The sequence below is a fragment of the Haemorhous mexicanus genome, chromosome 1, assembly GCF_027477595.1.
Source record: "Haemorhous mexicanus isolate bHaeMex1 chromosome 1, bHaeMex1.pri, whole genome shotgun sequence".
Taxonomy (NCBI): Eukaryota; Metazoa; Chordata; class Aves; order Passeriformes; family Fringillidae; genus Haemorhous; species Haemorhous mexicanus.
Genome location: NC_082341.1, coordinates 4405993 through 4544238, shown reverse-complemented (window position 1 = coordinate 4544238; position 138246 = coordinate 4405993). Strand labels below are relative to the sequence as shown.

The 138246-nt window shown below is 43.8% G+C and overlaps 1 protein-coding gene across 3 annotated transcripts; it reads right to left on the bottom strand.

Annotated features, from left to right (window-relative positions):
- Positions 1-17143: 17143 nt before the first annotated feature.
- Positions 17144-98465, bottom strand: CTDSPL (CTD small phosphatase like). Of its 3 annotated transcripts, XM_059838754.1 has the most exons (9): positions 98048-98465; positions 52730-52884; positions 45822-45854; positions 42255-42308; positions 39051-39152; positions 34112-34168; positions 25716-25808; positions 23925-24110; positions 17144-21629 (listed from the first exon to the last, which is right to left on the bottom strand). In XM_059838754.1, exons 1-9 carry the CDS (start codon positions 98121-98123, stop codon positions 21504-21506), a joined length of 882 nt encoding a protein of 293 aa, XP_059694737.1. In that variant the 5' UTR covers positions 98124-98465; the 3' UTR covers positions 17144-21503. The 3 variants fall into 3 exon arrangements, with proteins under 3 accessions (XP_059694737.1, XP_059694746.1, XP_059694756.1); XM_059838763.1 differs by lacking the exon at positions 42255-42308; XM_059838773.1 differs by lacking the exons at positions 42255-42308; positions 45822-45854.
- Positions 98466-138246: the final 39781 nt, after the last annotated feature.

Here is a 138246-nt window from a genome sequence, read left to right as displayed (position 1 = left end):
AGGGAGCACAGGATACACACAGAGGTTTTCCAGCCAGAACCACTGGCAGGAACTGGGTTATAAAGGCAAAACCAAACCCAGATTGTGGTGGTGTTTGTGGGTCCCCAGGATGAGGGAAGAGATGAGAATCTTGACTCCATGTTTCAGAAGGCTGATTCATTATTTTATAATATATATTATATTAAAGGAAAATGATATACTAACACTATACTAAAAGAGTAGAAGAAAGGATTTTATCAGAAGGCTGGCAAGGAATAGAAAGGAGTGATAATAAAATCTTGTGACTGACCAGAGAGTCTGAGACAGCTGGACTGGGATTGGCCAATAATTAAAAACAACTACGTGAGATTAATTAAAGATGCACCTGTGGCATTCTACAGCAGCAGATAATTATTTACATTTCGTTTCTGAGCCTCTCAGCTTCTTAGGAGAAAAAATCTTAGCAAAGGATTTTTTAGAAAATATGTCTGTGACACCCAGATTTCCCAAACACGAGCCTGGCAACTTGGTAAGGGTACCCAACCTCCTCCTGATCATCCTCTCACTGCCCTGTCCCTCAGCCACAGAATCATTGAGGGTGGAAAAGACCTCTCAGATCATTGAGTCCAGCACTGCCAGGTCCTTCACTAAACCCTGTCCCCAAGTGCCACATTGTCCCAGGGCCTCTCACTGCTCAGAGTGACCCCAAGAAATGTTAGAGAGTCTCTGTTCCCAGCCTGGAGGTCAAAGAAGGAGTCAGAGCTCTTCAGTTCTTGTCTCAAGGTTGTTTATTGCTCCTTATCTATAAAATATTTTCTCCTGTCCAGCTGAGGTCCCTTCAGCAGGACAGACAGAGGCACTCTGCCTGCCCCAGGGTGGTGTTATGTCTTTATACTAAAAACTACATGTGCACTATTTACAATTACTTCCCAATATCTATCACCTATGTTAGCTTCTACTCTAAACCAACCCAAATGTACCACCATCACAGCAGAAGGTGGAGGCCAAGAAGAAGAAGGAGAGAGGCAGAACACACCCAGATTCCTCCATCTTGCCCCCTGAATCCTCCATTCTAGAAACCCCAAAAATCTATTTTTCACCCCATGATAAATTCACTGTCATTCTACTTAAACTGTTGTAACTTGCAGATCTTTATCTAAGGTTGGTAACTTGCTCCATGGGTCATAATCAAAACCACATTTTGAGCTCTGTGCCAGGGTCTCTGAGTCCCCTGGCAGGGGTCTTGGCTGCTCAGGACAGCCAGAGGGATGTCCTGGGTCCTGACACCACCTCCAGGTGGTTTTGAACGTTTGCAGGGATGGTGACTGCACCACTTCCCTGGACAGCCTGTGCCAATGCCTGACCTCCCTTTCAGCCCTAGAGGGGATCAGATGTTTCCCTTAGAGCAACGTGCACACCTTGAAGAGGGAGACACTGGGAGAGGAAGGAAAAAAAAGCAGAGAGGATCAGTGAAAACCAACACCCCTGCAAAGAGAATAGTCTTGCAAACAGCTGTATGGATGGTTTAGGAGTTTCACAAAACTTCAGGGGCTCTCTCACAGCCCTAATGAAAACCTTATGAAACCCAGCAAATTCCAGCACACTTTGGTCAGGGTCATCCAGCAGAGCCTCTGCCATTTCCAGAGTCAGCTGGATCCAGCAGAAAGGAGACATTTCACAGGCAGGGGAGGCTCGGCCCCAGCGCTGGTTAATGGGTGTGTGAGCCTGGCAAAGGTCATCCCATGGCATCCTGTGGAGGAGGAAATCACTTGTGCTGTGGCAGGGACAACCCTTGAGGTCCAGGTTCCTTGGAACTGTCCTTTCATGGGAATCACACCACAAGCAAGCAAGGTGAGGGATTAATACCTTGTTCTAACCTGGGAGCTGAGGCAAACAGAGGGTATTTATGCCCTTTGGACAGGATTACCTGGGATGTCCCTGCAGGAACCAGAAAGCTGGCTCAGTTTCCCCACAGCCCATCCTTCAGGAGAGGTAGCCTGGGTTTCTCCCCTGCAGAGTACAAGGCTGCTCCTTTAGCACTCAGTAATCCAAGTGGGTTTTAAGCCCAATGGTTTTACTGTGGGGCAGGATCACTGGATGCTGAGGTAGCTGTGGAACATGTTGGCTTTACTGGTGAAGGCAGCTGGAGCTCTCACCCTCACTGTTTCCTTTTTTCCTTATTTCCTTTTTCCTCAGGCAGACCAGAAGTTTTCACAACTCTGGAAAACCTGGTTGCTCCTGTTGGTGGCCATACCCAAGTGCCCACAACATAACCCCACCCTCCCTTGCAAACTTAATTTTTAACCTGTCTCATTTCAGTGGCCAGGCTGCACGTGTGGGTACAGAAAGTCAAAGAGTGCTTGGGTATGGGATGGGGGTGAAATCCTGAACACCTGCCTTTGCCAGGGCCCCCCATCCTCTCCCAGGAAATTGTGAGGAGCACAGCAGCTGCCTGTCTGGTGTGCATAGGGGATGTCCTTTTCCTGTGTCAGGTGGGAATTGTGCCCTGAGAGATAATCTGGATTTTTCTTAGGGACTTTTGGGTTTGTTCCCAAAACAGAGCAGGGATTTCTGCAGGACAGGTAGCCTGGCAGCTGAGTTGAGTTCATCACTGCTCTTGCTCACATCTGCTAACAGAGCTCATCTCTGAGGAGGTGCAGGAGTGTGAGGACAAGCCCTGCAAGCTCCTGGAACCTGCAGGCAGAGCCGAGGTTGTGCCTGCCTGGCCAGGGCTGGGGCTGCCCGGGTGGAGCCATTGTCTGCAGGAATGCAGCCCTGCCTGTGCCAACCAGGAAGGAGAAACAAAAATCCACCACCCACCCCTAAAGGCTGGGAAACTGCCACCCTCCTGTCACCCCTCCCTGCTTTGTGCAGTCCCCAGGCTGCAGTCACTGTGCCTGATGTCCTTCCTTGGCCCAGTGCCCCTGTGTCAGGTGTTGGTCACATCAGGCTGCAGGGAGGAGCTCTGCCACCCCTGCTGCCTGCACCAGAGGGGATGAGCCCCACCACAGCCTGCTCCAGCTGCTGGATGAACAGCAGGCACCCCACCAGGTGCTGTGCACACCTCCCCGTGCACTTCTGCACACCATCTCCACCTCCTTCTTGTAGATCAGCTCAAGGATCACAGACTGGGTGGGCTGGGACCACAGAACTTCTCAAAAATGGAAGATAGGACAGTTAAGGCTGGAAATGACTTCCAAGGTCATTGAGTCCAACCAGCACTGCCACGTTTGCCACAAACCATACCCCCAAGATAAAGTGCAAGTCTGATTTTATTATTACAGCTTTTCAATGAGTGAAGAATTCAAGCAGCCATTCTTTGGGCAACGTCACAGTCTGTAGACTTCAGCTGCCTTGTCAGAAATGATCTCCACAGAGTCCAAGCCAGAGCTGAACCCCCAGATCCTGTGTCCCCTGTCCCCTCTGGGCCACACCTCCTGCTGTGCTGCACGTGGAGATAAAAGGCCAGCCACACTCTTGGGTGCCAGCAAGGATTGGTGTCCCCCAGCCACACTCTTGGGTGCCAGCAAGGATTGTTGTCCCCCCCCACAATCCTGGGTGCCAGCGAAGATTGGTGTCCCTCACTACACTCTTGGGTGCCAGCAAGGATTGGTGTCCCCCAGCCACACTCTTGGGTGCCAGTAAGGATTGGTGTCCCCCACCACAGCCCTGGGTGCCAGCAAGGATTGGTGTCCCCCAGCCACAGCCCTGGGTGCCAGCAAGGATTGGTGTCCCCCACCACACTCTTGGGTGCCAGCAAGGATTGGTGTCCCCCAGCCACAGCCCTGGGTGCCAGTAAGGATTGGTGTCCCCCAGCCACAGTCCTGGGTGCCAGTAAGGATTGATGTCCCCCACCACAGCCTTGGGTGCCAGCAAAGATTGGTGTCCCCCACCACACTCTTGGGTGCCAGCAAGGATTGGTGTCCCCCAGCCACAGCCCTGGGTGCCAGCAAGGATTGGTGTCCCCCAACACACTCTTGGGTGCCAGCAAGGATTGGTGTCCCCCACCACAGCCCTGGGTGCCAGCAAGGATTGGTGTCCCCCACCACACTCTTGGGTGCCAGCAAGGATTGGTGTCCCCCAGCCACCCCCAGTGCATGACAGGCTGGTGAGGAGCAGGCTGCTGCCCTAAACCCTCTAATTTTCATTGCCACAGGGCTGATAGACCCAGTGCTTCCCAGGAGCCTTTTGGGGTTATTCCATGAGAATAACTGGAATATTCCCACAAGCAGCTCAGAGCTGAGCTGAGCCCAGAGCCTTTTCCCAGGAAGTTCTGGTTACTGTGTTTGAACAGCAAACAAGAAGCTCACGTTACTTCCCTGTGGGACAGGACTCCTCCTAACACAAGTGAGAGGTTGTTCTTGGGGCATCCCTGTGCCACACCCCAGCAGGAGCTGGCTGGATTCTTGTGTCTCCTTCTGACTTTTCCAGGCTCTTCTGAACAGCAGCACTCACTCAAGGAGCTCATCCTGCAAAGGGCAGGGTTATCTCAGCTATTTTTGGTGAGGGGAAAGCATGAGAATTGCAGAACTTGCCTCTCCTTACACCCAGGGCTTGGCTGATTTGGATTAACACATTACCCAGTGGAGCAGAGGGGCACCAGCACACAGCCCAACATGCCAGGCAATCTCCCTGCTCACCAAAACCACCTGGGACAGGCAGTGATGGCACCTGTGACATCCCCACACACCTGGTGGCATCAGTGTGCTCTGGCACCTGGGCCCTCCCATGTGTCTGCTCGGGTTCTGCCTGCCCTGCACACAGAGGCATCACTCCCTTTGCAAACAGGGAGGGGGAGGAGGAGGAGGAGGAGGAGGAGGAGGGTGGCACCAAGGCTCAGCAGCCAGGGGAGGAGGGAAGGGCAGGGCACTCACACCTGAGCACAGTCCTGGCCCTTGAGGCAGATCTGCACCCACTCTTGGGTTTGGGAGGTTTTCTCTCCTCAGCAAGGATCTGGATGAGGCTGAGGATCAGAATGAGAGTGGGACTCGAGTCCTCCTTGCTCAAAGATTTCCTGGGCAGGACTTCTCCAGACCACATTCCTTCTGCACAGAAACCCAGCTCCAGAAGAGGATTTTGGGAGAGGCCCCAGAGCTGCCTCCAGGGCTGCATTCCTGTGCTGGTGGATGAATCATTTTCCAGTCCCACAAGGAAGGAGCCCAGCTCTGGTGTACTGAGGGCCAGGAAGCAGTGAGGGAGGGGACTGGAACAGGCTGGACTGGTTTGCAAGCTTCAGGCAGCTGAGTGAGGGCAAGGAGAGCAGGGAGCCCTGAGTGTGTGTGCACATCTCTGCAGTCCTGGCAGCTGCAGCCTCTGCTCCCTCCCAGGAACTGCAGGGAACAAAGGGATTGGGGAACAGAGGGATTGGGGAGCTGCAGGGACACAGGGATTGGGGAACAAAGAGATTGGGGAACAAAGGGATTAGGGAGAACAGGGATTGGGGAAATCAGGGGACACAGGGATTGGGGAACTGCAGGGACCCAGGGATTGGGGAACAGAGGGACTGGGGAACTGCAGGGACACAGGGATTGGGGAGATGCAGGAGACACAGGGATTGGTGAACTGCAGGGAACAAAGAGATTGGGGAACTGCAGGGACACAGGGATTGGGGAACAGAGGGATTGGGGAACTGCAGGGACACAGGAATTGGGGAGCTGCAGGGACACAGGGATTGGGGAACAAAGAGATTGGGGAACAAAGGGATTAGGGAGCACAGGGATTGGGGAAATCAGGGGACACAGGGATAGGGGTATTGCAGGAGACACAGGGATTGGGGAACTGCAGGGACCCAGGGATTGGAGAGATGCAGGAGACACAGGGATTGGGGAACTGCAGGGCCAAGGGATTGTGGAGCTGCAGGAGACACAGGGATTGGGGAACTCTGGGCACACATGGATTGGGGAACTGCAGGGACCCAGGGATTGCTGCTCAGATAACCTGCCCGAGGAGAAAAGGACCTGATGTTTCTGAAGGACCACACTTTACACACAGGAAATGTGTGGTCTGAACAGCTGAAAACCCTGAGGTTTCTCAGGAACATTTTTGCACTTTACACAGAAAATGGTGATTATTCAATAAAAGCCCACGCCCCAGCTCTCAGCCATCCCAGCCCAAATCCAAACCACTGCAAATCTCCACTGACGCAGGCTCGAAGTTATTTCCTTCCATCCCCTTTCTCCTCTCCCCAATCAGCTTTCCCAGCTGGATTCCACTTCCCAAAGTCTCCAGCCCTCCTCACTGGGCTGCTTTGCACCTCACACTCCCTGACAGCAGAGCAGCAGCAGGTAACTCCTTCCTGCCTGCTGGCAGCTCCCACAACATTTGCTTTTGAGGGTGAGTCCAGCTGCATTTGTGCCAGGAAATTCCAGCTGCAGATGTTCTTGTGGCCCCAGGGATGCAGGGGTGGCCAGAAGCCTCCCCTGCAGCACGGTGACAGGGACAGGGTGTGTGCTGCTCCACATCAGGGGTGTCCCCACGGAGACAAGGGAAATGGGAAGTGTGGAGGAATCTGAAGAGGACACACAGCTCCTGCCCAGCTGTGTTTGGAGCCTGCAGAGCTGTGTGCTGTGCCTGGGCTTGGTGTTCAGTGTCTTCACTAAAAGGAGCTCACGGGTGCTACAGGTGCACAGCTTGGTCTGGCATTCATACTGGAGAGAGGAGAAGTGAAAAGAGGTGGGGAGAGGTGGGGAAGAGGTGGAAGCAAAGAGAAAAGAAAGAAGAGAGAAGAGAGAAGAGAGAAGAGAGAAGAGAAGAGAGAAGGGAAGGGAAGGGAAGGGAAGGGAAGGGAAGGGAAGGGAAGGGAAGGGAAGGGAAGGGAAGGGAAGGGAAGGGAAGGGAAGGGAAGGGAAGGGAAGGGAAGGGAAGGGAAGGGAAGGGAAGGGAAGGGAAGGGAAGGGAAGGGAAGGGAAGGGAAGGGAAGGGAAGGGAAGGGAAGGGAAGGGAAGGGAAGGGAAGGGAAGGGAAGGGAAGGGAAGGGAAGGGAAGGGAAGGGAAGGGAAGGGAAGGGAAGGGAAGGGAAGGGGAAACCTCCCCTGGCACAACTTGGGGGCATTTCCTCTTGTCCTGTGGCTTGTTACAGGGAGAAGAGACCAGCTCCCACTTCATTACCACCTCCTTTTATCCCCCTGCTCTCTGTTCATGTATTTGATCTGCTGGGATGTGTCTCTCAAGGAGATCTCCCTGCTCCCATCTCTGATTTCAGTCACTCCCAGGGAAAGCTCTCTTCTGCTCCTCCTGGATTTTCAACTGCAGATTGTTCCTCCATGGCTTCAGAGACCCTTCCCTGCTTTGGCTGGGGGAGCATCACTCAGGTGTGGCTGCATGCACAGATGCACTGACAAAGGAAGTGATTTTGCAGGGAGTTCCCTACAATAGCAGCAGTGTCTGACACAGTGCCTTGCTTTCATCTCCCTCCTGCTCCACAGTTCAGTTCACACACAGCAGTCACCAAATCCTCACAGGAAAGGGCTCTCCCTGGGGAAACTGCTGCAAGAAATGATGCTTGGAAAGCCCCTCCAAGCCCACCCAGATTAGGTAGCTGAGCTTGAGACAGGAGGGTTTAGCTCTTTCCAGGGGGCTTTGGGCATGACTAAAGGAATTTTTCCCCCAGATTTTGTGTAAGCAGCACTTCTGGTCAGGCTGGGGGAGCTGAAGGATGAGCAAATCTGTGTTACAAACCTCTGGTGGAGACAGACATCAGCTGGAGCAGGTGACAGCAAGGTGTGTTGGTTTGGAAAGACAGGTGTCTGCTAAGGAAGGCAGGAGCCTCTCCTGAACTGGAAAATGTAAACCCCCTCCCTCCAAACTGTTGTAAATTTGAAATTAAGAGGCTCTCAGGCAAAGATATGGGAGCAGGAATAACAGTTCTTTATTAGGGAAGAAAATTTTAAAAAAATATAAAATAAACCATGCAGTCAATCAAAACAGCACTGACAGAGTCAGAACAAACCCTGACACCCTGTGGGTCAGGGTGTTGGGAGCAGTCCCATTGGGATTGTGGCTCAGCCCTCCTGCAGTGCCAGCTGTGCTTCTGCTGGAGCAGGGATCCTGCACAAGGGGGGAGTTTTCCTCTGCAGCTCCAGGGCTGCTGGAGATGGGCCTGCTCTCCCTCTGGGAATGCAGGGCAGCAGAAAGCTGCTCCTCTGGGAATGCAGTGGGCAAAGGCTGCTGGGCGGTTCCCAGGGCAGATTGGATCCAGGTAGGAATGCTTGGCTCCTCCCCTGGGCGCAGCATCTCCCCATGGGATGCTGGAATTTGATCAGCCCTGCAGGGACACTCAGTGGCCATGGACAGCAGAGATCTCCTGGAGGGAGGATGGGCTGTGGGAGAGATAAAGAAAAACTGCCCAAGGAACAGGGGATACCTGCCCCAGCTCTGACAGATGGCGATAGAACACGCATTGCCTTACAACCCAGGACACAAGGGAAACACTGACCTCACCCTGCCTGGTGGGAGGTGTCCCTGCCCATTGCAGGGCCTTGGGGCTGGGTGAGCTTTAAGGTCCCTTCCAGCCCAAACCATTCCCTGTTTCCATGAATGACTTTTTGGCCACTCCCACCCTGGGCTGACCTGAGATGAGAGAGGCTTCTCCCAGCACTGTTTTTCCCAGGGAGGTCATTCTGCTCTGCCCTGGGCACTGCTGGGGTCACACCTCGAGTGCTGTGCCCAGCTCTGGGCCCTCAGCTTGGGAAGGACCTTGGGACACTGAGCACATCCAGAGGGGACAGCGAGGCTGGAGAGGGGCTGGGAACACAAACCCTGAGAGGAGCCCCTGAGGGAGCTGGGGGTGCTCAGCCTGGAGAAAAGGAGACTCAGGGGTGCCCCCATCACTCTCACAGCTCCTGAAAGGTGCCTGTGGCCTGTGCTCAGCTGGGGCTGGGCTATGTCTCCAGCAGCACTGACACAACCAGAGCTCACAGCCTCCAGCTGCACCAAGGGAAATACAGGTTGGCTAGCAGGGAAAAGTTTTTCCCAGAAAGAGTGATAAAGTTCTGGAATGGCTGCCCAGGGAGATGGTGGAGTCCCCATCCCTGGGTGTGTTTGACAAAGCCTGGATGTGGCACTGGGTGCCAGGGTTGAGTTGAGCTGTTGGGGCTGGGTTGGACTGGATGATCTTGAAGGTCTCTTCCAACCTGGTCATTCTGGGAATTCTGTGAAGCAAGCACATGATGCTATTTTTCCCACTCCTGCATGTTTTCTAGCTCAGGTTTGATGCAGTGCTTTGAAGCTGCTGCTGGAGATCTCAGGGCAGCTCCAGTACCTGACAGCTTGTGCTTGCCATCCTCCCTCCTGCCTCAGCCTCACACAGTCATTCTCCCCTCCCACCTTGCACTCTGCAATTTTAAACAGAGCATCAGGGTAAGCTCAGAACATTTAGGAAAACAGGGCTGGGCTGTCACACAATTTACAGAGCTGGACTGGGACCATTTAGAATTCAGCCTCTCTCTCCCCTTCCTTTCCTTGAATAGTGGTTTAGGCTACCTGCAAGCTAAAATCGAATGTTCAGAGGCCACATACAGCTCACTGGTACAGCAGCAGCTTTAGTTTTCTCATCTCTGTGTTTCTTTCATTACAGCAGTGCAGCTTTTTTATAGCCTCAAGGCTGGTGGTTGATAAAGCAGTAAAGCTGTAGTTGCTGCTCTCTTAAAGAAAAAAATAAAGGAAATAAAATAATAATCACAGAATTTATATGAACTGTGAAAATTCTGTTGAAAAAATGACTTTTTTTTGCATTGTTCCAGAGCTGCCTAAGAATAGAAGAGGGGAGCAGAAAGTTTGTGGGAATCGACCACTTTGAGGTTTGTTTTAAAAAAATACTGGCATTTAAAGAGGCAGCTCAGAGCTCTTAGACCCATCTCTAATTGCTGTCATTCTCAGCAGGGCCATGGCAAGTGGGATCTCTTACACTCCCAGAATGGCTTGGGCTGGAAGAGGCATTAAAACTCATCCAGTTCCTCCTTCCACTGTCCCAGGCTGCTCCAAGCCCCATCCAGCTGGGCCTTGGCCCCTTCCAGGGATCCAGGGGCAGCCACAGCTGCTCTGGGCACCTGTGCCAGGGCCTGCCCACCCTCCCAGGGAACAATTTATTCATAATATCTAATCCAAATCTTCTCTCTTTCAGTTTAAAGCCATTTCCCCTTCTCCTCTCCCTCCATCCCTTGTCCCCAGCCCCTCTCCAGCTCTCCTGGAGTCCCTTCAGGCTCTCAAGGGGCTCTGAGCTCTCCCTGGAGCCTTCTCCTCTCCAGGTGAGGACCCCCAGCTCTCCCAGCCTGGCTCCAGCCCTTGGAACATCTCCATGGCCTCCTCTGGAGTCCCTGCAGCAGCTGCAGTTTTTTGTTGTGTTGGGAGCCCCAGAGCTGCTCCCAGCCCTGCAGGAGGGGTCTCACCAGGGCAGAGCAGAGGGGGAATCACCTCCCTCGACCTGCTGGAGCCAATTGTTGTGATGCAGCCCAGGATGTGCTCCACTTGCTGGAGGATGAGCTGCTGCTCTCTTTATTTGCCCAGGTTCTTAATGATCCAATTTCTGCTTCCCTGATAATCACACATCAGTTCTCAGGAGGTGCCTGCTCTAAAGCTCAAAATGATATCAGGGAAAAGAACCCACCATTATGACTAATTAGTGGCTCTGCTTCAGCATTTCTGGCTGTCTCCAGGATGGAGCTGATACCTATTTTGGTAGTGAGATCCCTAAAAATGGGTGACAGCATACAAACCCAGTGCCTGTGTGATCCAGCCTGTCAGCAAGCACATCAAATTCATTATTTTAAAAAACATCACAACAAAGTGTCACAGCTGACAACCTGGTTATGAAAAAGTTAAAAGAAGAACTTGATTTTTCTGTAAAGTTGAAATTTAGAAAATCTGGCTCCCTTTGCTGCCTTGTAGCTGACTCATTGCAGGCAGATAAAAAAACATTTATCCCCCAGCACCCAAAGACTTTCAGGAGAGCAAGAGTGATGTGGAATCAAATGAGATGAGGCCACAACCTTTACAGAATAGAAAAGAAAATATGTTATTTGTGGAATGTTTTTACCCCTAGGACAATGAGGTATAGATAATTTCCTTCCCTTTCATTCAAGTGAAGGTGAGAAGTGCCTGGGCCCCAACAGCATCCAAGGAACTGAAAGAATTTGAGGAGAAACTGGATCTTGGAGAGACCCAGATTTAACATCATTACCTGGGGCCTGACCTTTTCCCTGGCACACTGCAAAGGTTAAGAAATGCCTGTCAAGGAATTTTTCTCCTTTTAATTTAAATTTGCCATATTGGCTGGGTTACATTCATCAAGTCACACCCCTTCATCCTGCATCCCCTGGGGAACATGGATTTGCAGGTAATCTGATTTTTGCAGCCAAGAATGCATTTGTTTGGCTAACAGAGATGCAGGAGTTCCTTGCAGCAGCTTCCCCTCAGCTGCAGCACCCCCAGGGTCCTGTGTGGCTGGAGCTGCCTGGGATGGGCAAAGCTGTCTCCTGGGAAAGGCAGGAACTGGGCCCAGGCAGGGATCCCAGATGGGATTTAACTCTTAGGGCAGTCCTGCCCTCAGGAATTAGAGAGGCCAAAGAGGAGGGGCCATCCAAGCCAGAAGGACACAGCCAAGGTTGGGGGGCTCCTCCTCAGCTGCTGGGGCTGCAGAGCCCCCCTGCTTCACCATGGTCACCCATTGCCATTCCTGGGCACAGCCTGCCAGGAGGGGGAGGGTGATAAATGGGAGTCACAGAACAGCCCAGGCTGAAAAGGATCCTGATCATCTGGAAAGGGAAAGGGAGCCTAGGTGAGGCTTTCCATGTCCCACCTGGAAACCCTCCAGCCCTGGGGACTCCACCACATCCCTGGAGAAGTTGTTTCCATCATTCATGAAAATAATTTTCGTGTTTTTCCAGGACTGTAAAGATTTCTTGTGTCAAGGTTAAACCTTTTTCTGGGCAACTTGTAGCCATTAATTGTTGTCTTCTCCATGGCTCTGTGGGAAGAAAGGGGAGGAGAGAGCCTCCATCCTCTTTGTGGCACCTTTCAGCCCTGGGCTGCTGTGATGAGGGGTCCCCTGAGCCTTTTCATCCCCAGGCAGCAGGGACCCAACTCCTCTGGTTTTCCCTCACAGGACAGGTGCTTCCAGGTGGGAAGGAGCCTGCCAGGAGAGCAGAAAGCCAAGGAGATGTGCTGAAAGGGGTGCCTAATGGCTTGGAAAACCCACCCTTCTCCCAAAAAACCCTGAAGGCAGATGCTGCAGTCACTAACAAGGATTCCATTTCCATTCCCTGGAAAGGTCCCACCCTTTTGGGGCAGCCTGTCCCCCTGTCCCTGTGCCCCTGGCTGCCCTGTCCCCTCGCCCCCGCTCGCTGGCACGGGCAGGGAGCGGAACTGGCGCAGGGAATGTGCCTTGTCACACACCTGCCAGCTTGGCACCACTTCTGTTTCTTCCTTTTTTTCCTCCCCCTCCTGGAGAGTCAGCATTTGTCCACAGTCCTCCTCGTGAACTTCAGCCAAAGCTCAAGTTAAAATGATGTTGCTTGAAAAAAAAAAAAAAAAAAGGTGAGCAGCGAAGCTTTTGGAGGTAAAAATGGTTTAGCACACTAGGGGAGGAGTAAGGACATAATTTAGAGCTCAGCTGTTTGGGAAACAGATTTCCCTCTTTTATTTTCCTGCTCTGAGCACATATTTCTGCATTTTCATGGAAGGAAAAATAATCAGGGACTAGAGTTATCATCAGTGACTAGAATTATCATGAATAGTTATCCTGTGTTAGGTGTGGAGCCACCAGTTCCTTTGTCAAGGAAAACTCAGGAGTAACTGGGCAATGAAGAAATTGCTTGTGAAGTACCAAAAGAGATTTGTTTTACCTGAAGAAGGCGTTATCCATGGACCCGTGGAGCACAATCCTGGCAGGGCACTCAGGCATCCAAAGCTGTGGTGATGCTCCATGAGATAATAATGTCATTTAAATTTCCCCTAAGGCGCCTTTAAAGGGCAGCACTGCCCGGCTGCACCATCTCGTGGTGTGACCGAGCCCTGCACGGCCAGAGCCTTTCAAACCCTGCTTTCCTCCAAGACTTCCATCACTGACACATCAAAGCCAAACGCTGCCGCTGCCAGACCATGGCTCGGCTTGGAGCACCGCAATCCCGAGCCACAAAAGCCCTCCAGACCTTCCTCCCTCATGCTGCTCTTTGGGATGCAACAATCCAATTGTTTTCCAAGCATCATCATCCCTGAGTATTTGCCTCGTCCTTCTGGTGGTTTTTCCAAGATCTATCCAGCAGGTCAGGGCTCAGACCTGTGGGTGGTTACTCATCTGAACCTGCTCAGGGTGACCAAGATCTGGCACAGAGGATTCCAGTGAGATCAAGGTTCCAGTACTGAGAGGAAAAATCAGAAGGAAAGTTCAGAGTCACAGAGCTCCAGCCCTGTGATGCAGAGCCAAGGGCAGGACCTGTACGTGCTCAGCCTCAGCCCTACTCCCACACAGCACCTGGTCCCTCTCAGCTGTGACTCTTTTGCAACCAAAATGATTCTGTAATTCTGTCATTGAATGGGTTCTTTAGGTTCTTCTGACAAAAATCTTCCCCTCTTCTTCTAGATGCATTGGCTTGTGAAGGAAAAAGATGCACTAAAAACCCCACAGAAAAATTTTACACAGATCTCTGGTTCCCACTCTCTGAGGGTACAGCAGGTATTAACCAGGGGTCAGGTAGAGATTAGAAAGAAACCTGACAGCATTTATAAAATAATTTTCCTATTAAAACCACACATGAAAATGCCAGGCTTTCACCTTTCTGTGGGTTTGTCTTGTAGCAAATGCTTCACTTGCAACCACCTTCTTCAGCCTGATCCTTCCATGCAGACCTAACTCAAGACATGTCAGAACCCAGGACATTGCTCTGGCTGCCCTGGAGGACTCCAGACCCTGGCAGGGGGCTCAGAGACCTTGGCATGGAGTCAAAGACACCTGTGCCTGGGATTTTAGCCCATGGAAACAATTCCCAACTTTGTGTGAGGAATTACAAGCCACAAGGGTTTGAGTAGAATGATAGTGAATTTGTCACAGCGTGAAAAAGTAGAGTTTTGGGGATTTAGAATGGGGGGTTCAAGAGGCAAGATGGAGGAATCTGGGCATGTCCTGTCCTTCTTCTGCTTCTGCTTCTTGTCCCCCATCTTCTGCTGAGATGGTGACACTTCTGGATTGGTTTAGAGTAGAGACAGACTGCCTGGTATTCCAGGTATTGGAAAATGATTGTAAATAAAGTACAGGTAGTTCTTAGTATAAAAAGCCAACACCACCCCAAGGGCAGGGACTGTGCCACAACCCGACCTGCTGGACAGACCTCAGCAGGGCAGAGAAAGAATGGAATAGATAAGAGAAAATAAACAGCCTTGAAAAGCAGAGCTGAGGAATCTCCACTTCTTCTTTGGTCATGGGGCTGGGAAAAAAGGCTCTTTAATACCTGGGGAGCCATTTCAGCAACACAAAATCTGAGAGAGGCAAGTGCCAGGTGAGAAACATGTGGTGCTCACGTGGGCACCTTGACCCCATCCAGCTCCAGCAGCTCCCCCAGCTTCTCCTTTCCCTCAGGGAATGAATGTTTGCTGCAGACTGGGTGACCCAAGACCTGTGCCAGGTCAGCTGCCCAACATCAGCATCACAGCAGGCACTGTCACAGAGAAGTGACACCACAGCCTGGGAGAAAGGCAATGATCCTGATCTATTCTCAGCCCCATTTATTCCCAAAAATCCAGGACAGGCAGGTGAGGAACCAGACTGCTTCAGGGACGCTGGGAATGTCATGACACAAGGGGAGCTGCATGCAGGGAATGGAAGGGGTTTGTACAGAACCCCCACCAGCCACCAGCAGGTTTCCTCCTGCCCCCTCACCCACTCCCACAATCCAGGATCTTGCTCCTCTTCTCAGCTCCATCTTACAGGCTCCAGTGGCTTTGGAGAGCAGCCAGATGGATTTATCCAAACCTCAGCAGGTTAACCAAAAGGAACAGGAGCTGAAGCTTTCTGCCAAATCTGCTGGCAGAGGAAGAAGGCCTTGGTGCTCAGCAGTCAAGGCTTTCATCTTTACTAAAGCCCAGCAGCTCCCAAGAGTTGAGAAGAATGGAATGAGAACTTTCTGGCCTGATTCTCTGGAGTCTTTGCTTCCCCCTCCCAATGCTTTCCCCACAGAGAATGGCATGTGGACAGAGAAAAGGGGATTTCTGGGAACAGACCTAAGCTATTTGCATTATCAGACATGAAGAGAATGAAAAAAATAACACAGATAGTTTATTGTCAAACCGAATCAAAGCATGAAAAAAAAATTACAAGGTTACACTGTAAAGAAATTTGGTTTTCATCACAAAAGCTCATTAAAATCAAGGAAAACAACCCATTGTCAAGCCAGAAACTCCCCAGCAACCCCCCCCCCAGCTTCTGAGTGCAACATTTATTGCAAGGCTGGGAATTCAGAGGCGGTGACATCACATTTGCAGGGACAAAAGGATCACCCCTCATTATCTGGAGGGACAGAGGTTCTCCGAGGGGGTGACACGTGTCTGGCTGAGCAGTGACTCCTCTGTTCCCTCGGAGCAGCAGCAGCCTTGTCCTTGCTGGGGTGCAGCCCGAGGTGAGGAGGGTGATGGGTGCCAGCTGTGCTTGTGTCCAGCTTTTCCTGCCTTTTCCATCCCCACCAGGTGTGTCCATGTCATGAAATCAAAATGTGGCTGCAAAACTGAGTGATGCTGGTTTGGGGAGAGAGGTGGGAGGCACCACAGGGGGGACACAGCCACAGCCACCACCTCCCAAACTCACTGTGAGCCCCTTTTAGCCATGGCCAAAGCTCCCCTTTTGCCACTGGGGTGCACTGCAGAGGGAACCCTGCCCTGGGGATCCACACTGAGCCCTGAGTGTCCCGTGCCTCAGAAACACCCTGAACACACCCCCTCCCAGCACAGCTCCTGCCCCACAGGACTCCTGCAGCTTCCCAAGGCTGCCAAGCTGTCCAAGCCAGTGGGTTACCCACTGCTCACTGCTTCTCCAGCAGCACCAGGAGTCCAGAATGTTCCTGGGCTCCTGCCAGTGTGGCTGGGCTGGTGGGAAGTCTGGATGGCAAATGTTGCTTGCTAGGAAAACTGCTGGAGGCTGCATCCCACCTGGAGCAGCCCTATCCCATCCTGCAGGGAATTGCAGAGCAGTTGGATTTCCTTCTGAGTCAAAAGACAACAAAAAGGGGGAAAAGCCCATTGGAAAGCCTACAGGTGTACAGCCTGTTGTGTATTCAGTTGTGCAGACACTTGGTTTCTGTCAGCACAGAACAACAGGAGCTTTCTCAGCACTATAAATGAGCTGTTTTATGAATTTTGAAACACTTGTTTTACCAAGTTAAACAAAAAAAAAAAAAAAAAAAAAAAAAAAAAGAGAAAAAAAGAAAGGCATCTTTATCCTAAGTAGCAGCTAAGGAGATTGGTAAAATTAAAACCAAAACCAAAACCAAACCAAACCAAACCTAAATAATCAAAAACCTGATCAACCAGTACAAAGTAAAGGCAGGCCAGGTCATTCCAACCAATCATAGGACTAACTAAAAAATATTTTTAATTGCAACTAACGTGCTATCTTGAGCCATCTGCTAATTCCAACAGGCCTGAGGTTTTCTGCTCATAAAGCATCAATAATGTGTGCCTTTCCTAGAAAGGAAGGCTCTGCCTAAGTCTTACTGTGTCAGATAAAAAGTCCCAAAATAGATTTTTCCAACCAAATAAAGTGTTTTATTCAGATATTCATGTGGATATGGCAGTGATGTTAAGAACAGCTATTCAAGTAGCTGAAGTAAGCCCTTCAAAAGAAGTCACACAGCTTTGAGACTTGAACAAATTATTGTATGATCTCATCCAAGAGATCTAAATAGCTGGAACATCTGCAAGAGTCGCCACCAATTTATTTAGCAGAGTTCATCAGCAGTTCATCAGCTCTGTTTGCACAAGCAGGTGCCAGGGCAGCCACTGAGGAGTCCTGCACGTGACTGAGAGAGGAGAGGGGGAGGAGGGTGGGACAGGGATGGGTGATTTTACCCTGTAACATGGATGTGCATTAGCAGGAGTGAAGTCCCTGCTGAATCAGTGCCTGTTACTGAAGGAGAAGTGCAGAAATGCTTTTTCCCAGAGAAGTATTACATGCACAAGTAACTATATTGTTAAAATTTTTTATTTGTGACAGTAAAGAAACCATTCAATACCTGATTGACAACACTTCTCTCTCCTGCAAACACTCATATGGTATCTGTAGTGTTTCTCAAGTATTGCTGGATTGTTCATTGCATCAAAGTGTAAACAGCTCCATCATAAGGAAAAAAAAAAGGAAAAAAAAGAAAGAAAAAAAGAAAGATTTCCATTGCTTACTCCTCTGTTGAGGAGCTCCCAATAGATCTTTAACAAGAAATAAAGAGAGAGTCAGCTGGGATTTTACAACATCATGTGAAACAGAAAACTGACAGCTGGTTTTGCATAGTTAGCCCAGAGATTTTGAAGCAATTGCCCCACGCCAGTCTCACCTGCCCCTCCTCGCCCCACAAAGGCAAAAAACATCACAGCACCTTGGAATCAGAGGCACAAACTTGTTTTTGTTTTACAAATAGGGCTGTGCTGAACTGTGGTTTATTGGGTTAAAAACAATCTGTCCAACAGAGGGTTACGCCTTCGGAAGTCACACAGCTACAGATTCTTTTTCTTGGATTTTTTTTTTTTTTTTTAACATTGAAATTTCAAAAGCTGCAACATCAGCACACACCAGTGTCATTTAGATACTTTATTGTCCCCAACCAGTCTAATCAAAATCATGCTGTAAGAAAAGTGACTGCATACACTGACAACCAAAAACGCCTCCAGGTGTTGAGTTTCTTCCACGTGTAACTTTTGCTGTTTTAATAAAGACCAAAAGGGCGAAACAAAGAGACAAAATTATTCTTCCAAAGCTACCTAAATGAACACAGCAATATTGTACATTTGCCACCATCTCCCCATGCCCAGCCTGCCACGCCTCGTGGTGTGACCAAGGATTCTGTGCACAGCCCTAAGGTTACAAATGGCAATTTCTTTGTTAACACTTCTGTTGGGTTTCAAGGGTCTAAGGCATTCTGCCTTACAGCTTCATTTAAAAATACCCATACAGGCAAAAAACCGTTTTTTAACCCAACATAAAAAGGACAACAGAACTTCAGGCCAGGCAGCATGTCTTTAGAATGACCAACTGGGAAAAGACTTTTTAATATTTCTATAATATTCAGAACTTGAACTGAAACCCAGGGTTTAGAACAGCCCTGGTGACCTGCATGCAGTAACTGCACTTCAAAATATGCAAGAGATTTAGAAAACAAGGGTTGGTTTTTTTTTTTTTCCTATTTGATTTTTTTTTTTTTTTAAATCTTGTATTTAAAATACAATCAAATACCCGTATTGCAAATTTTACAAACATTCCACTCGTTCTCTGACTTTATGGACAGAACTCTATTGCTTTTTTTAGAATCTAGAAACTCTAAATATATAGCGTATGTATATCCACGCAAACACAACACTTGAAATTTCAAGTATGATGATAGTGTCAAAATAAACAACTGTGACAGTTGTTGGCCAAATCTCAATACCCAGGGGAGTCCAAACCTGATTGCAGAGCACTCTGAGTTTTATTCCCATACGAGTTGGGTGGGTTAAAAAAAATAGAACTGATCAGAACTTCTAGAAAATACTCTCAACACGAACAGATATCAAAGCTGTGCTACGTTTTTTTGTCTTTGTATTGTCACCAAGTGTCATTTTAATGCTGTACTAAGTTACAGCAAGTTGGGTTTTTGAAAATTTGGGGGGTTTTAAGAGCCAAAATAATACAGTACAAGTATGGTTGTACAGAACATCATCAGAACTGTTCCTCCAGAGGCTGGTGCAGAAGTTCAGTTGCCCGTTCTATGTGGATTTGAAAACAATACAAGACACTTTAATAATATAATCAACATTCATTCACAGACTTAAGGCAACTGGTTCATGAAATCGCTGCTTGCAGAGATGCAAACGGGTGACATGGTTTGTCTCACGTCCAACAGGTCACAACTGTCACACGGCCCTGTCTCGTGGGTTATTTACTCTTTGTCTGATTGTTTGGTCTAATGCTAACAAGAAAAAGTCTTTGAATTTCTTCAGCCATTCCTCTCATACCTGCACGACTAACTACAACCTGAATACTTCCCTGCAAACTGCACTGGGGCCCAGGAGCCACAGGCACAGTTGAAAATACTGCTCAGAGAACAACTTTTTTTTTGGCAGCTTACAGTTTCATTACTCTGGAATCAAATACAAAATTAAACCATCTTAAACTGAAAGTAAACGTTAATGGACTAACCAGAATCCATACGTCCTTTTTCTTGTTTAATTTTTTTTTTGTTATATTTAAAACAAACTAGGCTTTTTTTTTTTTAAAGATTTTTCATTTTTAAACTCGACACTTTGTCTTTTTGTTGTGGCACAGATTTATACAGTACTAAGGTGATGCCAGCTGGTTAAGAAACAAAAGGGTGATGCCCTAGAGACTCACGGGTGTGATGGGACTGTCTCCAGCACCCCTGGGCCCAGCCACAGCTGGAGCACAGCTGGAGCACAGCTGCCCTGCAAGGGGGGCTCAGTTTGATACTGCACCCACCACCACCCACTCACTGCCTGTGCAGACTGGCCTGCCCCTCTCAGATGGATTTGTTAAGCTGCTTCACCAATGTTTTGAGACAAGGATCACAAGCCCCAGGTCCATCACAAAGGAATTTGTTTTTTTCCCAAGTCATCGGGACTTTTAGAGGAAAAGAGAAAAGGCAAAGGGGGTCTACAATTCAGAATTTAGCACGAGGCTAATTAGAAGCACCAAATAATCCATTTAGTCTTCTCTGATGACAGCCAAACACAGCTGCACTTTTTATGTTTGCAGATTTCTGCTGTGGACAATAATTGAAAGGTGACACTGGAAAGGGGGAGGGAAAAAAAGGTGTGCCTTGTTCTTCAAAGGCACAAAATATTTAAAAATCATTCATCTGAAATACCTATGGCACTGCAGAAGATGTTAAGCAGGCTCTCAGATTCAGAGATGAGTCTAACTCAACTCCAAAGCCAGAGGACCAATTTTAGTCTAGGCTAGTAACTTCTACCCTTCCAGCAAGACTTGATACAGCTCATAATCTGCACCTTACACCTTGGGGAAAAAGAAATACAAATCAAAGGTGTGGGCAGCAAACTTCCTGCATTTTCATGTATCAAAGAAAGGAGAGGGCTTCATCTTAATTGAAAAAATTATTTTTAAAAAAAAAAACCTTTACAGGTCACCTTTAACTGGTATATCAGATACCAATGGATTAATCCATGGGGGTGGGTTATGAAGCCTGCATTTTATTTATTGCCCAAGTTTGCAGCTTACAGAAAATGTCTCATAGCACAGGCACAGTGGCAAAAACAGTATAACAGCCGATGGTCAACTCCATTTGGTGAGTATACAGTAGCAGCAATGAAAAGAAAAAAGTACTCCAAACAGCTCAATGTAGATCCAGCTTCCCCAGATGGGTTGTTTTGAGAAAAGAATCTTAAGCTAATAAATAGATCTCCTTGCTGTTCTCCCAAGACAATGGTTTTCCAAAAAAGAAGAGGCATGGCAGTTGTGCGTGAGCAGAGACAGCAGAACTTCATCTGTCTGGAATTAAAGGTGCTTTAGGTCTATCAGCCACCTCATTTCCTCAACTCCATCACTCCCTAAATACTCAAACAACTGCAGATATGTTTTAAAACTGTGCCCAAAGTCCTCATCAGGGAAACAACCGTGTTAATGACCCCAGTTCACCCCTCCCACGACCGCCTGAACCTTCTGAGCATGACAAAGTGTAACACAACTCACTGTCATCGTGGAGACAGGAACCCAGCATCTTGGTTTCAACTTTTTCCTTTGTTATATATTACAGTGCTCTATAAATTTTTTTTTTTCCTTTTTCCTTTTAAAGCATTTAGACAATACAAGACTAAAAGATGTCTGGAAATACGTCTTATACAAAAATGAATTTTTATCTTAAAATAACATTCAAAAAGGCACTTCATTCTGTAAGAAAAAATTCAGAGTCAGGTCAACTGCTCTAAGCAGGGGGGTAAAATTGTCTGCATAGTGGGAGGGGAAGAAAGGGACAGAAATTCAACTGCTGAAATACAAGCTTCTTTTTTTTGGCATGTTTTAAGAAAAGCTGATCCAGTAAAAGATGTCCATTTATGAAATTAATTAAAAGAGTCCCATTTAAAATAGCTTTTTTTTTTTTCCTTTAAAAAAGTAGTCTGAACACATGACCTTAGGAGTCAGGCTTCTGAAGGCTTAATAGCATCACTCATGATTGTCCTTCGTGTCCAATGTAACAGGAAGATCAAGAGTAGCACTTCTGACTGGGGTGACCTCCCCAAGCTTACATTTGAAAGAGCTGAAAGAGATGGAGACAGCCTCTAGCAACTGCAATCTAGGAGCAGGAGTCAGTCAGAGTTAAGGGCTACCTGTTGCAGAGTTTATGAAGCATACTGTAAACTTCTTCCTCTTTGCTTAGTCCTTCAAAGAAAGGAATAAGATCTAGCAGCTCTGTGTCTGTCATGTCATCAAACCAGGACTGCACAGGCACCTGAAACAAAGCAACCAACAAACACTGAGAGGGTTTCATGATGTAAAAGACACGTGAGTTTTGTCTGTAGGTCTTCAGTAACCATCATCACCATGCTATAATAATCATGGCAATTAGCTACTCATTAGCATGCAGGTGGAGCAGCAGGGTCAACCCCAAGCCCAACCAGGACAGCTGAGCTTCACCTGCATGTCCAGGTGACCCACATGACCCCACACTGGGTATCTCTCCTTGCTTTGCCTCCTTGGTATCCAGAACAGACTGGAAGGCAGACACAGGTTATGAAGCTGCACTGACATATTATTTACAGGCAATTTTTTTTTTCTTCCTCTAAGAATCATCAGAGTGAGTCACCAGGCACAGGGAGGCAGCAACAACCCCTTCCAGCATGGGGTTTGGAGGAAATGTTTAACTGCAAGGGCAGAACATTGTTCAGGTAAAAATGTTAAATCTAGTGAGTGGGTTCAGAGAACAACACAGATAATAACCCTTCTTAAATATGCAGGCTGGATTTGGGGAAGGTGTTCTGTGTATCTTCAGCACACTGAGGTCTTTCCAAGACTATCTTGGATCTTGTTACAAGCTCTGGTTTCTGCAGAGACTCCAGTATCAGTCAGCCAGCAGCACTTTTCTATACATGATTAAACCACTGACAAGGCCCTCAATTTCATCTCCCAAATTTCTACAGCTCATTATGTCCTTGGCACTGCTTTCTGAGATACCAAATGATGATCTTGGATCAGGTTTTTAATTTTAACCATGAAGATAAATTAGAGCTACAGGTCCTGGTTATTATAAATGGCAGCTTTAAACCATGTGTGGCACCAACCAGAAAAATATTTTCACCCCATCACTTAGGGCATCACAATATTAGGATCTGAACTTGAAAGCTGACTGCTGGAAGATAAATAGTTCATGTTACTAAAAGAAAGAAAGAAAAAAAAGCTATTCTGGAGAGGCAGGACTGTGCAAAGCAGTGTTCTTAATAAAAGATTTCCTACACTGATTTTTAACAGTTCACAAAGAAGGCAGCCTAAAAACATCAAAGCAAACAGTGCACAGTCTGGTTGTCTAAAAGTCAGCAGATCTAAGAGTTCCAGCCTCTCCCCTGGCAGCTAAAGCAGATGTGAGCAGCTGTACTTGCTGCAGCCTTGGATGGAGCACCCCAGACCTCACCATCAGAGCTCCTGGAGCCAATGCAAACACACAGTGAAAATGCACACTGCTCCTCATTGTTCTCCCCTAGAGAACTGCTGCCTGCCCTTTATCCTTATTCCTAAACCTTGATTAACTTGTTGACTAACAGTTCTAATTATGGAGCTATGACAAAAACAATTGAGAGAGGAGCATAACAACACAACAGGATCTTGTTTGGTTTTTTTTTTCTTTCCCTTACCCACAAATGCAGATCTCAGTAGCAACCAATAAATCATTAATTATCTTGCCTAATAAAATATTATTCACACAACGAAAAAAGATGGGGGTACCTAAAAAGAAGTTCAAGCATGTGGCATTCACATTCTCTGAAAAAAAATCCCTTCACCCAGGATTTTTCTCCTGGGAAGCTGAGAAGCCTCAGAGAAAAGGAAAACAATTCTGATCTCATTTGCTTCTCCTCTGTTTTGCTCCTGTGGAACGTGTTTGGAGATTGTTTACCCACAGGGGATTGTTTCATTGCATTCTGCTTGGAGTTGTTTTCACTCTTTGGCCAATCAGGGCCAAGCTGTGTCAGGGCTCTGGAAAGAGTCAGGAGTTTTCATTATTATCTTTTTAGCCTTCTGTAAGTATCCTTTCTGTATTCTTTAGTATAGTATAGTACAGTATTCTTTAATAAAATATAGTATAATAAAGTAATAAATTAGCCAGCCTTCTAATAAGATGGAGTCAGATTCATCATTCCTGCCTCTGTCAGGGGTGCCTGAAAACACAACACAAGCAAACCATTCTTTCTGCAATCACTACTCCAAAGAACAAAATCTGTGCTGCAGGGCAGCTTTGTTTCTTAGAGCTTGGTTGGTTTTTCAGGTTCCACACCACTTGGTATTTCTCAAATACCTGGACCTCAAGGCAGCAGCCCCAGCTCAGAGCACAGGAGCAGTCATGGCTGTGACACTCTGTCAAGATCACTTTGCCCATGTCCTTCACCACTTGGCAGTGATCCCCAGAACCCATTGCAGCCTAAGAAAACACAGAATCTGACACAAGCCAGTGCTCTGAAAAGTCTGTTTTCTGAATCACAAAACCTGGGCAAGGGCCAGAGAGATGAAGTTAGGCTGGAGTACTCTGAATACTTACTGCATTTTCAGGATGGAAGATGTAAGATGCAGGAGAATTATCTACTATAATAACTTTACTCAGCTCACGGCCCAGTCGACTCAGATCCTTCACATAATTGCCTCGGTGGAAAACACAGGATTCTCTAAAGAGCCTTGCCCTGAACACACCCCAGCGATCCAGTAAGTCAGCTACTGGGTCTGCATACTTAAAAATACAAGTCAGAAACATCAAGTTAGCAACATGCAGAAAAGGCTGACTCACAGAGAAGGGACACAGAATAATTTCAGATAAAATGCCCTTTTTTTTCCATTTTCTTCCCTGCTCCTTGTTAATTAACTCAATTGCCTGCAAACCTGAAGTGATTAATAAAGAGATAAAGCAAAAGTAGGACAATTATCTTTCTAGAGAAGGCTAACTTGCACTCTAAATGTTTTCTGTGATTTATTAATTAGGTTTTATTCTCAGGGCCAACTTAAGAGTTAACCTGAGAGTTTTGTAGAGGTTGATGGATCCAGAGATCTCACCTGCCATTACCATAAAACCAGCCAATGCTAACAGAAAATCAATATTTCCTCAGCTGATCTGTTTCCATGTGCCCCTGAAGATAAACTGCAGTCAACAAATCTGAGCCTGATGTGGCTCTGCCAAATGATGCCCTTGGAGCAACTGGGTCAGCAAGACTCTTAAGATTACCAAATTGCATAATTAGGCCAAAAAAGATCAGCCAAAGATGTTATTAATAAAAATACTCATGCACAATACCAGGGAAATTCACATTTTATACATAAGATGATATTTTAAGTGAGGCACAGCTTAGAATCCAACAACTTATATAAAGTGATCAAGTATCCAAATAAACTCAAACATGAATAACCACACAGTTGGAAATGGCAGTTACATCTTATTATTGCACAACAGGAGTTACCATTTTCCTCTATTTTAAACCAAGAAAAAAACCTGATGTTGAAATCAATCATCTTTTGATTATGAAATAAGGCACAGAATTTCAGTACGAAACTGGGGCAGTATTTAGGATTTTTTCAACATGACTGAACAGTATGTGGTAAAGAGAATTCAGGGAAAAAGGCTTTATAGAAGATCAGGGTCCTGTCCCCTGCCACCATCTCTACACTAGGCTGCAGCAAAAGCTTGCCATGCTAGAGCACTACTTAGAAATGACCAATATCATTTTACAAACAAGACACCACAAATACAATACACTGAAGGAAGTGAAGAATTCCAGATCACTCTACTACTGTAACATCTACCACAAAATCTACCTAGGAGCCACTACTGCTACTGCAGGACCAGAGGGCACAAAATATTTTTGGGGATGTTTCAAGCTTTGCAACAAAGGCCTCATTTTCTAACTCAGGTTGAAATTACACCTCAAGAGAGCAAGAAGCTTGGTTCCCAATTTCCAGTGAGTTTCTGAGTCACTGGTTGATGGTGTAGACAGGGTTTAATTCGGTGTTTTATTTCATGCCCAGCTTTCATGTGCTGCTTCACTGGCACTCCATTTGTTCTAATTTCTCACTATAACCATGGTAACTTGGGAGCCTTTCATATTGGCATCATGAGCAATGCATGGAGGCTACATTATGAGACAAGCCCATATGTGATGGTGTTACCATGGAAACACTTACCCACACACTAGCAGACAAAGTACACACTGTCAGACAAAGAAGCAGAAAAGAAGGGGAAAAATTAAGATAGTACCAACTGTGGAAACAATTATCCATAGAAAACCCAACCAAAAGTCCACTGAGCAGCACCATAAGGGTTAAAGAGATGAAAGGAGGAACAAACCTTGGCTAGACTGGCTGTGAAGAGTACACATTCAAAGAGCTCTCCCATCCTCTGAAGGAATTCGTCCACATGTGGTCGTTTCAATACATAAACCTGGAATGATAACAGCATTTAGGTCAGATGGTGCTCAAGGAAAGGAAAAAAAAAAACCCAAAAAACAAAACCACTCCTGCAATGCCAGCACTTGAAACAAAAGTTAACAGGGAAGCAGTTCAAATGAAATGCTGGGGAAAAAGAAAAGTATGCAAGATAAAAGTAGAGCTCCAATAATGAGAGATTGGCACACACAGGCTGCCAAGCTCCTGCTGGTTATGGAGCTGCAAACACTGAGCATCATCAGGAGGGTGCTCCTCAAAAAGTCTCATTAAAGGCAAAGGGAGACAGGAGGGCTTCTCAAGAAGTGAGGATCTGGATCTCTCCACCAAACCCTTTCTGGTGCTGGAAAGCTGAGGAGCTCCACAGAAGGAATAAATCTGATTAAACCTCACTGACAGCAGGAATTGCTCAATGGGGGCCTGTTTTTCTTCTGTGGCTGATTCTCTCATTTCTGAAATTCCAGGTGCTAAGTACCAGAGCTCACTATGGACAGTGATCAAGCCCTCCAGCTCTACAGGGGACTTTTTTCACCAAAAATCTTCACTAGCACCATGCAGAAAGCCTAAAAGTGCTGGGTTTGAAATGTGACAAACTCTACAGCATCTTCTACAGAGGACCTTGCCAAAAGATGACAAATTCCCAGGATTTCTGTCCTCTTCAGCATCCTGCCTTCAGCAGTGCTCTGCTGCCTTTTAGCACTGCCTTGGCTGCCTGCTGTCAACAACCTGATTAGCAGATTACTAAAACCTCCCTGCTTCTCCTTGCAGAGCACACAAGATGATTTTGTGCTCACAGAAGATACCAAAACAAGGAAAGTGCTGCTCAGAAAGCTTGGAAACAGTTCCCAATATACTGGGAAGCTGAAGAGGGGAGTCTGCTTGAAAAATATTTATCTGTCTTGTTTGCAGTTAGATTAAAAGTTTGAGAGAAAATATTGGCAACATTTTATCTTCTTTTGTTTGGCAAATAATCCCTAATGCTGGAAATTTCAAGTGGAGAAGTCTGGCATAGAGCTGAATTCAGGAAGAATTGCAAGACTGATGCTATTTCAGGAATTTCATTCTTTGAAATGTAAAACTAGATTAATTGTATGTATTTTACTACATTCCTATTAATAAGAGGTAAAAAAAAAAAAAATAAAATCAAGGTACTCAGAGAAGAAGCCTGAAGGAGAAAAATATGGAAACAGCAGCTTGAACTCAAGTGTAACAATTAAAGCCTTCAGCAGAAGAAGAAAAAAATAAACTGTGTAATTGAAATTGAAAACCTAAAATTGAAAGTGAAGTTCTTTTAAAAACTCATATGATGGAGCTGTACCTTAATGACTAAAGCAGAAATGTTAATTTTCCCCTTTATGCAGCATACAGATCATACCATGAAGTCTTTATCTCTTGTAAGTTATTTCTATGAGATTTATCTAAACTACTTCTGACCCCATAAACATTACATTCAAACTTTGATCCAGATAACAATTTATAACCCAGATTTTTTTTTAAACAACCACAGCAGCACCTAACACATCAAATAATGGTGACATTTTATGGATTAAAGACAGTTAACAGATGTACTTCACCACCACTCTCTTTCCAGATAATTACAGCAATGTTTCCTGTATTTCACCAGGCATAAACCAAGTAATTTCCTCTCCTGTAACAAGGCAATTAATTTTTCATTTAATTCTTTCTCCACAAAGTTGTGCTGTAGTATTTCCTCTCCAGATTCTACTTTTGAATTTATTTTTTTTAAAGACAGAAACACAGCTGCAGTCCCTCTGCTTTTGGGTATCCAGAGAGTTTCCAACTTCCCAGATGTGAGAGGAAAGACAGCAGGATCCAAGTTCATAATTAGGTTCTTGATTCTTGAGCCTTAATTTTATTCCTACACTTATTTTTGAGGGGCACCCCAGAGTCTTAACATCATCCTTGGAGAGTAAGTGCTGGAATTTAATATTAATTTCCCTTTTAAAGCCCAGTGCTTCCAGCCTCAGCAGAAGAAGTCTCCTCTTTGCTCTCCATCCCTATCTCTGCCCCTGTCAGTGAAGTATTTCCACTTGGAATGTAATTACAAACTCCCTGCCAAGGATCTGAACTTTGCTGCTTGCAACACAAGCCACCTCCTCCATCAGGAGCACTCAGTAAATCAACCCCAGAGCTGCAGCCCCAGAGCCCTGAGCTGCACTGGCCAGCCTTGGCAATAAACACTCCTCTGGCTGTTTTTAGGGTTCCTAATTCTGCCCCTAATTCAGGATGAGCTGTGAATACACTGCATTTTTAGCTGGATGGTCTCCCTTCTGCAGTTTAGGGCTCCTGATCCACCACAGAGCACTCACAGCCTCCTCTACTTGAGTTTCTCCTGCTGCTTTGCCTTAAATCTTTCCCTTCTGGGATCTGGCCAACAGATTTGCTTCTCATGTTAAATGCCTAATTAATAATAAATGTCATCTCTTAAGATGAAGTCTCACCAAATTTTCTCCTTAATTATTTCCCTCTGTACAAAGCCCTGATTCCTTCACTTTTTTTTTTTCTTTTTTTTTTTCTTTTTTGGCAGAACAACGTATCTTAATACTCTGGATAGTTAGTTATTCTCCAGAGTTGAAGTTTTCTTTGAGAAGTCCTACTTAGAGCCTGGAAGCAACTCCAAAATGTACTGGTATCCTGGGCTACAAAATCTCTTTGGTTTACTCCACACAGAAAGCTTTCTTCAGCTGACAGTGCAGCTCTTTTCTCCTCTTCCTTCTCATTTGGAATTTTTTCCCCTTTACTTTGTTAGTGGCTGGACTTGAATCTCAATGCAGCATGGTTATTTGTGGCTTGGCTTTTTCCTCCATTGCCTGATGTCTTCAGTTGAAATCTCTAGACTAACTGGCTCCTGGCATTTTTTCTGAGATTTATATACTGTCTTCAGGGCATTAAAAAAAAAAAAATCCTTTTTTTTTTTTTTTGCCTGCTCACTAATTTTTTCCTTATCACAGCAAGAATTCAGAGGAATATAGTATACTTTTTATTATTTAAAATGAACCCTACTCAACATTTTAAGCACAAATCAGGTACTAGGCATGTTTCCACAGGATTCTTACAGCAGCTAATGGCAGAACATAAGCAATTATCTTGAATTGTTTTCAAGCATTTCATACTGCCACATGAATTTTCTATACCTCAAAGCAGCTTCAGCCTACAGAGACTCAGTATTTGTGAAACCCAAAGACAAACCCAGCTCATTTTCAACCAATTTAACAGGACACACAGAACTGCCCTTCAAAACCAGCTTTACAATGAGGAAATCTGCAAGTAATGACCAAAAATCTGCCCATGCCAACTCCAACTCCTGTAATCTCCTGTTTCATGCCTCTTCTGAGCAGTGAGCAGAAAATCCCATGTGTCCCTCGTGGTCCTGGGTCACACAGCTGTGGCTGTGTCCCAGTGCAAGTAACCAAGAATAGGCCAGTTAGAATGGATACAGCCTATCCTGGATTACTTGAACCAGGCCACGGCCTCCTGCAAGAAAATCCATGAATTCTCTGCTTTACAGGAAGGAAATTTATTATTCAGACAGCCTTTCCCCCACATAGTTGGAAAAAAAAAAAAAAAAGTTGCATATTATGTTCAAAGTATACCTACCAAATTCCCTCAGCTTTCAACAATAAAAATAAGCAATTAATTGAATCAACTCCCCCCTCACTCCAAACAAATACTTAAAAATTAGTTTTACTCAATAAACAAATTGTATTTAAAAATAAAATTCAAAAATTCAAAATAACACCAAATCAAACTCTTCCTGGCTGCCCTCTTTACTCTTGGACACCAAAAACAAGGCACAAAGGCACTGGAGTTCAACTGGATGAAAGATGAAGGACAAGCATTCCCTAAAAACCTTCACCCTTTGGGGATTAAAGCTGTATTGGATGCAGTTCTGGTCTGGGGGCTGTGGTCACTCTGCTCTTGGTCAGTGGGTCCAAAGGAGAGGAGGTGTTCCTGCAGAGTTAAATGTTACAACAGGTGGAAGATGTTCTAACAGAGTTGGATGTTCCAACAGGTGGAACATCTCCAGCCACCACTTCCACCCCCAACAAACCTCCTCTCAGCTCCTACACATTCCACTGGATTTCCCACTGCTCATTTGGGAGAGAAGGTCCAGCTCTGATCTCCTTTCACCCAGAGAACCAGAGTGGAATGAGAGAGGGGCCAGAAGGGTCAGCTTGCACCAGAACCTCCTTGTGTACCTGGGCCACCACTCCCAGCACAAAGCAGAGTGCCCTGGTGGCCAAGAGGGCCAATGGCTCCTGGCCTGGGTCAGCAATGGAGTGGCCAGCAGGAGCAGGGAGGTCATTCTGCCCTGCCCTGGGCACTGCTGGGGTCACACCTGGAGTGCTGTGCCCAGCTCTGGGCCCTCAGCTTGGGAAGGACCTTGGGACACTGAGCACATCCAGAGGGGACAGCGAGGCTGGAGAGGGGCTGGGAACACAAACCCTGAGAGGAGCCCCTGAGGGAGCTGGGGGTGCTCAGCCTGGAGAAAAGGAGACTCAGGGGTGCCTCCATCACTCTCACAGCTCCTGAAAGGTGCCTGTGCTCACCTGGGGCTGGGCTCTGTCTCCAGCAGCACTGACACAACCAGAGCTCACAGCCTCCAGCTGCACCCAGGGAAATACAGGCTGGTGTGCAAACCCAGGGCACTGGGAATGTTTCTGTGTCTGCCCTGGGGTGCCCTGACCCCCAGGGCAGCACTGACTTTGACCCTCACTCATGGAGAAAGTTTCCCAGACTTCAAGATAGACTGGAACCCACAAAAGTGTGAAATAGATTATAGAGAGCAGTGCAGGTGTGTCACCAGGTGAGAAATTGAGGGTTTGGGATTTTTAGGATGTTGTGGATGGAAACAAGATGGAGGGCACAGGGTGTCATCCTGGGTTTCTTCTTCATGCTTCTTCTTCCTTCTTCTTCTTGGGTTTGGGTGGCATTTTGTAATTGGGAAGAAAAGTCTGCACTGGGGGCTCTGGGATCAGTTATTGGGTCAAAAGGGAAAATAATCCAGGTGTCAGCTCCTAATTGGATAGTTTAGTCTTAAAAGACCTTGGAACAAGAGATTGTGGCCATTTTGTGCCTTCTAATGAAAAGCTGCCCAACTCCCAGCAGTGAGACTGTTTTACTGATAAGAAATAATAAACACCTGAGTGTGAACGTGAAACTGCTGTCTCAAGTGCCTTCAATCCAGACCCAGAGAAACCCACAGCTGGAACCACCACAGGTTGGATATCAGGAGAAAGTTTTTCCCAGAAAGAGTGATAAAGTTCTGGAATGGCTGCCCAGGGAGGTGGTGGAGTCCCCATCCCTGGGTGTGTTTGACAAAGCCTGGATGTGGCACTGGGTGCCAGGGTTGAGTTGAGGTGTTGGGGCTTGGTTGATCTTGAAGGTCTCTTCCAACCTGGTCATTCTGTGAAAATGTGGAATTCTCCCCTGGAACTTCAGCTGCCCCAGGATGGGCAGCTCAAGGTTCCTTCATACTTGATTTATTTCCTTCTAAAATAAAATGACAAATCCTTTCAAAATATGAGGTCATTTAGGCTGGAGAAAGAAAGATGGGAGAGGGAGAAGGGATTTTAAGAAAAGCTGGTTTTTAATCTAGGGAAGCTCGTTTACCCAAGCACCCTTTAGGATGATGAATTGTTCTCCCTATAAAAAAACCCCCGGGAGTGTTTCTGACCTTTGGATTATAAATTATATAAGGGAAAGGAAATTCCCCAAACTAAAGACATTATTTTTTTAAGACCTCTGTTGAACTGAAAAAAAAAAAAAACCACCAAAAAACCAAAAGCCAAACCCAACCAGCATTTACCATGAAAAAACTTGCTAGATAAGTCAATCTCAAAACTCTTTCAGTAGTACAGCAATTACATTTGCCACAACTTGTGTTTTTTGTTATATGAGAGCTGAACAATCTCATATAATTCCAAGTTTCTATATGAATGGGCACCTCTGAAATGGTGTTTCTCAGCAAGGAAACTTCCTTTCCACTGGGTTCTGCCTAAGGCAGATGTCAAGGACAATAAAAATCTGTCAACCTCCTCCCTGATACCAAGGTACCAAACTCACTGGAAAAACAGGGATATGCACTGTGGACAGTGTGGTTCCACAATATTTCCCATCTCCTGGGATATTTTGCACAGGTGGAAATATTTCTCCATGGCAGTGATTAATCCTGGAGTTTATAAACTGCTTAAGAAAATGGACACGCATTACACAGATGACAAATCCTGATAAATGACAGCAATTGCTCAGATCAGTTCATTTATGCTCTAAGTGACTACAGAATTACAGGTTTGAAGTGGGAACAGGTTGTCAGAGCTCTGCAGGCTTAATGCACATCACACTCAGCCAGAATATCCAGTTTTGCCCTTTATCACAGTGCAAAACAGAAAAGATTCCTGAATGTCAGCAATATCACAAGAGGTATTAAACACCAGGCTTTGCCTATCCTGTGTGCCACACAAATTACCTTTATTTCAAGAATCACAAATTCCTTACAATTACCTTCATTTTTACCACCCAAATGTGCCTCAGGTATTTACCTCTTTTAGAGGTTAAGAACTTGAAATTCAAAGAGTGAAGCAATTTCCTTGAAAATCGTGCAGGGACTTTCCAGCAAAGCACAGAGACCAATTTCACCTGACCACCTCTGTCAGAGGAGAAGGAGATGCACAAATCCACTCCCTTTGGACCCAGTTGTGGGGTTCTGTTTGTTTGGAGGTTTTTTTATTGCTATTTTCTCTTTTCTCTACATGGAGCCATCTCCAAGTGCCAAACTGCATCATTTTTGGTGAAGAATTTCAGAGTTTGCAGCAGGGAATAGAAAAGCAACAGGCTTTTGAAATGTTTGACTGTATAAAGCCCAAGCCTTTTATTGGGATTGTTTTCCAAATGTAAATATGTCATCCTGACAAGCTAAGTGATCACAACTCTAAGCCACTCAAAAATTCACTTTCAAAAGCATTCTGTAAAGTTTTAGGACACAGAATTTGTCTTTTCCACAGCACCAAACACACCTAGAGCCCACATCAAATCAGGATTAAAAATCACCAATCTCCAAAACATCACTTAAATGTTGTAAGCATCAGCTCTGGTGAACATTACAGGTGGAAGTAACCTAGTAATTGATGTTTTTCTACATAAAACAGGCACAGTATAAAACTGTCAAAAGAGCTATTACTTTAAAGCACGTTTCAGTCCACTGACAGATATTCAGTAATCATTTGAAGAGTGACAAATACATGGAGAGCTTCCATCACAGGAGATCAGACAGAATTATGAACTATCTTTATGACCCACCAATTAGTACAAGAAATAATATACAAATAAAACATAAAACCTCTTAAAATACCCAAACCTCTTTGTCCAAGTAGAAATAATCCATGAAGATAATATGTAAACAACATTTCAGAATTTAAAGTACTTAAAGTTTCTGTTAAATCACATGGAGGGAAGGTTTGCTAACTGTAACATCCAAGAGAAGATATTTCAAACAAGTTACAGAGTTCATGTATCAAGGCTCAACTTGACATTAACCTGTTTAATTCATCTCCAGCAAGAACTTCAGAGTCTGCCTGAAGAGGGAAAGTAACAGCACTGTAATTTATTTGATTCAACCCTTCAGAAATGATCACTGATTAAAGACACCAATCCAAAATAAATGGAGGGGACAGATTTTCAAATTATGGGTGTTTTGCATTTACTCAAACCCATTTTTTAGAGCCCTAAAGGAAGTTCTTCAAGAGTAAGACACAGAAATCAGTCTCCTCATGATTTTGTCCAGACCTTTCAAATATGCTGAAGTATATAATAACTCCTATCAGAGGAACTTGAATTACTTACAGGAATTAAAGGGGACAGAAATTGAACATAGATTGCCACAAAAACTGAATAAATGTCTATTCTTCCTTTATACTTTATAAAGTACACATGACCTTTAGCATATGAGCTACCAACATATATTAAAGCCAACCTACGTCCTATTTATGTTGGAAGGAATGAAAAATGCAGTGTTCAAACAGCTTTTTCTGGGCCCAGCAATGTTTGAAACCCCATCTTTACATAATTTCCTGTTGGAAAATATTTTAAAATTGACAAAGAGTTGAGTATTGAAGTCCTGAGAGAGAGACTCCACCTGAGCACACAGGGATGCCTGTCTGCATTCCAGAATACACAGCTTCCATGCTTTGCAAGAGAAATTATTGGATATAAAGCAGCAAATGGAGGAAGAGAACATTCTGGGACTCAGGACACAATGCTGAAGGAAAAACCAGCACCTACCTGATGTATGGTTCCATCAATTTCAACAGGAACGATGAAATCAGCATTGCTAATTGGCTAGAAAGAATGACAAGGAAATAATCAGCATTAAAAATAAAATGGTTAGAGGGAAAATTTCAGGGGCATAAAAGGGAAGAGTGACAACTTCTGAGGAACAAGTTAATAATCATTATTGACCACACATACCCACCCTGTCTGTGCTCTTACACGAGTCAGAAGCTCACAGTTGCCATTTCAGATGCTGCATTTCCCTTTTCTCTCCTATTTTTAAGCTTCATAAAATCTAGCATGCTTCACTGCTTGAATAATCCCCACTACCACTGAGTGTGTTCATAAGGAACACATCTCTTTGGATAAACTCTTCCATCCTGTCTTTATGGATAAATGACCATCAAGAAAATCAACTGTGTACTGCACACATTCTACTCGAGGGTATCAACTGGTACTAAATTTAAAATAAAGACAGTGGTAAAAGTAATACCCAATGGTCATATTTGAATCAGCAGCTGCAGCAAGACTTAAGTTGTATAGCTAAAGGATTTTAAACATGCCAATTTAATCAACCTCATCATGTAAAATTGCATTTTAATTCCAAAAGGAAGAGCAGGCACACTCTACCCAAGTCCCTGGATCTGTATTTCCAGCCTGTCGAACACAACTTAATTGTCAAGTTACTGTGAGAAACTGCTGGTCAAGTACAATTGCCTTGGAAAGCAGCAAAGTGGCCTTGTAGACAGTTCAGGAGTTCCCAATCTAATCTTGGCTAGACAGCAGGGGCAGTTGGGAACAGGCTGCTGCCAAAGTTTACTGGCTCAAGTGGACACCACACTTAGGTACAGCTCATGCACTGTGTCCATGCTAAAAACCAGGCATGTAAACATGCCTGGAGCTCATTCCATCCCCTGCAGCCTGGAAATGAGCTGCCAAAGAGAGTTTTAACATGACTGAATAACAGCCAGCATCTTGCAGGGATACTGCCCAGGCTGGAACTGGCATGAGCAAGGCAAGGCTGGAGAACATCTTCACTCAGCTCTGGGAGATTTGTACAGATGGTCCCAGCTGCTCTTCTGGATCAGACAGCAGGCTGATCTCAGGAACCACCAAGGAGATACCCCTGGAGTATCTCTGAGACTGGAAACAGACTTTAAACTCTTTCAGGGGAGCAAAGGGGTGCCAAGAAAGCAGAGAAGCAGCTGAGGTAAAGTGACTTAAGAAGCAGATCACAAACTGGGGAGTCTAAACAGGTGTTCTGTGAAAAAATGGTGGGAAAAGAGGATCCTGCAGTATTAACCTGCCAGCAGCACTTTGATCCCACTCCCTGGATAAACCAGATTCTAATTCCCCTGTCAGACAGCCTCCCTGCCAGGAGAGCAAAGTGACCACAAAGAATTTCTGTGGAGGGAAACACCCTTTCTCAGGAGAAAAGAAATAGAGAAGATGGTTTGATCTGACACCTGCAAGTGCTGGGTCTGTGGGCACAGGAGAGGCTACATGGAATCCTCTCCTCCTGACCAGCCAGGATTGGCAAGAGACCTCATGCTGAGCCCTGTGCTGATGTGATCTGAATAATTCCTCCAATACACACAGATCAATCTCTATTTTTCTTATCTAACACTGAGCAATTTCCCCTTTCTGCTGTGGAAAAAGACAGAGGGGAGGCTCCCATCTGTTCCCTGCATGAAGTCCCTCAGATAGAGAAGATACTGTGCAGCTCTAACAGCCACAGAACAGCTACACAAAAGTTCTGATGCTTCACCTTAAAAAAAAACCAAAACCTCAAATGAATTGTCAAGAAGCCTCAGCCACCAGTTTTCCAGTGGGTGCCAGCTCCCTGCAGACTCTGAAGAGGCTTGCACACACTTGAAGGATTTATATATGCATGACTCCCTTCAGCAAGAGAAACACTCTGCAGCAGCAGCAAAAGAATAGGTCACTGCAAGCTGCTGAGGTTTTGAAATCCACTGATAAAATTACAGCTTTTACAGAATTTAATCCTAACAAGAGCAACATCAACCAAATGCCAGAGAAAACCACATTCAGTGTGAGCAACTTTGGTTTTTTCTAACAAATAAAACTCAGCCTCAGACTTTGTCACCAAAGTACTCCCAATGTGCTTCCCCCACTTATACTTCAGGTACTGTGCTGCTTTTTGTTGGCACTGGTGATAAGAAAAGGAGCACAGCCTGGAGTTCTGGGCTCCTCAGGGAGGGAAAAGAGGAGAAAAGACTGCAGCAATTTGCTTGGCAAAGGTTTCTGGGCACGTGAAGCACGTCCCTGCCTCCAGTGGGAAGCACAGAGACAGAGCCTGGAAGGAGGCAGTGCATTTCCACTAAAAATCTTCAGCTCAGTTGAAAGTTTTGTATTAAAAAACCCCAAACTTTCAGCATTTTAAATGTTCTAAAGGTGTTTCACTGCCAGTTTTGAATAGGACTACATTCCAGGCTTGCATGTGGTTTCATACATTTTATACAAAACCGTGTTTACATCTCCTTGATTTAATAATTTATTATTTTTTGCTTCTATTATTGTTTTCTGATGGGAATGATAACTACCCTGTCTATCTACTCCTTTTTTACTCTTGCCAAAGAACCCCAAACTTTATTCCTTTAATATGCACCTAACATGAAAGACCAGTACCTCCTTAAAGCTTCACAAATATGCAGGGGCATAAAAAGATGAGAATTACCCTCCCTCAGATGTTGCTGCTTTCATAAAAAGCACTTTAAATATTCTGCCTCTCTGCTTGTGTCAAAAAAACATATAATCTGCATTTGAAATACGAAGCCTATTTCATAACAGAATTACAAATTCTAAAGTATCAGCTGCTTTAAATAAAGCCTTTTGTACTAAAACTCCTAAATTTATGTATGCTTTCCCACCTTTTAAGTGGGGACCTACCTGGTTAGAGCAGATATGTTTTAATGGAAGAAAAACCCCCCAAATACCCCCAAACTCCTACAAAATAAAAAAACTACAAAAGTAACTTGACTATCCAGGCAGAGCAGGGTGCACCCAGGTGTTCAGACCCCTGCTCTGCTGGAATGTGTAATTATTTTTGATGACAATTTATGGTCTTAATTCAGGTGAAGAACTTCCCTTCATGAAACAAAACCCAGACAGCACCACTGGACAGTGACAGCCATTGAACAACTAAATTAATTTCCTCTAGCACTTGGTTTTCTCTTACACACCCCCAATCACAGGGTTTCATATTGAAATAACACCATTTTCACCCTAAAACTCCAATTCTGCAAAACTCCAACATCTGCCCAACTCTAGTGACCTCACACAAAAAAGGACCAGTTTTCTTTCCCTCACACAAAACATTATTCAGTGCTCATCATCAAGCAGAAAAATCTCTTGGTTTTTCTTAAATATCTACTCAACATCATTTAAATATCCATTAAATATCATTTGAATGTGGGAGGATTAAAAGGAGCCCTCGAAGAAACACTCTGCAAATCTCAGTCCTACAAGAGAGATTTGCAACTGTGTCAACCATTAAACATGCATTTCTTTAAAATGCTTTAAAAAGTAACTAATAACCAGCTAAACTGAATCTCATTTTGTTTCAAAGCCAGAAAAAAAAAAAAAATCACAGTACAAAATTACCCACAGCACTCAGAAAGCAAAACTGTATTTTTACCTTTCAGGTAACAATAAGCCTCACACTTCAATTTTATTATACACACTTAGACTTTTAAATTCAGCTTTCTCTCCTTGTTTTTGACTCTTGTTTGAATAAGAAGTCATGGCTCCTCCCTGCCCAATCCAGCTGTGGATTTTATCCCCCTGAAAAGTTCTCCAGAGCAAGCTCAGTCTGGCTACAGAAGACAAATATGGCACTGAGGCTTGGAGGTTCCTGTACACTACCAGAAATTATTCTGTACCATCAGGCACAACAAAGACAGAGAACAAAATTCCTCATTTCAGTCTGAGGCACAGGAATATTTGTTCTAATATTTCCATATAAGGTTTTCTTTAAGTCAATAAAGAGAGGCTGCTGCCAAATTCTAACCACAACATGAATTACAAGTTTGCATTTTAAATACTGGCAATGAACAAGAGAAGGATTAAAAAGTGGAGCTGATGCTTCCAGTGAAAAATGGAGTGCAAGCAGCTAGAAGACTGTAAGGGTGGTTAATCTGGTTTGGGAGTAGTAAAATACCATTATTAATTCTTATAAATTCTCCAATCCATGTATTAAACCAGCAGATGCTTTATCAGTATTAGCTGTACTAATCAGAAATGCTATCAGTACCATAAGCCAATTTAGACTCTGTATTTCTGAGGTCTCCTGATTTCAGCCCTACTTAACAGAAAAAACACCAGGACCTTCAGCACATGCTGAACTCTGAAGGGTCACAGAAGCTGCTCCTTGAAGATGACTGACTCACCACCACCAACTAAATGGTATCTGCTTTCCTGCTCTGAAAACTAAACACCTAAAAACAACTGCTGTGATCAGAAAAACAACATCCCCCAGCAAGAGAGAAGAGCCCAAAATTTTTGGTGCCCAAAATCTCCTGGTTAGAGGTACATCTAACCCAGCACAAAGCTGTGCTGATTCTCCATTCTCCTACACTGACTATGGCATCATCTAAACAGCAAAAACAAACCCCTATTTTCAAAGGAACAAATGTTGCACCTGTCCAAAGCACAGGTCTTTGGAGGAATGCTTAAAGCCCAGCTGTGAATACCTATTCCAGGCCTTGTTGCAGTCAGTGTGATTTTTTCAAAAAAAAGAAAATAAAATTTAAAAAGCAATCTCTGTTGTTACTCCCCTGAGAGCTAAATTAGGATGAATAATCACAGGAGAGGCAATGAGGACTCCCAGGCAGAGGATGTAAGAGGAGTTCAAGTGTTAAGAGGCTTAACAGTTCCTGCAGCATTCACTGACAGATTCAAGCTGCAAGAGATCCCTTTTGAATTTACTTACCTTAAATGAACTGTGCACTAAAGTTTCATCTAAATCAATGACCACACACTTCTTCCCATAGTCTGATGCTGTCAATTCTGGCAGGAGGTATTTAGCTGGTGGCTATAAATAAAAGAAAAGAGGAAGACAACAAAACAAAAAAAAGTAAAACCTCTATGGAAAGGGCACCCTTCTGTCAACATTACTATTCTAGTAATTACTGGCAGCTGGAATACATGACTTGAAATCAAATGATTTTCTGGGCTCATCCCAAGTTTATGTATGGATATTAATGGCTCATGCAATTGCAATACCCATACAGACTTTTCTTTTTTAAATTAGAGACTTGTTTAGAATGACCTCCAAAGCACTGGAAATGAAAATGGTAAAACACCACCAATATCTAAAAAAAAATCATCATAAACCCAGGATATTTGATACAACATCTTTTTCCAGTGGTTCTTTTCCCAATGCCTGGTTTGGTTGCTGTTGTTATCCTATTTCCAGTCAGTGCCATTTGCAGCCATATCAGGCTGATGGACATTTACACAAATCATTCTCTCTGTTTGCCAGGAAAAATACTGAAACTGAGGAATCCACCCTGATGGAAGACAGCATTACTAATTGTATCTTCCAGGACATGTCTTCACTCTTGTTTTTACCACTTAGGAGGGTGGTGATCTACTTCCATGTGAATCATGCTCCCAGTCAAGGTATTAAAACTGCAGTGAAGAACCTGAACTGGGCTCTTCTGCAGCACACTGTCCTTACTAAAAATGGCACCAATCCCATGAATTGACAATTTTCCTGAAAGCAATGCAGAGTCTCACATTCTTTGGATCACTTCCCACTTCAACACCCCAGTTTGCAATAGAAATATGTTGCTTTAGATTTTGGTACTGGATACTTTCTGAAATCACAGAAATGGGAGAGAATGCTTCCATTTGGAGCTGAAACACTGCTGCCAATCAGGGGTTTTATGATGAAAGAAAAGGATTAGCATTATAGAAAAGCATCAGTAGGGAGAAGCTTAAGACAGAGAGGAAATTAAACTAATTTAGGCTTGGATACACAACTCTAACTCCATTCCTTTTCCTATTTTTTTATCTGTTCACTGTTGCTCTGGTAAGGATTCATCATTTATCATTTATATTTATTTATGGGTTTGCTCTTTGCAGTGGCCCTTTGCAGAGGTGCTGGCAGAGATCTGAGGCCAGCCCTGTGCAGGCAGAGGTGACACAGGTGAGGCAGGGACACCCTCCAGCAGCCAGGACAGATCATCAAAGTGTCACCTTGATAGATACTGGCCAATGATGCCTAATAAACTCTTAAATGAAGCACCTAACAAATCAGATTCTGGACCTAAATTAAGTGTTTGTAGCTAAAGCAGGAGTTTCTTGGGGGATTTTTAGAAGCATTCACTGAAATTAATTATGTTCCTTACAATTAACATTGACAACAGTTCCCTCAGCCACCAAACTGGAAACTGTCCTGCCTACAACCACTTGTCTCAGTGCATTTCCTCTCAGCACACACCTGACAAGGACCTGGCAATTAAAACAGCTTCTGCCTAATTCCTGCAAAGGCTCCACAGCCACCCAACCAGGCTGGAATTTAAACAACACCCTGGCTAGGTTATGGCCAGCCCCACAGCTGCTTCAGTTCCACCTCTGCTTGTTGGCAGCTAGGACCAGACCTAAAGAACTTTGGTTTTTTCCTGCTATTCAAAGCCTAAAAGGTATTTAGCACCCCACCTCAGTTTTTCATATTAAGAAGGATCCAAACTTGCAACCTAAATAAAGTAAAAGCTTATTGAAATAAAAACCCAACCCATTTAAAAACAGTAATCTTCAGAACCCATGTTCCAATACCTCTTGTCTTTAAAGATAAAAAAAAGGTATGAACATCCCAAGAAACTGAAAACATACTTCTTAAAAAAAATAATAGCTCTGTTTATTGTTGTACTCAAAACTCTTATCTCCTTTGAATTTTTGACTACATTAATCTGCACAGGCAGTTCAAAGCCAGAAATTCCTTCTGCTATGTGAATTCCTGATCAAACTGAAAATATCTGTACCTATGGAAAATCTATGGAACTATATATTCTTCCATAGAAAAATGCATGGATGAAAAATGCGAGCACTGTCTTACCACAGGTATCTTTATTTTTTTAGCTGCAAACTTCTGCATTTGTCATCAAGAAAAGGATGGACACACACCAAGGACTACAAAATGCAAGAACTTTCATCTCTGAGAGCCCAAATTCTCTGAATGCACAGCGAGGTGACCTGCACCTGTTTTTTTCACCCACCTGCACCTCTGCTTTCCCAAAAGCAATGGCTGGGAGAGGCACAATTCACCTGTGGTACCCACACAGGGATTCTGGTTACCTCTGGAGCTCCTCTCCCTCTTCAGCACTGCCTTAGGAGATCATGTGCAGTTACTGACCTTACTTCATCTAACAAGGGCACAACCAACTCTCCCACAAGCTTTGGCATCTTGAGTTCAATCTGATCTCGTTCCCTTAAATTCACACTTCTGAAAATCAGAATAAATGAATTTTCCATTTCACAAATTGCAATTCTGTTGCCCTCAACTGTGAAAACATTCACCCTCTGATAATAGGGAGAAGGAAATTATTCTGAAGCTGAAACCACTACAAGTTGTGAGGCTGCTAAATAGCTGGTGAAGGACTAGGGAGCAAGGGTGGCATTTTTGAGGCTTTTAGGAACTTGAAAGGATTTGTATGCAAAGTATCAGCCCATTTGTTTTGCTGTTCAAGCTTTCTGATCTAAAGCAATTTCCACCTGTCAAGGGCAGCAAAGCTTTTAGTCAGAAACAAGCATTACTCAACCCTGTGTTTTAATTTTCTCACTAATGGAGACATACCCAAGAAAGAGTTCTAAATACCAGATTTCCATCACAGTTAACAGTGAATAGTTCTGGAAGTTTGACAATGTCTTTTATTTTTTTACACACATCACTTAAAGACATCTGAGATGATTAAGAATTTTTCATTGTGGCTAACAGCAACTCATATTTACTGTGCAACACTCCCCCAAAGGCTGCAGCCTTCCACAGAGCTCAGCAGAAAAATGACACGTGGTTATCTCACTGGTTTGCTCTTCAATTCCAACAAGACACAAACTGTACACAAGTTAAACTAGTCACTGTTTGGGATTTATGCATTCCAGCCAGGTCTCAGGGCTGATCAGCTCAACAGACCTTGTAGTGGAACGACTGCTGCACTGCTTCAGTCCCGTGGAAATAGTAAATTCCCTAAGAAAAAAACAAAAAAAAAAGGGGATGGTGGCGGCAAGAGAACAGGACTTTTGCTTGAAGCATCAACAGCTGCTCAACACAAATCTTGCAGAAATTCACTGTACAGAACAACCATCAGCTTTCCTCCCTGTAGGCCTGTATTTCCCACAGGTATCAGAATTAATAAGCTCTTTTTTTTTTCTCTCTGTCCTGGCAGTGTTGTTAAGTTCAAGTGCAGCACATTAATTTACTGTTTGTGTCCTCCTCTGCTCACACTTTGGGCTGCACTTGCAGGGCTAACAGCTTCTCCCAGCAGCTATGTGCAGAAATACTCTTAACAGAAGATAAATTATTCCTAATTAAAACACAGCTGCCAGAAGATGCCAGCTCCTCTTGTGGAGCAGGCAGCTCCCAAAATTTCTTCCAGAAAAAGTTATAATAAGGATTTAGCTAATGTAGGTGAGGACAAGTGGAAAAAACCCCAATATCCCTGTGCTAAGATTTAACTCCTGCAGGGATTCTGAGGGATAATTTTGATACCACTCCTTAACAGTGGAATTTTAAGCTGAACAGAAGTGGACACTCCAACTCACTTAAGAGCTGAAGTTTGACAACATCTCATTTAAGATGTTGCACAAGCATGACTTTGTATTTCCATCTACATTCAAAAGAACATAAAATAGTGAAGCTGCTATGGGTCTGCTTTGATTTGGGGGTTGGAAGGAGATAATCTATTAAAGTTCCTTCCACCCCAAACCATTGTATGATTTTATGATTTCTCTACCATATCCTTTCCAAACAAAGCTGAATAAAACCCATGAAAACACAGGCATCCTGAGCTATATTTGCATTTTTAATCAGGTCTATCAAAATGTGTCAACTGGGGAAGTTTTAGCTTTGCCTTTTTAAAAATTCTGTGGTTACTTCAGTCCTAAAAGTAGTTAATTTTGCATTATTAGGAAAATGATCAATTATGCTGCTGTTTAACCTATGCCTTATCTGGAAAAAGTTTCAAAATATAAGTTACAAACACAATAAAGTTTGTATTCAAAAAAACCTCCAAAGTAATGCTGTTTCTATTTTCTGAAGCATCTACCTTGAAACTGGAATATTTTTTATTAGTCATCTTCATCAATAACCAAGCAAAAATTCACATTAAGTCAAACTTTTCAATTCAGTTCAATTAATACAGGACAAATCTGATTGAGCAGAAGATCCATTTCACTGAACTGCACACAGAAATGCAAATAAAAGCAATGCAAAATGCACATAAAGCAATGGAAGCTTTCAAACAGGTGACCTCAGCACACTGCCAGGTTTAATACACAATAAAAAGCACAATAAAGCTCCAGAAATCCTCATATTTTGACTGGAGGCTTCAATTTGAAAGTGGGGAGTGGGCAGAGCTCTTTTTAGAGCCACTCAGGAAATCTCTGAACACTTGAACTGATGATATTTGCAACCAGCCCTGTAAAATGTAAATGTCCACTGAATTGTGACCCAGCTCTGTGTCTGGTTAGAAGATTTTTCTCCTGGCTTGTACAAGACACTGCAGCTCACACAGCCCCACTTCTCATCCCTAGGTAGCAGAAAAATCAAGAATTTCTGCCTTAATGGGTCTGAAACACAAAATTAGACCAACAGCCCTCCTAAGACCAGCAGAGCAACACTTGAATTTTAGGTGTTTTTCCTAACACAACCCTGAATTTTCCTTGCTTGCACTCCCTGCATGTGCAGCTCCCTTGTGCCTTTATTTAGCTGATGACACAGTGCTGCTGGCTGGTTCCTGAGAGCCAGCAGCTCCTTGATCCTGGGAGTAAATGTCACACCAGTGCCCAAGGACCATGGCTGCCTGACAACACTCCCCTTTCCTGCTGCAAGAAGAAGCATCAGATGGCACTGGAGCAGGGGAAGGAGTGTTTAAAGTCACCTGCTTGCTCAGAACTCTACATCATGACTGCAGGGATAAGTTAATTTTACTGCCTTGCTAGTGCTGGGAATATGTCTGCAAAATTACAGCTGAGCTTAAAAAAAAACCAAAAAAAAGGAGGAAAAAAATAGATGTGCCTTCTTGAATCATTCATTTTCCTACCACTGCCCAAATCTAACAGAGCACTGCTTTAACATTGCAAAGGCAGTGTTCTAACAAAGCATCTGACTTAATTTCTGTACCTGTCAAAGCTCTACTCATTTATCCTTCCAAAATTTTGTTCTGTTTGAATTCTTATTCTGTTAGTACCTAGAGTCCCTCTTGGGAAAGGTTTTATTCCAGGTCAGAGCACAGCCAGAACATGTTTCATGTTCCAATAATTCCTAGTGGAGCAACTACAGGCACCTAACAGAATTTGGCAGATATGTAAAAAAGAAAAGTAGTTTGGAAATCAGTATTTTCTGATTTACATTTGAGGTTTTTCTATTCCTAGACTTGCAGAAATACAAATCACATGCATGTCCATGCCTGCCTGCATACACACCATGCATGAGCCACAGCAGAAATAACAGGTAAGCAATAAAGAGGAATTTCCAACAGTTCTCAAGCCCAAGAAAAGCTGTTGGAAGAGGAAAGATGTGCCCAGTCCCAGGGATCTCCTGGCACTGTTGCACTGCAGCACAGACAGGGGGATTGTGACAGGAGGATTTGGAATGCTGGGCTACGTGAGAAGGAAGGGAAAGAAGAAAAAGAAAGGCATCTTGGGGAATATCCAGGTCTTTAAAAGCTACCAAATATCTCAGACAAGAGGGCTGGGTCATTATCTCCACACATCAGCACTGCTGTCTGCTGGGAAACTCTGCAATGATGAAGTATTGTAAACAGCAAAGGAGCTCAAAAAACCAAAAAAAAAAAGTATTTTCTGCTTTACAAAGCCTAAGCCTTCATCCTTGTAAAAAAAAAAGAGGAGCTTTGTGACCAAAAAAGGTTAAAACTCATTAAATTAAAAGCTTCAGTTTGAATGACTTGGTTTTTTTCTTCCTTTTATTTAGCTTTGAAAAATAATTCAGATGCCAAGCAGCATTCCAAGTTTAATCCAGGGAAGATAAACAGAAATACTGAGGCTCATAAAGCAGCAGCTGATACCAAGAGCATCATTTCAAACAAGTGCAGGGATGAGCAACAGTCAGTGTGCTCTGTTTTCTTAATGTGAGTTATTTCAAATAAATTATGCAGTTTCCAACTCTTCTTTCAACTGGAATATAGAGGAAAATGAGAGGAAAAGGTTTTTGTAATTGTGTCTCACATAATGATGATGAATCACCTTTTGCCTCTATTAAAAGAAATAATTTTCAGACTACCTGATGTGTTTTCAAAATGCTAAAAATTCAGAAGAAACCCAGATAAAACCCAAACTCTTCTTTCAGTCCCTGTAGAAGACATGCAGTTCAATTCACCTCTGGGGATACAACATTACAGACAGAACATAAAATCCTTTTGTTAACATGCAACACAAAACAGACCTGTTAGACTGCAACATAAAATGAATCAAAGCAAAAGTCATGAAAATTATTAAAAGAAAAAGGGATAAAAATACATACACTTGGTATAGGCATGACCTGCATCTGGTCACCCTGGGGAAAAAGAAAAAAAAATCACTGTAAGGGTAATGGCTTTTAAAGGGTAGAACAAAGGTCTGGAGCAGTAAATGTAGCACTCAAACATTTTAAACCAAAAGTTCCAAGTATTCAAGAAACCAGGGTAAAAAAAAAAAAAAAAATAAAAACAGGATTTTGCATTTTAGTTGCTGAAATGATCTGTTAGTATACTGGCATTTGTGATTTTTAGGAGACTGGACTGATAAAACCCATGCTATGATTAATAAGAGATGACAATCAGAAAGTACCTGTATTTACTGGAACTTTTTCAGCTTTAAGATCTGCTAATGGGTATATTTGTCAATTTGCACTGCAGCAGCAAGAGGCTGAGCCAGAGCCTGGCAAAACCCCACTCACTGAACCCAACTTCATTTGAGACAACTGACTTGAAAAAAACAGCATTTTCACTCAGGCAACAGCAGAATGTCTGAGAAGGCCATGATGATGTTAAAGCAATCCAAGGAATTCCACTTGCTCCATCCAGCAGGGCCAGTGCTGCTCCCATGGTCTCACTTTTGCACTACACCTGGGAGAGGGCAGGAAATTCTTGGCCAACCTGATCCTTCCTTCTCATCCTTGGACACCCAGAAACAAGGACAGCTCCAAAATGGCCAAAGCCTGGCTCAAATGGGCAACTCTCACTCAACTCAAACTCTCACTCAAATTTGTAAGAGATTTTTGAAGCTAGAATTCTATTTTCTCAAACTCTCACTCAAATTTGTAAGAGATTTTTAAAGCTAGAGTTCTATTTTCTGATCTAATCTTTCAAAACCAACTTTATTTTCTGGTGAGCACAGAACATTAAAAAAAAGGAAGCTGATCCTTCTAGCACAGATGTTGCTTGGGTAGTGATTTTATTCTTTAATATTTGGGCAACACAGGCTCTGATCTCCAGCAGAGAAAATACTGAAAGGGCTGTATTCAACTCTAGAACAGCCTCTTCCAGCTGAAGAAGCCTCCTGCTTATTTGTTTTCAAGTCTACCAGTGTTGACACATCACTGACAAACAGAAAAAATTCTGTATTATTTTTAAAGTGCTCTTTTTAGTGCTGCTCAGCAGAAATTTTTACTGAAGTTTGCCCAAAATCCTGAGAAGCTGAAGGAGCAACTACAGAGCAGCAACTACCATGAACTATCAAAAACTTGGCACTAGTAAAAAGTACCTGATTTCTAGAAAAACACACACACAAAAGTTGGTAAGAATACAAGTTTTCCTCAGGGTAACAGCAATAAGAATAAAAAAAAAAATATATATAATTCAGTACATTAATGTCCTGTTAGTGGAACTGACTTTCATGGGAACCCAAAACCAAAGTTGCTAAAAGAGTTGCATTTTCTGTTTGCCTCATTTCTCTCAAAGAATTTCTTAAATTAAATTAAAAAAAAAAGGGGGGGAAACAAGCAAATTTCTTAAGAAGAACTCTGGAAATATCTATAGAAAAATCAAAACAGTAATAAGAGAGATGAGAACAGGAAAAACAAGCAGAAAGGAGTGCAAGAGTCTGCTGGGAAAGCAAAAGTGTTCCTAAACAGGCAAATGCTTCTTACAAACAAGCCTGCTCTGGGAAACTTCTTACAAGGTCCTGCCTCATTTCCTAATGCCTTGGAACAGGAAGGGAAATGGGTCACAACAGCAGAGTTTGAAAGAGATGACAGATGATTGCATTTGTTGAAGGCTTTCCACGAGCTCCTGATGTTGGTAACAGAACAAAGCTGTTCCTAGAATGCCAAAATTTCCCTATTGTATCCCTAAGACAACCCAGGAACTGATTTGTCCCCAGCCATTGAAAGAAGGGGTTTTTTTAATGGGTTTTATTTTTTCCATGCTATATACAGATGGAATGATAAATCCTATCTTTTCCTTTAGCTGCATAATTTTTAGTTTGAAACAACAATTTCCAGCACTGTGTTCCTCACTAACACTGCCTATGGTCATGAGTGGCCTCAATGAGCACCAAGTAGCAGGCCAAAATATTTTGCTTTTTTTCAGAGCAGTCTGTATTGAAAGATAAGGAGCTATTTCACTTTACAGAAGAAGCTGACCAAAATAACAGATTTATCCTATGAGTTTCTTTAGCACAAGGCTTGCTCTAGACCATGACAGGTTCTTTAAAAACAGTACAGTTATTATTTGACACTTACATGATTTGACAAACTCTCAAGCTGTCTCTTAATAAAGAAGACTTTTGGGAAGCAAAGAAGGTCAGAAGGAGTGAGCAAAGAGAGGAACCTCATCACTCCCACAGCTCCTGAAAGGTGCCTGTGCTCAGCTGGGGCTGGGCTCTGTCTGCAGCAGCACTGACACAACCAGAGCACACAGCCTGGAGCTGCACCAAGGGAAATACAGGTTGGATAGCAGGGAAAAGTTTTTCCCAGAAAGAGTGATAAAGTTCTGGAATGGCTGCCCAGGCAGGTGGTGGAGTCCCCATCCCTGGGTGAGTTTGACAAAGCCTGGATGTGGCACTGGGTGCCAGGGGTGAGTTGAGGTGTTGGGGCTGGGTTGATCTTGAAGGTCTCTTCCAACCTGATCATTCTGTGATTCTGTGAATAGGTATGGAGAGGAGATCTTGTTTTCTAAACACACCTTCCACACCACATCTCGATGTGACCAAGAGACCCAAACACATGGAATTCTCCTGCTCTGATCAGCCAAGGTGAAGCAGGAGACAAAGCACAATGATTTACATCAATCTCAACTATGTGTATCCACATGGAGAGGGATTTCCACCTCTGCTCAGCAAGCCTGTCATTAATGATGTCCTCATCACAGAGCCCATGCTCCTGCTGCTCCTCGTGGTCTCCAGCACGAAGCAGATGCTACTCTGACCTCAAGAACGTGCTCCCTCCAAGCTGCTTTCTCATTCTGCTGGGCCACATTCATGTGGGACAGAGAGAAGAAGATCCTTTTCCCTGTACTGTGCTATAAATAGAGATTCCTGAAGCAGAGGAGAGTGTTGGAGACAAGACCACAGGGCATCTACACAGCTTCCCAACATCACCTGGGAGAGGATGGCATCATGCAGAGGGGAAGAAGGAGCCACAACTTTTGGAGTGAGGTGGAAATTCAGTGACAGGAAAAGCAGAGGGAGCAGCTGCAGCCCCCAGAAAAATCCTCCTCCTAGTTCTGTCTTCGTCCCTGTTGCGTGTGGATCAAGAGCTTCTTCTCTAACCCAGCAAGTATAAAAATCCCTTTCCTCACTCATGCTTCACCTCATTAACTGGAGCCATCTGCCTGATCTGGATCTTGCTGTGAGACAAAAGCAAGGATGACTCCAGTGTTGGTGGGTTGGGAGTGAAATGGCAAAGTGCCCACAGACTTGTCAGGGCTCCCTCACCCACGACGACTGAAAGCAAAGGGAAAAAAGAGTTTGTAGCTTGCTTTTTTCACCTTTCTCTATCTGGACTCCCCCTTCAAGAATGAATGAAATCTGTATCCACAAACACCTCAAAAGTCAGGTAACAAACTAATCCAGAAGAAAAAATTCACATGCAGAAAATACAAAAATTGAGTCACGTTGCTAACAGAAGAATGGAAATTGAGATTTGAATTTATCCCAAAGAAAACAAAACACAATTCTCTCTCCCAACACTCAAAAGGAAAAAAAAAAGTGTCTGGAAGGTGTTGGGGAGCTGCTTGCTGCAGAGAAGGCAGGAAAAAATTATAAAGGAGTTCATGAGGCTGAATATTTTGTGCTCCCAGTGACACATCTGGCTCAGCATCTGAGTTGCAGGCAGGCTGATATACCCACAAATATCACATCTTACAAGGCATCTTCTGCTGGGCTGAATAGCTGCTGCATTTGAAGGAAAACAAATATGCCACAGTTTCAGTAAATACAACTTATTATTGAAAAAAATGTTGTATTGAAACTTTAGAGACAGAATGGACCATTCATTATCAGTATTAGAGTCACACTTGGACAAGCAGCTGCTCTGTGAGTAGAAGGTTTAAAAGAGAACTCAATACTTTAAAGAAGTTTTTGGGCTTTTTTCCCCCCACTTACAGAATAGAATTCAGCACTGAAAGTAACTGTTTAATCAAAACCATGCTCAATTTGGTGTTTCTTCCAACCCCATGAAGAAGTGACAGAACACTTGACAGGTCAAGCACCATCAAGTCACATCATGAAGCACTGATTAATCTGAAGCACTGATTTTATTTTTTCTACTAGAGCCAATTTATTAAAAACAACAAGAATTGTCTCACACATCACAATTATTCTGAACAAAATTTCAGTGCTGTGTTTTCAAATGCTTCATAAAAATACCCTTCCCCCACTTTCCCTCCTTTTGAACAGGGCAGCATTTACAAAAATCAAGATTACTAATTAGAAGGAAGTTCACATCAGCTTCAGAATGTGCCAGAAGCAACACAGAACACTGAATTCCAGTGAAACCAGCAGAAGCTTCCTCATTCCTTCCCTTCCTCTGAAGGCTTTATCATCAGTTTTCATGTACCAACTCCACTGAACAGCAAAGACACAAGGGAAGCACCTCCAAGCCATTTTACACTCTTTTCTAGTGGTAACTGCTTGACATTATTGTACAATTTTCCTTGTCCATTTTTTAAGGAAAGGGTCACAACACATGAACTCACTGGGCCCAGCCAGAAGTGAACTGTGATGTGATAAATAATGAATAAAACACAGAAGAGAGAGCAGATTTAACCAAGTGACCATCTGAGCAGCAGCTTAACAGAATTTAAACAATTCCTACCTGTCTGTGAAACTAATGCAAAAAAAGAGCTTTAATGAAACAGCAGAGGAATTTAAGCAGTGGGTTGTCAGGTTTCATTTTCTTTCCTGAGAGGCAATTTTGTCATTCCTGGACATTTCATTTCACCAATTTAGAATCCAAGGCCCACTGGTGCTTCCCCCACCTTACTTATCTCTGAATCTAGGCAAGATGCTCAGTGTAACTCCACCAAATTCAAGCAGCCTGCACAGCTCTGACACAGCTCTCCTGGTAAAAATCACCAGTCCACCAGTGTAACAATATTCAAACATATTCAAAAGTCTTCAATGCTCTTTTGAGGTCCTTAGAAGACTTTCCTTCTTACACTGTGTTAGCACTCAAAATAAAATAGAAACAGTATAAACACATATAGAGCTTATGAATCTTTAACACAGCATTTAAAATAGCAATGTCAGACTTATCTTACCTCAAGAACCACCTGAAAGTTCAGCTATGTTGATTTCTTCTAAAAAGATATTAATATCTGAGTGCCTTTCATTCAGTTGAAGAAAACACTCTTTAATTAAATTATCTTTAATATATTCTTTGATTTTTTTTTTTAAATCTAGGACATTTTGATCTGGTCATTTAAGGAATGCTGTGATTTGTGTCCTAGTCTTGTGTACAAGTATTGCACAGCTCCAGAACTGCTCAGTGAGGCAGCACAGTGAGGATGAAAACTTGTGTGGACACCCATGCAACCTCTCAAGGTACAAGACATATTTTGAAAATAATTGCAAAATGCAATCTGGACACTACTGACTCCAGACCACTTAGACTCACGTTTTTCTACAGAAAAAACAAACTTGGTTTTATGTTTTAGTTTCTACTGAAGTCCCCTTTTCTCTCAGCTGCAGCCTCACTTCTTTTTGCTTTCCATTCCCCAGCCTAGTGGAAAGGAAATTTTAGTAGCTTCCCATCCCTTTTTTTCCTCAGATGAATGTGTGCACACATGTTACACACTCCTCAGCTTTCCCTTCAGCACATCCAGGCTAGATTCCCCTCCTTTCACTCAAAATGTACCTTGGCTAGCAGGAGAAGTCTAAAAATACATGTACAAGTCCTCCTCTTGGCAGGATTTTCAGGGCATTTTACCTCTGTGAGAGCAGCTTCAGCAGGAACTATTACAGTTCAGACTTCACCTCCACACTGAAATCTCCATCACTTTCATCTGCTCTCCTTCCCTCTCTCCCACCAAACAGTTCCTTGCTCTTTCTCCTGAGCTTTTCAGAATTCAAAACACAACCAGCAGAATTCAAACCAGAATAAAACGGACTGGACAAGGGAAAGAAGGAATCAGCTGCATCAGACATGAAAAATTGTGTGAAAAGAAGAAAGGTAAAAAACTCAGAGACATCTCCATTTCTGCCATTATTCTCCACCATGGATTCACTTGTATTTGCAATCTCAGAGTCCTGAAAACTGTAAGGAAAACTTGGCATGATTTGCCATAGTGAACTGAAATTCTTCAGATCATAACACAAATGCTCTCAGTGTTATCAGATTTATAAAGAAGAATTTTGTGTTGCACTGTTTGTATTCTATCTGTATTTGCATCTAAAATCTCCATCCATTCATTTGACTCATTAAACAAAACTTAATAACTTGGAAAAATAATGGCCAAAAGCTGCCATACCTGGACTCAGCATGTATTGAATGCAAGTGGACTGCTTAGGAAAAAAAGGTCTAAATAATAATGGTTCTCTTGATTTGTTTCTATGTCACTGAAAACCCTTGAAAATGATGTTCAGAAGGTTCCACTATGCTCCAGTGGAGCACATTTTAACCTTCCTGTAATCAGGAAAAGGAACCAAAGCTGGGGACAACTCAGCAGCTGAAATTTTATGAGAAGTCCCCATTTATTTTAGTGTCTTAGTCAGGTTTTAAATGTTGGTTACTTATAGAATGGAAAGTGCCAACACCCACAACAGAAATATCAATTTTATAGTACAGATGTATAGACAGTATTAGCAATCCACCATCAAACCAGCAATTTTTTTCCTGTACCTCACAGCTGTTCCCCACGAAGGAAACCTGTTAGGACAAACCTTTGGAAGCAGAATTAATCCTTGCTTACAAAACACCCACATGACAGCCAAATAAGACAAAATCCTGACCTTCTGAAGTCCTCCATTCTCCTCCACCAAAGGAGGCAGAGCACTGGTGCTGTTGGTGGATGGTGGCTCGACATTGTAGTCACGAAAGCAGCAGAATAAGGTGCTAAAGATACTTCGACTCCTCTGCTTCTTCAAGCTGATATTACATTGGGACACTGGGGGGGAAAAAACACACAGCAGAAAAATAAATTCATGTGGTACAGACCTGGTTTTCCAGATTACAACAACTGAATTGAAGATGTAAGGTTTCTATACCCAGAAATCTTTATCAAGTCTTAAGACTACTGACATTTTCCAGCAGATTGAGAACTGCTCTTCTTCATTTTTAACACATTTTTTCCCTTGGCAGACTCGCACAGTGACATCCTGGAACTCTGCATAATCACACTGAGACAACACAGAGAGTTTTCCCAGTAACATCCAAGGTGGATACTGTAATTACACAAAATAACTCACAGCTAAAATTCATCTCTGGACCGAGGAAGCAAAGAGATCTAAAAACCAGAGATGCACTAAATGCCTACTGTAGTGTTTCTACACAACTACACAGTCATGTGTGGAACATTTACAAGTCCTGCAAGGGTCAGGAAAATCTGAGATGTTTCTGAATTTCCTCTGTTACTGTTTGACAGCATTGCTGGAGGACAGAAGACACAACACAGAGGCTACAACAACAAGGGTGGTACTAAAGAAACAGGAGCCCTGGCCTTGACTTTCAACTTGTTTACTGGTCTTCCAGGATAAAAATAACCCTAAAGTGGTAAAAAATTACATAGAGCTGAATGAAAGCAAGTGTAGCATTTTTAAAGAATAAAAACTGTAGTTGAAAGCAATAGCTGAGAGAAAAGAAATGCACCTAAGACATCTAGGGATTCCCCTAAGGAAAAAAACTCCTGAACACACATTAAAATAATAATAAAAAATAAAATAGAAGACTTGGAGAAAAGTTTTAGAATGTTTTAAGTAACACTTGATTTGTTCACCAAGTATTTTAATGATCTATTATCATGCTTGTAGATAATGTTTATTTAGAAGTATTTCTTTCCTGCTTTGGGTAGGAAATCAAACCCCCCATCCCAAAGTTAGAGGTTAAGTGAAATTCTTATTAAGTCCCATCATTTTCACATTTGCCAAAATACTTTTCCACTTTAAGGCAGTGAACACTGCCAGGTTCAGTTATTAATTGCTATTAAGAGCAAAGTGTACCAATAACAAAAACTAAATGGGTTTTATAGACTTTCACCAACTTAAAAAGTGCTCTGATAACAGGATGAAGAGGTTTGTGTGCTTAAGGAAGTGTTTCATTACTTTAAAAAACATCTGAAAACTGAAACCAGCATCACTTATCAATATTCCAGTTAAACAGAAAACACATGAAGAACTCTGGCCACCAGTGCTACAAGTTACAGTCAAAGACTAATTCTCAAAATCTCATATTCTGTTTGCAACAACAAGACAGTTTTAGAAATCCCCAAGGGATACCTGGGCAGTTGGGAAGGACATTTTCAAAGCACTCAGAAAAAAGGGTATTGCAGCACAAGCAAGGTAGTTGCAATATAATCCTGGCAAGGAGAACTCCTTTCCGACATTAAAAATTGAAATATGCTGAAATTGGAACAGGAGGAACAATGCTGTGTGTCCTGCTGCCTGCAGCTACTGCCACAGAAACCTTGCTAATAATTTCTGGTTTGTTTTCAGCCTCTGCTTAAAAATATGAGGGCAAATTATCTCCTTTGAGTGCAGGTATCAATTACAGCAGGGTGCTTAAATTCCTAACTCACAGCATCAGCTGCACAGCAGATCTATGGGAACACCAAAACCACTCCAGAACTAATACTTGTATCATCCCTACTTACTACAGGAAGTGACAATAAATTGTCTAAATAAACATGCAAAAATCTCTAGACAAAGAATACTGATTGGTCCAAACCTTCTACTAAGAATACTTGGATAGAACCACGCATTTGAAGTCTGACCACTCCCTTTGCTTAGTGAAACATTTTACCAGGAAAAAAATCCTTCATGTTGGTTTTTAGTTTTGACAATTCTGCCATTCATAACACAGTGCTGTTTCAAACAGGTCTTTGCACTAATGTAAATGTTATTTTAACAGGATTTTCTTTAATAAGCTATTATAGAGGCTTTACAGTGACTTAATAAATGATAATTTTGGATGCAGTGAGGAACAGAAGTTCTCAATGGCTTTATGTGCTGTGCTATGTTAAAATACAAGTACTGCACACAAAGAAAATGTTTGCACCCATATCTCATTTTTAGTAACTCTGACAGTGCTGTGCATCATGGAAAATAGTTCCTCCCTCCTTAGTTACCCTGAGCCACCTGCAATCTGTGTGCTGTTTACTGGATTTCTTCTCCTTGAAACAGTGACAGCACAAATATAACAACTATAAAGGTGCAAAGAAGCATTGATGTTGAATTACCAACATAAATTTAGGCATTCTGGATGGCAGCAAATTTTAAGGAGAAAAAAATGCTGAGGACAAAACCTTAAAAAGGTTTGGCATTCCTTAAAAAGTTCACAGGTGAGAGCAGGTACTAACAACAACGGAAGGGTAAACTGAGTTATCCAAACTGCAGGGCTGAGCAGCATCCAGCACATGGAGATTAAAAAAACATCATCAAGATTTTCTTTTCTCCCCCCTCCATCTGTTAGAAGTTACAAGCTCAGTTTCTGGAGCTGGTTTCCTCCCCAGACACTGTGAACCATCACTACCCCAGCACACTGAACACCGAGGACACTTCAGTGACGTTTTCCATCTCAAACCCTGCACATGGAACACGTCAACACCACGGCCCAAAAAAGCCCAGGCAGAGCAACCCCACAGCATGAAAATATGTTATCTGTGAAAGCAGAGAAGACTGAGAGCAGCAGGTGCCTGCAGGAGGGTTGAAGAAAGGATCAGGGTGAGGTTGGAAAGCTGCTCTCCCCTCCCACCACCCCAGGTTCACTCCAAGTGCAGTTTAAGGACCTCCTCACCAGAACATACCAAATGTGTCTGTGCAATAATCCTCAACAAACTCCTCTTTCACGGCCTTGCCCCATCACTTTTGGAACCTACATCAGCTTTTAGAGCACAAAGTATCACATGGCAGGGAAGTCTACAGCTCAGCCAGGAGTTCAGCTGCTTCAGAACTCTGAGCATCCTTGTTTCTTACCTCCCTGCAAGCCCCAATTGGTATTTTTGAAGCAGGAATAGAGGGACTGGAAGCACACACAATATCCAGGATGAAAGGAAGAAATTCCACCTTGAATTTATACACCCACACAATGCTTTGTTCTCTTGCTTTTCTAATAATTCCTAATATCTTACTTGAGGCTTACAACAAGTGAGCATTGGGCTAAATGTGATTTTTCAGATCTGATTATAACACCAAGATCTCTTCATTAGAAGGGATTTCAGGCATCACTGCAAATATAAATCAAGAATTCTTATATCTTTCCATGCAGAAAATGCCACGTGTATCTACATTTAATTCCATCTGCTATTTTAAAGGCCAGTCATTGAAAGTCATGCTGCCTTCCTACAACTTTTCACAGTTAAATTTTAAATCTATATACAGATGCCCATAGAAACACACACATCTATTTACATGCACCAACAAACACATAACCTTTTCCCTCACTAACTGAGCACTTTATTTCCTTTTCCATGTGGCTTAAGGTCACACTGAAGAGCAGAGTGCACAGATCCAGCATTGCTTCACTCCTGAGGGTCTGCACAAGCCTTCAGTGAAGCACTTGGCCAAATTACCTGAATTTGTAAAATATTCTTTGCAGCCAGGGTCAGAAATAGCACAGTCCAGAAGGGAAGTAACTCTGGTGCAGACTGCCCCCAATTTAGGGTCTGACCTGTAATTTCCTGATGCCATTTCTAAGGACAAGCCCCACTGCCCAGGACCCCTGTGCCACCCATGGTTTGAGGGCACGTTAATCCCTGAATTGTCTGGAATCCAAAGACAGTCCCAGAACTGTGCTTATGGAAGTCTTCTGGCAAGTCTTAACAAACCCACAGCACTGCTAAGGCTGGGGAGGAGCCCAAGGAAAGATAAAGGCAATTTTTAAAATAAATTACTGCAATCACATAAGCTTAAATGGGAGGTATGGAGCCATACTGGGTGGTTTCCAAGAGAACAGGGAGAAAAAGGCCATAACAAACCCCAAGTATTAACACACACAGGTATAATAACTCAAATGTTGAAACAGAATTTTAGAATTTTCTATTAGCACAAGAGGTGCTAATAGAAGTAATCTACAGCATCTTCTCCAAGCTCCTTTCACACACAGGAAACAAGAGACAGAAGGGCTGTGCTGCTCTCCCACCAGGACACTTCCAGCAGCAGCACAGGTTACACAGCCAAGAAAAAGATTTTCTTCTCATGCACTGTACTCTAAGAAAGTTTAGTTGAGGGCTTCTTCCCCCATCAGATTTTGCTGTGGTGCTGTGAAATTACAAAAGCAGATTCTTGTGCAGCCACAGCACCACAAAGCTCTTGCTGCTGCAGGAAGCCACCTTGGGATGACTGAAAGACTCTGAGCCCACCCCTCTGCAGCCAGGAGTCAGCTAATTACTGCTGAATTTGTCCTAATTAAATGAATGCAATATCCAGTTCTTCCAAACAATATCAATTAGGTAATGAGGAGACTTCCCTGCTTACAGATGAACTCCCTAAATGCAATAAAATGAACAGCTGGGTAGGGTGAGCTCTCACCATCAGTTTGTTTATAACACAGGATGGAAGGGGCAAGTCAGAATTAAGTGATATTAAACAAAGCCTTTCTTCAAAGGAAGTAGTTTTAAAATCTATATATGATTAGAAATGCCTGATTTCTCCAACTTCTTAAGAGGCTGTATCTGACCTTCTCAGAAAAAAGAAATTTTATATCCCACACACCTCAAGACAGAAACAGTTAAGTAGAAAAATCATCAACTTGCTGACACAGCTCCTCTTTTTGTGATGTGACCAGGACAGAAATTGTTTTACAACACCTGGTGCCAAATCTGCATGTGATGCTCTCATAACTTTGGTTTTAAAATGCCATTTGCAGTTTATCATTGAAAGGTTTCATCTCCTGTGTAAACTTTGCAGCAAAAACAGCAATAAAAGCACTGACACTTACCTGAAACAACCACCCACAACTGGTTTAACCTTCAAGCATGTCAAGCCCAAGCAAATTGCTCTGCTGAAATTCAGCATGTGATACCCCAGAATTACATTAATTTCAACTGAAACTGGCAATCTTTCTCCTCCCAGCAGCACAATTAATTAAAAGTTAGGTTTTGGGTTTTCCACTGAAATTATTACTTTGCAGGGAGAGATCCCAGACCAATTTAGTGAAACAAAATATCCCTGCAAAACATTTGAGACTCTCTCTCCACCAACCTGTTTCCCAGGCATTCCATTAGTAGTTTGCTCTGGATGGAGTTGATGGGCAAGGAAAAAAGCTTGAATACATAAGGCAGGTGGGGACATGAGGGAAAAAGAACCAAGTTAACTTATTTTTATTTTTGAGAGAATTTCTTTAGGTCAGTGCCCTTGGATCTGAACAAAAATCAAGTCAACATAATTTAGGAGCTTTTAGGGAATTTTAGGAAAAACTGAACATTTCTCTTAGTCAATGATTCCATGATGCCTTGGAAAACAAGCTTATGAGTTGCACCTGCATGCCAGGATGAACTAGCTACACAAGAACTGCTTTTCCTGTAACTTATCCTTTTATCTACTTACTCTAACAGAAGCTATCCAGTGGATATCAGAAAACTAGAGTTTTACTTCCATACCTCCCAAAGTCCTCTAAAATATAATTTCACATAAGACCTAGGACAAAAATCATCAGGATGGATGTTGATCCATCCATCAATTCAGCTAAAGCTGTATGAAGAAAAAAGAACTCACCTAACCAAACAAAGCTTTGGAAATGTTTCTGTTGCAGCAGCTTAAAGCTAAAAAACCCCCCTTTTCTCACCCTACATAAATAATTTATTTCAGCCCTCAAATCTGAGTAGATTAAATATCTGCTGTTGGTTATTGGATGCTCATATTTTAAGGATCAAAGGTAGTGAAATTCTAAAGTCACTTTTAGAAGACATGACTGAGAACTCAGCACTGCTGTCTCTGTAAGGGCTGTGATGTTCCATGAAATGTAGCCAGTAAATGTTAAAAACACCAACTGCACACAGAAGCCTCTTAAATGACAAGGAGGGATAAGAAATCATGAAAAGGCTCAAAACAGCACAAGAACCTGATGGATCTCAAGGCAAATTCCAAAACCTTTTAAAGCTGTTGCTGCACTTCAGCCTCCACACTGTGGTTTGGCTGGACACACATACATGATGGTATAACCTTCATATATGTGTCAGCTTCTCATATAAGCCATGATTTAAACATCTTTTGCAGTATTCCACAAGTGAGGAGAGCTGCTACAAGGCAAGATCATGTAAAAATAAATTCATCTGTCAGAGCCCAACTCTGGCATTTGTTCAGCCCTAAGACTGAAGGCAGATCCACAGCTTCAGGGGTATCTACACTTCAGAGCAAAGCTCCAAAGTTAAATACTGCTTTAAGAACCCAATTAACCTGCTGAACCATGTTCTGAGCAAAATACCTTCGAATTCAAATCAAACTGGGCCGATTTTGGCTGCCTCCTCCCCTGCTCCAGTGCCTGACAAGCTGACAGGGCTACACTGAGACCACTTCCAATTCTGAGAAGCAGCACTTGTAGATCTGTATCTCCAAAGGACTGAAAAGTAGGGCTCCTGTAATCCAGGAAGGAACTAATTAACAAGCAGCACTTTCATTCTTGTGCCTGTACTGCTTGCCACTGAAACAGCCACTGGGATCAGAAGATGGATGAGGATACAAAGGAGAAGTTAGGAGATGCTCAGCTCCAGTAACTCCCCCAACAAGAGGAGCCAGGGAGCTGCTGTACCTTTGCCTTTGGCATAAACACCTGGACAGTTCTTAAAGAGGAGCTGAATGTGCCCATCCAGCCTGGCCTGTGCTCTCCTTGGAGCAGCCAGCAGGGATGTGCCCCATCCTTCAAGGATTGACTGTGCACACTTCCTTTCCACACAGGGCTGAAAAACTACTGAACACACTAAGAAAGGTGCTACAAGGATATACAACAATTTTTAATGCACACATACACAGTTCACAGTAAAATCTTTTCCTAGTATTTGCTTTTTTTTGAGAAGAGTGATATCACTTCATAGCTTCCAGAGCAGCCTGTGAACACACACGCTCAAAATACACATATGCTTAAAGAAAATTAGTAAATGATTAAATAAAGTAAGTAAATAAGTAAGTAGCCACGCCTCACAATCACCCTTCCATCAGCTGATAGTCTGAAACATGTACAAAAGACCAAAACCACTTAAGAAAAGAAAAAAAAAGATGAAAATTAAAAGAAATAATGCACTCATCTGACGCTACACTCATTTCACACTACACTCAAGGCCAGGTTTGCAGCACTGGAGTTCAGTGCTACCTGGCAGAAGTGATTCAACTCCAAGCTTTTTGCCTTGAAATCTCTCACTCCTGGAACAAAATTCATGCAGTATAAAAGTGATGCCTTAAACCTCTTTAAGGGCCAAGTAAAACACAGCAAATAATGAGAAAGTAGCTGCAGTGCCACAAGATTGCCATGGTTTGTAACTGGGTGGTAAACCAAGCTAAGTGAAGTATGCAAGCAATGCTGTGGAGATGTATTATGATACAAAACAAACAGAACTTTCTGCAGTGGCATTATGGAGCCATTTCCCTGTCCCTGCACCACTTCAAGTGTTTTGTCTCAGCCCAATAATTTATAAATATTACAGAGCAACAGCCACACACTGATAGACTTACAGCACCGGCACACCATGACTGTTCCCTTTAAAAATGGTATTTTTTCTGGAAAACAAAGCATTTGGGCCTCTGTGGTGCTCCTCTGCAGTCTGAGCAAGGTTGGAGCTGCTGGACCTGGATATTTTCCCAGCGCCGAGCTCTGGAGCGGCAGTTGAACAGGAAATACTGCGCAGTCTGTGCATGCATTACATTCCTGTCCCGCCCCGAGCAGCCGCCAACAAACAAACCTTTCTTCTAGTAAAAGAGAGAGAGAGAAAAAAAAATACACTGCACAAAGTTCACCAGCAGATGTGGCCTGTGAATCCAACCCAGCCTTTTCTGCTGATAAAAAGAATTCGATGTATTCGCAATGTTGGTGTAACGTCACGGTTTGGTGGAGCTGGATCAGCAAAGACCTGGCAGTTTAAAGCTGCAAAATCTGCACTGCTGAGGTTCCCTGAGTTGCTGCACCCACGGCAGAGGCTTTCTCTTGAGGAGGGTTTGCCAAATATTAGTAGCAGCTTACAATAAAAAGGATTGTTTTATTTCCATTTTGCTCAGCACTTAAGTTTGTTTTCCACCATCAACCACACACAGCAACCAGATCAGATGTTTGCGTATCTCAACTCGATTTCTAATCGCTCCAAGGTTGGGCTGTTTGAAAAAAAATTCTGGAAAATATTTCATACTGATTTGTTAAATACTTGGGAAGAAAGACAAAGGAGAAACAAACAAATGGGAACAGGAGCAGCACATGGGGTCAAAATGGCCGGATCTCGGCGTTTGTCAGTCAGGGCTGATCCCCTCTGGCATGGGGAGAGGATCCAAGTGGGAACGCAGGGAAGTGAATGTAAACAAGAACGTGTTTATAGAGCAGAAATATGTCCAGCATCCGCTCTGCTCCAGCCTCTGCTGACGTGGGACACGCTGGGAAAGGCAGGGAAGAACAATTTGCTCCATCCCCAGCAGCTCAAACCCAGGGGAAAAGCAGGAACAGGCGAGAAACAGGCGGCACACCTGGAGCCGTCACACAGCCCAGGCAGCAACTGCTACCCCACACGTTAATTTAACTCACTGCTGGCATCATCATAATATTAAAAAACGTCTTGGAACCAATGCTGATTGAACAAGAAAGAGGGATAAGTAAGTTTTTCTTTAGCTTGTTTGGGAGAGTATTTTCTTATTGCACTGGGTATGAACAGACAGAAGGACGGACACACACGGCCTCTGCAGCCCCAGGCCACATTTTCCTGAAGAAGTTATGCCATGAAATTAGTGTGAAGTTACTGAAGAGCTATAAAAACCTCTTCTTGTGGGCTCCCCACCTAGCCACACATCTTTTACCTAATCATTGATTTTTCAAGACAGAGAGATCCAAACCTGAAGAATATTGCTGGACATGGGACCTATAATCAGCTCATTTCCTGATCAGATCAGTTCAGTTTAATAAACTGGTCTTTATAAGGGTTTTAATGGGGTTTTCTTTCCCCCCAGTGACCAAAATTCAGAGCCTGGGGTTGTGAAATTAAGCAGAGCTTCTTCCTGCCTCCTGCCACACGCAGGTTGACTCAAATTTAAGTGACAGTTTTAGTTCTTTTATTTGACTTGAAAAGTGTAAGACAAGTGGTTCACCAAACCCAAAAGTCAAAGAAATTCTTCTACTCTCTCCCCCCAAAAAATACCATTACACCTCCAACCAAAGCCTTATCAAAACCTTGCTCATCTGAGGAGAATAAGCTTAATTTAATTTTCCTAAATATAGCCCAAAGATGTTCCCATAGAGACAGCAACATTCTATATGGTACTTTTTGCAGCAAATACTTCAGCAAGACATCAAATCCAAAGCATTAGTCTATTTTTGCAAGCTTTCTCCTCTCTTTCCTAGGAACAGCTCTTCTCTAACAAATTCATCTTGCAAAAGTATGTTAAAGGGTCTCTGCAAAGAAAAGTTTTGTTTCTCCATTTTGCCTTATGAATTTTTCATTCCCTCCTGGGGATATTTTTGGGCTAGGCTACAAGTCTAATTCCTGCCAGGGAAATTCACTCATCCAAAGTTTGCTCCCCAAAAGACACATCCCTAATAGCAAAAAATCAAACTGGGACATCTTTTCTGCAGTTCCTTTGACTTCTCTTTCTAAATCCCATTTATTTCTCCCAACCCACTGGTATTTTGTGGATATTGAGTGCAGGTCTCATAAAACATTCACCCTGTGAGAAAATATACATCTAAAATGATGCTGCTGCTTCTGGTGACATGTTCTACAGAACCAAAGCCATTTACATCATGTAAGTTCTGGAAAAGATTCTTAATGGAACAGGGAATAATGTGTGACCATGTATGAAATATTTACCCTGCTTCTTTGGAAGAAAAATAGAGGTGGCTTAGCTTCAAAAAGACACTGACTTAAACAGAGATGTAGATTTAATTGGTGTCATTACTGTTTTTCCCCATTCCTCCATGCCCCTCCTCAAATTTTTCTGTATTATGAAACCCAGATACAAAGGAATAAAGAGGAATCCCACTCACTTGGAAGAGGAAACTTTCTCTGAATCACTGTATTATCTGTGCTTCAGTCATTAATAGAATCTGAAAGTAACAGCTGTTTCTAACAACTAAAAATGCTCTTAAAATCAATTTACAGGCATCATCCAGCAAGTCTAACTTAGCAGGTTACTTGAATCCAGCCCTTCTGGGAGCAAAATAAAAACATCAGGTTTTGATTATCAACATATTTGTTGCAGGGATTTCTCAATAAGAGGTCTGGGTTACACTGGAGTGTATTGGCTGGAACAGAATCTCACTTGGAGAAATTGTTGCCAAGGTAATTTCTTCTCCAGCCTTAGGTTTCATGAAGCAGATTTTACCCTATCTTGGATTACTCTCCATAAATTCTTTTTTAAAGATAATTACAATATTTATAGACATGTAATACAAATGCCTATTACAGAGAGAAAAATGTAACTTTATTTGCTGCCTTCTTCTTCAAGCTGTTGAATTCACCCTCACCAGTTAAGCTGGAAAGGATTTTGATCAATTTACGTTTTCAGTAAAACCTACACATCTTCTGTAACTATTTTAGATCTAAAGTAATTACAATATCAAGCACTGTGGGTTTTCAGTTCAATTCAAGTGTCACCTGCAGAAAAGCAGCTCTGCCAGGTATCTCTGACAAAAAAATGAAGCTGTAACAGAGCATCTATTGTTACACACTAAGTAAAGAAGTAAGGAAAAATCCCCCACAGAAGCACATTCCAAAGTCTCATTAATAATTTGCTAAAATATCTCACATTGCCCTGGTGCTGCATCTCTCCTTCACTTTTCAAAAGCCTTTTTTTAAATTTTATATTAACTGTGTTTTCAACTGATTCCAAGAAATAAGCTGGAAAATATTCAACCCCAGCTCTTCTGACCTTGTACTTTGGAGTCATGAGTATTTTATCCATTCAGCATTCCCAGACCATTAAAAGCAGCACATTGCCACCTGGAAATATGATATTTAGAAAGCTAAAACTAGATTAAGAATGAAACAAAAGATACAGGAAACTGCAAGCTTTGTATGATAAAGTGACTACAGTTTTGACAAAAAATAAAAGCAGTGAAACTTGATGAACTTCCAGCAATTCCTTTCTAGAACAAAGCCACAGTTTACTGCCTGTTGAGAAATTCAGTGAATAAGAAAAATTATTTTTTAAAAAAAGTTTTAAGAGGAGGGGATTTTTTTAAAAAGCATTTTGGTGTCCTAAACAAGCACTCAGATGCCTCCCCCACGCTGACAATTCAGCTGCAGGTTGGAACAGCTGCAGACACGTTTAACTGCCTCTCCTCTGACCTATTTGAAATATCCTAAACTTTGTACTAAAGGAATGCACAAGATTTAATGCCCATGCTTGAACTCCTGACAATCCTGTAGCACTGAGAGCAGCCCACTTGCTGTTTCACAGAGGAGGCAGGAGAAAGTATGAATAACTGAGTGCTATGTAACTGAGGATATTAAATAACCAGTGTCTTCAGGATTACAAGTTTAGAAACTTTAAAAATAAACTGTTTCCTTAATTATATTAGAGGAAAAAACCCCAACAAAACCAGTACAGTGATTTTTTTCTGCTTACTGGACCAAAAATGATCATAATTTTAACTATGTTGATTCATTCTACAAAGCCCACTCCTGTTATCCCCAAAGGCCACATATTGACCTTATCAAAAGTAGACTAAAATAAGGTAAAAAAATTGCACCTGACCCCATTAACAAGGCTGAAACTCTTCCCTTGCTTACTTCTTCAGCACGTGCCTTTGTGCTAATTTTAAGAGAGAATCCAGGCATGAGGCAAGAGAAATTTCTCTTGTTCTGCATCTTGTCCAAGCAGCCTCTCTTAGCCTACATTCCTGCCCGAGCTGTTTATGCAGAACTCTACAGATCAGCTGGTCTCTGCCCAATCTGGCAAAAAAAACCCTGCTGCTTTCCTCCAGCACTGATGCAGAGGCAAGGGTGAGCTGTGTATTTAGTACACAATGATGCAATACTATCCCCACTGCTTTGCATCCTTCTTTCTTGGCATGGAACAGCCAGACTTTCACCATTTACATCAAACATGTCATAGCAGCATAGAATGGTTTGGGTTGGCCATGGGCAGGGACACCTTTCCACTATACCAGGCTGCTCCAAGCTCTGTCCAAACTGGCCTTGGACACTTCCAGGGACGGGGTGAGAGATCTTCCAGTCCTGCTGTTCTCAGAGGTGAAGGAAGCCCATTTCATCTCCTAGGGAGGCAGGAGCCTTGCTTTACCACCAGCACTTTCAGTAGCAGAGGTCCCAGTTTGGCTCAGGACAGAGAAGCAGATGAGGGCTTCTCGACGAGCTCAGGCAGGAGCCCCAAGCAGATGACAGGTCCAGCACATTTCCTGCACTTAGCTCAGATGGGAAACCCCAGGCATGAGGATCCATAAATGCTGGATCCCATGAAGTCTGTACTTACAGCACTCAGAGAGCCATGTGAGTTCTTGCTGCTCCTCCTGTCCCAGCAGGTAACAAGCTCCAAGCCAAGGGAGCCCAGCCAGCTCTGCCACCATCATCGCTCCTCTTCAGCTACTTCCAGCTCCCTGTGCTGCTCTCAGCACCCCAGCCCGTGCCCCTGTGCAGGTCAGGTGGCTGCACTGACCCCACACACACAGGTGTTCACACAACAACCCCCTGCCACGTGGGCTGTAACTCAGACTGAGGGAAACAGGGGTAAAAAACCAACAATTTCTAACTGAAAACCCTCCGGGTGCCTCCAGGACCCCCCAGCTGTGTGCAGCAAAGCTGCACTGAGAAAAGCAGTGCCTAAGACAGTCACACCTGCACAGCTGGGTGTGTTGTTTATCCTGATAGCTTTAAAAATCCCTTTTGGCACCAACAGTAAGTATTATGTTCTGTACCATACCACAGCACAAGCAATTTGAAAGGCTTTTCTCTGGCTACTGGCTGAGCTCTATCAGTTAGGGCAGAGCCCACTTGGCTCCTTCTGCCCAGCCCCAGCACATTCAATGAATTACTCAAATCTAAACAGATTCTGCATTTCAATTGCTCTCCTAAAGCTCTACAGAGCTGCAGCAGGAAAGCTCTGTATGCTCTGGCATGCCTGCTGCAAAGCAAGATAAATATCTGGCACCTCTCCCACTCCTACATAACCAGAACGAGGACAAATAGCTGCATTATTGGCTTCATTAGGGCCTGTCTTAGATCTTATTTCTCCTGGTGACACAGAAAAACATGACAAGGGAGACACTGGAAAAGGCTGCCCAAGGAAGCAGTGAATGCCCCATCCCTGGAAGTGCCCAAGACCCTGGAAGTGTTGGATGGGGCCTGGAGCAACCTGGTCTAGAGGAAGGTGTCCCTGCACGGCATGGGAGGTGGAACTGGATGATCTTTAATGTCCCTTCCAACCCAAACCATTCTGGGATTCTGTGAAATCCATGAGCCAACAGGATTCTCCCAGATCAAAATCTAACAACCATCCAGATTTGTACTCTTGATGTTAACTCTTGCAGTGCTGAAGGGACATTCTCCTTTCTGCTGAAGAACTGTACTCCAGTGACACAGGAGCAGAATTCAAGGCCTGAGTCCCCTCCCACAGTCGCCCCACACACAAGGAATTCCAGCCCTACAAAAAAAACCAAAGTAAGGTCCAGTGTGTTTGAGACACTCACTGCCAAAATCTTCCTGCCAAGACCCAGCCAGCTGGTAGGGGAAGTCTCTGGGTAGTAATGGGTCTTGACACTGAAGAAAAATTGGTTTATTTTCTTGTTTTAACTACATCACTAGAGCTCCCAAGTAGTTTCTGTGAATTTTCTCCTCACCCTCCAGGCAGCTCGGCCACCAGCCCAGCTGACCACAGCAAAGCTCACAAAGCCAAGCTGATAAGCACTTGTAAGGCACAATGCATCTCATTTGTCTACACCAGAACCCACCCTAAAAATGCCAATATTGTTTTTCTTCTCTCTCCTGGGAACCCCTGATGAACAGCTCAGCTGTTTATATTGCAAACATTTACAGTTAAGGGAAAGATCACCATCCCCCACATCACTGCTTCAGTCCTTCCTGTAAGTCACTGGAGTTGGCCAAAACCAGGAACAGTCCAGCCAAACTTGCTTATCCTAAAGATGTTGCAAAACAACCCCTTCATTTAATCCTCCTGCTTCTGTGCCCAGTGCTACTATTTCCTGACCACCCCACACTACTGATCTGCACATCCAAAATTGAAAATGTTGCTCATAAGAAAAACAAAACACAGGACTAAGGCTTAACATGAGGTTCCTCAGCAAGGCTGACCTGGGAGCTCTGGACTCTCACAACATTTTCCTGCACCTCTCAGGTGCTGCTTCCAAGATTCCTGAGGAACCCTGGGAGTTCTCCATGAAGTGCTGCGAAAAAAAAATGCCACCATACAGAAAATTCTGATGGCAGAACATTTAGTAGAAGATTGTTTGCTCCAAGTTTTTTTTTGTACCAGCTGAAAGACCACAACACAATTCCCAAGGGACAGAGCTTACACAAACAGGGCAAAGCTTCTGGATGGGCTTTCACAGCAGGTTTTTTTTAAACTCTCTTCCTTCCTCCTTTCGCCCAGAGGTGAAAGTGGAAAGTTTTCTCAGGCAGAGGATGCCTTGGCCACGGAGCACTTGGGCAAACACATTATCCACAAAACTTGGGGTTTTTTTTTCCTCTCTCATTTTAGGAAATTCAATTGTTCAAAGGCCTTATTTAATCAGCTGGTGCACACCTACAGCTGAGCCCAAGCACCGAGGAAGCTGTTTCAGCCCAGCCTTTAATGAAGGATGAGCACAATTTCCAAACACCTGTGACAAGCCACATGTCAAAACATGCTTCTAGCACTACCTGATAACACCATGAGGTGATTACAACACTCCTGGGATGTTTGTACCTGGTGTCTGGGCACAAGTTTTAAGTTTCCCATCACCACCTTGCATCTCCTCTTCAATCCCCAGGATTATTGTATTCAGGGTTAACATTAAAAAATGGCAATTTCTATAAATCTAAGACATTCCTCCTGTTCTTTTGCTTATGGTACTCCTGTATCAGTTTGTAATTTACATTACTGAAAGTTTCACAGCAAATATTGAAGGAATGGGGCTTCAAGTATGTACCAAACAGGTATTTTCTCTTGCAACCCCAAGTTTTGGACATTCCCATCCAAAGGAAAGACAATTCAAAAGTTCCAAGTAATGCCAGAAGATATTAACTGTACCAAATGACAACTGGGCACGTGGAATTGAGGCTTCCTAAACTCTGGATCAAGTGGCAAAAAAGACAACACTGCACTGTTCTTCTTAATAGGATGCATGTCCTGCAAAGCACAGGGAATAAGGTCAGCCCCACCCATGGAAACCAGTTTAAGTCCAAAGAGAACCTTGATCCACTTTTCTGCTCCACTACAAATTCCCATTTTTTGGACAAGCAGCTTCCAAGTCTTTGTGCAACAGTTCCTTGGGCAGAATTTTTTAAACCCAGTGTAAAAGCCAACTGCAGAACATTTTCTGCTTCAGTTTTATTCTTAGGTAAGACACACACAGAGTGTTTGAGTAGGACCTTGGGGTGGAATATATATTAAAAATTGAGAGGTGCTCATATAATTTAATAGTAGGCTCTAGAGGAGTATTTAGCTTGTAACATCCTAACTTTATTCCCTTATCACAGAGCACATATTCCTGCTTTAGCCAGTGTCTAGAAATGACATTAAGCATATCTAGGAAATCCTGCTAGATGAGTCTTAGCATTTAAGTAACATTTCAAGTTAGGCCTTCAATAAGATACAATTGTGGTGTTTGGATATTACTAATTACTGATATTTTGCTTATTCATAAACTAATTGTTGTGTAAGATTCTAGCAAGGCAATGGAAAAAAGATATCTCTAGAGCTGCCTAAACGTGCAACTTGTTTTGTTTTTTTTTTTCCTGGAGTCATCTCAGGCAACTAAATTAAGCATGATCTAGGAATGAGAAAGTACAAAGGAAAAAAAAACACCAAAAATTATATCACTTGGCTTATACTTCTTGTTTATAGTTATACCACAGCAGGAAATGTAATTACAAACATCAGTCTGCACCGGGTATAAAATATTCCATATTGAAAAGATGCAATATATTACATAATACTGTATAGTTTCTCCAAATTCCAAAGCTCACACACATTTTTCCTGCCTTAACAACCCAAAAGTACACTGAGATCTGCAGGAATACATGGTGTGCACATACACACATCTGCAAAAGCCAGCTTGAAAGTGGCACAAGTAACAAAAATATGCAGCCCAGCCCTGTACCCAAACCAGAGGCAATAATTCTTAGACATGGAGTTTAAAGCAACTTCAATAAACAATCACTCTGTCATTCTGAAAAGCACATTCTAACTGGAATTACCCTTTCTTATTTTAGGAATTGAATTCCAGTAACGTTGTATGAATTATTCAATGATTGTATCAGCTTATTTTCAACCAAATTCTGTTTCCCTGAGGAAATTCCAGCATTGGAAATTGCATGCACCACACCAATACTAGCAAGAGCTAGAATCCTTTACATTTTTTCTTTTTTCTATACAGATAATGTATTCTTCAAGCTCATTTTCACCGAGGGGAAGAAAAAAAGCTTTCAGTTTGGCTCTCCTCATGAATAATACATTAAAAATTTAATATTAGAGCATAAATCTTTTTAAGCCTCCAGAAACAGTACTATATTTGCCCTATTACTTTGAAAAGATTCATGTACATATTTAAATAAGGGTAAACCATAAGCTCCTGTTCTCCATAATTAAGCTGCAACAAAATATTTCACCATTTATCAGCCCAATTCTGAAACAATTCTGTAAAACTTTGTAACTGTCATTAAAAAAGAGAATTCCTTACCATGTCCACAATAAGGAGTGTAAGACATTTTGTTCCATAACTCAGTGTTACAATCTGAAGTGGAACAGATTTTTTTCAGCCATTCACAAAACCCTTTTTTTTCTTTTTTACACGGAGGAGAATCCTGATTTCAAGGAGGCATCTACAGTCCACGAGTGTAAATAAAACCCAAACCCACAAGAAAAAACAGCTGCAAAAATGATGGAAGGGAGGAGAGGGAGGGAAACGAGTGCCTGGTGAAAGGCTGAAAACTTCTAGGAAGAGGAGAGTCCTTCTAAGAACAGCAACCACATCGATTCTGTGCCACTTGTTCGAGCCTCTGCCACAGCCTCAGGCTCCCAGCCCTTCTCAGGCTTGTACAAAAATAAAAATAAACAGACTGTGGAGCACGAACCCAGATGTTGCAGGGATCAGCAAGCAGGAGTCCAATCGTGCTGCTACAGGAGAAGTATTTTTAAGCATTTGTGTCTGGCGTGTCGGGAGGCGGCACCGCCGGGGCTCAGCTCCCTGGAGGCATCAAGCATCTTCTCCAGGAAGCCAGCAGCAAGTTCATGACATTCTGAGGAACTGGACAAGGTGTCCTCTGAGAAAGAGCACACACTCTGCAATCTGCAGCACAAAGGACAAATTTATCCAGCAGAAACTTTGCTTTCACTGTTCAGGGCTGGGCCGCCAGGGCAGCCTCAGCACAGAGCGGGACTAATGGCTGGATTCAATGGTTTTAAAGGTTTGTTCCAGCCTAAATGATTCTAGGATTTCCAAGCATTGCCTGGTGGAAGGATGAGTCAAACGAGAGAGAAGAAATGGCAAAAGAGTTATTTTTATTAAGGTGACTGGAAGAAATGTTACAAACTTGAGTGTGTGGCTGCAACTACAGACTTCAGCCAACATCACCTCTCAACACACTTTCAAAATAACTTCTAATTTCTCTTTAAGGCGTTGTGTTCCACATGAGTTGGGATACTCTGCTCATTACTACAGCAAAACAGTAGGAAACAGTTTTCTTCTTCACCTAACTGATCACAATTTTTAAAATTATCATTAGTGATCAAAGATTTCACTCTGGGTTGGACTTCTCTTCACATTCCCCCACAAAAGCAGATTTAAGGTGCAAGACATGGGAATCAGAGACTCTCTCATGCTTCTTCTGCAGAGAATTATCTACCAGCACGGTTTGTTGATCTCTTCCCAGATCACAGATTGTGGAAGTGAGCTGTAAACCCTGTCACAAACACATTTCTAACCCAGCTTTCAAAGGGAAGTGAATTCCAAGCAAGGTTTTGAATCTGCACTGTGAAGCTGCTTGGTTTTGCAGCGTCAACGAAAAAACTCCTACAAACCTGTGTCTCTTCCACTAGACATGTGAATTTCCTCTGTTACTTTTTTCCCTACAAACTTGTGTTTCCCTTCTTCTCTGCCATAATCTTAAATCCATAAGGAGCTCTTGTACCTCTCAGAAATTAACTCCTCTTGCCTTCTGAGCTGTCAAACCCATGAGGAGCTCCCTCAGCCAGCTCCTGTGCTCAGCTTTGCAGTGACAGTGACTGTCCCCAAGGTCCCTGGTGTCCCAGAGCAGGAAGTCCCCCCAGGAGCAGCTGGCAATCAGTACCCTGATGCACACAGCCCATGTCTGTCCATTCCCCTTTTCCTTTTGGCTGCTGCCTCAGCTTCATGAGCTCCTCTCCCCTTATACAGGAAGCTGGGGCCTCAAACTTAATCCTGCACATTCAGTTCTCTGCTCTTCCAGCTACCACTACAAATGTACTCTACCAGAAAAAAAAGAAAAAAAAAAAAGGCACAGAAAGCTCTCACAATCCAATATTTGCTAAAATTCTCCATGGTGAGATTATTTCGCTTTTTTTCTTTCTTTTTTTTTTTCTGGGAGAAAACTGAAGGAAAGCTTAACAAATTCCTGCAGCTGAACAAACACACTGAACATTATTCATCAAGACAGAAAGCAGATAATCCAAATCGAAAAGGTACAAACAAACTTTGCAACACCACGTTCAGAAAATCTGAATGTCCCAAGGTCTTTATTCACAGGTTTCAGTGTTACTCGGCAGGCACTTTCACTCCTGTGGGGTTGGGGAAGCAGCAGCACTTGTGGGAGATGGGGAGGAAGATGAAGAAGATGTGGTGTGAAAGAAGATTGAGCTTGGCCACAGCAGTCTGGAAACCCAAAACATCAGATCAAGGAAGTAAAATGAGGAAGGAGTCATCTCCAGCTCTAATTCATCTCCTTTTTCTCTGAAAGCTGCTGAGTTTCTCTGCCTGCTTGCTCCATGGCAGCCTCTGGACTGCACTATCAGCCCCTCAGAACAGTTTCCTTCTCAGCCTAAAAGGTGAACCTTCTTCTCCTGTCTCTTGGCCATTACAACATTGCCAGGCTCACCCCAGTACGTTCCAGGGGGAAAAAAACCAAGCAAGCATCATATATTGAAACACAGTGTTTTGTACTGCTATTTGTGTGTGTGTGTCCCCTCCCAGCAGCTTCCTCAATTCCTTCTTCCTGAACCTCATAGCCTAAAATAGAGTAAAAAAGCCTTCCTGTCATCCTTTCCAATTATTCTGGTGCTTCCTCAATTACTGCCTGTGGGTAAAACTCCTACACCACACATAAAGGCATCTGCAATTTGCTTAAATGCATCCATGGCACTTTGGAAGGGCAGGATTGCCTGGATCCCAGACTCACCCTTCCTTCAACTGGGATCAGCACAACCCCACCACAACTTTTACAGGCTTTACATTAAATAATTTTACACCATTTAAGATGTACAGCAGCAAATTGCTGTTTACTGCTGTAGCAAGAGCCTGGGCCAAAGGAGCTGATGCCTCTTTGATGCCTGGCTGAGGAACAGCAGCTACTCATGGAAACACCAGGGGATGTGCAAAGGGCACCACAAATCAAGGGTGCCTTAAAGCACCCTCCTTAAAATGGAGGTATTCTGCAAAAAACATTTCATATGATGACTAAGACAAAGGGCACTTTCTGAAAAGGGAGGGAAGAACAGGCAGTGCTTAAAGCACCAGCTGAAGTGATTTATTCCAGGTTGTCTGAAGTGCTGATTCAAGATGCTTCCCATGGTATGAATGAACTTGATGGTTTTAAACCCTCACTCTTTATTTTGTGTTCAACTACAGATGCAATGGTTAATAATGGAATAGCAACAAGAAGTAGGAAGAAAGGAAAATAAGTGACTAGACCTGGATTAACTATGTGCAGAGTTAACCACACCAACACACCTTCTCTGCATGAAAACCTGTGTGCCAGCATCACCCTACTGTGATTTCTACTGCCAAACTCACTGTGGTCACATCAACCACAGAAACCATGGGCAGATATGTAAATAAATAAATAAAAATCAGGACACCTCTTCACAAGACCAAAAGAAGAAATTCTCAGTTTGTTCAGCCTTTTATTGCAGGTCAGATTTTCTACTCTGCTTTCTCCCAGTTCCTTGGAAAGCTCTCAACTCTAAATCCAGAGGACAAAGCTTTACACAGCAGCTCAGAGAAGTCCTTCCAAAGCAGGGTACAGCAGGACAACTTCACCATTCCTACAAATCAGCTGTCACACTGGAATGTGTAAACAGAAATATATCTCTTTTTTTTCTTATTGCTACATGTCAGATCTGACTACTACAAATAGCTCAGGATTGTCTAAGGTCTACCAATGCTACCAGTTGTCTTCTTGTTCTCAGTGTTTGCAGTGATTTATTCCACAAAAACTTGAAATAACCTGATTGAGTAACATGAAAAACACATGATTTATGTTTTGCACATCCAGTCCCTTTCTGTTTTTAGTGGAAACACCCAGTATGGCTCAGATTTCAGTACCTGCAGATCCAGAGTCTGCTCCACTGCACCAGCCAGGACATCAGTGAGTGACCAGACCTGGACACTCCCACCTGCCACATCCCTCTAAAGGCTGTGGGCTGTTGATACATCAGCAAACATTTCTGCACCCATTTTAGAGCAGCTTATATGCAGACATTTTTCTAGTTTATTCTTAAAAAGCTTCTTTTCAGCTCGTGGCAATCTACTCCTTTTTGCTCCCCATGTTACCACGTTACAGAATTAAGTTCAGTCTCTGCGGCACGGTTTATTTTTGGAAAGAAAAATCTGCTGGGTATTATTGGCTGCCTTGGTTTCTTGCAATATTTCTCAAGTTTCTGTGTTCCTTTGTGAAAACTGAAATTGGAAATTATGAATAAGGCAGCCTAAGCACTATTTTAGTTCTTACAGGGCTTTTTTAGAAGCTTATTTACTCTTCCCGAGGTGTCAAAGGTAACAGCTCTCAGTTCTGAAGTTGTACAGTTTCACACCAGCCACTAGGCACCCAGTGATTTAATTTACCATCTGCTCCCAATTAAAGTCATAGCCAAAGACTGATACAAGCTTCCCTCCCCCAATTTAATACAATATTTTAGTGTCAGAAGTTGGTGACTTCCCTTTCCTGCTGAGCACCAAACCAAACCCTTTGTCTTCCTTTCATTACTACAATACTTTGCCAACCCTTTGCCTTCTCCACAGCCACTGCCAGGTGCATGTTCTGGCAAGCACAAGACAGAGAACATAAAAAAGTTATTAAGGAAAAATTAAAAACAACATCCAAAAATATCAGAGAAGCAAAAATATTCTTGCTCAAACCATCCCTATTGGAAAGTAGGGCAGACTTTTTGCAGGCTTCCTTCCTTCCTCTTGCACTGGAAAAACTTATCAAGTCAGTGAACTACAATATTTCCTATGCTTCATTTGAACTGGCACAGCCTGTGCCCATCTCCACAATAAAAAAAACTGTTAAACTGCTAGATCATCATCAACTTAAATCCTATTTTCCTTTCAGGTTTGCATCTGAAGGAACTGAGTCATGTCTTCAGCTTCTCAAGAGCTTACTGAAGTCTGCCACCCTGCAGCTCACTGATTTTCATGTTTTTGCTCTTTCTCCCTCTGAACCTCTGGTAAATGTCACCACTTCAGCCATCCTTTCTGAGCCACCTCCCACTCTTGTGCTGTGGTACCTCCTCACCTGTGATGCCTTTAGGGATCTCTCTCAGCTGCCCTTCCTGCATCAAAACCTGCTGGAATATGAGAAGGTTGTGCTGGACATCATGCCCTGCTGTACTCCTTCCCCAAGTTTCTATTACCAAAAAAATCCCTTTGGAGCACCCTCTGTGGCTGGAATCTCTGCAGCACTCACCTGTTGGAATGCAAGGCCCTCAGGACACAGGGACTGAACTGAAACCCTGGAGAAACTGAGATATCTGAAGCCACCAAGTGAAACAGAAATATAGATTCAGAATGTAGATTTTAGCTTTTAGTAGAAACTTATACTAAGTGCCTGGAGTATCTAAACAGCTGTAGCAGAGAGCAGAGGCCTTTTTGCCCTTTGGCACAATTCTACCATAGCAGTGGTATTTCTGTAAGGTTGCTCTGCCCCCCAAAAAATGTAAACTCTCACCCACCACAGGGCACCCACTAAGGGCAGCTACTTGAGGGAAGGCCCAGTGAAGGTCTGTAAGGTTTTCCAAGGACAACTCTCCACTGCAATAGGCTGCAGTGACATCAGCAATGCTCATTTTACAGCCTGTTCTGCTGGGACACATGAACTTTAATGAAACTTGCCCACTGCAGCAGCTTTCTGGTGCTCCATTTGTCAGTTTTGTTATTTCTAACATTTCATTTCAATCTTCCTTTCTTGATAGCCCCATAAATGAAACTCAAATATTAATTACTGTGTCACAGAGACCCTTCACAGGGCTGCTGGGTGCCCCAGCACTCAACAAGAGCACAATCCTGAAGGTGAGCAAGGACAGAATGAGGGTACACTGTTAATGTCCCACAGCACAGGGCAGCAGCCTTCAAGCAGGAAATGCAGATGTGCCCTGCATCCTCAGCTCTGCTCCTCTCCACACCAAGCACATCTTAGTGCCCTTCAGCACGTGCATGAGTCTGAGCACAGACCATGGACAGACTCTTCCAGCATCTCCAAAGTGCTCGTGTGGCTCAAACAACAGCCACAGCATAAGAAGGGCAAGGAGCTGCTGGAATGAGTCCAGAAGAGGCAGAAAGATGCTCCAAGGGATGGAGCCACGCTGGGAGAGCTGGGAGTGCTCACCTGGAGAGGAGAAGGCTCCAGGGAGAGCTCAGAGACCCTTGCAGGGCCTGAAGGAGCTCCAGGAGAGCTAGAGAGAGACTGGGGACAAGGGACTGGAGGGACAGGACACAGGGAATGGCTTTACACTGCCAGAGGGCAGGGATAGATGGGATATTAGGAAGAAATTGTTCCCTGTGAGGGTGGGCAGGCCCTGGACAGGGTGCCCAGAGCAGCTGTGGCTGCCCCTGGATCCCTGGAAGTGTCCAAGGCCAGGCTGGACAGGGCTTGGAGCACCCTGGGATGGTGGAAGGTGTCCCTGCCCACACAGGGGTGGCACTGGATATGTTCAAGGTCCTTTCCAACCCAAAGCATTCTGTGAGGCTGTGACTGAAGAGGTGCCCCTGTCACAGGGGAAGGACTGTCCCCACCAAAATCCCCTCCTGTGACAGACCCTGCCTTTTTCTGATCCTTTCCTTTCATAACCACACTTTTACCAACCACATCATGTGGCTCACACTGACCCTTTCTCACCAATGCACAACTCAGACATTTAAAAACTAAAGTGTTGTAACACATCTTAATGTCCAGATGAAATGTGGAAGTCATATTTTGAGAGGGGCATATTAATTCTTAGGGGATGAATCTTACTTTCCTACCAAGACAATTTTAGGTTGTATTTTTCTGAGTTCAAGATTTGCCAGAGAGGCAGAGTAGCACACAGAAGTGATCTGGAATTCAGCCAGGTCCCCACAAAAGCACCTCCTGATTTACATTTCCCCTCTGATCCAACATGGACCAGCTCTGCCCAGCTGCTTTTAAGGAAGCTTTCCCTGGGACCAAGGCTCCCCTTCACCACACCAAATCCAACTATCTTTGTTTGGTGGGTGTTTTATCAATGCTTTTTTTTTTTCCTTGTTTAAGCATTTTTAAAAATTAATTCTTAACTTAAATGTCTTTGAGAGAGGATTAAAAAAAACCACAAAAACAACTTTTGTGCAATTTTGTAGCATTTTTAAATGAAGTTTTGAGGACAGTGTGGTGCATTGGTAAAACACACAGGTCTGTACAACTCCTATGCATTTCCTAACAGGGAGGATTTAAACTGGCCATCAACACTTTATTCAGTATTAAACACCCTTAGAAGAAAAGATAAAAATCATTTTGTGGTTGTTCCAAGCTGATTTTTTTTTTAACACACTATTTCTGAACATCACTTTGTATGCTCAACTGTTTGTAACATTAAAAAAATGAAGACCTGTAGAGTTCAAGGAATGCAAAAAAAAGAAGAAACAGAATGTTCCAGGCCAATGATGACAGCTCAGAGGGACATCAATGGGTTCCCATCATGTGTCAAGCAATAACCACTGTCACCACACTGCAGAGCTGACACAGGAGGTCCCCAAACTTAAGAGAGCTCTTGTAACTACAAATGTTTCTACCACCACACTCAATCTACACTATCACTTGACACAGGAATGCTCAAATCTGTTCTGCATATATATTCATGCCAAGCAGATGAAGAGAATCACATTTGTAGTGATGAATGAAATGACTGGAGGCACATTTGTCGTGTTCTGAGTCGCTGGTGACATGTTCATCTATCAGGTTTCCAACAGAAGCAACCACCTTTCCATCAGGAGATGTCTTATTATAGACCCCAGCTACAGCAAAAACAACAATTAACAGCCTGTTTGGCACATCTGTCTCTGCAAGGGGGTCATGAAGTCAAAAAGAGTGGGGAGAAAAGGATGAATCCTAAGGAAAAGTAGTGGCACTTGTGAAGGTGATGGTAAGAGGTCAGACTTGAGAAACTTTCAGCCTGATGATCCCTTTTTAAAAAAACTGTAAAAATAAATATTAATCTCACTCCAAACACACCATTTGCTTTAGGAAATGAGAAGTCACCAACTATCAGTGGTAGACAGGGAGGGACAACCACCAGGACTGCACCACCAGGCTCCAGGCTGAGAAAAGAACCCCACGTGCTTCAAGAACTTCTGCAGCAGCTTTTCAGAGCACAGGACTGCCAAAAGCTTTTACTCATTGAACTTTAGTGGAGCACTGCTAGTAGATAGCCCAGTGTCCTACATTTTTTGGTACTAGTCAATGAAGGAGCTGAAGAGAAAAGCCAGAAGAGGAACAACCATCATCTGTTCCACGTGGAATCATGTTTTAAAGGCAAAGTCCTATGAAGCATAAAGAATAAAAGAAAGACAAACTTTAACCACACAATCTTTCTTCAGTCTAATACAACTCCTGATTAAACTTAGGTTTTAAAGGGAGCCAAACTCATGAATGAACAGATGTAGCTGCAGCAGGTTGTCACATCACTGAAGGACAGAATCATTTACTTTGGAAAAGACCTCCAAGATCAACAAGTCCAACCATTAACCCAGCACTGCCAAGCCCACCACTAAACCCTGTCCCCAAGGGCCACATCTACACCTCTTTCAAATCCCCCCAGGGGTGGTGACTCCACCACTGCCCTGGGCAGTTCCAATGCCTGATAACCCCTTCAGTGAAGAATTTTTTTCCTAATATCCAATTTCAACTCTCCCTGGTGCAGCTTGAGGTCATTTCTTTTGATTCTGTCACCTGATCCCTGGGACAACAGGTTGATCCCCACCTTGTTACACTCTCCTTTCAGGCAGTCATAGAGGAGAAGAAGGTCCCCCCCTGAACCTCCTCTTCTCCAGGCTGAGTCCCCCCAGCTGCTCCAGAGCCATTTCCTTTTCTGGACACACTCAAAGTCTTTCTTTTATCAAGGGACCCAAAACTGAACACAGGCTGTGAGGTGCAGCATCCCACTAAAAAGAGGTTTTCTGTACATTCAAGTCTCTGTTCCATTTAGGTGAAGTGCTTAACTCCTGGATACAACACATGGGATTAGCTGGGGGTTTTTGCTTCATGAGGCTCCACTGACAGCAGTTTTGCTGAAATAAACCCCACAACAAATGCTGGAAATAGCAGCAGAGAATGATTTCCAGTAACATGTCAAAAATACACTGTCAAAGATTAACTTCTTGCCTCCAAAAGCACAGACTCCTTTAACTGGTAATCTCCCAAAGTGCAGTTATTAGAAGAAACTCAGTTAATCCATACCAGAGACACAGAGCACAATCTATTACAAAATATACTAAACAGTGCTGATAAATCAGAGAATGCTTTCCCCCAGATTGTGCAAAACCTGGCTGCATGGATTCATTTGGTACTAGCAGTCCATGTTTTGAAACATTTGGCAAAAATGGACAAATAACCACCTCCACAAAGATGAATTTTACTGTAGATGTTTCAGTTTGGGCCTTGCTATCCCATAACACAGAGCCCCTAATCCACTTTCAGAGATTTTTTTTTTGTTGGTTTTTTTTTTTTTTTTGGTTGTTTGTTGGGGTTTTTTTCTCCCACTTCTCTTGACTAAACTGCAAGACTATGCCCTGCCTTCCTTTGCCATTTCACTGCATGAGAATAAAGACTCTGTCTTATTATGCAGCTTAATGATATGTTAATCTTAAAGCAAAACACTGAAGGGAAACAATAATACTCTCCCCAAACAAACAAACAATCAGAAAATGTGCTGTTGAGTGTAACAGAGCTGTTTGCCCAAATAATGTGAGAAACCCAAGCAGTAATTAACACAAATTGTTTTATTTGAGAGAATTAACAGAATATAAGCAACCTGCCATCATGATGCAGTTTGAACTTGGCTTCTCATGGACTAGCTGGTGTTACAGCAATAAAACAAAGGGCACTGCAAAATGTAAAGCTGAAGCTAAAAAAAAGGAGATGTTAGAATTTTACTGGGAGATACAAAGGGAATTTTATATATTTTTTTTTCCTTTGAAGACAGGATTCACAGGGATTTGTAAAATGAGGTACAGATTTTCTACAGGGATATCTAGCCCCTGATTTTTCTGAATCTTCTGCACTGAAAAATAACATTCATTATAACATTTATTCTGAGTAAATTACAATAATAATAATAATAATAATTCTTGAGGCTGCGAGAACAGCATGTTGTAGGAAGCATTAAGTTATTTTACCTGTGCAGGTCCTGTGGTAAAATAAGACCACAGAGTCTTATAGGTAAAAAGCAATACCTAAGAACATTGTTGTCCTACACGTACTAGGAAAGTCAAGCAGCAGGATAATTATCCTACCCACCAAAACTAAAAAAAAAAAAAAAAAGAGGAAAAAAAAGAAATACAAAGAGCTCCCAGAACTAATGCCACAAAAAAAAAAAATCCCCTTAGTCTCAACAGTTATTTTCTGTAACCTCAGAAGGAAGATGTGACTGGCAGCTTCAGCAAACAAGAAGAGACAGAAGGGAAGAAGGGTTGAAAATGCCCCCAAACCCAAAGCACCAAGGCCTTCTATGCTGCCATTCCCCCAAAACCCATCCTTCTCTACACAAAGCCCCTACAGACACCACCTTACAGCATAACCTCAGATTCTATTTTAAATTGTCATACATTTAGGGAATAAAAACCCCACAACCATCATTAAAAAAGGGAAAAAAGTTGTCAGATATAAATTTATTTAAAAGTAACCCATCATTTAAGCTTCTTCACTGAGCTGTTTATGGACCATCATCTCATTTCTGGAGGAGGCCATAATCACCTTGTGCCATTAAAGTCCTCACTCCATTCTTCTGTAGAGCAGGAACACTTCTGCCCAAAGCCTCCTCACATTCACTGAACACTATGCAAGAGCCATTCCCATACTCACTGAAATTAGAAACACCCAGATCCTGTGTGCTTTACAGAAAATCTATCAAAGTGCCACACAAAATTGCTGCAGGATATTAACTGCTGAATTTTAAAGCAGAGAGTGTAGAATTTCAGAGGTAAAGAATGTCATCTAAATTTTGAATCCAAACTTCAGCTGAATTCAAGAATGAAGAGGAATATACACTGTTCATTTTTCTGGATACATCACTGGGCAAATTAAAAAAGTTGATAGCTGAACAGTTTGTACTTTTCTGAAACACTCAGTAATTTGGGTAGAGCATCTCAAGAACCAGCACTTTAAATCAAAAGAGGGCTGGAACAGAGAAACATCCCTTTCAAAACAAGTGACTTAACAATTCTGAGGGGGTTTTGACACGTAGTATGACTTAGTTGAAAGTGGGATTCTTATTTACTCTAGAAAACCTGAAAAGCTGTGCATGCACAATAGGCCAGCTAGTCCCAACAGATAATTATACTGTTCCAAAAAATGGCTTAGATGAGAGCATGACAAAGTTGTTATTATTTTTTAAGGAGGAATCTATAGCCACAGTATCTTCAGGAAATAAACAGAGCCAAGGCAGGTGTGAGGATAGAATGAAGCACTGGCTTTAAACTGAAAATCACCACAAACACTGTGGAAGAGAAGGGTCTTTGCAGATAAATTATAGTTAAGTAAACACAGAACTGCCTGAGTAAGAGGGAAACACTGGACAAAGAAGCATTTTATTAGTCCTTTGAACATCTAGGTTAACATTTTAGGCAGATACAGATTCTGAGGAGGTTATGGAGAACATGGACTGAGATTTGTAGAGCTATGGACACAGGAGCAGTACAAGAAGCAACAGATCCTACTTGCAGCAGGATAAATTTCCCCTAAATATCAATAATTATTGTGGTCAAACACTCAAATAAGGTTCCAGGCAGGCTGTGAAATCTCCATCCTTGGAGATGCTCCAAATTTGACAGGAGAATGCTCAGAGCATCCTCAGCCCTGCTTTGAACAAGGACCTCCAGAAGTCCCTTCCAACCTGAATTCCTGGGCAGTGCCATGAGCCTGGAAGCTCCTCTCACACTCCTCTCACAGTAACTAACCCCAAGGCAGGCAGCAGGTAATTTACCTGCAGTTGTTCCATGTAATTGCAGGAGCACAAACTAACCCTCAGCTACTCAAAGAATTATTTACAATGGCTGAAATAACATCAATGGGTTAAAAACCCCACTGCTTTTAAAAAAAAAACAACTCTCTAACATTAGTCTGCCAGTCTTGTATGAACAATAAGCCTTTTCTTTTAAATTCTTTTCTGCAGCAGAAAATTAAAGCTTAGTATTTTTATCTTGAAAACCTATACTGCCAAGGAAGAAAACCTTAAAAGGGCTTGTGTGACACCTGAAAGGTGACTTTTTTTTTTTTAAACTGACATTTACATCACACTGAATTCCTTAAAAGCTTTCCTCCATCTTTCCTCCAGTTTTCTCTTAGTTACCATGCTCTCCTTTCTTTCAGTTTTCTATTTACTGTAGAAATACTGCCCTATCTCCTTTTATTAGATCCTAACTTTTCAGGCATCCTCATTCCCTTCAATTGCTTCCTGGGACATTAACAGTAGAAAGAGGTAGAGCAAGCAATCTCACAGCCTGCCAGTGGAAATAAAATACCACCTTGCTGATCAGTGATCACAGAAAAAGGGTGAACAGTGTTAGGGTTTCACTGTCTGCTAAATGTCCCAGAAATATTTCCTAAATTGCAAACTTTGATCGTGAATCTCACCCTGCCAAGCTCCAGCAGTGAGCTGAATTTTATCCTTAGTGCCACACACCAGCCCCACTAAAATCACACCACTGAGCTCACAGCTGAGTCTGCAGAATGATTTAATCTGGTCCTAAGGGAGAATTTCAGGGCAGGAGTTTAAAGTTGGCAGTAAATTCAACCCCCTCCCAAGCCAAAACACAAATACCTGTGTTAATGCCTCCCCTTGAACCAGAGCTAAGCTCACACAAAGTCCTGTACAGGGGCCAAGGCACAAATACCTGCAGGATGAGACAAGATTCCAAAATATCCCAGCTCTAAGTTCACAAGAGGAGAAAGGTGGGTATGAGGGAGACAGAAGCCATGGGAACAGCTCTGCCAAGGATTCCCCATTGCTGCATCTTTCTCTCCACTGACAAGAGCACCTTGAAGACCAAAATCACTGAAAATCCACTGAAATTCATTAAAAACAATATAAATTCTTAGTTCTAAACAGCTGTGAAAACTTCCTTTTACAGTGGGTGCACCAAATTTATGCTTCCTGAATACATTAAAAGAGAAATACAGCAGAGAACAGGACAGTATGGAATTCTTCTAGTGGGATGCAGGCTTTAGACTTTTTTTTTTTTTGTGTTAGCAGCTCCCTGGACTATCAAAATTTATAGAAGATAAATCCAGTGTTCATGTGATCTCTTCCCTCACTTCACAGCAGCATCCCATTTCCCTCTCCAGCCAGTGTTAAGTCACTATCTCAGATGAATACCCCTCCCTTTTTAGACCCAAGTATTGCTTTCCTTTAGATGCATGGGAAAAAGAGCAGGAAATGCTCTTCCTTCCAAAAAGCAGGAAATGAAAAATTTCTTACAAAGACTTTTCCTGAATAATCATGCAAAGCCTCCTGATCTTCCAAAAATAATTTAATTCAGAAACAGGCAATTAAGACGAGATTTCATGGCAATGCTGAAGGAAAAACATAACAAAAGTTGGTGGTACTCACTCAGGAAGGCAGCTGACAATATCCATCAGAGAAAGAATTAGGAGAGGTGATATTTTATCTAATTCACTTGCAGCTTTTTGCAATGGGTGATTTGCTACCATCCTATAGAAACAGTGACATCCATCCAAAGGCCCCTGGGATAATGCAGCCTTTCCATAAGCCTCTATATTGTTCTCCTGGCTGTGTAACAGACACAAGAAGTTTCTCTACAGTGGCAAAACAACAAGCCCCTGCTGATGCTGGGTTCAGGTTTGCTTTATGGAGCAGAGTGACAGGACTTGGCTGTGACATGAAACTTCCACAAATCCCTATTTAAATACTCTGCCTTGAGCTCATCCGTGACAAAACCACACAATTCTTGCCTGCAACAGGGAGAGCTTTTAAATCTCTTCCATTTTCACTGAATTCCTGTAAATTCACCCAGGTGTTGGGAGTTTGGCAGCACTGATGGGCTTCCAGCACGCTGAAGCACCACATTACCTAACGCTGCTCCCAACACTGGGTTTTCAAAATCTGAAAGTTCATTTTAACAACCACCCCCAAGGCTGCTAAACTTAGAGAAGCAGAACACCACCACCAACCACTGAATTTCTTCTGCCAAGTTTTCCCCTCTTCTGCTCCTTTCTCCTGTGAAGAGGAGCTAACTGGTGGCACTCTGCAGGTCTGTATCCCCAGTTCCACTGCGATGGAGCCAAAGCCCAGTGCTGACACACAGGGTGACAAAGCTGTCAAATTAGGATTCTGAACTCCATTTAACTTATCTCTGCACAGAAGTCAGTGAAAACCTGTACAGGCTTCTTCACTGTTAATGGAGTCCCCAAGATTCATGACATGCTACAGCAGACAACTGGGATCAGCTGCATCCTACAGCACCTGTGATCCCTCCACCAACTTTTAAGAAAAACCCTCTTTATTTACATTATGAAAGATGCCCTCACCTCAAACTTCATCAACCAAAAAAGGAAAATTCTCCTTTTCCTCAGCACCTGGTAAGGACCAGGCACAGTAGTATTTACTTTTTTCAGATATAGAAATAGTTCCAGCAACAGTTTGAATGCTTGAGTGAAAAAGTCCTAGACTGCTTGACTGAAAAAGTCCCAGATTTTTAAGTGCTGCATTATTCAGGACCCCTCCAAGCAAGCCAAATGACTGAACTGAAAACACCAATGATGGCAGAAAGCCTTGTCTGGAAGACAATTATTGCCAAATTAGGATGATCAGAGATGAGCAGGACACTGCCTCTTTCAGTCACACATCCACAGCTGAGAGACAACAGAACATCTGGCTCAGCTTCTCCTGAAAAAGGCTGAAATGGATGGTGAAAACACAGTGGTGTTTGTGAATAAACACAGGACAAAAAACCAAACCAACAAAAAAAAACCCAGGCAGCAGAGAGGGGAGTTAGTGATGGGCAGGGAGTGCCCTGGGACATCTCCTGTCACCTCCTGGCTCCACACAGGGCAGGAATAATAAGATGTGGTCACTCCAGTAATCAAGAAAAGTGACATATTTGGCCACTTGGACCAAAAGGCAGCTCATGGTCTAGAGGCACATTGCTATTATTTCCTGTGAGTGTTCCAAGGGCTGCATTTATCCTCTGGGAAGAGCTATAAATAGATGGGATGTTTTCCAGAGGGAAGGGCGTCAGTGGTCACTTTTACCCAAACATTGCCAAAGAAGTATCTTTAGGTCCAGCATCCAAGCCCTCCCGTCAGTTGACAGGTTTTGTTTCTAGAATTAAAAATCCTAGAATTAAAATTTTAATTCTAGAATTAACTAAAAATTTCCAGAATTAAAAATTCTAGCAAATATCTGATGGTCCCTTTCACTAGAACACAAATCAAGAATTTCACATGTTTGTATTGATTTCTCTTGTTCATTTCTTGTATTTTTTGTTATTATTTATCATGCAACACAACTGGTTACAGAGAAGTTAATCCATGCAGACTCTGCAAAGAAAACAACAGTTTACAGGTGTTTTAGCTGCTTAGTAAACTTGGATTTTGGTGGTTTTTTTTAAGTGTGTTTTTGTTACTTTATCAACTGAGGAAAATATTCTGTATCTATTTTGTTTCAATACAAAACTATCAAACCTCAATCTTTTGATTGCTTTGAATGAATAAATAGAAACCAAAACCAAAACTTTTCTAAGACATCTGCCCACTGGACTTGGTAGTGATTTCCACAACTGCAACATTTTATCAGCTATTTGAAAATACAGGATGCAGCTTCCCAGACAATCACAGCTGCTGTACACATATGGTCCTAATTAAAGCAAGAAAAGGAGTTTATTCCTGTACAACACTTCCTAGCAGCAGCAGCTGCCAATCACCTGATAACTCTGAACGTGTTTGCCACTCAGGATTCTTATGCCTTTGAAACTTGTTATTATTATCCAAAAAAGAAACCTTTACTGACCTTATTAGCAGAAGAGAAGATAAAGCCATTTATTACTTGAAGGCTTTCATACAAGGACCACCTACAGTGGGACTTCAGAAATCATCTTCATAACAAAAATTGCAGTATTTTTTTTTTAAAGAGCAGCGTGTATTGGGCTGACAATTACTGGAAAACAGTTTAAAAACAGCACCACAAAGTTTTGTTTTCCCATCTGACTCCACCTGGTATTTTAAGTGGCCAGTGGAAAAATTTTACTTCAGCCTTTCACCATCAGCAATAGAAAAAAAAAAAAAAAATCAAGGTTTTTTTTTTTTTTTTGTTAATTACTATGTGCATTGTTTGCTGAAAAAATAATGAACTTTTACCTATGAATTTCTAAAATTATTCCAAGTGAATTCCAACACCCTCTATCCACAGCACAAGGATAAACAAAGCCTCAACTAAACAGATATTAACATTAAGAGGAACTCAGGATTATCTCAGCACATTCTGCAATGAGTCAGCCCAAACTTATTTTACTGTTATCTGCCTTTTAGTGCCCATTGAAGGCATTTCCAAAATAAAACCAGAGTTACTTCTGTGTTTTAGTATAAACAATACTCAGACAAATGCACACCCTTGTACACCAGCATCCCCCTTTCTCAAGGGGCTGCAGAGTGGCTTGTTCAGGCTGAGTGCCAGGTCACCTTGCTAAAAATTGTACTGCTGTGTCCTCCTGGTCACCACCACAAGGTCACCTTCCACATTTCCAGGAGTAGTTTCACATTCACAGCTTATATCCCTGCTAATATTACTGGGAACTCTTCTGTGCTTTATTCTGGGTTGCTTGATTTTATTCTTGGGTGAGGCTCGTGCTGGGTTTTTGTTTTCTTGGATTTGGGAGCACAGGTAATTATTTTTTATGTTGCAAAGCCAAAATCAATATTTTCAGATTAACAATTTAAGAAGATTGCAGGTGTTATTTCAGGAGAGTTTGGTGAAACAAATAATTTTGGGTGACAAGGGAAAGAACCAGAAGCATCTGGGACATCAGAAATTCACCACTGTGGAAACTGTATTTGAACAGAGCCACAATTGCACATGGTCAACAAAAAGTTCTGTACTTCAGGGCTTAATCCAGCATATCACACAAAATGAAATGGCAGAGTTTCATTCTATTTAGGACTTTTCCTGAAAGGACACTTTGAAAAATTATAAAGCAACGCCTCCTTCTGATCTCCTGTTTTTAGTTACTGAATGCTACTTTGCATCCTGGGGAAATGGCACCTGGCTGAGGGAGCCAGGGACACCTGGTCCTCAGGAATCTGCTGAGGTTGTTCCCTGCATCTGGGCCAGGTTTGCTCTGAAAGCTCATTTTTCTCCTTTGAATATTATTACAGTTTTGTATCATGTGCTAGTAACAGTATTTAGCTCTTATGTTTAGGATAAACAAGTGATTGATTTAAAGGTACTGAAAAGAATCCATCACTGCTGCAAGTGACATTTTTAAAAACATTCTGCTCTCAGAGCTCCCCTGCCTGCCAGAACGATGCTAAACAGGTAATTTATAATGATGTGCAGCAGCAGCACAAGTAAATACAGGCATGAGACCTGAACGGATTCCTATTTCAAAACTGTCAAGTTTGATTTCTAGTTTTGTTCAAATTTTTGTCTTTTTTTCATCATGACATGTTTACCAAAGGGAAAGTGGAGGCAACTCTAGGGTTGCATGTTGAACACCAAAAAATACGAAAGATTTATAGGGAAAAAAACTCCAAACTATCCTAAGAGTAACACTGAATGCTCTTTGTAGTAATACTAGTTAGCATGTAATTAGTGTGTACAATTAGTCATTAGCAACCTTCCCAGTAGAGACAGGAAGCATTTGCTGGAGTGTTTCAGATTTCTTAGAGGGCAGAGAAAAAAAGGCATTTGAATTTCAGGGCCAAGTTTGCATTAAGCTGTCAGTTTTATCATGGTAATCTGGAGCCAGAAACATTCATGTATTCAATCCTCTCTAAAATTCAGAAGGACACTTCCTGGTTTTTCTTAGGTTTCACTTTCAATCTCCATTAAACTTCACCATACATCCTTCTTTGACATATTTAATCTCAATACAAGAGGGAATCTTCCAGAAAGACAGGAGCTCCTGCAATGTGAGGAAAAAGGAAGCCCATAACTATGCACTCATGATAAACCCGATTAAACAAATCCAGTTAAAATCTCATTCCTTTGTGGATAAGCACAGACCTCTACACAGATGCAAATTGTTTTCCAGTTATGCTGTAAACCCCCTCCTTCTGGGACTTTCCAATTTATGTCAATGTGTAATTAGCAAATGAATTGCTCTGCAGATTGCATTCAGTATTCTTTTCCTTTTCTTTTCTTAATTCCCCAACTAACATAACCTTCCCCCCTTTCTCTACTTGCAAAACTCTCAAAATCACTTTCAACTTGTGGATTCTCAACAAATTCAGCTTCACTTCATAAAAAGTAATGAGAACTGGCAGCTGGCCAACAAATGACTTGGCAAAGGTAATCATCTTCCAGCACCCAGCACAGGAAAAGTGTCAGGGAGTTCAGGATAAATACAAGCACAAACACTTGATGCATTCAGTTGTAATGAAATTTTACCCTTCCTTCCTCTACTGCCCCATCCCTGGAAATGCTCAAGGCCAGGCTGGATGGGGCTTGGAGCAATCTGATCTAGTGGAAGGTGTCCCTGCCCATGGCAGGGGTGGGAAGTGGATGATGTTTAATGTCCTTTACAATCCAAACCATTCTATGACTGATGACACACAATTCATATGCTGAAACCCAATCAGTACCTTTATAATACTGGTTTATAGTACCTTTAAAAGGTTGCATCAGTTATAACAAATGCAAATTGTTGCCAGTTAATCCTGTTTAGGCACTCCCAGATAAACAGTTTTGGAAACCATTTCTTCACAGGTTATGCAGGTCACCTGTATGAGGCATGAGGAAATATTTCCTTCAACCCAAATGGAACAATCTGCCTTCCACTCTGAAGCCATGCTGTAGCCTGGGAAGAGCCCTGGAGTACTCACTCTATTATTCTGGTTATTTTTCATGCATCTCCTCCCTTTAAATACAGCACAAGATCCACTGAAGGTGCTAAAAGAGCATTATTTTCCTAAATTTCACACACAGAACATCTCTCTTTATAAGACAGCTCCTACATCACCAACATCCCAGGAGACAATCTGTCCCTACAGTACTGTCCAGGGTTCCTCCTCCCTGCACCACCTCAGCCCCAAACATCCACCACAACTTCTCACAGAACCACAAAGCTTGAAAAAGACCTCTGAGGTTGAGTCCAGCCTTTAACCCAGCACTGACACCAGAATTATCCCTGGACACGGCCACCAAACACCTCAGCCCCTGGAGCTTCAACAGCATCAGAGCACAGAGACAGCTGCTGAAGCCCAGATCTTCTGATGAGAAGATAAAAAGGCAAGAAAGCAAAACAAGGCAAGGGAGAGAATTTTAAAAAACCCCAAAAGGTCAAAGATTAATTCAAAAATCCCTGTGAAATACATACTTGAAGTGTTTTCCCTGAAATGCTTCACTTTACACTGCATTCATCAAATTGTTAATGTGTATTTTTAACCAACTTTAGTTGAAAGAAGTCCCATAAGCCCATCTGTAAAAATTTTTAAGGGTTTTGTGAAGGCATAATGAGATACTTTACAATTGTACCCTTCTCTCCAGGTGGTAAATGTTAGACCTTTCTTTGTGCTTGGCTGAAGCAAGTATACAAGTGATTAAATATTTTCTAGGAATGTGTCACTGTTGACCTCTCCTCTGCAGAATGCCTCTATCTGACTATCACTAGGGAAAAACTGGCAAACCTCACACTGCAAACCAACTTCAAAACCTACACCCACCATTCTGAACTTCACTGAGGTGGACCTGCTGCAAGAGCACCAGAAGGAAACAAAAAAAGCTCTGAGAGCTGGAGAACCTCTGGCATGGAGACAAACAGAGGGTTGGGGGTGTTAGCCTGGAGAAGAGAAAGCTCTGGAAGACCTTAGAGCCCCTTGCAGGGCCTGAAGGGGCTCCAAGAGAGCTGGATAGGGACTTGGGACAAGGGACTGGAATGACAGGATAAAGGAGAATGGCTTAGAACTGACAGAGGGCAGGGTTAGGTGGGATATTAGGAAGAAATTCTTCCCTGTGAGGGTGGGCAGGCCCTGGCACAGGGTGCCCAGAGAAGCTGTGGCTGCTCCTGGATCCTTGGAAGTGTCCAAGGCCAGGCTGGATGGAACTTGGAGCAACCTGGGACAGTGGCAGGTGTCCTTGCCCATGGCAGGGGTGGCACTGAATGGGTTTTAAGGTTCCTTCCAACCCAAAGCATTCTGTGATCCTGTGAAAGCTTTCCTGGAATCAGATCCCTGGTAACCACATGGACATGCACTCATGGGGAACGAATGCAAGTATGTAAATATTCAGGCATGAAAATACAAGACAGCTTTTGTGGACAGAAATAAAGCAGCACTGTCTGCCAATTGTTAAAAGCAAGCTCAGAATGACTTTGTCTAAAATTTCTATATTTTAAAAAAACTCTTTACTAACATTGCTTCAAAAAAAAAAAAACCACCTCAATTTTTCTACACGTGTCCACTGTTAACAGCACCTTTGTGGCACAATTTCTTTATGGTGATTATGAGGATGGAAACTGATTTATCTACTCCAAAGTGTTCCCAAAGGCAGGAATTCATCCTCAAGAGCTGGAAGCACATCCCTCCCTCTGGCTCCCAGAGACCAGGAGAGGAGTCCCACACACCAAGGGAACAGCCAAGCTTTGCAAATCATCAAATAAACAAGAAAGTTTCAAATTTTACTGCTGATTACAGCAGGCCAGGAAACAGCAAGATTTGTTTTACTGCCAATTCCACTGGGAATCCTGGAGGACAAGTCAGGAAGCAGAGAGCTGCGGGGGTGGGGAGAGCATGGCAGCGAATAAAAATCAATACCTCCCTTGCTACCAGGAAAATAAGGTTTGCAACAGTGGCAGCAAACAACTGGCCAGTTACTCAGCAGAGAGGACTTGGCTTTAAACAATATCATCAATATGCAAACTGTAACTGCAGGCTGAGGCTCAGGAAATATTTGCCTCCTACAAACCTGTTCTGATATTTTGGAAACATTTTCAAAGTTACAAATGCATTAGATTTTGACAGATCAGGCATCCATTATCTGGGACTGCTCCTCTGTACAAAATAGGTCCTGCAGAGTCTTATTTTCCCATCTGTCAGGCTTTAAATATATTAATAAACATTCAGAAGAGACTAACAGCTTCTTGAAAACATAAATAAAGAAAAAAATCTCATTTCAACCCCCAACACCCTTAGAATCCAAGTCTATCATATATTCATTCAGTTTTAACTTGCCATAAATTTTCTAGATAATAGAATTCTCATTTCTAGTGCAGCCAATCACTTCAAATAATTGGGTTCTTCTTTTTACAAATCATACTTTATTATCTTGTACAAAGAAAACAATAAGTGGCACTTTGCAAGTGATCATTTTGATAACAGGCTGAATAAAGCCTACAAGCTTTAGAACAGGACTTTGCTCATTTGGTTGAAGTTGATATTTTTACTGCTTGTATCTGTGTTACACAGTAGCAGCTGGCACTGAAAGGACTGAACTGTATAAGACTCTTAGACTTTTTTTTCTTGTCTTACAGCAAACATTCCAGAAATACAAAAAAAAGGCAAAAATTATACCACAGCAGAGCACATTGAACATATTTTCACTCAGGTCTACTTAGATGCTACTTATGCTTTCCATTCATCCCATCCATGTCCGTTTCATGCCTCAACCTCTCCAAGTAAAAATAAAGCAAACTCCAGCAAAAGCAGAATTTATAGAAGATTAACATTTCCAGCATGAAACTCCTGGAAGTGTCTCTGATGACATTAAAGCACACAAGGCTTCTCTGCTCTGTGCCTGCAGCTCTGGGAGTTCAGCAAATCATTTAAACCCAGTGAGATGTTAGAGCTGAGCACTGGAAACACAGCTCGGATCAGGAACATCCACTAGGACTCATGGAGACCTAGGAGATATTTCTGAATGTTTCTGGGAGATTTTTCCAGCCAGGTTTCCACTGCTGAGAGGCATGGGATGGTTTACAATCCTCACCAGCAATCCAGATGTGATCTTTTATAAACATCTAAACAGCCTTGGCCCATTGTAGTTCTATCAGCCCTTCTCCTGTTTCAGCTTGGAAGATTCCATCCCTTTCTGGAAATAATTCTAAGCTGGCATAAAGGGGATACACAAAACCACCCAAATGGGTGGGCAGAGACCCTCAGACTTCATCAGGGAGCACCCACTGCCCAGCAGTGGTCAAGGCAGCCTGGGAGCCCATCCCAAACACCAAAACTATTCCCTGTCCCACCACCAGCCTCTGCCTGGGCTCCACGGGCTCCAAAGGCAGGATTTCATTCCCTGCTCCATCCCCCAAACAGGCTGGAGCACTCTGGCACCTCTCAGCTCCTTCCTGGTCCTACATACATCCACATTCCTCTGCCCTCCCAGCAAGATATATCCCCCAGGCAGGGAGGAGAAAGAGGGATGAGCCACATTTTCCCTTACTGATTCACACAGTGGGCAAAACCTAAACAAGAATGTAGATAATTAGACCTGTCTTTGCTTTTCCTATTCTTTTTGTTTGTTTTAAAGAAAATGTTAGCTCTTGTTGATAGAAAAAATTCAAATTGTCCAATTCTCTGTTGGCTGGGTATGAGAAATGGACAAATCCAACCCCTAAAAGTTATCATTTCCATAGCCAGGATTGCCCAAAACTGGATTTTTAATTGAAAATGTAATACTGAGCCCCAACCATGGTGGTTATTGCCAACAAGTCAAAATTCAAAAGGTATCAAAAGTGCACTTCCTTACTAAGTTTTTACTAAGCTAAGATTTGACATATACATTAAAATTGTGGCATAGATCTAATCTGCAACTATTTTCACGCTGGAATGGTGACTTTTACAGGACAGTCAATCTCATAAATCAAGCATTCCATGATGGGAAAATAAGCTTCCCACAGTCAAACCTATCTATGAGGGCAACAGCAAAGTCCTTCACAACAATGCCCAAGTCAGGGAGTTTCATTTCTCTTGGCCCTTTGCCCTCTGAGCATTTCAGTTTTCATCCCTTTAAAGAAACACAAACGGGGCCGTTATCCAGAGGCTTATTTGGAATGTTCAGCTTAAACTCTGAAAGCTGAAGCGTGGCATCGATCACACTGCATTTTACTGATTATGTCAGAAAATGCTTTTTGCATTTCTGAATACTGAATTAACAAAATGTAGGTCAACTTTGCTGGTTTTCTTTTTTTTTAAGGCATGTTAAACTTCTGAACACTTTATTTACATCACCACATTGAAACCACTATGAATTTCAGGTGACACAGTACTGTGAAGAAATGCTCATACTGCAGGTTACAGACTGACTGAATATTTGATATTCAGGCAAATTACCATTCCCATCTGCCAGTGCACTTCTGCCTGTTAATTGTGACCCTAAATCAAATCTTGGGTTACTACAGGTTACTACAGACTCCCTGGAACATAAAACCTACTGTATGGCTACTCTGGTTTCATATAACAACTATGACATTAGTTAATGATTTAAAATTTTACCCTCTGTGAGCAATTCACATTCCAGTGGATTGCTAGAGTGGTTTCCACTCTTTTTTCCTCCCCTTTAAATGCTACTTTAGTGTTAAAATTCTGTAGTCAATATTATAAAAATCTGTTGAGACAATGTCTCAGGATCATTAACATATGTTCAAGTGTTTGAGTACTCTGAATCCTGGTGATGTAATGGCAAAAAAGTACATTCAAAATATTTTCAGCTATATTCAAAATGTTTTTTTTATTGAAGACATAATTAAAGACATTTATTTTGGCTTTTAACTTGAGATCTTCAGAACTCCGTATTTAAAATTATAATGAATATTGCTCTCATTGCTGGTTTTTTCCAATTCTATTTAGAACAAAAGAAGGTAAAAAAGTTTGTGAAAACATCACCAGAGACTCACTCACACTGTGATTTAAAAAAAAAAACTCCAATGGTTCAGGTTCCACTGTGAACCTTTTTCATACAATTTATTGCAGAAGACAATTCCCATCTGTAGGGACACTAAAACATTCTGTTACTCTAAATAACTGAAAATAGACACTGAGCTGACAGGAAAATTTTAGAGAAGTCAGGAAAGATGTAGCTGAAGACAGAAAACAAACCACCACAGCCTGAAGGAGGTACCTGAAGGACTGGACTGTTTTTTTACTACTATTGAACTTGGCACTTGGAAACAGCCAAGAATTTGCATCATTTATGAGGATCAAATTAATGCAGGCAGGTAAAAAAAAAGGAAATTCATTTCTTTGGACTGAATGCCTGTTGCCCATCCATGACCATACTCTCAACATGACACTCAGAGCTCTGTCAGCATTGCTCAGTTTTCTATACATTCAACCATACAGATTTTACATTAGAAGTCTATGAGTAATATGAATTAATACCAATTTTAAAATAAAATAGCCAGTTGATTTTATCTGTACTGATTTATAGAGATCCCGACTTTCACTTTTTCTTCATACTTTTTATTTATATTTATCTTAGTTGCTCACATTTACCTCAATGAAAAAATCTCCTTTTCACATAGGTCTCCATTTTAGCTTCAAGTTTGCTAATGCTCCCAATTCCAAGAAATGCCAGATGACCACAACATAACATATTTCTGCAGAGAACTACTATTTCTGTTACTCAAAAAACTAACAGAGAATTGAATTCTCTGTGAATTTAATGTCTAAAGTATTTCAATGCACCTACGAATCACCTCCAGTTGAGAGAACCTAAGTTTCTATTTCCCAGAACTAATTTAACAACACAAATAGGGACCAAAATCCTCCAGCAGCACCAACACCACAGGCATTTGAGAACATTACAATAATGATAATAATAACAAAATATGATTGTAGCAAACCTTCCATGCTCAGCTTTCATCTTGACAGACAACTAAATCCAGTGCACCACCATGTGGCAACATATTAGGGAATGGTTCACATACCAAGACCTGGTTTTTTCCACCTTCAAAATTTTTTGCTGTTTCTTAAAAAATAAATGTTAACAAATCCTTCTTAGTGTTTAAAAGATCCCCTTTAACAAGTTGCCACAGCTTCACTCATCTCAAAGGCTATTTTTTAATACACCTGGACTAGCAAGAAAAAGCTTGAGCATTTGTAAAACACAGTATTTACCTAAAAACAGAACTGCCCCAGGACCAGAAAACCAGCTCTGTTTCTTGCCAACCTCACTCCCTCACACAGGAGAAATCTGGCAAAAGCCTATACTGAACATTGAACTCCTTTTAAAACATAAATACATTTTAAATAAATAAATAAAGCTAAATGCTGGTCTCACATCTGATTAAAAGCTTAAAAAAAAATCTTGGGAAAAAATCAAAACCTTGAAGGTATACACATGTATTATTTAGCAGCTGCTCAGTTACTCTGGAACTGCCTCTCTCCAGCTGAACAACAAGAAAACAAATTATTTTTCTTCCACAAGAAACACCAACATAAGGTCTCAACAACCCTACAAAAACCCTGATTCCCAAAGCCAACACATGCCACTTAGTACCCAGGAATTTCCTTCTGCAGCCAAATGCTAAACTCAGAGGGAAAAAACCAGCTTTTCATTAAACTGAACAGCCTTGCCTCACACAGCACAGTGCTGCTGTATTTCACCTTATCACAAAATTCCAGAATTCAGCCTCAACTGATTCTGGATTTCATGAAACAGAGAGTTAATTCATTATGCCTTAACACATTTGTGAGCCATTTTGTACCAATACCCTGAACCAGCAGCAAAGACTCAGCACAGCCTCCTGCTCGGAGCTTTATCTGGACTCCCTATCTGCGCTCCAGGCTCTTTCTCTCGAAGCTCACCGGACCTAAAGGCTCTGAAATCTGACAGAAATTTGGGTGAGGATGTGCAGCCACGCCAGGGAGCCAGGCAGAGCCACAGGTTCCCACGAGCTCCCTACCTCCAGCACTGGGAAAACCTGTAGTGGAAGAGGTTGGAGCAAGCAGTGCTCTCCTTCCAGAGCCCAGGACAGACAGACCCGCAGTTCTCCTGCTGCAAAAGTTGCTCTGGAGTGGTGTGAAAGTCTTACCACAGAGCTCATCGTCAATCCAGACACGTTATTAAAAAAAACACACCCCAAAAGCTGAAAAAAATGGTAATTCACCTCCTGCTTGAAGATGACGCTGGAGTTTCATCTCCAACTCCAGGTCCCCTCCTTCCCCTCTCCCCCAGCCCAGCCCTGCTAACACCAAGCCTGAAAAGCTCTTTTTCTGCTAAGAAGACCATCACGATTTTCTGCCAAAGACAAACCAATAGCAAGAACACAATGCACATTATGCAAGTTACTGCAGAGTTATGCAAGTTAGATGCATATTTTCACTCACTCTGCCGAGGACTCCGAAGCCACTTGTTTGATGTGGATGCCTACTCTTATTCCCAGCTGTCAAATCTTCCTCTGCTTGTCTCAACTGGCTTTTTTACACTAAAATTTCAAGCGGTTGCTACAGATATTAACAAAGCCCTTTCAACACATACAATAATCTAGGCCATTAAAACCACAACATCTGAGCACAGTATCACACATGTCTACCCCAAAGCAGGTCTTTGGAGACGTGGTAGGCAGAGCACAGCACCTTATCTACTGCAGATACCCCACGCTCCACATTGCCAAAACAGAGGAAAGCATCAAAAATCTCTTGAGCCAAACCAGGCCTCGTGGTGGAAGTACCATCTCACAAGCAAAAGGAATTAGAGAGTTACATAAACACTCCTATGCCAAAAAGAAATAATTTTTTGTTCAATGTTATGTTCAAACACCCCCCCCAAACCTGATTTTTTGGATCTACCTCCAGACTTCTGCAGTCAGCACTAGAGAAGCAAGAAGACACAGATTTCACATATGGCCCTACAGTCAACAGTAACTGGCAGCAACTCCAACAATATAGGAGCCCTCAGTATTTCCAAGATTAGCCACACAAAAATGCAAGCTTTTTGGGAACTAAATCCATCAATTTCAGGGGGAGAGTGACCAATCTACCATTTCAGACGACTGCTCAGAGCTCTGACTGTACCTACCAAGGAACACAGAGACATAACCCTTTATTATTGATTTCTGCCCTTTCTCCCCTATTTACCAGCACTGCCTGTAACGAAGCATAAAAGTGGCATCCAAGTAACTTCCCAAAGCCGTGAACAAGCCCCCAAAACCTGAACCCTCCTGCTCACTCACCAGACACAAGAACACAACCAGTTACAGCCCCAAGACTGCTCCAAGCTTCCAAAAGCAAACAAGGTTAAAGGCACTCGTCAACATCCAGATTTTGAGGGAAGCAGCTCCTTCAGCCAGGCTGGATTCCTCTCATTTGGGAGTAAAACCCAATCCAAGTGTGATGCCTTACGCAAGCAACAACTATTTATCTAAGGAGTTAAACAGAGCCTGCTTTAACAAGTAGCCCGTGTCTCTTTCTGACAGACACAAGTAACCTCCAACAAACCTGAAAGCTGCGCAGATTCTGAAATGGGAGGCAGGGAGGAATATATTAAAGAAATCTGTTTTTTTTTTTAAAAAAAGGGGGGGGGGGGGAATTTAAAATCTTTCCAGCGGTTATTTGGATATTTCAAAACCTTCCAACACACCCAGCACAGGTATCCCTTCCCTGAAGCAGGGCACTAACTGCACATTCACCACCTTATAAAGTTACCTCCCCAAACATCAGGGAACAAGAGTAATTTTTTTTTTAAATGACTGATAAAATTCGGCATTTAAACACTTTTAACAAGTTCTCAGCTGTATCCAACAAGCAGTTTCAGACACCCTTCACGGAAATACCTTCGAAAAGAAACCAAAAAACAACAACCAGCCCAAACCCAACAAGCCCTCCTCTATTCCCAGCAGCCTAGAGAGGATTATACGGCCACTGAAGAATGCGAGTTGTTACTACGTGCATTTTTGAACAGAGGAGGAAAAAAAAAAATCATGGAGAAAGATAGAAAGCAGCTCACCTTTATCCTGAGTGCAGGACAGGATCTCCTCCTCTTTGGGGTTAGTCACCTGGGTGATAATGGACGGGTTGTCCATGGAAACAGAGTGAGATTCCACCTGGCTATTTCCCTCTCAGAGGCAGGCTTGTGTGCGGGGGGGAATTATTGGGGGGGGGGGGGGGGGGGAGCGGGTTTGTTTGATTGTTTAAAAAAAAAATCAAGACGCAGGTTTGTATTTGAAAAAAAAAAAAAAAAAACTATTGGGGGAAAAAAAAAAATCAAAACAACCAAAACCTCAACAAGCAACTCCTCCAGGAGCGAAACCGAGGGGAAGGGGGTGGGAAGGACGCCAAACGCGATGCCACAGCGGCCTCTTGCCGGCGCCAATTCTGCACGGCGAAGGGGGGGGGGAACGGAGCGCAACCCCCCCCCCCCCTTTTTTTTAAAAAAAAGCGAATTAATCCAATTCCCCCTTCCGGGAAGCCCGCCGAGCGCTTCCCCCCGAGCCCCCGCCGCCTCCCGAGGCGGGGGAAGAGCCCCCGTCCCTCCGCTCCGCGCCTCCCCCCGCGGCCTCACGCCGCCCCCCGCATCCACCTGAGCCGCCCCTACATACCCCCCCCCGCCGCCCGCCCCCGCGCTTATCTCATCCCCGCGCCCCCCTTCCTCCCGCGGGCAGCGCTCGGCGGAGCGACGCCGGGCCGCCCCCTCCACCTCCTCCTCCTCCTCCTCCTCCTCCTCCTCCCCCCGTTCCCGGGTCGCGGGCGAGGAGGGAAGCGCGGCGCGAGGGGAGGAAGGGAGGGGAAAGGGGCCGAGCCGCTCCCCGCGCTGCGCCACAACCCGCCCGCCGCCGCTGCCGCCGCTGCCGCCGCCGCCGCGCCCCGAGCCCGTGAGCGCGCCCGGCCCGCCCCGCGCCGGGTCCGGAGCGAGGGGCGGGAGCGGCAGCGCCCGGCGGTGCGCGGTAAACAACGGGGCGGGGCCGGGCTGGGCCGGGCCGGGCCGAGCCGGGCGGGGCGGGCAGAGCGCACAACACGGCGGGGGTGGGGCCGGGGCCGGGCTTACAGCGGGGGTGGGGCCGGGGAGCCGTGAGGGCGCGGGGCGGGCCTGGCCTGGCCGCCATTTCCCGCCTCGGGCTGCGCGGGAAAAAATAAATCACGGCGCCGGAATTGTTTGGGTGGGAAAAGGGCTCTGGGATCAGCGCTGCTCTGTCAGCCACTGAGTGCTACGTGCGGGCTTTGCTCAAACACCTCCCGGACGGTGATTCCACCACCTCACTGGCATCTCCTAGGTCTAATCAACTTTTCTGTGAAGAAATTGTTCCTAATGTCCAACATAAACCTCCCCTGGCACAATGCGAGGCTGGTCCCTCTCATCCTGTCCCTGTTCCCTGGAAGCAGAGCCTGACCACCCTGGTGCCCCCTCCTGTCAGGAGTTGTCCAGAGCCACGAGGTCCCTCCTGATCCCCCTTTTCTCCAGGCTGAGCCCTTTTCACAGCTCTGTCAGCCACTCCTGCTGCTCCAGACCCTTCCCAGCTCTGTTCCCTTCTCTGGACATGAATGTTAATGGATTCATGAAAAGGTATAAGCCATCTATGAAAAGAGGTGTGAAGTATTTTTACAGGTGACTATAAGGTGTCTTTTTCAGAAGCAAGTGTGGAGTTCAAACCACAGAATCACTCCATTTGGAAGTGACCACGGTGGGTCACCTGTTCCCATGTCCCTGCTCCAGCAGAGAGGACCCCAGCAGGGCCATTCCAGAGCACACGGCCCAGGATTGTGTCTGGATGGCTCTGGAATATCCCCAGGGAGGGAGACTCCACACCCTCTCTGGACAATCTGTCCGGGGCTCGGTCACTGCACAAGGAGAAGTATTGCCTCATGTCCAGGGGGAACTTCCTCAGATCCTTCCTGCCCATTCCTCTGGTGCCATTGCTGGGCCCCACAGAGCAGGGCCTGGTCTCTGCTCCGAGCCCTCCCTGCAGATGCTGACGGACATTGGTGAGGTCCCCTCAGCGCCTCCTCTCAAGGCTGAACAGCTTTTCCTCAGCTTTTCCTCATAAGAGAGTCCATTAATCTTCCCTGTAGCCTCTGCTGGACCCACCCCAGGAGCTCCATGTCCCTCTTGTACTGCAGAAATACTGATGGCAGGCATGGCTGCTTCTCTCACAGCCAATACCCTCTGTCTTTTTCCTAAAAGGCATATCTGGCTCTCCAGGAATTCCCAGAGCTGCTGTTTGCTGGTGCATGAGGATATAAATTATGGTGTACTGTCCTGCTCCCACCCTCCTCGGTACCTGCCATTACCCAGGGCCTCGGGCCCAATACTGGGGAAAGTACATGGGGAAACCCACCCCAAATAATGGCTCTTTTGTGGGGCTGCCAGAGTGTAAAACCAAGAGAAAACCTTTTAAAAAAAGCATGGCGGTTTATTTAACATAAATAAAGAATTGTAACCTCCTTCGCCTCCTAGAAAAAAACAAACTAATGTATATTCAAGCCTCTATTGTAACCTTGCTGCACTAAAGATAGGTATAATTTTATAATTAATTAAATAAATGGGGAAAATCCTTCTGTAGCCGGCACAGACCCAGGCAACATGAATTTTAGTAATGTTGGTTACAATTATCTTCTTTTTGCACTAAAGGGGAAACCAGTGACATTTACACTCTATTTTTACATTAACAAAATATTTATAAATTTATCTATGAACAGTTTTCCCTAAGAGTAACAAACCCATGGCATTGACTCCCCATCCCTGGAAGTGTCCAAGGCCAGGTTGGACAGCGCTTGGAGTAACCTGGGACAGTAGAAGGTGTCCCTGCCCCTGGCAGGGGTTTGGAACTGGGTGATCTTTAAGGTCCCTTCCCACCCCAGCCATTCTGGGATTCCCTTCAACTGCCAAGCTGGGTTGCAGAAATGACCATTTTGTTTAATTCCAGCAATTTAAGCAGGTGTTTTTGTTGCAGCTCTTCCTCGCTGTGAAAGAAGGCTATGGGCCCAGCCTCGAGGAATTTCTGCTCTGCAACAGTGCCACATCCAGTTTCTGGAGAAAATGACTTAACAGCTCGGGGGCCTTGTTTCATTCCTGCAGTCAACAGATTTTAACATTTTGCTGCGAGCCTTCAAATCACTGTGTTTTTTTCAATGTAGAAAAAGTCATTCCAAATGTACCTGTTCTTTCTGTCTCCAAAACTAACACTCCCTACAGAGCAGTACAGGCAGAGATACCTGTATTGCAGGTTTCTGGGACTCGTATTTTAGGTTTTCCTGTCCTACTCTTATGACAAACACTTGCACGGGGAGTGAGTGCGATGCCACTGCTTGCATGGCATCCAGCTGTGCAAGTTCCAACCTGCTCCTTGGCTTTGGCTTCTCCAGACAAGAGTCTTGCAGTTACAAACAGTCCTTCACAGGCTGGATTGGGCACAGAGGAACAGGAGTTGGTACATGTTGGCTGGTGGAATTAGCCCTGCTGCTTGTGAAGGCTGGGAGCTGCTGCTCCTGAGCTATTATGCAGCTTTATCACAGCTCTGGTTATGTTGTAACCCTGCAAGTGCTTGATCTTTTACCCGCCCAGGCACTGCAGGCAATTTTAATTATCTGAGGGTGAATTTGCATAGGAGCTTTTGCTGAAACAATAAATTCATACCTCTGTTATTATCTGGTATGAGTTTCTGTATCAATATTTATATTTGGGTAAAAACCAAAGAAGCTTCCTGCTACCATTAAGACAAAAGAATTGCTTCAGAGTAAGTTCAGGAGTCAGCCAGCACTACGAACACCTTCCACTTCTGTGCAGGGAAAGGGAAATTGTAATGTGTGGTGGGAGAACAAGCATTCCAATGCCTCTTGTTTATGCAGGGCTGAGGAGACAGAAACATCTTGTCTGATGAAAAGCACGTTTTGCAAGGCTTGACAAATACAATGTTCACCTCCAGCCAATGTGGTCTGTGTGATTTTAATGCCGGTAAGATTGTTTCTGCAACTCATGTGGCAAAACTCCGGTCCAACAGCTCACTGTGTGTTCTCCTTCGTCAGGAATTTGGTATTTGCTTCAGTTTAGAGGGGGAATTGCTGTTTGTGGTGATATAAAAGGGGGAAGTAGGGTGAGAGATGTGCCAGGAGGGGCTGTCTCTTGCCTTGCTTGTCCCTTTGCTGCTGCCATGAAGCTCCCTCAGCACTGCAGCCTAAGGTGGAAAGCAAAAAAGCAAGATACTGGCAGCACACAAGGAGCTGTAGAAAGTCCATACTCCTGCAGGGCAGCGAGAAGCAGAATGGAAGCTGAGGAAAGGCAGCTGTTCTTGTCCCGGCTGTAACCTCGCAAACAGGTCCCTTCCCCTGGCCGTGGGATCAGCCTCTCCCACCCCCACCACTCCCAGTCCTGTGCCAGTTATGAGATAGATGTTACAGAGTCAAGAGAATTCCATGTTGTATCCTTTCTGGTTTTACTGTAGGAACACTCTGAAGTGTATACAGTATCTTCTATCTATGTTTCTTTGTGTGCTACATGAGCTAAATCCTAAATAGTCCCATGGAACAAGGGAATGGTTTCATCTCCCTCTCACAGATCAGAGGTGGAGGTACAGACAAAGCAGTACTTAGCCGGGAATTGCAGCACCAGCTAATAGGAGATCCAGGTTTTCATCATGACTTTTGACATTTGTCCTTGCTACTAAAATGTGTCCCTCTCTCAATGCCACAGGATGTTTTATAATGGGGGGAGGGGGGATGTTTTTAGAAGAACTGTTCTACATTAAAAGGAAGCATTTATTTTCATTGGTATCAGTTCTGTGAAGTCTTGACCCTGGGCCCACAATGGGAGTTTTATCCTTGACTTTAATGGGAGAACAATCAAGGTCTCGTGATATTACATCCTAAAGAAAGGAAAATACTGCAGTTTGTATCAATAAGATAAATGTCTCATACTTAGTGTAAGCGGCTATATTCTTGCAATAAATGGTTTATTCGATTGATTAAATGTCTTAACTTCGCCTCAGCTATTAATCACTTTTGGCAGCTGTTTACTGCTTTGTATACTTTGAAGTAATGGACATTATTCCTTAATTATCTCATTGCAGCTCAGTCATTGTTTCCTAAATAGTGCCATTAGAATGGTAAATTGCAACAGTAAAACAATGTCAATAGGAAGTTATGAAGTTCCCATTTTATGATACATTCATAAAGTTAACTCAATCTACTCAAAATGTGGCTCTGATTTCTACACAGTGACCTATTTGCTGTGACAGAAGAGATTCTGATGAGAAAACAGTTGAGCTTTAAGTGTGCTGGGACTCTGCTTTTACCCAAGTAAAACACAGCATATTCCCTGTTGGAATATATGTGCATATCAGAATTTATTAAACTAGTGCTTGTTTGATCACTTTTGGTTTCACTGAGTGCTGTGAATTCTGAGGGTTTCGTGCCTTTGAATACAATGCATTTATTCCTGTGGAAAAAAAAAAGAGAAAACTCCAAGCAGTGCTGTCATTTAGATGTTACTATTGTCATTCCACAGAAGGATAAGAGAGAACCAAATCAATCAGAAGAAATGGCTGCTTTTAGTTTTATCTCCAGATCTGGCAGCAAGTCATAACGTAGCAGTTGTACAACAATTTCCATTCTGAGTCCCTTTTTCAGTCAACTGTAACTGTACTGAACTTTAACATTATGAGTTGTCTGTTTCAGGCTGAGTTGTTTGGGTGGGATCAGTATTACTGTCAATCTGAGAAAAAGTCATGAAACTGGCTTTCAAGTACTGTAACAGAAATTGTCTCTCTTCTTTCTCCCTAATAAAGGTTCTTAGGGAAAAAAAATAACATTGGAAATTATTTTTTATTCTCCTGGGATTTTTACTGTGCGCATGATAGAAAGTGTAGTTCCTTACCTTGGGCTAAATTAGTGCTGAAGACAAGGTGAGTGGGTTTTTTACTAACATTAACAATTTATGTTTAATCCCAAATTTCTGTAGACTCCTAATCCAGAAGCTTTGATTAAGGAATCTAAGTAAGATGAAGCCTGACTGTGGCAGATGTCAGACACCCCCAGGAGAAACGATGCCTGAAAAGTGTTCGACCCAGAGGGAAGCAAACATGTAATTAAAATGCCTGGCTGTAATTTTGGTTCTGGGTTGAATTCAGCTGGTGACCCAGAGCTGGAAGGCTCTGAGAGCTCATCACCAGGTGACCTACAAGTGACATATCCAGTTCTACCTAACTGCAAATGCTACACCTTTGAAAGGCAGCCTGCTTTTTTTTTTTTTTTTTTTTTGCTTTTTTTTTTTTTTCATCTTTTGGCAAGCTACCAAATCATCTTCCAGCCTTGTAAAAGGCTGGTGAAGAGTCCCGTTCATGTGCTCGTTGCATCTTCTAGTTCATCTGGTCAAGCTTAAGCTGTCTCCTGCTGCCCTAAGGTGATCCTCAACCTTTTAGAGCTGGAGGGGAGCTGCTGCCAGGATTCAGCTGGCAGAAAAACATTCGTAACAAAGCTCTCCCTCAGTCAAACCCAGGTGACTGAAGGCAGCAGGTTGAGTTCTTTAGCCCAAATAATTTGTCCTAGACTAGATCAGAGATTACACTGAATCTTTCAAACTCCAGAAGCAATAGCACAGGGCCAAAACCCAACCATTTGGGAGGCAACAGCAACTTCAAGACTTCAAGCAGTGTAACTACTTATTTATCTGCGGCCTTAGACCATATTCATGCTACAGAGAGGTGGTGGATGCCCCATCCCTGGAAACATTCAAGGTCAGGTTGGATGGGGCTCTGAGCAACCTGATCTGGTTGAAGATGCCCCTGCCCATGGCAGGGGGGTTGGACTAGTTGACTTTTAAAGGTCTTTACAGTCCAAACCATTCCATGATTCTACAACCGTTTGATGTTGGTGAAAGATGAGAGGTGGAAGATGTCAACAGAGCAGGGCTTCACTTTTGATTGTTCTGCTGTTTCACTTGAGCACACGAGTGGGGCAGGATAAAAAGTGGCTTTGCCCTTATCTGGTTACCCATTGTGAGCACTCTGTTCTCCAGTATCCTGCTGCAGCATTGCTGCCAAGACTGCTGTAGAGACTTGGTTTCCATTTCAGTTTCACTGGTTGTCAGAGAGTTTATCTGTGAAACAGATATAACAACAGCTAATCTCATGTTATTCTTCCGTGGCTGTTTATACCGCCTATTAATAGCAACTGTGGAAAGCCTGAGAGTGGATTTTATAAGGCACTGGGGTAACCAGTTACTGCACATTCCCCTGAGGCTACGTAGCATCAAGTGTAACAGCTTGTCCTTTCCAGACTAGGTCATGATCATCTTCACTCTGGCATTCCCTATCTTTTGGGGATTTGACTTTGTGCATGCTCTTGGTAATTCTTTCTGAGACATGATTCAGAAACAATTGATTTTGCTCTATGATTTATGCTTACAAAGATTCCAGCTGATTTAAAGGAGGCTCCATAATTAGGCTCTACCTTTTGCACCAGCTCCAGTGAGGATTTCATAGCACTTAAAAGGGATTGACTGGACTTCCACTGGAGGGAAATAACATGGGTCCATGATGCTTTGGTAAGTCTTAGAGGTTAATTTTTTTAAATGCTTCTAAATGTTCAGCATTCTAATTCCAGCTGCTGGTATCCATTTTTAAAAGTGTGTGTTTTATCCCCCAAATGTGGGAAATGTTCATGTAATACCTGATTCAGTGAGGCATTGACCATTGTCACATATAAAACAGGACAACAAACACCTTCTTACTGATAGGTCCATAGTGGGGTTGCTGAGTTCATGACAGCAATGGTTGATACATGCCACGTTAGTGACACAGTTGTGGTTTCCCATGAGGCACAGCGAACATGGGAAGGTATTTGTCTTCTGATTCTGGGAGAACCAGCTGATGAGCTGTGAGAAACTCTTGGCTTTGTGGAGGATGAAACGGGATAAGAAAGTCATGACAAAGGCCTGAAACAGCCCTCGGCAAGGACTTCAGGTCATCTTGGCACACAGGAGCAGTAATTTATTCCAGGAGTCACTGCTGAAATCATTAGTGTGAGCTATGGAATAAAGCAATAGTATGAATAAAGGCAGTAGAATCTGGCCTAATTGAGAAACAGAAAAGGAGGAGTGAGGAACACAAAAGGTCTTGTAAGTGCAATGTCCTGTCATCTGAGTCAACTGATAGTCATGGTAAGTAGCCATCTAATTTATTCTTTAAAGGACTCCTCACAGGAAAAACCTGCTGACTGTTGGAAAAGAAAGTCAAAACGATTAAGAATTGCAATGAGAAATTCTAGTCACTGCCTTATTCTGTGCCTTTCATTTCAAATTGCATAAATGGTAACTTAGCTCTTGGCCTCATGCCTAGAGAAGCACCTGAGAACACATCATTGCATCATCATCGAGAGTCCATTGGCCTTTTAAAGTTATGGGCTGGCTGTGGACAGTGAAGTGGCTTGGTTTGTTAAGGCTGATACTAGACCCTACTAGCAGTGAGTGACTACCACAAAAAATGCTGGCATGGAAACCACAGGCACTCTTTGAAGCCTTTGGAGCTATAACGCTTCCACTTGCACCATTTGTCTAATAGAGATTTCATTCACGTGGCTGCTAGTGGAGCCTGAGAGTGTCAGGAATGTGAAAGAGCATTTTTCATGATGTGGTGTGGTCTGTGTGGCTGGAAGAAGAGAAATCAGAGTGAAAGTGGGGAGGTTTGATTGAAGGAAAGAGGACAGATTTATGAAAGGTGTCTGTGAATTCTGTACACAAGCTATGAGGGGAAAGTGTAGATGGAGGAAATGGTAAGGCAGAGGAAAGGAAAATGGCCTACAGAAAGAGGAGAAAATAGGAAATCCTTGAATAAAAACTCCTAAGGAATCTTGACATTTCAATCCTAGTGTCTTTCCCCTCAGAATTTCAAATTTAGGGTGGTCTTCAGCACCCGGTTGCTGGAGAGCTGCAAAGAAACCTGGTGACCTTTGCTGGGAAAAGGTGCTTTAGATATTGGAAGAGCAGAGATGATTTAAAGGAGTTCTGTGGCTGTCCTTGGAAATAGTATTTTTGTCTTCACCAATTGTCTCTTTTGCTGCCTGTGTAATAAAAAGGAATCTAGTTCTGAATGCACCAAGGGCTCCATATAACTTTGCTTTCCTGAATATGTAAAGCAACACAGGTGCTGCTGCTTGACTGGTTTCTGGTGATTCCCTAAGCCAGAGGCACTGGCCACCCACCAATAGTTTGGAGCAATATCCTCCACTTTTTAATGTAAAATTTGTGTTCCAGTAAAAAGGCCATGAAAAATGTTCCCTGATAAATATCTACAAATAACTGAAGTGTCTAAGCCTCAGGAAGAAGCACTTACGTAGGACGACCAGGATGAAATTGAGCTTAATAAAAATATTTGGTTGTGAGATCAAGATAGTTCAGTAATCCTGTCAAAACTAGTCTCATTGTGCTGGGTTCTGCACAAAAAGTAGTAGGAAGTGACCCACAGCATAAAGATCTACAGTTTTAAGTGTCAAAGGAAATATAATTTCCTGTGGAAAACTGAAGCATTGAAAGAGTAATTGGACTGCAATTACACAGGGAATTTCTGGCAGGGCTGGGACTACCCAGGCTGCTCCCTCTCCTGTCTGAGGCTCAAGCTACCCTTGAAGAGCTTGAAAACCAACCTGGTAATGGCAGGTAGGGCACAGGTAGGGTGGTGTGATAAGGTGTGTACTGTAGCCACATTTCTCTTCACAGAGAAAAGCAAGGCACCGTTCTTCCCAAGAATATTTCTGGGTTTCACATTCTCTGAACCTCAGAGAAAGAAAAAGCAATTTTCATCTTATTTGCTGTGCCTGTGTTTGTGCCAAGGAAGAATGCAATACAGAGATTGTTTACCCAGAGTGGTGGTGTTTTGTTCCTTGGCCTGTCAGGGCCAGGTGTGTGTGTGGGGACTGTTAGCTGACAGTCACGAGATTCTGTACTGTTGTGTGCAGGGTTGAGTGCTTGGCAGATTCAGTTTAGATGTAATGTAATATAGTGTAATATAGTATAGGATAATATAGTATAATACAGTAATTAATTAGCCTTCTGCTAAGATGGGTGTCACTAGAGGACACGACACAGCACACCGCTAGTCTCAAGGGGAAAAAAGGGAAGTTTATTTTCTGACTCCAACATTTATAGATTTCCAAAAGTGACAGTGGATTGGAGGGTGACAGTGCCACCTCTCCAATGACGCTGGACAAACCAACAGTCCATCAAATTTCTCCTTCTCCATAAAAGAATGCAAAACAATAAGTTATTTACAGAAAGTGTGTGAGGAAGTTCATTACAAGAATGTAAACATCAGAAGGCTTAGAAAATCTTAAAAAATCAGGGCGACAGATGGAGTCCTCCTCATCATTCATCCCTGCCACGGGGATCATCCTATTTCACTAGTGTACCCCTCCTGGAAGACAGGCAGTGTCCATAATTCCTGGTGCTGTTCCCCATCCATGAAGAAGAGCAGCCCCTGTGGGTCAGTGGGATGCGGGAGCTCGGTGCTGTGAGCAGACACAAAGGGCTCAGGGAGCGTGCACGATGGCCTCACGCAGCCCCAGAGCAATAATCGTTTGTTAGGAAGGTGCCAAGTGTGAAAACGTAACCCATGCTGGGTCAGTGGGTCAGCGGGAAGCCTCCACTTGTTTATTTTTGGATTTGCCATGCCAGCAGGATCCCGCTGAACTGGGATTCTCACAGAAGCCATTCTCAACCTAAAGCCTGTCCCAAGCCACCAACTTTATAAGTGCCAGGGCTGTCATGCACAGCAAAGACGTGGCTGGAGTGGAAGCAAAGAGGTGCAGCACTCTCTGATGAAGATGTGTGGGCAGCAGGCCTGTCACAGCAACAGAGTGTTGAGTGCTCCAGAGACTGATATGCCCTGTTAATTCAATTAATTGCTTCTTCAGCTTGGTTGAGAGATCAGCCTGTGAAGTACAAATATCTCAAGCCAAACAATTTTTTCCTTGTCTGCATTGGGTAAAGTGTTTTACACATGGCTGTCTGTCAAGTGTTCAGCTGCAGCACCTGCATTTTGATGTTCCCAGGTGATTTTCTCCAGGCTTCACAGGACAGCTATCCTACATTTCACTTCCCCTTGGGTCAGTACGTGAAATATTTTTCCTTGCATACTTGTGTTATGTTCAGTTTGGGATATATTTGGGGGCAAGACAAACTGGTAATTAGAGACTGTGATAAAGCTGGAAAACAGCATGGCAGTGTGTTGGTCCAAGCATCCCTTGCAAGGCTTTGCCCCTGGCCAGTCATCCCACAGCTCCATGCAGCAGGAACATTCTCCAACCCATTTGCATGCAGGGGAGGCTTTGAACAGCCTGAATTTTCCCCTTGGCTGAAGGCCCTGTGCAAGATCCACACACTGTTTAGGTTCTTTATGCATTAGCTTTTACCAGAATAGTTAAATAATTAAAACAGTCCGCTGGCCAATATACTGATAAATGAATTACTTGGGCTTCTATTGGCTGCTATTTATGTGACCATGTGGTTTGTTGTTTGCAAGTATTTAAACAGCTCCAGCTACAAGTGGGACTGGTAGAGTCATGGAGGGATGGTACTTTTTGGGAGTTGGGATTTGACCTGGTGGGGACCCCGAGCTTTCTCCCTGAGGAGGGATTTGTGGCTCAGGGGTTGGGTTTTATTTGCAGAGTGCCTGGGCCTGAGACAAAACCAACAAACAGCTCTTAGGACACCTGCTTGACCTGTACTGCTTTGATTTAAGGAAATTAAACTCTACCCCATAGAGAAAGAGCTGAAATCCTGCTGCTTTTGGGAATGTTATTTCAATGTACTTGTTCAGTGAGTTGGCCTGGTAGTTTACAATTCAGAAACCCTGGAGCACTTGTGAATTGTGAGGGAAGTACACTATTCATTATCTGCTGTCAGGCATTCATCATGCCAGCATAAGCTTCAATCCTCTCATCAGGATGCAGAACATTACTTATGACCAGTCACAGGCCATGAATAATGGCTTAACGAAATGAACAGTTCTCCAGTAATTCAGACCCAGGTTTGTTAATCAAAACTATTCAGAGCCAGATTCTGGCACTCCCTCAAACACTCTGAATATGCACCCTCTTACCCTCTTTGGTTTTAATTGCATTTATAGTTTAGCAAACTTTTTTTTTTCGTTTTAACGTCGCTGACCTCACCATACAAGCTCACAGAAAAAGCTGAAGTTTACCAAAGTAAGTAGTTCTTGTCTCATTTTGCACTAGCCCTTGCTGTAGAATACCACTTTGGCAGTGATGATGAATCTGCATGTCTTTTCCAGATGGGATTTCCATTGCTGGTCAGCAGCTAAGCACTGCCTAAAGCTAAGCATTGACTTAAACCTATCTTTTATTCTTTATGTGGGGAAAGTAAGTCAAGTGACATATTCTTTATGGGACCTCATGCACAGCAGTAAAATGGCATGGCCATATTCACCCATGTGTAGGATTAGGCCCTGTTCTGGTTGGTGTTTCACATCAACAGCAGTTCTCTCTTGTATATTGCCAAACACACTTCAGGTTGCTGGAAAGTGGAATATAGCAGTGTATTTGCAACCCAGTCCCCAAGTATTCCTCTACAAATGTTCAAAGCAGCTGGTAGCTCAAACTCTGTTCCCCAGTCGTAGGAGGCATCTTAATTCTTTTGGTATTCTGAGCTGTGCCAAGGAAGCTGGTACTTCATTTCCAGAACCAGGGATTGATTAAGCTGGAACATTTTTTACATGGGCAGATAGGGATGGGGCAAGGGGAAGTGATTTTAAACTCAAAGAGAACAGGTTTAGATTAAATATTAGGAAGAAATTCTCCCCTGTGAGGATGGTGAGGCCTTGGCACAGGTTGCCCAGAGAAGTTGTGGATTCCCCATCACAGAAAGCATTTGAGGCTAGGTTGGACTGGTCTTGTGGAAGGTGTCCCTACTCATGGCAGGAGGTTGGAATGAGATGGTCTTTAAGATCCCTCCCTCCCAAACCATTCTAGGATTCCATAACTCTATGATTTCATTAATGGAGAGCTTTCTGGGCAGTTGATGTAAGGCAAAGCCATGGAAATATTCAACTGGGTCTTGTATCTCTGATAATCTCTTAGCATTGCAAATCACAGCCTTGGCTGTCACTAAACTTATCAGGTTAAGGCCCCCAGGAGTGGTTCCCCAGTGCAATTTTGGGGTGTGGGACTACCAGCAAATGATATGTCCAGGATCCTCAATGCATTCCTACTCTTCTAATATTCATGGGATAAAACTCCCCATGAGACCCTCAGGGATATAGTTACCAACTTCCACTGTGGTCAGACTCCTCTATGTGTTTGAACAAAGCTCTTTATTTTATTTTACATATTCATTTTTGAAATGGTTTTCAGGGCATAATCTTCCATAACCAGTTCTTCTTCCTGAGGATCATATTTTGGGAAACAGGCCCAGCAGTTTCACCCCTGGAATGTATTTCCCCATATGATTAAATGTTGGTCCCTTTGTGTGGGTGAATCAGGGTTCAAAGTGAGGAAGAAAAAGCCCTCTGGATCCATGTCAGAGGATCTCTCTATCAGCAATGTCTGGTGCAGGGGAGGCAGAGCTTGCTCTGGGTTTTTTTTCCACCAGATTACATTTTGATGCACTAGCTGCAAGGAGTGGGAAGAGAATGAGCAGAGAAAAGAGGGAGAAAAAAGAAAAGGCTCTCATCCAGAGAAAAACCAGGAGTGTTTATCTCTCCCTCTCCCTCCTCTGCCTTGCATTCACTGCCATCAGCTCTTCATCATCTCTTCCTGCCCTCAGGGGTATAAACGTAGGCATCTGTGGAGGAATAACCCAATACAGGGTTTTGTCTCCTCTTGGAAGTTTTTCAGCAAATTTTCATTTTGGCCATTTCTTTTCTTCAGGCATTGTATGTTCTTTATTTGAGAAAACAGAGGAAAAATGCAACCCAAACAACATTTCAGTTTCTCCAGCAAAGTTTCTATTTTGATTTATTGAAAACTTGTCCAACCAGTTATTTATATTTTATCTGTGAAAGACTCAAAAAATTTCATCCGAAACATATTTCCATGGAAACGTCCATCTTTGATGAGATGTCGTTCCTCAGATGTTTCAGCTGAAGAATTTTGTCAGTTCTGGCAGAAAAAAAAAAGAGTGGGGGACAGAACAAAGACCAAGCTCCCAGGAAAACATGCAATGCTTCAAGTTAATGGGCTAAAATGTCAGCTGGTAAACTGCCATAAAGCCAGAGAAGTCAACCAGTCGACCCGAGTCAATGGAGCTATGCTAATTTACACAGAGGATCTGGCCTTAGATTTTAATAGAACCAGCCAAGCAAGCTGTTTCTCCACTTACCCATCCTCCTCCCTTTTTAATAAGCTCTCAGTCATACTCGGCCTAGCCTTTAATAATTCACCCTTCTCTCTTCATGATCCCTCTTCCCTCTCTGGAGATAATGGGATGGGATTTTCTGCGTGCAGCCCTCACAGAAATATCGTAGACAGGTTAAACTCTGCACAGCTGGCTACATATCCCTCGTGCCTCTTCCAGGCCTCTGATATCCATCTTCTCTTTGGTCTCTGCCTAGCCAGTGCCAGCTGACTCCAGTGCAATTTGCCATATATTATGACACAGTGCATCGTGCTGTAATCTATGGATCCCCGGATGTTGAAGTATGAAGCTCACAGAGCAATCAATTACTTTAATGGGACTTGTGTGTGTCTGGCCACCACTCTGGAAAACAGAGCTGTGAGACAGCTCCAGGACACAATCCAGCCTCTGGACCAAGAGGCTCCTCTGCTGTAGAAGTTTTTCTAGCTCAGGGCCAAACACAATTGGCAAGATGCACATTATGGGATTTTTTGTTGTTCTGTGTAACTGCAGCATGAATGACCGTGTGAAACTGCTCTGTTCTACGTAACATGTAGCTGTATGAAATAAATGCTCCATCATCCCCAGTTGCAGAGTTGCAAGGTTCTTACCCTGTTCCATTAAATTTTTTAAGACCCACCAGACTACTTTTCTTAATCTAGTTCTGGTTTCTTGGTGACTGTGTTCTTCCCTCTTTACTGCATAGAAGTGTTGATGCAGAAAGACTCCCTTGCAGACCTTAAAAGCCTCAAGCACATTGGAAGAGCCTCATTGAAAAAGAAGTGACTCCTGTTTGTCCACCATGGAAGTAAATAGTTCTGAGTCCCCAGAGGATGTGAGCCCTTATTTTCAGTGAAATATTTCAAATATTTCAGTTATTTGTACCTGCTCTTGTTCACGTGGAGGAGTGAAGATAGCATGCCGAGTCTGAGATGTGTCCTGTGTTGATTTCTCAGACACCCAGAGCATGGAGCAGACCTTTTGCACACCTTTTCCCAGAGCAGCTGAGATGATGTTTGATTGTTCCAGGTACAGAGCTGTAACTGCATCTTCCAGAGAAATAAAAAGTAATGTGTGAGAATGGTTCCCTTACTGAAGCCCTGTGGACTTTGCATTGATTAAATCAGCGTTTTGGAATGACAGAAGTGTGATTGATGTCATTTGAATTTCAGCTCAGCATCTTGATTGGCATTTTTGTGTAATGACTTTTCCTTATTTGTTGAATTTAATTGATGGTTGTTGCATTTATTTCCAAAGAACGTTGCTTTAATTAAGAAAAAAATCTCTGCTCTACAGAAATTAATATTCCCCATCTATATGGCACAAAAGGGTGTGTGGTGAACATGGAGAATAATTAGTAGCTGTAGGAGGAGAACTTATGAGAAGATGATTATGAATATGTAATAGAGGAAATAGACTACAAGGAAATTAAACCAATAAATTTATGAGTGAATAATTGACCTCTGAGTAAATATGAGCGTTCTCTCCACAGCCACTTGACGTGTTGTTAACCACTCAGTATGTCAGAACATTAACCACCCTTTTAACCAACCACTTCTTTGCTGTTGGCAACCACTCACTCTCCAGAGTTGCCTTCCTGTCTTGCAGGGTGATGTGTGCACCATGCCATAAACACACGTGGTGCCAGAGCTTTGGGGTGGGTGGGAGAAAGGTCATGATCTCTTACACACATGTAAATCTATCCTTAGCCAAAGGAAATATTTGCAGGGAATAATTAAATCTACTGCAAAATTATGCTGTTCAAAATGAGAGCAAAATTTTATCAACTGCCACCAAATGAAGTCAGGTCTTTCCACTGTTAGGGCATCAGCCCAAAGCTGAGGTTTTCAGAGTTGATGGTGAAGTTTCTAAAATTGATTTTCAAAATTTTCAAGATTTCCATTTTCCCTTAGATGTGGTGACAAATTAGGAATTGTGACTTCACAGAGTGTAGGCTGGAGATGTCATCTTGTTCCCAAGAAAGTCCCAAATCCTCCAAATGAGAGGCCTGACAAATGTGAAGAGATGCATTAGCCAGAAAAATGGGCCTGATGATGTTTGTATTTGAGAGAAAGTTTGGATACTCACAGAGTAAGGGCTAGGCCTTAAACCTGAGTTGTGAGATGTAGTAAGTGGTGTCACAACTCCCTGAGGAAAGACTAGCTTTTTTATAATGATAAAAGATAAGATGGTGACATTTGTTTGCTGAAAAACTTGCATTAGAATGGTCCCTTGGGAATGAGGTATAATGGATGTATATTGAGGATAAAGACTCTTTTTCATTCCAGGCAGATAAGCTATTCCATCTGGTTAGGGACCAAATAAATTGTGAAATTACTGTCAGTTTTACACCAAATAAATTGATAACAAAGATGTGATATCAGTGGAGCTTTGCATTTCCTCCTCCTTTCTATTAGCTGCTTAGTGCACCAAACGTTTCTCACATCCTAGAATAGAGGGCAAGTAGTTATCTAAAAAATTTAATGATCAACTACAATATGTGACTGATTGAATCAGGAGGGTAGTGTGAAAGATGAGGTTCACTTGCTGGCCTTGGCCTCTTTGTTTGGCAATGAGAGATAAGAAGACAAAGCTCAGTTCTATCAGAAGTTAACAAATGACTAAGTAGACAAGAATCTCAAATCAGCTCTTTATTTTCTGTGATCCAAGTAATTAATGGAATGTTTGGATGTGGTAAAAGATCAAATGTAATAAACTGGTTATCAGCCCATTCATCTTTGCTGGAACGTGGAGTGGTGTTGGGAGGTGCTGTCTGTATCAGGGAAGAACCTTTGGGTTGGGAGGGAGGTGGGCTCTTTCTCCTGCTTGGAAAGCCCTCATCTCCAAAGGTGCAGTCTGTGTGAGCCCACACTCACAGTCCCAAGTCTCACCCTTGTCTGTCTTGCTGAAAGTCAGCAAGTTTGGGGAGTTCAGTTTATGAGCCATAACAATGAAATCTGAAGCTTATCCCAAAAGAAAGAGGTGGATGTGCTCCTCTTCAGCACAGCCCTCATCAGCAGTAAACACTTCTCTTTCTTTCTGGGGAAAGGAGAACAACTCTTAAGATAAAAGTAAGTAATCCAGGAAAAAAAAAAAAAAAAAGAGATCCAGTATGGTTTTCCATTAAATACTGATGGGAAGATTTTAAAGTATACATCTACAATAGTGGAATAGTTTTGAGACCCTAGAATTTGCTTTCTATTTTTAAAATTACCCCTGGCACAACTTTTGGCTCAGACCACCTAGACCTGCCCAAAACAGTCTCCAGCTGGTGTTTGGAAGTTCACATGGTTGAGGGAGTCTGGATGGAGCCACCTTTTCTGGAGGCTGAAGGGCTCTGACACAGCTGGACTGTGGCAGCTGGCTTCTGGACCATAAGATGTCCCCTGGTCAAATTTAATCTGCTCCAAGAAGCCAAAACAGACTTTCAGGGGAGATCCTTCCTCAGCTTCCTCTCCAGGTAAGAACAGCTGGGATAAGATGTAAGAGGGAGAGGGAAGGTGAGAGGTTTCTTACACAAATCATCCACATTAAAATGACAAGACTGTTTGGAAGATCTGACACCACTTGATTTGAAATTTAGTACTTTCTGGACCATTCTGCTTTTTTTAGAGTGTTTGTGGAAAATACAAGGCATGATGGAGAGTTGGGATACAGGAATTGAGGGTGCATTTTGAGCCTCTGTGGTTGTGCCCTGTTTCAAAACAAACAAACAGCAGCAAAGGCTTAAAGGTCAAGCTCAAGCTGGGGTCTAAGATGAGATGAAAAAGGAGGGAGCAGCAGTGCAGACTCCAAGAAAACATGCACCTCTTCTAATAGCTAAACACATATTGGTCTGGCTAGACGAATGAGCTTTGTAGAGATGAAGACAGGGTTGTGCAGAACTAGAAATCTGATGCTGGATGAGTTTGATTCGGAAGGTCCTGAGAAGGGACTTCTGCCAAGGAAAGTCTGGCTGTAATGGGCAGGGGAAGTTAGAAACTAAGTGGGCACAGAAATCAAAAGATGCCAAGAGATTATCCATAGGAAGAGGCTGGAAGAAGTACAGGTTAGCCTTGTTGAACCAAGATTAACAATTTCTAAGTTGTTAGATACTGTCTCAAATGTTCTGCATCCTAAACCAGTGTTAAACATAGTGGGCCCATTTCATTTTTACTGACACAAATGAGAAATAAACCTCTCCACTCACTTGAGCTTCTACTGCTTGCAAGATCAAAATCAGAGCCAGAGGCATTTGGAGGCTGAAAGAAATGTTTTTGTTTTTGATGTCTATTTTTGCTGCCTCTATTTAGAGCAAACATAGCCAGGGCTGCAAGTGAATACAATGTCTCTAAAGAGGTGAGTTATTCCCAGCCAATCTGTAGTGGCAGAATGTGGTACCTTATGGGTTTGAAATAGACCATCCTCATTAACTACATGTTGGGCCAAACTCTGTTAATTTTTACAGCCCCTCAGGGCTGAATTTAGCCCATTAGAACAAAGTGATAATATCATTGGAAGCTATTTTTGTGCCCTGTGCTGCAAGTTGGATACTATGATACAGCATAAACTAGCTAAAGCCGAGATGTTTTAGGCTTTGGGGCATTATGTAGTTTCTTAGTATTTATCCATGCTTTTCTCAAGGGCTCCAACCAGTACTAATTAGTGTACATAAATGATGGCTGAAATTCAGGGAGAATTTCAGCAGCAGGTGTGTTGGGGGTACTTGTGGTGAGTAGAGCCAGGTCCTGAAGGGCTTTAAATTGAGCTGTGTTATGTGGTGGGATGTGGGGCAGTGGCCTGTGGGACTTTATGAGTCGTGATTGTGGGAGGCCAGTGATAAGGAGTGAAGCAAAACTAGGCAGGAGTCCAGGCAAGATTCCTACTGATGTCACTCTCATGGACCACCTAGGGCTGTCACATTGTGTGTTGGCCCATGCCTGTTTTAAACTGGAACAGGAGAGATTCAAGTAAGATGTTAGGAAGAAAATCTTCACTGTGAGGGTGGTGAGGTACTGGCACAGAGAAGCTGTGAATTCCCCATCCCAGGAAGTGTTTTAGGCCAGGCTGGACAGGGCTTTGAGCAATCCGGTTTAATGGAAGCTGTCCCTGCCCATGGCAGGGATGTTGGAATTAGATGGTCTTTAAGATCCCTTCTAGCCCAAATCATTCTGTGATTCTAAAACAGATGGCCATACCCCTCCTCACAAGGGGAAACAGTTGACAAACCTGGTCTGTGTGCTTCTTCTCAAGCCCTCCCCTCAATCTGTCATTCCATTGGTCACTTATCTTGTGGCTTTTGACCATCTTAAATTTCTGCTACATGTCCCATGAGCTCAGGACAGCCAGTCACTGCTGGGCTTCAGCAACACAAATAGGACTCACCAAACTTGTCCCAAAGATCCCCAGCGTTCCCAGCTCACTGTCCCTTCCTCCTGCTGAGGTGGGGCAGGTGAAGGTGACATGTGACAGTTTGCTGTTCCCTGATGCTCTTCTCCCCGTGGCAAGGTTTGCCAGCCCATGGTGCCTGAGGCACGCTGCGCTGCCTTTACACCTGCTGCGTAATTGCACTTCAAGATCGGGCATGCGAGCTCCAGCCAGGCTGGGAACTGCTCCACTGGAGCAAAAAATCCGGTTAAAGGGAGAAGCAGAGCAGGCTGTGAGCTGCTGAGTCATTCCCCAGCCCTCCTCGGGTAGCCTGACACCGAGGCAGAGGATCAAAGGTGAGGCGACCTTGTGCATCCGAGGTGAGGCAAAGTCCTCTGCAGGGGCTGGAATGTGCATTAGCTCTGGAATGCAGACAGGCAAACACTGCCTCTGTTAGCAGCTTTAGGCAGGGGTCTAAGATCATCTGTCTGAGGAGAAAAAACTCCACATGTGTCCAAACCCAGGGAAGTCAGTGGAAATACTCCCATCAACTGTGACTCAGGTGCTCAGAGAGAATATTCTTGGATCTGTTCTTCTGACCAAAGCTGTGGTTAGTCTGGGTGATGCTTAGTTTTGGTCCAGTCTGTTTTGAAGCTGGGTGAAACCCTTGGAAAGCCTCAAAACCTCTCTTTAATTTGCTAAATAGGAAACTTTCATCTCCTCCTGTAATTCCACAGTTCTCATTATGATCTCCAAAGAAACATTAAAATAGGTTGTGTTTCAAAGATTATTGTTTCTCATCCCATCTCCAGCACACTCTGTTTATTTCAGTGGACTAAATATCAAGGTTGTTATTTCTGGGTGTGAAATCCTGGTTCTGCCCTTGCTGATTTTTATATTCCCTTCTGGCCTTGGTAATTAAACCAAGAAAGTTTTTGGCTACTTTTAGAGGATTTTCTGGTAAGGCCTGTTTCACTGCCTTTTCACCTGGATCCAAAGCAACAAAGAGCCCAGTGCTGTTTGCCACCTCTTCTCCATTTCTCTGAAAGGTGTAGGACAGAGAACACAGAGGTGTTGGCCAAGATGAAAGAAGGACTCTTGTTTTCTGGTTAGATCCCTTGTTTAGTTTTGGGCTCATAGGTGCTGCTACATGGTAAGATTCATCTCTCCTAACTCCAGACATCTGCAATGTGGACATTTACTTCTGAATAGTCATCCTGGACTCCCTTTACAGTCCAGCAACATACCTCATCCCAAAGTAGACATTTTCAAAACTTGCCCTATTGGGTTGTGCTCTAAAAACCCCTGTTTGTCTTCCTGGACTCTAGTGGGGTGTGAAAACCCAGGGCACTGGGAATATTTCTCTGTCTGCTCTGGGGTGCCCTGACCCCCAGGGCAGCTCTGACTTTGACCCTCACTCATGGAGAAAGTTTCCCAGACTCCAAGATAGACTGGAACCCACACAAGTGTGAAATAGATTATAGAGAGCAGTGCAGGTGTGTCACTGGGTGAGAAATTGAGAGTTTGGGATTTTTAGGATGTTGTGGATGGAGGGCACAGGGTGTCATCCTGGGTTTCTTCTTCCTGCTTCTTCTTTCTTCTTCTCCATGGGTTTGGGTGGGATTTTGTAATTGGGAAGAAAAGTCTGCACTGGGGGCTCTGTGGGATCAGTTATTGGGTTAAAAGGGAAAATAATCCAGGTGTCAGCTCTTCAATGGATAGTTTAGTCTTAAAAGCCCTTGGAACAAGAGATTGTGGCCATTTTGTGCATTCTAATGAAAAGCTGCCAAACTCCCAGTAGTGAGACTGTTTTACTGACAAGAAATAATAAACACCTGAGTGTGAACATGAACTGCTGTCTCAAGTGCCTTCAGTCCAGACCCAGAGAAACCAACAACTGGAACCACCACAGTGGGGTCTATCAAATAAACTCAGGGACAGACATCTACAGCTGAGATATTCACATTTGGTTGGAGAGCCTCAGGTTCAGAGCCTAGATTTTACTGGATCTCAGATTTTAAAACAAACCTCTGTTCAGTCTATTTTCCCTTCAGTAAGTCACCTTTGGAGATGGATTTGCCCTCTTTGACACTTTGCAGAAGTCATGCTTTCACAGGTTTCTTGCACTGGGGCCTACCTGTCTTTCCAACCATCCTTTAGGATGTATTTTTAACAGAGGAATATAAATGGCATGGTTGTGCTTCTTTCCATCATTGCTTGGGACACCACCACTGACCAGTACATCCATGAACAAAGAACCCACCAGGGCAGAAAGCCCAAACCTTCCACAGTCCCTGCAGGTACCCTGTAAGAGGGACTTTTGACCAGGGCATGTAGTGTTAGGACAAGAGGGGCTAAGCCTAAATGGGCAGAGGTCAAGTTTAGATGAGGTAGCAGGAAGAAATTCTTTCCTGGGAGGGTGGTGAGGCCCTGGCACAGGCTGCCCAGAGAAGCTGTGGGTGCCCCATCCCTGGAAGTGTCCAAAGCCAGGTTGGATGGGTCTCTGAGCAACCTGAGATTGTGAAAGTGTCCCTACATAAGGCAGGAGAATGGAATGAGATCATCTTTAAAGTCCCTTCCAAGTCAAAGCATTTCATGATTCTGGGATGTCCTCTTGAGTGAATGTACTTGGGGAAGAGGAAGGCAGCATCTGGATCACGCCCCATAACACACTGAGGGATCCTTGGGATGAAAGAAGCTGCACAAACATAAACTATCTCCATTGATTAAAAATGACAGGGAAAGGGAAATGCATGATTTAAAGCAGTGCCAGCTCTGGTTTAGCAGCAGATAAGCAGCACTGGGGCTGTTGGTCAAACAGTGCTGCTCACTCTTCAGTGCTCGTGTTCAGATGAAATGCAGGGGAAGGATATTTTTTCTATCAATGCCACAGAGTTCTGAGTGTTCCTGTATGTCTTTCCTAAAGAGATAAAGACATGGACACTGCTGACATGTTACATTCCCCTTATCTGGGGTGATTGTGCAATCCCACTGGTGTAAATCTCCTGCTTCCTAGCTGATGCAAACAAACTCTGCCTCTGCAAAGACTGGGGGCAGTTTGGCATGGCCCTACCCCCACAAAGCAAGAGGTGTGACTTGTCAGCAGGAAAATCATGGAAGCCATTCTGCAGGAGGTGACAAAAGGTTGGAAGTGAATGCAGGACTTCCCAAGAAAGCCCCATGCAGTCTCCACAGCAATTCCTCCTCTGGCTGTGTGTCTTATGTAAAGTAACAAGAGACTGACTTGCTCAGCTGGGCAGCCTCCCGAAATTCTGGGCTGCAGGCTGCTGCTACATGATCCATCTTTGGAAATAGAGGCCCATCAGGAGAGCTTCCAAATGGGGTATTTCCAGGTCCTGCTGACCCAGGCACTTTGGGAATGGTTTTCACCTCATGCAGCTTCAGGGGAATTAAATCAGTGACCAAGTGCTGCTGTGGATGCCCCGTGTTAGCCAGGACATGAGGCTGTGTCACCTGTGTGTCACCTGTGTCCTTCTAGAAGCAAGCAGATGCCAGGTGAGATACACTAGGGCATCCCAAAGGGCTTGAAATGCCTTTATTTAGGCACCTGTCTTCCTTCCTGCACATCTACACCCTGTGTCTCCATCAGAGCTGGGCTGTTTTTGCAGCAGTGACATAAGTTCTTTCAAGGTGGGGTTTAGCCAAACTGTTTTAGACACCTACTTCAGAGAGTTGTTCCCTAAACACCACAGGCTGTCATAACTAGACTTGTGTGACTGTGAAGGGAGCTCAAATTTCGACATTTACATGCAATCAGCCAAACTCCATCCCAGATCTGGTCTGTCTCACACTGACATTAACCTAATACCAAGAAAACAGCAATCCACGGGCCTGATTTTGCTTGTAATTACAGCAGCGTTGATGAGATTAGGTACAGAACCACCACTTGGCAGTTGTCCCCCAAAGTAAGCTCTGACAGATCTTCATTACGGTAATGTTTTCATGGCTCCTTTTGTAAAAACAAGAGCTTCAGTTAAGAGTTATTTGTTTGGATTCAAGCCAATTGTGAGCAGCTTCAGTTTTAACAGGGTGTCCCACGATGCTTTCAATTACAACGAGGTGAGTAAGAGATGTTTTGGTTTGCTGGCGATGCTGAAAGATAATTGCACACGTCTGTATTGTTCCTGATCTAATAAAAAAGTTTCACTCCATCCCAGAGAAAACGTTTCAGTTCACTCTTTAAGGATTTTTCACGTTAAGAAATAAAACAGAGCGAAAGGAAATCTCTGAACAAAGACACGTTTCATAGTGAAATCCATCTCAAGCAACTTATGGTTTTTAACTCTAAATGAATTCACTTGGCAAAACTGACAGAAATTCACAGTGTTGCTGCTTTCTTTCACCAGAAAAAGCATTTATCCCACCCAAAACACGCCCACACTGTTGCAGCTGCAGTGCTCTAAAATCCACAGGGCTTTGGACCCTTGCTGGCAGGGCTGGGGGGCCTGGGGTGATCCCTGCAGGTTTTTGACAGCAGGCTGACAAAGGGCCCTTGGATGCCTTCCCTCCATGATACTTCCACAAGGTAAATGTTCCTGGTATTATTTGCAGCACAGTCATATGTCACAGCAAATGCCAGGTACAATAAGACCCAGACAGCAAAACAGTATAAATAGATGAGGGAATTCCTGGCATTAGTTCTGGAGCAGTTTGGGACTGGAACTAGTGAAAAAATACAATTTTTCATAAAAGGGAAGTTTCCTGTAAGTAAAAGAAAATCTCCCCCATTTCTGCCCTCCCTTCTTTTTCTCCAGATTGCACTTTTCCACAAGGGAGAATCCGACTGCTCCAAGTGAGTTGAACCAGAATTTCATTTTGCTGAAGTGGCCTGATTTGGGATGCAAACCACCTCTGAAAGGCTGAAATTTCCCATGGGAGTGGAAATTTTCTGAATTTTGCTCATCTCTGGTTACTGCTTGCACAGAAACTTGGCCTAAAGCAAACAAACAGCCCTCTCCTGGAGCAGCCAGCAGAGCAGCCTGGTAAGTAGGTTAATTTGGATGGGGTTCCCGGGTGGCAGCTCCTCATCCTCTCTCCTGCCTGGGGAAACCTGTGCAGTGATCAGCTCTGCAGACAGGGCAGTGACAAGCCTCCCTTCAAGGCAAAAATAAACTTCCACATTTATGAGCTCAGAGATCCTTCCCTGAAGGAGTCATTCCCACCCCAGGGCAGGCTGGCCTGACACAGCTCTGCTGGCCTCACCAGAGCACCCCAGAAAAAGGATCACCTCATTCTAGATAAGAAAATATTCCATTTTAGAACAAAGCCAAGTCCTCAAAGGATTTTTTTGGTAGGGTCTACAAAGCAGCTGATAGCCCAGATGGGAATTCATAGCTGTGGTTTGTTGCTGAGAGCCTGCCAGCTGGTGATGCATCCCCGTTGGTGAGGTATCAGCATGTCATTGGTGAGGATCAGCAAACATGCCAAGGCTGGGAGCCTGGGGGGGTGAGAGATGGACATGTGTGAGAGGCTCTGGATGGAGACAGCTGGCTCCTTCTCACTGCCTCTGCCTCCTTAAAATGACTGCAAGGAGACATCAGCCTCCAGAGAGGCTGGGAGGCTGGGCCAGGGCAGCTGTGGGGAGAGCTGGACCCCAGGTGCAGTGCTGGAAGGTTTCTATCCAGGTGTGCAGGGCATGGGAGATAGGGTCAAGCAATTGCCCTCCTTGCAGAAAACACAGATGTGCCCTCTGAGCCCTGCACTGTGGTCCTGAAGTGTTCCTGGCCTGCCATGCCAACCTTCAGCCTTCCTGCAGCCTTCACTTCACTTCTCATCTGGGGAGAGAAAAGTGCCCTGCAAACAATTAACACTCAAAATCCCCCAGTGAACTAGGGAAGAATTATTTCCTCATTTTTACCTGTCTGGAAAATGACACAGAAATTAATTGACTTCTTCAAGGTCACTCAAAGAGTCAGTGGGAGATTTGAAAATGGGACCCAGGAGTCCTGACTGCTGGTCTTTCCTAACCACTAGATACCTAACTTCAATTGCTAGAGAGCCTGCTCTTAGGCTTTACAATTTTGATTAAATATTCAAAAAAAAAAATACTGAAGCTTTAAAGGAAAAATAATTCACTCCAACTTTACCAAGTGATGTGTGACTGGGCACAGCCCCTCTGGGAACACAGACACTGTTTAAGAAGAGCTGCTCTGCTCGATGCTCTGCATACACATGAGGTCCCAAGCTGGATGCCAACAGACACTGGCACAGGTCTGGCTCCTGCCACCACAGGCTGCTCAGGTGGCTGCCAGGGCTCTGCTTGTCCATGTCCAGAAGATGAGGTCCTGAACTGAAGCAGCAGCAAGCTGTGTGTCTGCACCTCACGCTGGGCTTTGGTTGTGTTATGTGTTCAAGAGTGATCTAGATGCTAAAGATCAGCAACCAGGGCTTTGAGAGTAAAACATGGAGTTCAGTGGGTGCAGAAGCAGAGCAGGGAGTTGGCTCCTGGCTTAAAATCATCCTGTGAGGGCAGAAAGCACCTTCCACCAGGCTCCTCATTCCCTTCTCTGGGCTCCCACCCGTGGCCCTGCGCTCTCTCAATGCTCAGTGACCCATTTCTGATGTCACCTCATTTCTTCTCCCACCAGTGCACAGTGACCCCCTCCCAGCACCCCACAGCTCTGTCCTTGGGGCAGCCCAGCCCCACAGGTGCCCCTCAGCAAGGACAAGGAGGGCAGTGCAACCAGCCCCTCCTTTTGCTCTTGCCTGCTCTGACCTCCCTGGAATCACCACCTCCAAGCCCTCCACCACCATCAACACGACCCATTGGAGCAGCTGGCCCAGCAGCCTGACTCTCTGTTACCCTCTAGTGCTGGGCCAGCTGGGAGACAGGCATCTCCCTGGAGAACTTAGTGCTCCAGGCAGCACTGGGCTGTCCTCTTCACTCCCAGACACCCAAAATTCAAGTCCTGGCCCCAGTGACTCATCACAGGGTGCTGACTTTCAGCCCCTGCATGGTTTGCTGAGCCACCTTCTCTGCTCTTACATGCCAGACAGGCAGATTTGTCACGCAGCTGTTGGTGGCTTGGACAAGCCCTTTGGTTCTCTTGATTATGTGCCTGCTGTAGGTTTTGTTCTTCCTTCCTTTTTATTTAAGGATCTCCCTGTCATCCTGAGTTGTGTTCTCCAGACCTCGTTTGCTGTGGTTTTGGTGGAAGGATCAGTAGCAGGTTTGCCCACGGAGAGGCTGACAGTGAAACGCCTGCCAGGAACAATAAGGGAAAACTTGTTCTGTTGGAAACTCCTATTTTTATAGGGAAAGCACTGCTGGTGAGAGGGACCAGAGTTTGCTCCCAGTCTGCACCAGTAAGAGCTCAGACTCAGGAAGAAGGTGAGAACATTAAAGCCCGCTGGATTTTTCCCTGCAGTCTCTTAGAATATTGAGATTGGTTTTCAAGGAACCAGGACTTTCCCTCTCTGTTGGGAAAGGAGGGGTTGAACACCTTTAGAGCAGCCTTTGTAGACAGCCTGTGGGGTTGGGAACAGAATGCTGGGATCTGGCCAGGGTGGAGTGAGGAGCATGAAAGGGGGATGGCTTTCCTGGGGGGAGTGGAGAAAAATAATCCCTTGCAGCAACAGCAAAGCCCTAACCCTCCTCCCTCTCTCCATCCAGGGGAAGAGGGTTAGCATTTTTCCCTAGCAGGATTTGTCAGAGTTGGGCACTCAAATTAGAAGCCTTCTTGCCCTAACCAGGCCACAGCCCTGAATGCCAGTGATTCACCACTGGAAATACTGGTAAAGCTACTTTCCTTTTCACGGTTTTCCGTTCCTTTTCTTTCTTAATGAGTGCCGCCAATTCCTTATTTCACACATGCCAACATGGATTATAACTTGCTCCTCTGAAAAGAGGCCAACAGCCACATTGGCCACGGGCTCAATGCTGTGTAATCAAAACCTTTCTCTGGCTCCTGACACATTTGGGCCTGTTTTTCTGATAAGCTGAGCTTGTTTATGGCCATGCATGAAATGTAGCTTGTGGTTTTCTGTCCTAGTGCATCTTGTTTGACTGTATTTTAACTTCACTGAATGTTCCTGATGATAGAATAAACTTTGGTATTCGTATAAATAGTTTACCCTTTGAGATCCTGTGATAAAACACAGGAAAAGTGTCTTGCCTGCACTAATGAACTGAGCAAAGCAAACATCCTGGAAGATAGGTAAGGATCATTTGGAAATTTTATGGCCAGAAACAAGGTCTTTGAGTCTGAGCATTTGTGTACACACACCACAGAAACTCACCTCTGTATTTGTGCAATGTATCCAGCAATGCATTCTTGAGTAATGTGTGTGTTCCTGGAAAACATACAGGGCACTGTTCACTTGTCTAAATGGAGTGTATGGGGGTTTTTGGGATGTTGTGAGAATCTGAGGCATCCACACAAATCTGGCAGGAAATGATGCAGGCCTACAATCTCCCTCCCCCTTGGAGCAGCTGCTGAAAGCTGGGCAAGATAGCCCCAAAACCCTCCAGGGGTGTGAGATAGTGATGTGCTGTCAGCAGGGCTGAGCTCCCTGCATGGTGTGAAGGGTAGAGCTCAGAGATGGAGACTCAACTGAATTACAGTATCTGCAGGATGGTGTCCAATGAGCAATGGGTGTCTGTCCATCCTGTCCACAGACCCCAGGGAGTGATTCCTTTGGCCAGAAGAACAGTGCTGTTGGCTGTATCAGGAGGAACTCAGCTTTCTGAGGACTGGCATCTTTTAATTAGTGAGATGCCCCAGCCTGTACCTGCCAGCATGTACCATTGATTCCTCTGGCATCTGCAGTGGCAGACATGACAAATGACTTAAAGGAGGCCCAAGACTGGATGACATCAGATCCCAGAGAGATGAAGGTCTCCATGTGTCCTTTATCATGTCAGCCAGCAGGGATGTGGGCAGATACCCAACACATCCAAAGAGGACTGGGCAGTTTGGAAATGGAGATGAGCACCAAAACTGGAGTTCTTCTCTCCCAACTAGACATTTATAATACAGTTATATCTAACATGGCCAATCCCAGCTCCTTTACCATAGGTGGTAGGAAATGTGCACTCCAAGGGCAGAATTCATCTACCTAGTGAGAAGTGTCCTCTAGAGAGATCAGAATAACCCCTTGGCTCTCCTGAGCACATTGACTAGAACTCTCCAGGGTCTAAATGTGCACATCAAGACAGAGTTAGTGTTGGCTTTTCCATGTGGATACTGGTATTAATCAGGAGAATTGCACCTTCAGGACATAGACAGTCCACCAATTCCTTTGATAGATATTCTCTGTGTCTGGTAATTGTCTCATCTGAATTTGCCCAGCTCATTTTATGTCCTGCTTCTCTTCTGCAGATTGAAGGATCCTTCAGCACTGCACCGAGTCACATATTCTGATCTTCCCATTGATAAAATGAAGAGCTGGAGCTGCTCAAGGCTTTGACAGAGTGCTTAAAATCCTCGAGAACTGAGATAAGATATTGTTGAGCACATTGTTTCCGTCATTGAGGACAAATAGAGAAAATTCTTAAGTAATTCCATGTTATGAGATAACTGCCCTAATAGTATCATCATGGTACAGCCATCTATGACAAATCAGAGCAAAGCTTCATGCAAGCAACCCATGGATGGGAGAGTATATGAAGGTGTGTGTGTCCAAAGAGAGGCAGAAGGGCCAGAAAAATGGAGGGAGAATATCCAATGGATGTAGTCACAGGAATGCTGTTAGGATTTGCAAAGAGAGAAGTGGAGCAATAATTCCTTTTACTTTCACATCTTGAGTTACCTGGAAAATGGATTGGAGCTGTGAATTCAGAAACAACCTTCAGTTCTTTTTCATCATTTCTAGAGGAAGAAAAAGAACAGGATTGCTCTGCAGAGGTCTGTAAATTCTCCTGATGGAACACAGAGTTGCTGTGCCTCAGTTTCTCCGTCTGCACAGTGGAGCTGTAGGATGCTACCGAGCATCTCCTCAGCTGTGGGGAGTCTATCTGGTCTAACTCAGACCTCTGATGGTATAAATTAATTCCTGTGGTACTTACTGACAGGGATTCTGACCTGCAGCTTGCAAAGCAGCCAGACATTCCCATGCAACATGAATCCCACCCCTGGGGCAAAACCCACTGCCAAATCTGTGAGCAGGAGAGGCACTTCCTTGCTGGAAACATCACAGTGTCACCCTGGATGGTGGAAAAGAAAAGACCACATACTGCCCTGCTTCTGGGCAGAGTTTAGTCGAATTTTAAACAGCCTCATTCTAACCTCCCCCCGTGACAGCAAATGCCACTTGCAAAGTGTGTAATTTGTGCCTGCAGCCCCGTGTCACTCAGGTCACATGCAGACGTGTGCTCCCTGCTGCTCCTGTCTCTGCTCCTGGCAGCTCCTGACATCCCACCCACAGATCCAGGGCCTCTCCATGGCAAGGGTGGGGCGATGGCTTTGGAGAGGTCTGAATGTCCCCACTGCACCCGTGGTGAACCCAGATGTCCCCACTGCACCCATAGTGGCCTCTGTGCATGCACAGCTCAGGGCACTGCTGGCAGCAGGTGTCTGCATTGTCCACCTCACCAGCTGCTGGGGCCTGTGAGCCTGCAGGGTCTGCTGGAGGAGAGAGTTCCTGCTTTTCCTGGGCAGATATCCCTTCCTTTGGCTTTGGGCTGATGTTCTCCCTGGCTGGCAGACTGTTCCTCCCTCCCTTGGCGTCGCCGCGTTGGCAGCACAGACGGTGCTCGCAGCACCCTGTTTCCCAGCCTGACCTTGCAGCCATCCCTTCTCCAACCAGAAAGATGACACTGCTGGTTGCTCTGCCTCCTGCAAACCCCACCTGTGCTGGGAGGGAGCTGCCAGACCCGTGGGAAGCCCTTGGCACTTCATGTTGTGGCCTTTTACAACAAGACACCCTTTGCTGGTCTTCAACGTGGTGCTGGCCACACGATGACAGTGTTGGGTGGGCAGCTGTGGTGCTCACTGTGCTGCACCCCCCTGGGCATGCCCTGGTCCATCTCAGCCTTAGGCAAGTGCTTCTTCTGCTGGGTTTATTTAAATATCAAAGAAAAGCCCTAGTCCTCAACTGTTTGGTCTTTTCTCACAGTGAAACCTCGGCAGAGTTGAGTAACTTCATGGCTACAACCAACTAGAAAAGTGTTTAGTGTTTCATCATTTTGGGGAGTGAAACTTGAGCTTCTGCAGTGAACCAGCCCAGCAGATGCCTGTTTGTAACTTGAGCAGGCACATGGCTCTGCTGGAGGTCAGGGAGACGTCTGTGAGTGTGCCCTGATGAATGAGAGTCAGGAGCCACAAGTGGGTGATCCTGTGAGGCAACTCAGTTGCTGACTGAATTTCAAAGACAACATGAATAACATGAATGAAAGGCTCTGTGGCAGTCTCTGGAAACTCCTGCCTGGGCTAAGGTCCTATTTACCAACCAAAAATAAGGAAATTGTACACCTTTTAGAAGGCACTTCAAGACCTACTTATGCTGAGTATCTTAGAATAGCAGTATTATTATTTATTCCAATGTCAGAAATGTGTCCATACCTTGTAGGCAATGGATGCCACCACAGAGACCTGACAATTCCATCAGCCAAATGATATCCATGGAGTAAAAAGGAGTATCCATGCCTCCCTAGCTGTGCAGTGTGCATCTGAGTGAGGCTGAGTGACTCACTCATGGCTACCCAGCAATATGTGGATGAGGCAGGACTGATTCCAGTGCCACAACCCTTGAGGCTGTGCCTGCACTGAAGATCAGGTTAGCAGAGCAAAGCAACCCTTGCAGAGAAGGTCCTGGCCCTGTCTTGTCCCCATGCCCCCATGCAGAGCTGTGGTGATGCTAGCAGCGAGCCTGTGGCCAGTGAGCTTCCTTCTGTAGACTTCATAACAATATTTTAGTCTTTTTTCATCCCGCTCTAAGCTTCTGCATCCTTGCTGCAACCCAGCCCATGCACGTAAATACCTGTGACATGCTGTTCTGTAGAGAAAAAAGTTTCCTCTACAATATTTTCAGGATCTAAAGTATTTTTTATAGGTTATTCTACACCCTCTTCTTTTAGGTGAAAAGTACACTTTGAACTTCCATTGGGAAAGGAACAAAACATTTCCGTTTGAAAGCCTGAAACCTGGAGAGGGACACTGGGCTGGCCCAGCCCCGTAGCAGTGTGTGAACAGGGAAAGAGCCGGGTCCTCATCAGATCTAACGCCTGTCCTTAATTAGACACGCTTTAATCTGTGGTGATTAAGTAAATGAGAGCTCAGTGGGAAGAGGGAAGGTGCTCGGCCCGTGGTGAGTCACGGCCTTGGTGCCAGCCCGAGGGCGGCAGGAGCGGATGCTCCTGCTTGCAGTCCTCAGGCAGCACCGGGCTGAGCTGGCAGAGCAGCTGGAAAAGCTTGTCCTGTTGGGGGTTTGGTCAGACACCAAGAGAGGGCTTCAATTTCCACGCATGGCAGCCTCATGCTTTCCATGAAGGGCCATGAAAAGGAGTTTCATGTCCCAGGGCTGTGCTCTGCTAGCCCATCACTGAAATCAGGTTCACCAAACCTTGCGAATCCCCTGACGGATCTGCTCCTGCTCCCACTGAAAACATTTGACGCCAGAACAGCTGAGGTCAGATCTAGAGAGAAACCAAGGTGGGGTTTTTTTGTTTGAGGAAGTATTTTCCCTAAAGATAGTTTTTTCAGGCACTTTGAGTTTTGTTATTGCATTGCTGAACCCCTTCCTTAAAAACCAATGAGTTAAGCAGGCACCCTCTTTGCAAGGCTTTTTTTTTTTTTTTTCTATTCCACTCTGTGCCATAGATCTGCTCTTCAATGAGTGCCACTCATAAATAACTCCTCCCTTTGTCCTCTCCTCCTTTAAGCCAGCCCAAGGGAACTAGACAGCACTTTAGCAAGCCATTATTAAAGTGGTGGTAAATCCAAACCCTTGATGGAGAGCCGTGGTGTAAGAACAGATTGCCCAATTTTCTTAGGGCTATGGAGATGTGCATGTCATTAATAAAACATCTTGTTGTATGGTTTTTAATTATTTTTCCCATCTCAGTGGGGATCTTTACCTCTGCTCACATGAAAGAGCAGATAACTTGATGAAGGTTCTTGTAATAAGCATTGTTGGAGCCATCATCTGCCAGAGCATCTTGGTAATTAATGGTTTCTTTAAATTCCAGCGCGTAATTGTCTTTGCATTCTTGACTGTGGCTGTTGCTTGGATCCTAATGGGACATCTGTAGGGAAAATAGAGGGCAGTGGGGGTTTAATTAATCACAAATGCTCATCAGCCAGGTGAGCTTCAGTGGTGTCACATCCCAGAGGTGCCACTCGGAGAACGGCTGCTGTCGCTCAAGGAAACCGAATCTCTTTGCTGGGCATCTGGGCTTTTACAGTGCCAGGGATTTAGGAAAAGGACTAAACACCTTCTGAGCTAAGATCCATGTTTTTGGTTTGGTTTTTTTTTTTCTGGTGGCTTCTCCAAACACTAAACACCACCCTGTGTGGCAGCACAAGGTGCCTGAACAGACAGGACCAGGAGATCTGATTCTACTAAATATTTTCTGGGACCAGCTGGTATCTTGCTCTTTCAGCCCTCAGTCCAGCTAGGACTGGGCTCCAAACCCCTGCCATCACTGGTATCTTTCTTCTCTACAGAACAGCATGAAAAGACCTCTGTCTCTTGTCCTTGCTGCAGCCCTGCAAATGATTTGCACCTTCTTTCACCTGATTTTATTTTGAGACCTGAAATACCCGGTGCTGTGTTCCCCACTCCCAGCTCTGATGCTTGGTGAAGTAATTAAGTGTAGACATAAAAAAGGGCTTCTGAGCCTTGCAAATATGGAAGACATTTTGAAAACATGATCCATGCACAGCTTGAAATTCTTACAATGTGAAAAAGAAGTATCCTGCTGAAACAAAAAATACAAGATGATAGTGACATATATATCGGGAAATGCAAATCCTGAGGAGAGGAGAGAAAAGGGACCAAGGGGTCTGCTCACAGTGCTTTGAGGCCAAAGGGTCATGCCATTAGCTGTGTCAGGACTGTCACTTTGCAGCCAGTAAAGCATTTAGTACAATTGCAGCTTGACAGATCCTGAAGTGCAAAGCTAATTTCAGTAAATGACAATTGCTAGATGGGTGCACATCCTCACTGAAAAGGTTAACACTGTTAGCTGAGCAATCAAAGCATCACTGGAAACCTCACCCTCTCTCCTGCCTGGAGAGTAAACAGTGAGAAATTCCTCCTTGGAAGGTGCCTGTGCCACAGGAGGCAATGGCTAGAGCTGGGATCTCAAACAGTAAATAGAGGTTTTTACACCCCAATGACTTAATGACCCCTAAGAGCTTTCATGGTTCTCTGCTGTCACCAGTTCTCATGCTTTAGGACAGACAGAATCCTGGTGCCAGGAAGGGATCTCTCCTCCACTGCCACAGGCCCCCACAGGTGACCAAGGACAAGGTGCCTCATGTAAAACTCCTCTCTGAAACACCCACTCACCCATGCCTGCTGGGTATTTAATTTTTCAGCCAAAATATTGAGTAGCTGCTAAATCCAAGATGACAAGTGAGCGGCTCAGAATCATGTTGTTGATTATTTTTGGGAAGCCCCCTGTTACTGTGGTGACAGCCTAGAAGGAGTGAGTTTGCTATCTTAAATGCCTTTGGGCGCTCGTGTGTGTGAAAATGTGCTGTGTTCCCAGCTTCCCTGGCATCCAGCTGTGGCCCTGAGCCAGTGGAGCAGCACAAAATGATTCCAAGTGTTGACTGGGAAGAGGGTGAGCATCACCAGTGGTGCCTGTGGGTGAGTAAATCACCTGTCAGGATAGAGGTGTACAAAATATCCAGCTTGTCAGAGATGCTTCTTCAATGTGTTCCCAGGGAAATCTGAGCTCTGGACATGTTGGGATGGTGGGAACTCAGAGAGGTTCTCTCCTCCCAAGGTCTTGTCCTGTGAGAACAAGCATCAAGCAAGAATCCCTTTGTGAGTTACCATGGGGAGTCAGCTTGCAGAACGAGGCCTAAATTTAGTTGCTTTTGAGTCACAGAATCCTACAACAGCTTAGGTTTGAAGGAACCTTAAAGATTATGTCATTCCAACCCCCTTGCCATGGGCAGGGACACCTTCCAGTAGACCAGGTTGCTCAGAGCCCCATCCAGCCTGGCCTTGGACACTTCCAGGGGTGGCAAGGAAACAGCAGCATCTCTCTCTCTCAGGGACCCGTGGCTTCTCTCTTGTGTTAACACTCATCCTCCTCCTGTTTCTGCAAACGCTGTAATTCGAAAATAGAAAAAGGAGAAGAATGAAACAAAACAACTGTTTTAAAAGCACTGTTTAAAAAAAAAAAAAAAAGGAACCTAAGATATAATTATGCCACTTGGATGATATTTTCCTCTGGAAAAATACTAAACATGTTCATATGATGCTCTGGTGTACAAGTATCTGCAGCATGTCTCCCTCTTGCTCTCTCTTCCTCCCTCTCTCCTGCTCGGTGTTCTGGGAGCTGCAGCACGTTCTGCACACAGACCCAGCTGAGATGTGACCCAGCACTGCTGGGCTCGCATTTAGGGATCACTCCACAAACATCACAAAACCCGTGGAATGTGGTCCCGGCATTTTTTAAAAATTGTGTGTTGAACCCTCTTCTCACCCTAATTTCCGGCTCATTTCTGGGAAGCTTTGCCAGAACAGAGGCACCAAAGGGCTCGGAGGTGTTGAGCCATCCCTGACCCATCTCCCCTGAAGGCAGGGAAGGCCGGGAGCTCCCGGAGCAAGGCAGGAGCAATTCCTGGTGGGATGGTGGATGGACCCAGGCCCAGGGGTTGGATTTGGGGGACAGAGCACTGACACTGCGTCCCTGCGGTCACAGGGAGATGTTCTCTGGCCCTTCACTCCCCGAGACCGACGCAGGATCGAGAGGGGCAGCCCCGGATCGGTGCGGGGACTCTCCCGTGTGCTGGTGTGTCTCGGTTTGGAAAGACAGGTTTCTGCTAAGGAAGGCAGGAGCCTCCCCTGAAATGGAAAATGTAAACCCACCCCTCTGAATTACTACAAATTTAAAAATTAAGGGGCTCTCAGGCAAAAAATATGGGAGCAGGAAATAACAGTTCTTTAATAGGGAAGAAAAATAAAAGGATAAAATGAACATGCAGTAAACTAAAACAACACTGACAGAGTCAGCACACAGCCTGACACCCTGTGGGTCAGGGTGTTGGTAGCAGTCCAATTGGAATTGTGGCTGCAGCCCTCCTGGAGTGTCAGGGGTGGTTCTGTTGGAGCAGGGATCCTGTAGAAAAGGGTGCAGTCTTCCTCTGAAGATCCAGAAGAGGCAGCTGCTGTTCCTCTGGGAAATCCAGTGGAGAAGCCGTGCAGTTATTCCAGGATCTCCAGATTATATCCAGGCAGGAATGCTTGGCTCCTCCCTCTGGGCCCACATCTCCCAGTGGGATGGTGTAGTTCTTATCAGCCATGCAGTGACATTCAATAGCCTGTTATCAGCAGACCTCCCTTCCCAGGGAGGAGTGATTGTGATCACTCAGAGAGAGAGATAAGGTAAATTGCCCACTTGATAAAAGACAGCTGCCATACAGATGGTAATAGAATACATCCTGCCTTGCAATCTGGAACATGGTGCCTACAAGGGGCTGTGGCTCCTCACAGCTGTTGGCTGTGGCATGAGTGGCACAGCACCAGCACAGGATGGAGAACCAAGGTAAAGGAATAGGGAGTGATCCCTTGTTTGGGTTCCAAGGAAGTTTATTTCCCCAGGGGAGTCAGGGACAAGCAACAGTAATGGAAGGCAACAGAACTGCTTTTAAGGAAGGGAGGGAATAAGGGGAGGACACAACTTTTCACCTCTAGGAAGGCATGAGGGCAGGGGGGCAGGGTAAGGGCTATCCAACAGACACCAACGAGGGGAAGGAGCAAACCTTACAATCCAATCTTGCTTCGAGGAAGGGATGAAGGACAGGGAACATTCCAGAGTGAAAAGGGTGTACTATCTTTGACAGACAAGGGTAAGACAGGGGAACAAGGGAGGTACAAGGACACTGACAGTGGGATTGACATGCACTTGGTGGGAAAACCTTGGTGCACACGACTCAGGACTGAACAGTCAGGGAAGCCAAATGGGGTACATGGGATGAACCATTACAAACTTATAACATGGAGTATTACAGAAGAAAAAACTGTAAAATAACAGACTACCACATAGCACCATGGTTTAAGCCAGGTCTAAGAGAATATTGGCAGCAGAAGCTTCTGCACTCAGAGGCACAAGCAATTCCTGCTGCTCCCATTCCCTGCCTGAGGATCCAGCCCGCTGCTGGTTGAGCTGCCAAAGCTCTGCGGGAAATTCCCTCTGCCATCCTAGGGAGGCTTCTCCTGACACCCTCCCGGGGTTAAAAGATCCCAGGTTTAATTTATTCCCTGTTCTCAGACCCAGGACCTGCACTTTCCCTTTCACTTCTCTCCTGAGAGAGGTTTGCAGCAGCTGAAATTCAAACCCTGCAGCAAATCACCGTGTTTTGCACTAATTTAACACAAAGCTCTGGGTACTCCAACATTTCTCCAGTCTTTGAGCACAAAAGTGGCCTTTTTTTCCCTTTGCCACCATCCCCTCTGTTATTCAAACCCCTTTCCAAAAAATTTGAGGAATGTGCCATGTTGCTTGTTGCTTCCTGGCACATTTCATGTATTAAGAGCAGTTTTCCCACCATGTTGCAGAAAAGACTCATCACTGGGCACAGTCCTTAGCAGGCTCTTGAGAACCCAAGCTGGATTTAAGGCTGGGGAGAAAACCTGAAAAAAAAACCTGCCCCTAAAAGACAGAGTTTAAGCTTGGGTGTCTGCAAATCTCAGTTTTGGGGACTTGATGCTGCCCTGTGGGGTGAAACCCCAGCACAGGAGGCTCCCCAAGGGTTAGGTGACCCCATAAAGATGCAGCCTTTGTAAAAAGCTCTTTTTTTTTATTATTCCTGTTAAAAACTGAAGCATCACATCTATCACAACACTTCTGAGGCATCATTTTCTTTTAGATAACACTTAACCTGTCAGAAAAAATAGATGAAAAAAGAGCAGACCTTTCTCCAAACAGGGTGTAGCTCAGTGAAAAGTCAGAGCCAAAAAAAATGGAGATGCCAATAAAAAATAGGAAAAGGAATGTTTTCATCTTTTTAAAAGTGGTTTTTTTTTTTACCTGTTATTTTCAAAAGGTGCTCAAAATCAACCAAAGGCTCTCCCTTCCAGCTGCAAAGGTGTCGTCCTAAATTAAAGCTCCCATGAAAATTCAAGCTGCCTTGTCCTCATCGGGTTTTTAAATTGAATTAGTCAACTGAATTAGGAATGCTCTTTGCTTTTCTGTGTTTGGTAGTGGCTGATAAGCCTGCAGCCACAGAGAAGCCTGGGTTTGATCCCAGCTGCTGCCTGGACCTGTGTGTGGAATTGGTTAACCATGTGCAGGAGAGCCCTTCTGAGCCAGGCCCATATTTCCTCCGTAAATGATACTTGTGACAAATACCTGGTGTCATTGATATTCCATTAGTTTCCTTCAGTGAAAGATCAGACAGCTTTAAAAAGCCAATAAATTCCCACAGATTGTCTCTGAAAGGGAGAGAAAAAAGATTCCTTGGCAGGCCACACACCATTAAGCCCAAGCAGTGAGCAGTGTTTTATGGTTAGCACAGCTGAGGTCACTGCTTCTGGATGGGTGCAATTAAGATCCACTGAAGCTTCCAAAACCCCACTATTCTTCAGGTGCTGGGGCAAAGACACCTTGTTCAGACAGCAGCAGCCTCAGCTTGGAGGAGGGATGCTCTGCACTGCTGCAGCTCCAGGCTCTGCTGGCCCTGGGAGCACCTCCCAGTGCTTAGAGCTACAAACAGCACAGATCCCACTTTAAAGAAAAAAAAAGCTTTATGGAGATCGAGGGAAATGTCATTGAAGCCAGAGATTCTGCTTGCCTTGCAGACTAGAGGCCATTTTTAAAAGGGGTGTTGGAGGGCTGTTAAAACTCTGCAGCTGACAATGAGCCCACCTTGTGGTCACCACACCTCTGCCACTCCAGAAAATGTCTCAAAGCCACGTGGCTTTCTTTTTTGGTGAGCAGACAATCCGTATGTACAGTATGAAATGGCAGCAGCTTCCTCATTGCCCAGCGTGCTCAGGAAATCTGGATATTGTCAGGTTTTGGGTGCCATTTCCTGACATTTGGGTGTCCTTCCATCCATCTGTCTGTTGAAATGATTTCCCCAGATCTTGCTCTAGCTGCAATCCTTCAGCAAGTCCTTTGTTCCCACTATTCTGCCTATGCCTGAAAAATTATGTTATTAATGCCCAAAAATATCTTTTAGCCATTTGCACCCAGACTTTGAATTTCAAGAGCCATTGATTGGACTTTTTGATTTTATTTTTTTAAAAAAATATCATTTTCTACAGGTAAACTAAATCTTTTTAGCTAAATACCAGAATAAATGAATATGCAGATTTTTTTTTTCCTCCAAAGCATGCTTTGATGAATGACTCATTCCCTTTGTTACAGGAGAATTGTTGGAGCTCTGGTGTTTTCAGGCTCTGAGCAAAGCAAGGTTGAGAGGAGGAGTTATTGTCTTTTATTAGACTAGATGATATAGTGGGAAAAAAATGAGGCAGGATTTCAGGCATGTGATCTTTCCTTCAGGTTTGGAGCTGTTTTTGCTGCCTTCAAGCTGACTGCAAGTTAAAAACAATCATTGCAATATTTCACTGGGTGAGCCAAAGTCAGTGCAGCTGTCCTCAGCTTTTCCTCCTGACCTAGGAAAGGAGTCCTGGAGTTCTGTGCCAGCATTCCCTCATGCTACAGCTCCTTATCATTCCACCCATTAAATGAGAGCAGCCCCTTTGAACATATTTACCCACACGTCTGTTTGGCTTCCAGTGGCTCCTTTGTACCTGAGAAATAAAATCAATTGGAGATACTGAATGGCATTTCTGCCTTCTTCCTCCTGACATTTGGATGGAAACCCAACCTTCAGGTAATTCCAGTCCCATCCAACATTTGCACAGGAGGAAAAGGAGGGAAGGGCAGATGCTGGAATATAAAACTTCTCTCTGAAATAATCTGGGGTGGGAAAAAAATCCCCAAGTTGACAAACCTCTGGGTAAACCTACTGAGGAGTCTCTCTCAGAGCAGATCCTGGGGCTGGAGAAGCTTTCCATCTGGGGAAGGAACAGCACGATGAGGAGACACCCTGAGGTTGGGGTTGGGGTGGGCTGTGGCTGGCTGAGGGGCAGCCAAGCATTTTGCACATCCCTGGAGGAAAATTTCCAGCCCCCATCATGATACCCCATTAACAGGAGGCTGTGGGTGATGCTGTCTCCAGGCAAGGTGCTGCCCAAGGGATTTTGGGGGAGATAACCAAGCAGACCCCCATAACCTCTGGGGTTTGCACAGGGACTGGGGTTTTCAGGTGTCTGCTCTGGGCCAAGCCAGGCACTGCCTGTTTGTTTCAGCCTGGCTGGGTGTGGGAATGCTTTCCTCCCTTTCTCCCACTGCATCTGACTCAGAAAATGTTTGA

Excerpts from the sequence above, each read along its gene's own strand:
- CTDSPL (XM_059838754.1), bottom strand. The coding sequence starts at position 98,123 with ATGGACAACCCGTCCATTATCACCCAGGTGACTAACCCCAAAGAGGAG. Across the intron at positions 25,809-34,111 it reads TTGATGGAACCATACATCAG|GTTTATGTATTGAAACGACC; the intron begins GTAGGTGCTGGT and ends TTATCATTCCAG. Across the intron at positions 24,111-25,715 it reads TCACAGCCAGTCTAGCCAAG|TATGCAGACCCAGTAGCTGA; the intron begins GTTTGTTCCTCC and ends TGTATTTTTAAG.